Source organism: Jaculus jaculus, chromosome 10, assembly GCF_020740685.1.
Source record: "Jaculus jaculus isolate mJacJac1 chromosome 10, mJacJac1.mat.Y.cur, whole genome shotgun sequence".
Taxonomy (NCBI): Eukaryota; Metazoa; Chordata; class Mammalia; order Rodentia; family Dipodidae; genus Jaculus; species Jaculus jaculus.
This window is the reverse complement of record NC_059111.1, coordinates 13,866,753-14,009,904: the sequence shown is the minus strand read 5'-3', so window position 1 is coordinate 14,009,904 and position 143,152 is coordinate 13,866,753. Positions and strand designations below refer to the sequence as shown.

The following is a 143,152-nucleotide window of genomic DNA, read 5'->3' as shown; positions in this document are numbered from 1 at the left end:
TGACATGGTCCTGCTTAGACTGATCTTGGGAGCCCAGGACGCCTTGTGAAGGCCTTCCCCCGGGCAAGGTGGCACATGCCTTTAATCCCAGCATTCAAGAGGCAGAGGTAAGAAGGATCACCATGACTTCGAGGCCACCCTGAGACTACAGAGTGAATTCTAGGTCAGCCTGGCTAGAGCAAGACCCTATCTCAAAAAAAAAAAATAAGCAGAAAAATAAAAAAAGAAGGAAAGTAAAGTCCTCAGGGCATTTGTCCCAGCCTAAACTAATTCTTTAAACTTCTGTCTACGCTTAAAACAAAAAAATCTTTTCTCACTGAAAAATGCAGCTAGAGCTGGAAGCCTCCTCCCTGTTGACTAGCTATCATGGTGCTGGAAAGAACTTTGCAGCCTGCTGGGTGAGAAAAGTCATCAACAAACAGATTTTTTTAAATGTTTATTTATTAGAGAGAGAGACAGAGAGAATGGGTACACCGGGGGGGGGGGGGGCTCTTGCCATTGCAAACAAACTCCAGATGGATATGCCACCATATGCATCTGGTTTATGTGGACACTGGGAAATCAAACCTAGGTCCTTAGGCTTCACAGGCAAGCACCTTAACCGCTAAGCCATCCCTCCAGCCCAACAAAGTTTTAGCCAGCGGTGGACCCTGCAATCTTCACGACTGCCCAGCCAGGCCAACTGAGCCAACTGGTGCAATGGTGGCGTGTCTGTTATGGGTAACTGCTTTCTGATTGGATTTGAGGCCAGTTCCAAGAGAGGGAATTCATACCTGGTACTAAAAACCTAATTAAAAGCCTAGGGCTGAGAAAGTCATAAGCCCTGGGGGGGAACTACTACTGTTATTTGGCTAAGTGGAGATATTAGGTCCATCAAGCTGCCTTCTGAATACTCCTGTTTATGCCTATATATGTGTGTATCTGTATATACATAAATGCTACTCTCACTTTTGGTTAGAGAAGCTTCTCTCTTCAGATAGTAGTCCCTGAGGAAACTCAAGACTCATCAAAGGGCTGGAGAGACGGCTTAGCGGTTAAGGCGCTTGCCTGTAAAGCCTAAGGACTCCTGTTCAAATCTCCAGGTCCTATGTAAGCCAAACACACAGTGACACACATGCACAATGTCACACATCACACAAGGGGACGCACACATCTGGAGCACGTTTGCAGCAGCTGAAGGCCTTGGTGGGCCCATTCTTTCTGCCTCTCTCTCTCAAATAAATAATAAAAAATTGTTTTGTTTTGTTTTTTAATTTCATCAAAGTGCCGAAAAGAAGTGGCAATGGGGCATTCAGCACTGAGTGAGACAAGTCTATCACACCCTCCAAGGCTCAGGCACCACTGTAGAAAAATGGCAGAAAGAATGTAAGAGCCTCAGGAAGGGGAAGAAAGCTTACAAGACTATCTTCTAGACACAAAGTGGCCTTGGTATTCATGCTAACTACACAAGACCTGCATAACAGGAGGGAAAAAATGATGGCATCAAAGCAGAAGAGAGACTACTTGGAAAGAAAAGGGGTTCAGTGGGGGGTTAGAGCAGGGGAAGATGGGAGGATGTGGGAGAGGATTGTGATTATGGAATATTGTCTATAGGTATGCAGCTTGTTGATAAAAAGTTTTAAGCTGGATGTGGTGGTCCTTAATCCCAGCACTCTGGAGGCAGAGGTAGGATCACTGTGTTTTGAGGTCACTCTGAGACTGCATAGTGAACTCCAGGTCAGCCTGAGCTAGAGTGAGACCTTACCTGAAAAACAAAAATCAAAACAAACAAACAAAAAAGGCCAGTCTGTTGGCTTGCCTCAAAAAACAAACAAACAAACAAATACGTCTTTTTTTTCAAGGTAGGGTCTCACTCTAGATCAGGCTGACCTGGAATTCATTATGTAATCTCAGAGTGGCCTCAGACTTGTGGTGATCCAACTACATCTGCCTCCAGAGTGCTGGGTGTGTGCCAGAATTGGTGTGCCTGGTTTGCAGCCACTGAAATTGAAGTCCAGACATGTGCACCCCCTTGTGTGCATTTTTAGCATGTGTCACTGTACGTCTTGCCGACGTGGGACCTGGAGAATCAAACATAAGTACTTAAGCTTTGCAGGCAAGTGCTTTAACCACTAAGCCATCTCTCCAGCCCTTTTTTTTTTTTTTTGAGAAAAAGAATATTTTAAAAAGTTTGTCTTTTTAAAAATATATATTTATTTGAGAGAAGAGAGAGGCACACATGTTCTCTCTCATATGTGGATCCTAGCTACAGAAGATGGTGTTTCAAGCAAATGGGCCTAGAAAACAAGCAGGGGTTGCTATCCTAATATCGGACAAGGTAGACTTTAGTCCAACGTTAGTCAAGAAAGGTAAGGAAGGTCACTTTATATTGATTAAGGGCACACTCCAACAGGAGGACATTACAATCCTGAGAGAAGAGAGAGGCAGATGAGATACAGATAGAAAGAGAGAATGGGCACGCCAGGGCCTCTAGCCACTACAAAAGAACTCAAATGCATGCGCCCCCTTGTGTATCTGGTTTACGTGGGTACTGGGGAATCAAACATGGGTCCTTAGGCTTCTCAGGCAAGCATCTTAACTGCTAAGCCATCACTCTAGCATTTATTTATTTATTTGTTTAGTTAGTTATTAGACAGACAACAGCTCATATTCTTTATACTCCTGGAAAAAAGAAATAGAAAGAAGATGTGAGGACATAGAAATGAACAGGATCGGGCATTGCCCCGGATCCAGACAAGAAGGAAAATATCTAAACCGGCTGGTGACGACTCAGGCACCCTTGAGTCAGGGGCTGGCAGGGTTTCCGCCGTGACAGAATTAGCAAGGAGCGGGACCAGAACATCTTACTCCCGAGTGACACGTGGAGAGGTTTGCAGTTGCATCTTCTGCCAACAGGAATTTGGTTTTCAGCTGCAAGGAACGAGATCCTCTAAAAGGTTCCTGGCTTAGCAAGTGCCCGATGGCGGATCTTGTGCAGCAGCGGGGAGGAGGGGGATTTGAGGAGGACCAGGCATCCAAGGTGGGCTCATCCAGCAGCCTGACCTGCTTGTGTTTGGCCATTCACAGAGCACTGGACTGTCCTTAGACTTGTCCTTGGGACTGCCTTGGCTGTGACATCACATGCAGATCCCACAACAGCATCTTCTGTTCCATGGGTCCCTCTCCCTCCCTCTCTTGCCATCCAGGGACTCTTTCTAGACTAGTCTCAATTTCCTTCCACTTCTAACCTGCCAGGAGAGTAACACAAGCCTATGCCTCCCCTGGTCTCTGGCTGAGAGGAATGACTCATGATGATTGGCTGGTCTGGCCAGCGCCTTCCTTTCTGGAGGGCCAGCATGCTGGGACAGAACACCTGACCAGAAGTAGCTTGGGATGGGAGGGGAGGATCTGTTTCAGGCTTACAGTTTTTATTATTTGAGAGAGAAAGAGAGAATGGGCGCACAAGGGCCTCCAGCCACTGCAAAGAGGCATGTGCCACTTTGGGCATCTGGCTTATGAGGGTCCTGGGGAACCAAACTGGGTCCTTGGGCTTTGCAGGCAAGTGTGAGAGAGAGGAGAAGAGAGGAGAGGAGAGGAGTTGGCAGGAACACCTCTGAAAGGCATTTTAACAACTGCTACCCAAGGCCAGGCGTGGTGGTCCATACTTTTAATCCCAGCACTCAGGAGGCACAGATAGGAGAATCACTGAGTTTGAGGTCACCCTGAGACTACATAGGGAATTCCAGGATAGCCTGGGCTAGAGCAAGACCCTACTTCTAGAAAAATAAAATAAAACAAGGGCTGGAGAGATGGCTTAGCATTTAAGCACTTGCCTGTGAAGCCTAAGGACCCCGGTTCAAAGCTCGATTCCCCAGGACCCACATTAGGTAGATGCACAAGGGGGCACACACGTCTGGAGTTCATTTGCAATGGATGAAAGCCCTGGCTCATTCATTCTCTCTCTCTCTTTCTCTCTGCCTCTTTCTCTGTCTGTCACTCTCAAATAAGTAAGAATAAACAAAAAAAAAAGAAAAAAATAAAAGAGATGGGCATGGTGGTGCACGCCTTTAATCCCAGCACTCGGGAGGCAGAGGTAGGAGGATTGCCATGAGTTCAAGGCCACCCTGAGACTCCATAGTGAATTCCAGGTCAGCCTGGGCTAGAGTGAGACCCTACCTCAAGAAACCAAACAAGAAAGAAAGAAAGAAAGAAAATGCTACCCAGGGAAAGGTCAGCCAGCCCCACAAACTAGCAGGGTCAGACCATGTCTAAGCCAGGTCTAGTATCTCCATCACTTCTGATTTCCCAGAATTGTGAGTAGCACTTATGTCACCTGTAGAGTATGGGAAAGCGCACAGGGCTGACCTGGCAAGGTTGACCCAGGACTGAGTTCAGGCACGTAAAACTGGCAGCTAGCTGGGCATGGTGATGTACCCAGCACTCAGGAGGCAGAGGTGGGAGGATTGCCGTGAGTTCAAGGCTACCCTGAGACTACATAGTGAATTCCAGGTCAGCCTGGGCTAGAGTGAGACCCTACCTCAACTCCCCCCCCCCAAAAAAAATAAAACTGTGGGCTGGAAAGATGGCTAAGTGGTTAATTGCTTGCCTGTGAAGTCTAAGGACCCCGGTTTGAGGCTCAATTCCCTAGGAGCCACGTTATCCAGATGCACAAGGGGGTGCATGCATCTGCAGTTCATTTGCAGTGGCTAGAGGCGCTGGTGCGCCCATTCTCTCTCCCTCTGTATCTGCCTCTTTCTCTCTGTCTGTCGCTCTCAACTAAATTTTAAAATTTCTAAAAAATGAAAAATAAATAAATAAATAAAACTAAAACTGGCAGCTGAGTGCCTGGTACATATACACATGCCTTAAAACAACCCATCTTAGAATCCCTAATCAGAGGGTGTGGGTCTAAAGTTGATTGACATATCACTAAATGCAGTGGAACTCAAATGTTTTTGTCATCACACTTGGTAGGGCTTGTTAAAACACAGATTGGCTGGGCGTGGTGGCGCATGCTTTTCATCCCAGCACTCAGGATGCAGAGTAGCAGGATCACAATGAGTTCGAGGCCAGCCTGAGACTACCTAGTGAATTCCAAGTCAGCCTAGGCTAGAGCAAGATTCTACCTCAAAAAAAAGTTGGGGTGGGGGGAAGACTGGGGAGAAGGCTCAGCAGTTTAGATGCCTGCCTGAAAAGCCTAAGGACTCAGGCTTGATTCCCCATGCCCATGTAAAGCACAGAGTGGCCCATGTATCTGGAGGCCCTAACACCTATATTCATTCATTTCTCTCTCTCTCTCCCTCCTTGAAAATAAATAAACTAAAAATTTACTTTAAAAAAATATATATATTTGGTTTTTTTTTTTTTTTTTTTTTTTTGAGGTAGGGTCTCACGCTAGCCCAGGCTGACCTGGAATTCACTATGTAGTCTCAGGGTGGCCTCAAACTGATGGCGATCCTCCTACCTCTGCCTCCTGAGTGCTGGGATTAAAGGCATGCGCCATGTCCAGCTAAAATATTATTTATTTATTTATTTATTTTTTTATTTATTTATTTGAGAGAGAGGAAGAGGCAGAGAGAAAAAGAGAATGGGCACACAAAGGCTTCCAGCCACTGCAAACAAACTCCAGACACATGCGCCTCCTTGTGTGTCTGGCTTACATGGGTCCTGGAGAATCAAACCAGTGTCCTTAGGCTTCACAGGCAAATGCCTTAACCACTAAGCCACTTCCCCAGCCCCAAAAATTTACTTTAAAAGCACACACACAGACACACACAAAAATCACAGATTGGGCTGGAGAGATGGCCTAGTGGTTAAGCGCTTGCCTGTGAAGCCTAAGGACCCAGATTCAAGGCCCGATTCCCCAGGACCCACGTTAGCCAGATGCACAAGGGGGCGCATGTGTCTGGAGTTCGTTTGCAGTGGCTGGAGGCCCTGGCGCGCCCATTCTCTCTCTCTTTCTCTGCCTCTTTCTCTCCCTGTGTGTCACTCTCAAATAAATAAAAATGAACAAAAAATTTTTTGAAAAATCACAGATTGTGTGGCTCCACTCTGGGGTCCCCCACTTAGATAATTGCTCTATCACTGAGCTGTATACCCACAGCCCACAGCTTTGCACTGTAGGTCCTGAGAGACCGTGGGAGAATCTGCACTTCTGGTTCCTTCTCAGAAGCTATGGATGTTTGCCGGCTCAGAGACCAACTTAGAGAACCTCTGATCTCGGGGCAATTGCTGCGCCCCCCCCCCCCCACAATCCCCATGAGAAGCCCAAAGGCTTAGAGCTGACATTGCAGGCCATGTCACACCAGGACTCAGAAGCCATACCAGCAGCCAGGGCTCCAAGGACACAGGAAGGGGCTTATCCTAGGCCCCCGGCCCCCGTGCGGGCCTCTCCTGCAGGCCTCCTGCCTGGCCCTGTGCCCTGGTCCTCGGGAAGGCCCCTCCGCCCAGCTTTGTTTGCATTCCTGGGGCCTGCGTCACCCCGGACGGCAGGCGTGTCTTTGCGGGCTAGCCTGGCGCAGCCTTAGTGGCTGGCTTGTAATCCAGGCCTCCCTGGCCAGACCGAGGTGGCCACGAGAGGACTCACGAAGCAGGCCGGTGACTCATGCTTCCTCCCAGATTCCGGGAAATGCCTTCCCACTGCCACCGCTGCTTTCTTCTTGTTTAATGAGAAATTCCCTGCAGACTTCCATGGCAACCTCAGGGTGGGGGAGGGACGGGCAGAAGGTGGGGGCAGTCAAATCCATTCCCTGGAGGGACCCCGAGGATTCCTATTACTCACAGGCACACACACGTGCGTGCATACACACACACACACATATACCCACACATTCTCGCACTCTTGTCAGCCCTAGCCTGATCCCCCAAACCCACCACCATAGAGCTTTGGACCATGAGGGCCAGTGCCAGAAATGCTTGCTTTTATTAAAAAGGAATGGCCTCACAAAGACACGACTGTAGGAAAGGTTGTAATTTGCCCAAATAAAACTTAATTTGATCCATGAAATAGCTGTGGTTTATTGTGTAATAGATGAGCTATGCATTTCAATTCAATGGGAGCCAATATAATAGGGGGCCAGCAGGGACCTCCAGGGGTCCACCTCTTCTCTCTCACACACAGTAGGGCCACACCATTCTTCTTAATGGCAAAACCCTATACCAAGATGGAATGGAGAAAGTCTGGCCCAAGATCTCTGGCCTGGACCACAGTGGCTTGTGGGATAAACAGTCCAGGGACAGCAAGCAAGAGTGGTTTAAAGGGAAAGAGAGACAGAGAGCAATGAAAACCACCCTTTTCTCAAAGCCAGGCTGGGGTGCGTGTCTGAGGAGGGGACCGAGGGGGTTGACTCATCTTCCTGTCTGCTGCTGGACTGGGAGGGCCTTTTTCCAGAGGCTGTGAGAGAAAGAAGGCTGGTTCTGTCCCCCAACATGCTGAGGGATCCCTCTGAGCACTCTGAGACAGTCACTAGGGTAGTGGGAAGGGGTCAGTGGCCCTGTCCCCTTTTCCAGTGGTGTTCACACAGTGAATGTACTATGGGGGAGGCCAGGGCTAAGAGCTGGGGATGGTCCACGCCAGCACCTCCAGTCCTCTTCTAGCCTGGCTATCTAGATTAAGCACCCCCAAGTCGTTAAGGCCACTCTACATGATCAGACAGCCAGGGAGCAGCTCCGCTGGGTGTCACTCCAAAAATTCTTACTCCATGTTGCTTAGGGGGCAGGGGAGGGTAAGAAGCTGCCAGAGCATGTTTACATATGACATACCCGTTCCCCTCAGAGTAGATTGATCGACACATGCCAAAGAGGAAGGGGCGCATGTCATGTACAGTTTTCACTGAGTCCTCATGACGGGGCTAGAAAGATGGCTCCGTGATTATAGGCACTTGCTTGAATCTCCATGACAACCTATGTGGTAGGTGTCACAGTTACCTTCGCATGGCTGGTACAAAAACACCCCACCAAAAGCAGCTTGTGGGAAGAAAGGGTTTGTTTTGCAGACTGGAGGGGAAGCTTCATGATGGCAGGGAAAATAATGCCATGAGCAGAGGGTGGACATCACCTCCTGGCCAACATCAGGTGGACAACAGCATCAGGAGAGTGTGCCAAACACTGGCAAGGGGAAGCTGGCTATAACATCTGTAAGCTTGCCCCTAACAATACATCACCTCCTCTAGCAGGCTCCAATTCCCAAATTGCCATCAGATGGGGACCAAGCATTCAAGACACATGAGTAGTTTATGGGGAACACCTAATTCAAATCACTACATTTCACCCCTAGCTCCCCAAAACTCATGACGTAAAATGCAATGCATTCAATCCAACTTTCAAAATCCTCATCGTCTTTTCAATTTCAGTACTATTCAAGCATCCCCATAGTTTAAGGTATCTTAACTGACCTGTAAAACCAAAATAATAATAATAATAATAATAATAATAATAATAATAACAATGATAATAATAATAATGGCACAGGCCAGGTGTGGTGGCGCACGCCTTTAATACCAGCACTCGGGAAATAGAGGTAGAAGGATTGCCATGAGTTCAAGGCCACCCTGAGACTACATAGTTAATTCCAGGTAAGCCTGAGCCAGAGTGAGACCCTACCTTGAAATAAAAAAATAAAAGAAATAAAAAAATAAAATAATGGCACAGAATAAACATTTACTCTGTAAAAGATGGCCTTGGGCACAACAAAGAATGATTGAACCAATACAAGCCCTAAAAAAAAGCAGGGAAAATAATCAAGTTCCATAGTTCCAAATCTAACATCCAGCAAAGTTCTTTCTCACCCTCTCAAGCCAAACCTCACAGTCCATAGTTCTTACTGCATTCAGGTCTTTTCAACTCTAACCAGAATCGTCCATGAAACTCTCCCTTCAACACTGCAAGGCATCTCTTACACCAAAATTTCAAATCTTCCCACACTCCTCCTGCCAGTCAGTTCCAAAAATCCAAAAGCCACAGTCAGGTTCCTAACAACAAGGTCCCCACTTTACCGGTACCAATTTTCTGTTGTCATTACCTTCTTGTTGCTGGTAGAAAGCACCCAACTAAAGGCTGCTTGTGGGAGGAAGGAGCTTATTTTCGTTTGCAGACTTGAGAGAAGTTCCACGATGGCAGGGGAAAGGGTGGCATGAGCAGAGGGTGGACTTCCCCTTCTAGCCAACCTCCAGACACTTGTACCACCTTTTGCATCTGGCTTTACATGAGTACTGGGGAGTCAAACCTGGATCCTTTCGTTTTGCAGGCAAGCACCTTAACCGCTGAACAATTTCTCCAGCCCAACTCATGTGTTTTGAATATTTGATGGCAGTATGGGAGGTGGAGCCTTGCTGGAGGTGGTGTGCCGTTAAGGGCAGGCTTCAGGGTGTTACAGCCAGCCCCCCTTACCAGAGCTCAGCTCACTCTCTTGCAGCTGTGGTTCACCTGCTATGGCAGAGGTGATGTCCGGCCTCTGCTCATGCCGTCTTTTCCAGGCTATCATGAAGCTTCCCTGAAAGACTGTAAGCCAAAATAAACCCTTTCCTCCCAAGAGCTGCTTTTGGTTGGGCGTTTTGTGCCACATTGAGAAGGCAACTATGAGACCAGTTATCTAGATGGTTATTTGTCTTACTTCCTTGGGTCTCAGTTTCACTTCTATAAAATGGATATAATATTACAGGGATGGTGGAGCAATTAAATGAAGTAATAGATGGCACATAACAAGTGCTCTGTAAATATATTACTATTTCATTACTTTTATTATTGCTCTCTGTTGCAGCTAGTTTCAAGTTTCTGGCACAAAACAACCAGACCAAGAGCAGCTTGTGGGAGGAAAGGGTTTTATTTTGGTTTATAGACTCAAGTGGAAGCTCCATGATGGCAATGGGAAATGACAGCATGAGCAGAGGGTGGACGTCATCAGGTGGACAACAGCTGCAGAAGAGGGTGCCAAGCACTGGCAAGGGGGAAGCTGGCTATAACACCCATAGGCCCACCCCCAACAATACACTGCCTCCAAGAGGCTCTGGTTCTCAAATTGCCACAAGCTGGGGACCAGGCATTCAGAACACATGAGTGTATGTGGGACACCTGAATCAAACCACCACCGTCTCCTTCTAAGCTGCTTTCTGTAGCCCACCATCCGGTTTTCTTAACCAATATACCCAATGTAAGACCTTCCCAGTGCACTTGCTTGTGCTGTCCCTGCCCCTGGCCTTCTTAAACCAAATATGCACCGGGTACTCTGCTCCGAGACTCAGTGGACCCTCTGGACGCCTGCCTCCCAAGCAAATCACACATGGATCTGATGACCAAAAGGATGGACAGAGTTACCCAGGAAGAATTTTCAGGACATGATCTTCTCTTCAGCAATTCCAAGGAAATGCCAAGCCCATGCCAGTCTCGCTGCTGGGCAGAGAAGGGCAGATCTAGGGTGCCTGGGGAAATAGAGCCTCATTTGACAGGATGGGTTTGTGGTAGTTTGAATGTATGGCCCCATAGATTCAGGGTTTTATTATTATTATTATTATTATTATTATTAAAATTGAGTTTTCAGGGGCTGGAGAGATGGCTTAACCATTAAAGCGCTTGCCTGCAAAGTCAAAGGACACAGGTTTGATTCTCTAGTACCCATGTAAAGCCAGGTGCACAAGGTGGCACAAAAAGTGTCTTGAGTCGTTTTCAGAGACTGGAAGCCCTGGCATGCCTATTCTCTCCCTCTATCTCCCTGTCTCTCTCTCTCTCACACAAATAGATAAGTATTTTTTAAAAAATTGAGGGCTGGAGAGACGGCTTAGAAGTTAAGGCGCTTTCCTGTGAAGCCTAAGGACTCAGGTTCAATTCTCCAGATCCCGTGTAAGCCAGCCAAACAAGGTGGCACATGCGTCTGGAGTTCGTTTGCAGTGGCTAGAGGCCCTGGCGGGCTCATCCTCTCTCCCTCTCTCTGCCTCTAATAAATAAATAAATAATTAAAATTAATAAATAAAAAATTTCAAATCGAGTTTGCAGCTTCAGCACTGCTGGAGTCAGGTCCACACTGCTGGCAGAACACGATCAACCAGGAGTAGCTTGTGGGCAAAAAAGGTTTAGTTTGGCTTACTGAGCAACATCTGACGGACAACAGCAACAGGAGAGCGTGCCACACACTGGCAAGAGGAAGCTGGTTATAACACCCGCAAGCCTGCCCCCAGCAGTACACCGCCTCCAGGAGGTGTTAATTCCCAAATTGCCATCAGCTGGGGACCTAGCATTCAGCGCGTCTAATCTTATGGGAGACGCCTGAATCAAGCCACCACAAGCCCTCAGCAGGCAGACATCTGCTACAAGGGGGTGCATCACTGAGGCCGACCCAAACTCCAGCAAGGTGTACGGAAAGCGGGGTGACATCAGTGGTGGTGGTGTTTGGCTTGCTGCAGCTTCTCTCTCTGCTTGGATCTATGGAAGCAAACAGCTTCTTCCAGCATTGATGAAACGTCCCCTAGATCTGTGAGTTTGAAATGAATCCCTTCCTCCCATAAACTGTGTTTGGTCGGATGTTCAGGCCAGCAACGTGGAGCTGACTGAGACGGGAGTCTTCCAGGGACAGCCTCCGAGAAGCTTCCCCTGAAAGCCAAAGGAGACGTGTGATGTGTCCCATCACCTTGCAAGGACCATGGGGCTCCCCTCTTCTTCCTCTGTTGTCCCATCAGATGCACTCAGTGCCCCCTGGGCCTCAGGGTAGACAGGAAATAACACCCTGGCCTGGGCATCTGAGGCCCCAACACACAGACCTAGAAGGACTTTTGAGTCACCTGAGATCACAATCGTGTGTGTGTGTTCACGTGTGAGTTCATGGTCATATGTGGGCACATTCATGTGTAAGCATGATAATGTGTGTGCATGCTCACGGGCAAGGGCTCATGTGCATGCATTCGTGTGTGTGTGTGTGTGTGTGTGTGTGTGTGTGTGTGTGTGTGTGTTTCCCCATTCTGCTGTGTTATACTGATTTCCCTGCATCTCGGGACCTTGCAAGAGGCTACACAGAACAAGTGGGTAAGGAGCGATTCTTTTTTATCCTTTTCCTTTCTTTTCTTCACCTTTTTGTTGTTGTTGTTGTTTTGTTTTTCCAGGTAGGGTCTCACTCTAGCTCAGGCTGACCTGGAGTTCACTACAAAGTCTCAGTGTGGCCTTGAACTGACGGTGATCCTCCTACCTCTGCCTCCCGAGTGCCGGGATTATAGACGTGCACCACCATGCCTGACCTATTCATCTTTTTTTATAATAGAAATAAAAAAAATATGAGCCGGGCATGGTGGTGCATGCCTTTAATCCCAGCACTCAGCAGGCAGAGGTAGGAGGATCATGGTGAGTTCAAGGCCACCCTGAGATTACATAGTGAGTTCCAGGTCAGCTTGGGCTAGAATAAGGCCCTACCTTTAATATATATCCTTGAATATATATATATGGATGGGACTGGAGAGATGGCTTAGAGGTTAAGCGATTGGCTGTGAAGACTAAGGACCCCGGTTCGAGGCTCAATTCCCCAGGACCCACGTTAGCCAGATGCACAAGGGGGCGCATGCATCTGGAGTTCGCTTGCAGTGGCTGTGGGACCTGGCATACCAATTCTCTCTCTCTCTATCTGCTTCTTTCTCTCTCTGTCTGTTGCTCTCAAATAAAAATAAACAAAAAAGATGGATATTTTGTAAAAAAGATTCTCAGAAGCAGAATAGCTAGAAGAAAAGACATAAACTTATCTTTTCTGTGTGTTTTTTAAATGTACATTGTGCGTGGTATGGTGTGGGCATATGTGTGGTGTGTGCACATGTGTGTAGATGTGTGTGCCCTGTGCACATAGACGTAGAAGCCACAGAGGGCCTTGGCATCCTCCTGCCTTTTTTTCTTTTCTTTTTAACTTTTTTGTTTATTTTTATTTATTTATTTGAGAGTAATAGAGAGAGAGAGAGAATGGGCGCACCAGGGCCTCCAGCCGCTGCAAACAAACTCCAGACGTGTGCGCCCCCAGCCCCTGTTTTCTTTCTTTCTTTCTTTCCTTCCTTCCTTCCTTCCTTCTTTCTTTCTTTCTTCCTTTCTTTCTTTGTTTTTTGAGGAAGGGTCTCGCTCTATCCCAGGCTGACCTGGAATTCACTATGTAATATCAGGGTGGCCTCCAACTTACATCAGTCCTTCTGCCTCTGTGTCCCAAGTACTGGGATTCAAGGCGTGCGCCCCCATGCTTGGCCTTGGTTTCTTTTTTTTAATTCATATATTTTTATTTATTTATTTTTATTTATTTGAGATAGACAGGGAGAAAGAGGCAGATATATATAGAGAGAGAATGAATGTGCATTTCAGGGCTTCCAGCCACTGCAAATGAACTCCAGATGCGTGCAACCCCTTGTGCATCTGGCTAATGTGGATCTGGGGAATTGAGCCTCGAACCCGGATCCTTAGGCTTCACAGGCAAGCACTTAACCGCTAAGCCATCTCTCCAGCCCTTGGTTTCTTTTTGATTTGCAAGTGCTCTTTACATATTTGTTTTTATTTTATTTTATTCTACTTATGGTGTGTTCCGATGTACAGAAGTTTCTAATTTTAAGCAAGCAAATTTATACACCTTTCACCATATAATTTCTTTCATCACGGCTTTGTTTGGAGAGATTCTTCCCATCCAGAGAGCAAAAATCATGAACATTTTGTGCAAGTTCATTGTTTTCACATTTCACAGTCTCCTCCATCTGGGACGTATTCCATTCCATAGCGTGAGGTGAAGATGGAGATATTCTCCCGCCCCCTAGCTAGCTCCTGGGTTTCCCCGGCTCCACTGATGAAGGAAACTTTCTTCCCAGGCATCTCTGTGAAGCCCCAGGCACAGTGCCATCTCCATATGAAAACACCAGCAATGCCCTTCATCTAGAATTACAGCATGTGCCGGGAACCTGGGCACCAAGTGGGGACACAGAACGCGACACTGCCCTTACCCTCCTTCAAGCAGCTTCAGGGCTTGGAAGAAAGTAGGCAAGAAACAGATTATCAAGCCACAAGGTGTCTTTGAACAAGCCGGGCGTGGTGGAGCACACCTTTAATCCCAGGAGGATTGCCATGAGTTCGAGGCCACCAGGACTACATAGTTCAGGTCAGCCTGGGCTAGAGCTGGACCCTACCTTGAAAGACCAACAACAACAAAAAAGGTTTGAACAAATGTGGGTGGGTGCACTTAGGGGACTGACTCAGTAGACAGGGCTTATCTGAATCAATACGGGGGGAATTTTAGGTCATGGGTCCAGGAGGCAAGAACAGGGGAACAGGAATACTGAGATGCCAACATATGGAGAGAAACACATTTAACTCAAGGTGACCAACAAGGCTGGGGGAGGAGGAGGCAATTTTCATTCTGTGTCATTCTGTCCATGTGTGTGTATCCTTGTACATACATGAACTATTCATAATGATTGTGGCTTTGTTGAGTTTATTGTATTTATTATTGGAAAGTGTATTAGTCCAGGTTGTCTAGAGGAACAGAACCTGTAGAATGAATTGTATTAACAGGGAATTTAGTGGATTAGCTTACGACAGTCCAACACTAGCCGTTTGTAGGTCTGAGACTCAAGGAACCCGGTAGCTGCTCAGTCCATGAGGCTGGATGCCTCAGGGGTCCCGATCCGGCACTGAAGGCCTGGAGGCTTCCTGGAGAGATGCTGCTCTGCGGTCCACGCTGGTCCTCGGTCCACACTGGAAAGCAGCAAGCCGGGAGCAGCCAGAGGGAGGAGGGGCTACCTTCCTTCCCAGAGCTTCCTTAGATAAAGCCTCCCCACCAAAGGGGCCACCCACTCTGGAGGAAGGTTTCACCCTGGGAGAAGGATTCCTCCTTTAGTTAATCTTCCCTGGAAGCAGCCTCAGAGACCCACTTATGGGCAATGTCTGTGGATTCCTAAACAGATCAAATTGACACAAAACTTCACCATCACAGAAAGAGAAAGTATGGGGTGCATCAGAGCCTCCTGCCACTGCAACTGAACTCCAGACACATGTGCCACCTCTTGCATCTGGCTTCATGTAGGTACTGGGGAATCAAACCCAGGTCAGCAGGCTTTGAAAGCAAGTGCCATTAACCACTGAGCCATCTCTCCAGCCCTTATTCATTTTTTTAAATAAAAAAAAAATATATATATATATATATTATTTGAGAGCCAGGCATGGTGGTGCATGCCTTTAATCCCAGCACTCTGGAGACAGAGGTAGGAGGATCACCAGGACTTCAAGCCCACCCTGAGACTACATAGTGAATTCCAGGTCAGCCTGGACTACAGTGAGACCCTACCTTGAAAAGCCTATATATATACATTATTATATATGCATATATATACATTATTATGTATGTGTATATATACATATGTGTGTGTGTGTGTGTATAATTTGCAAGCAGAGAGAGAGAGGAGGAGGAGAGAACTCCAGATGCATGTGCCACTTGGTGCATCTGGCTATACATGGGTATTAGAGATTTGAACCTGGGCCATCAGGCTGTGCAAGCATCTTTAACCACTGAGCCGTCTCTCTAGCCCCTTATTCATTCATTTTTGACACAGGGTCTCATATATCCCAGGGTGGTATCAAACTCAGCTATGTAGCTAAGGATGACTGAAACTTCTGATCCTCCTTTCTCTACCTCCCTGCTGCTGGGATCATAGGCAGGCATCACCACACCTGGTTTAGGAGGCACAAGGGATCAAACCCAGGGCTTCGTGGGTGCTGGACAAGCACTCAGTCAACAGAGTTATATCTTCAACCCAAGGATTGTGATTTTTTTTTTTTTTTTAAGTAACAGAAATGGAGCTTGCCAATTAAGCAGTGGAGCGAGTGGAGGACATTCCAGGACAAGAGGACAACATAAACAGAGGTTTGGAGTCACAAGGCAGCCAGGCCTATGCAGGCATTGCTGGTTCAGCCCTAGGGAGGGGAGGGGCCGTGGATTATGAGGCCAGGGGAAGGAACTGGGCACTGTAAAGAGTCTCCTGTGCCCATGAAGAGCTGGGGCTTGCTGGGCTGCCAGCAGGTAGCTTTGCCCACAGGGAAGGTGTGGGTCAGGCCATGCTTAGGAATACCCCACTGGCTGCATCATGTAAGTGGCTGTTGGGTAGGTGGAGGGATCCACAGGGGCAGAGATGGTGATGTTACAGAAAGATCACAATGTACCCACAGCTGTGGAAGCCCCAGAGGCCCTGCTTAGGAAGGAGTGAACCCCTAGGCCTCTGGTCTTCAGTCATTTTGGCCTCACACCTATGAAGGAAGATTCTGGGTGCCCTCTGCCCAGGCCCCAGACTTAGTGTGCTTGGCTTCTTTGGAGACAAGAGCCAATAGTATATATATGTAACATGGGATGGAAGTGGAGAAATGGCTTAGCAGTGAAGGCACTTGCCTACAAAGCCAAGGGACCTAGGTTTGACTCCCCAGGACCACATAAGCCACATGCACAAAGTGGTGCATGCATCTGGAATTCCTTTGAAGTGGATGTAGGCCCCATTCTCTCTCTCTCTTTTTCTCTTCCCTCTCTCTCTCAAATAAATAAATTAATTAAATAAAACCTCCAAAACACAAATCTTTTTTGAATATTTTATTTTTTATTTATTTGACAGAGGAAGAGGGAGAGAGAGAGAGAAAGAGGCAAAGACAGAGAGGGAGAGAATGGGCGCACCAGGGCCTCCAGCCATTGCAAACGAACTGCAGACACATGCGCCCCCTTGTGGATATGGCTAACATGGGTCCTGGAGAATGGAACCTGGGTCCTTTGGCTTTGCAGGCAAACACCTTGACCACTAAGCCATCCCTAATCTTAAAAAAAAAATACTAATCAACAGGACAGATAGAAAGAACATATGTTGTAAAGGAGATTTATTAGGTTGGCTGGTAGGATACAGACAAGGCAATCCAACAAGGGCTGTCTGCAGGCTGTTTAACCATTGTCCAGATTTGCATCGAGGACCGCAATGTTATGGGTGGAATTCACTGATCAGATTGGAGCAGCAACACCTGGATCTCAACGCGATTCTTACCAGTAGCTACCAGTTGGAGGGTCAAAAGTTCAAAGGGGCTGAAGGGATGTCCCAACAGTAAAGGTATTTGCCTGCAAAGCCTAACAATCTGGGTTGGATTCCCCAGGACCCATGTAAAGCCAGATGCACCAAATAGCACATGCATCTGGATTCATTTGCAGTGACTGGAGGCCCTGGCTCACCCATTCTCTCTTTCTGCCTCTCTTATCTCTGTCTCTCTCGACTTGCAAATAAATAAGTAATATATATTTTTTTCTTTTCTTTTTATTGGGGGAGCGGGGGGTTTCAAGTTAGGGTTTCACTCTAGCCTAGGCTGACCTGGAATTTACTATGTAGTCTCAGGGTGACCTCAAACTCACAGTGATCCTCCTACCTCTGCCTCATGAGTGCTGGGATTAAAGGCGTGTGCCTCCATGCCCAGCTAAAATACATATATATTTAAAGATTAAGGTGATCAATCTATTGCCACAAGAAGCCAGGGGCCAGGCTTCCTGTGAAACATCCTGGCTTTCAGCAGGAGTCATAGCTCTGGCACCCAGTGGTAGAAGTGTACTTGATACGGAACCACGTGGCTGTGGGCATTGCTGTTCTTGTTGGGTATCAGGTTCTGACAGCAGTGGGGGTAGATAGGCTGGTCAGGAGGTCCTGTCACAGAACAGATTCTTACTACAAGCCTCTACGAAAGTGTCTCCGTCAGTCTGTTTCCACAGCGTGTGGCCCTCAGAAGCGTTCTTCAATCTGCCAGTCTGTAGTTTTCTAAGTGGTTCATCAAACAACCAGATCGTTGCCTATCCCCGAGGTCAGTAAAACTATTACATGTCTCAGGCTGGAGAGATGGCTCAGTGGTTAAGGCACTTGTCTGCAAAGCCTAACGACTCAGATTCGATTCCCCAGGACCCATGTAAGCCACATGCACAAGGTTGCACATGCATCTGGAGTTCGTTCGCAGTGGCTAGAGGCCCTGGTGTGCCCATTCTCTCTTCTCAAAAATAAATAAATGAGGGCTGGAGAGATAGCTTAGCGGTTAAGGCATTTGCCTGCAAAGCCAAAGGACCCAGGTTCCATTCCTCAAGACCTGCATAAGCCAGATGCACAAGGTGATGCATACATCTGGCGTTCATTTGCAGCAACTGAAGGCCCTGGTGCACCCATTCTCCCTCCCTCCCTCTCTCTCTCTCTCTCTCAAATAAATATAATAAATTAATAAATAGATAAATAAATTAATTTATAAAAAGAGCATGTTGGATAGGGCTGGGAAAACAGTATTGAGCCCTGGTTTTTGGCCAGTGGCCATGACCACTTCTGCAGAGCTGAGCTTGAGGCTGATGACCACAGTGGCCCTGTGGTTTAGGGTATCCGTAAACCGGTCAAGGAAGTTAGGGGAATCTCTATGAATCAAGGTCCCTATGAAGCCAATGGCTGGGAGAAAATCTTCCTCAAAGGGATAGGGAGCTGAGAAGCTGCTGGGCCCAGTGCCAGCTGCACCTTGGGACATTCTATTTTCACTGGGTAGGTCAAATTTGTTGGGTAATTCTCTCCTACTTGTCACTGAATCTGAGTGGATTTACCCCAGGAAGAAACATCAAGTCCAGTAAGACCCGATAACAAGCTTTCGAAAGATGTGTGTATGGAGCTTAATTTTGATCATCAGTTTGATTGAATGAAGAAACCCTTAGAGGGGCTGAAGAGATTGCTCCGTGGTTAAGGGGCTTGCCTGCAATGCCTAAAGACCCGGGTCCGATTCCCCAGAACCCATTTAAAGCCAGATGCACAGTCTCTCTCTCTCCCTCCCTCCCCCTTTCTCTCATAAATAAATAAAATAAGAAAAAAATTGAAAGGGGGTTGGAGAAATGGCTTAGGGGTTAAGACATTTGCGTGCAAAGTCAAAGGATCCCAGTTCAACTCCCAAGGACCCACGAATGCCAGATGCACAAGGGGGCGCATGCATCTGGAGTTCATTTGCAGTGGCAGGAGGCCCTGGGGCACCCACTCTCCCTCTCTCTCTCTGCCTCTTTCTCTCTCTCAAATAAATAAATTAAATATATGTATTTTAAAAAATGTTAAGGAAAAAAACAAGCACCTAGAGGGACTGGGAAGATTATTCACCAGTTAAAGGCACTGGTTTGCAAAGCCTGCTGGCCTGGGTTCCATTCCCCAATATCCACATAAAGCCAGACCCACAAAGTGGCATATGTATCTCTTTCTCTATCCCCTCTCTGTGTCTCAAATAAATAAATGAAAAACAAAAAAGAAAACGGGGCGGGAGTGATAACTCAGCAGTTAAAGGCACTTGCCTGCAAAGCCTGATGGCCTGCCTTCCATTCCCTAATACCCATGTAAAGCCAGATGCACAAAGTGTTGCATGATTCTGGATTGTATTTTTTTAAAAAGGTGGGAGCTGAAGAGATGGCTTAGCAGTTAAATGCTTGCCTATGAAGCCTAAGGACCCTGGTTTGAAATTCAGTTCCACAGGATCCACGTTAGCCAGATGCACAAGGGGGTGCACGCGTCTGGAGTTTGTTTGCCGTGGCTGGAGGTCCTGGTGTGCCCAGTCTCTCTGTCTGCCTTTCTCTTTCTGTCACTCTCAAGTAAATAAATAAATAAATAAAAATCAACAACAACAACAACAACAACATGACCAGAGGCTTATCTTCTAGGTGATTCTAGATCCTGTCAAGTTGACAATATTAACCATAAATCCATTTGGGGGTGGGGGGCTGGAGAGATGGCTCAGTGGTTAAGGTGCTGGCCTATGAAGCCTAAGGACCCAGGTTCATTTCCCTAGGACTCACGTAAGCCAGATACACAAGGTGGCGCATGTGTCTGGAGTTTGTTTGCAGTGGATGGAGGCCCTGCTGTGCCCATTCTCTGTCTCTTGTCCCCATCTCTCTCTCTGCTTACAAATAACTAAACAAAATAAAATTTTAGCAAAAAAAAATCCATTTAGTGGATTCCAAATGTGATGGGAGCATTGGGAGGTGGAGGATATTTTTTCAGGGCTGGGGCTTGGAGGAAGTAGGTCACTGGGGACACATCCTTGGGGATATATCTGTTCCTGGCTCCTTCTTCCATCCCCTTCCGTCTGGTTCCCAGCTGCCAGGAGGCAATCAGCTCTGCTCGGTCTGCCTTCCCATCATGATGTTTTACCTTGCACCAGGTCTAAACAAACGCAATCAGCTCATCCTGGGAACTATGACCCAAACAAGTCCTTCTTCCTCTCAAATGGCTTCTGTCAGGTATTTGGCATGGCAATGAAAAACAAACATACACGGGGAGGGGACAAGTCTAAAAACCCAAAGGGGTACCCTGTGAGAAGGCTGCCTCTTTGTGTCAGAGGCTTCAAGGAGCAGGATCATCCTCCATTTGTAACCTTTTTTTAGGGGACGAGGATGGGGATGTAATCTAATCTAGGGACACACACACACACACACACACACACACACACACATACTAAGCAAGAACACCACCACTGAGTTACATGCCCAGCCACCTGAAGCTCTTGGAGCTTATGGTGGTTTGAATGTAAAATGTCTCCCGATGCTAGGTGCCTTTAATCCCAGCACTCAGGAGGCTAAGGTAGGAGAATCACTGTGAATTTGAGACCAGCCTGGACCTACAGAGTTCCAGGTCAGCCTGGGCTACAGTGAGACCCCGTCTCAATAAAGAAAGAAAGAGCCGGGAGTGGTGGCGCACGCCTTTAATCCCAGCACTCGGGAGGCAGAGGTAGGAGGATCGCCATGAGTTCAAGGCCACCCTGAGACTACATAGTGAATTCCAGGTCAGCCTGAGCTAGAGTGAGACCCTACCTTGAAAAAAAAAAAAAAAAAAAAAAAGGAAAAAAAGAAAGAAAGAAAGACACCCCCCCCACAGACTCATGTGTTTGAATACTTTTTTTTTTTTAATTTTTCTGGTTTTTCAAGGTAGGGTCTCACTCTAGCCCAAACTGACCCAGAATTCACTACGTAGTCTCAGGCTGGCCTCCCACTCATAGTGATCCTCCTTCCTCGGTTTCCCCAGTGCTGAGATTGAGCGTGTGCACCACCACACACTGCATAGAGACAGAGAGAATGAGCATGGCAGGGCCTCTAGCTGCTGCAAACAAACTCCAGATACATGTGCCCCTCTGTGCCCCTGGCTTTCTGTGGGTACTGAGGAACTGAACTCCGGTCCTTAGGCTTCGCAGGTAAGTGTCCTTACTGCTGAGCCACCTCTCCAGCCTCATACTTGGTGACACTGTCCTGGAAGGTTGTGGGATCTTTAAAAGGGGGAGCTTTGCTGGTGTCACTGACAGTGGGCCTCGATCCTGGCCGTATGCCTGGATGGGGCCAAGCGGTCCCAAGGGTCTGACCTCAGACGTCCTGAAGCTGAAGGAAAGAGAGGCCAGGAAGCCACCATGGTAGACCCAGTACCACCCAGCTTTCTGGGACCTGCTGTGGGGTTTTCTTTTATTATTATGTTTTTTCTCAATTTATATAAATGTATATATTTTATATAGGTTGTAGTCTTGAATACCTTTGCCCACCCCACAACCTGTCTCCATTTCCATTGCCCTCCTCAGTAGGGTCCTTGGTGTTCACTGTGGGGTAATTAGGGCATCTGCAAGTCTCGAAGTGGGAGGGAGGGCTGTGCCTTAGGATATTTCTACCCACCCCGTGGCTCTTACAATAGTCCCTGAGCCATGGTGGGAGTGTTAGCAGTTTGTTTTAGTGCTGAGTTCTCTGTAGACTCTCTGTTTCTGTTGTGATGTGTTTCAGTTCTTCACTGTGTTTGTTGCTATTTCCCTGGGGGCGGTTGTCAGGCTAGCACTGGGAGCAGTACTCATCAGTTTTCTCTGCAGATTCTTCTAGACCCCAGTGAATGTGGTAGAGGTGGCACATCTTGTGGGGGACAGTAGGCTGTCTTTTCTTGTCAAATCGATGGATGGATCTCCCCAGTATTCTATGCCATCTGCAAAATAAAGCAGATCCTCCAACCAAGGGTGAAAACCTGCAGTGAGTTTTTTGTTCGATTTTGTTTTGTTTTTTGATGTAAAGTCTTGCTGTAGCCCAGGCTGACCTGGAATTCACTATGTAGGCTCAGGGTGGCCTTGAACTCATAGCAATCCTCCTACCTCTGCCTCCCTAGTGCTGGGATTAAAGGCGTGCACCACCACGCCTGGCTTCTGTGGGTTTTACCATTTGTTGCCATTGTATTTTGGACAGCACAAAACAGTGGATCCTTCTAGTCAAAACAGTTGTCATTGCAGCCAGGAATGGCTAACCTCCTTGCTCCCCCCCACACACACCCCTTAGAAGAAAGAAGGGGTGAGGGGCTGGTGTTAAAGGGTCTGCTTCCAATATACATCAAATGCTGCTCAATTTAGACAACTTAAGAACAAGGCCGAAGCTGAATGGCCTATTTTAGAAGCTTTTTTTTTCCTCTCTTCTCTACATAAATTCATGCACAAATGTGTTTCTCTTAAAATGTTAACGAACGTGCATCTTGGGGCTGTCCAAAAGTACATGGTGTGTTGTGTATATGTTCTAGACATTCCGAGAGCTGCATTTTGTTTGTTGCTTGAGAATGAGAAATAGAAAGCGAAACCATTAAAAGTAAACATTTACAGCAAATTTGCTGGCTTAAACAGAAATAATAACAAATCCCCAACAATAAACAATACATTTAAAAAAATAGAACTCAACAAGTACTAAATGTCACTCACTAAGACTAGGCCCTGTTCCAACTGCTTCATAACTACCCACTCATAGACCTGGGGAGGTGGCTCAGTGGTTAAAGACACTTGCTTGCAAAGCCTGCCAGCCTACTGTTTGATTCCTCATGTCAAGCCAGATGCATGAAGTGGTGCATGTATCTGGAGTTCACTTGCAGTGGCAGAAAGCCATGGCACACCCATTGGTGCTCTGTCTCTCTCTATCTCTCTCCATAAGTAAATTAAAAAATTGGGGGGAGGGACTGGAGAGATGGCTTAGCAGTTAAGCCCTTGCCTGTGAAGCCTAAGGACTCTGGTTCGAGACTCGATTCCCCAGGACCCACGTTAGCCAGATGCACAAGGGGATGCATACGTCTGGAGTTCGTTTGCAGTGGCTGGAGACTCTGCTGCGCCCATTCTCTCTATCTGCCTTTCTCTCTCTGTCTGTCGCTCTCAAATAAATAAATAAAAATAAGCAAAAAATATTTGTAAATTCCGGGTATGGTGGTGTGAGCCTATAATCCCAGCACTGGGAAGGTAGAGATACGGTATCCCTTAAGCAAGTTAGCTATTTAGGCTACTCAAATCAATGAGCCACAGAGCAATGAGACCTTGTCTCAAAAACTAAGGGGCATTGGTGGAACACTCCTTTAATCCCTGTACTTGGGAGGCCGAAGTAGGAGGATCGCCAGGAGTTCGAGGTTACCCTGAGACTACATAGTGAATTCCAGGTCAGCCTGTGTTAGAGTGAGACCCTACCTTGAAAAATAAAACAAAGAAAGAAAAAAGAAGGTGGGGAACAATTGAGGAAGGCATCTGACATTAACCTCTGGCTTCCACATACATGTGTCCAGGTACTCACACGTGTGCCTGCAAACATACAAACATACACACTTGCACACCACACACATACACATACCAAAACTGTATCCGTTCACGTAGTTGAATCTTCCCAACCATTGTATGAACGAGGCTAGTTACTCCTCTGGCGTGCTCAGCAGCAGTGGAAAGTCAAGTTCAGAGGCGCTGTCACCAGCAGAGGGGTATAGGTAGAAACAGCAGCTGTGGGACTGAAGAGATAACAGGTGAGAATTTTTCCTCTGATGCGTCTTAGCTGTGACTTTGACCAATAGCGTTCGGTGAGATGATGAAAGTGGCGGCGCATGCCTTTAATCCCAGTACTCAGGAGGCTGAGGCAGGAGGATCGCTGTGAGTTTGAGGCCAGCCTGGGACTACAGAGTGAGTTCCAAGTCAAGTCAGGGCTAGAGTGAGACCCTACCTTAAAACAAAACAAACAAACCAAAAAAAAAAAAAAAAAACCCACATAAAATATTTAGAAGAAGAAAGTGACTAGTGGCTAGTAATCCCCTCAGTGTTAAATATTACTAAATGAGTCAAAATTTCTAACAATTATTCCACCTTCTCCCAGCAGGCAGGAAAGTCCATTCTACCTGAGCCTATTGGGATGCAAGACTTTTGGATAAGAGGAAGGATGCTTTTTTGTATGTGTGGTGTGATGTGTGTGCACACGTGTGTGAGTACATGTGGGGCCCAAGGTCAATGTTGCGTGTCTCCCTCAGTCACAATCTCGCCCCACCTTACTTTTTTTTTTAAAGTATACTTTTGTCAGGATGGAGGGATGGCTTAGCGGTTCAGGCATTTGCCTGCAAAGCCAATGGATCCAGGTTCGATTCCCCAGGACCCATGTTAGCCGGATGCACAAGGGGGCACATGCATCTGGAGTTCATCTGCAAGTGGCTGGAGGCCCTGGTGTGCCCATTCTCTCTCTCTCTCTCTCTCTCTCTGCCTCTTTCTCTGTCACTCTTAAATAAATAAAAATAATAAAACAAAAATAGTTAATAAATAAATAAAGGCATGCGCCACCATGCCCAGCCTTCATTCTTGATTACACAGTGAATTCAAAGGCAGCTTGGAATACATGACATTCTGTCTCAAAAAAGCAAGACAGTCAGCAAATACCAGAAAACAGCAAGTGTCAGAGAAGACTGGAATGCTCCCACAAGGCAAGGGAATGTGAGATGGCATGGCCACTGTGGAATACTGTGTGATTCCCCAGATAATTAAACATAGAATTGTCACCTAGCCCAGGAATTCTATTCCTACTTAAAGAAATGGAAGTGGGGGGCTGGAGAGATGGCTTAGCGGTTAAGCGCTTGCCTGTGAAGCCTAAGGACCCCGGTTCGAGGCTCGGTTCCTCAGGTCCCACGTTAGCCAGATGCACAAGGGGGCGCACGCGTCTGGAGTTCATTTACAGAGGCTGGAAGCCCTGGCACGCCCGTTCTCTCTCTCTCTTCCTCTATCTGTCTTTCTCTCTGTGTCTGTCGCTCTCAAATAAATACATAAATAAATAAATTTTAAAAAAAAGAGAAAATGGAAGTGGGGACTCAAACAGGTGTGTCTGTCCACCTGTGACCATGGCAGTTTGGTTCACGGTAGTCAACGATGGAAGTAACTCCTGTCCACTGCCAGATGACAGGTAAGCCAAAGATAGCCTTTATGAATAGAGGAATATTATTCAGCTTTTAAAAGGAATGAAGTGGGGCCGGAGAGACGGCTCAGCAGTTAAGGCACTTGTCTGCAAAGCCTAATGACCCCGGTTCGATTCCCCAGTACTCATGTAAAGCCAGATGCACAAAGTGGCACATGCATCTGGAGTTTGTTTGCAGTCGTTGAAGGTCCTGGTGTACTGATTCTCCCTTCTCACTTCTCTCCCTCTGTTCGCAAATAAATTTTTTAAAAAAGGAAGGAAGTGGCTAGAGATGTAGTTCAGTTGGTAGAGTACTTGCTTAGCATGCATGAGGCTCTGGGTTCAATTCCCAGGGCCATACAAAGCAAGCGTGGCGACATATGCTTGTAATTCCAGCACTTCTGTGTCCCGACCTAAGTCATCCAATGGACCTTCTGTCCCCTGGGAAATTCTGAGAGGGTACAACGCTGCAGCTCCTGTACCTGGTGTGGGAGGGGAAGTGTTTTTAGGGGGGAGGTCTGTAGAAGACACCAGGTGGGGGTTGCCATGGAGACACAAGATCTTAATAAACACATCCCTCTGAAGCGCTGCAGGGTGCTTTTGAGTTTACAGAACACGTGCACTCCCATTCCCTCGTGACTATACGCATCCTCTGTACCCAGCCCTGGGACTATGGGGACAAGTGGGGTTGTGGGTGGTCAGAGTATGGGTGGAGAGGAGAGGGCCTGGGCAGGAAGCAGCTGGTGGAGGAGGAGTTTGAGGTGCTAGAGTCGAGGGTGGTGGCGGCGTCAGGTTCCTTCGGGGCTGTACTCGCCACTGTAAGAGGCTGTTCTCTACCCTGAAGGGCGGGGGGGGGGGGGGGGCGGGCAGCCCTGCACTGTGCAGGAGCTTGGCCACGTGTGGATAGGGTCCTCCTCAGTCCGGATGGACTCCGGCTTGGGGGTAGGGGCGTAACAAAGGGGGATGGGCGCCTCTGACTAGGGACCTCACAGGGGCACATCACTTTTACTCCCTAGCTCGCACAGGCCAGGTGACTACACAGAGCACCCAGCAAGTTACAGGACCTAGCTCATTTTTAGGTCTTTACATTTGCTGGGTGCCAAAAACCAAAGTTCAGGCTGCCAGACGGGTGTGGTGGCGCACGCCTTTAATCCTAGCGTTTGAGAGGCAGAGGTAGGAGGACCCCCATGAGTTTGAGGTCAGTTTGAGACTACAGAGTTCCAGGTCAGCCTGGGCTAGAGTGACACCCTACCTCCAAAAAAAAAAAAAAAAAAAAAAAAAAGTTTAGGCCAGCCAGGCATGGCGCATGCCTTTAATCCCAGCACTTGGGAGGCAGAGATAGGAGGATCGCATTGAGGACAGCCTGAGATGAGACTACATAGTGAATTCCAAGTCAGCATGAGATACAGTGAGACCCTAATTAAAAAAAAAAACAAACAAACGTTAGGCTGGCTTTCAGATATCTGAATAATACTGTTGAACCCTCACTGCATGCCAGCTGAGTGCCCACCTGCATGAGTGCACGTCACCCTCCTCACCCTGGTTAATAATCTTACCGTAAGTAACCCAGTTCACAGGCAACCACGACAGGAGATGTGACGTCACCTGCCCGAGGTTACTCAATGTCCAGGATGCTTGTCTTCCCCAGAGTCGGCTTCTCTTGCTCCTAGTTTGAGGATCTGCCTCCAGCCTCACAGATACACCCGAAGACACAGGCAGGGAGGAGCTAGAGATGGAAGTAGGGTGCTGAAAGGAGAAAGGGCACCCGGAAGGGCTATCCTGCAAAAACCTAGCCAGGTGCGGGGATCCTCCTGGGACACAGCACGCTTGAGCTTGGGTTGGGGACCAGTTAAACCACCTCCCAGTGCCAGCAGAGATCAGGTGCCCAGCCTTCTCTCCAGGGACCTGGGTCACTAAATCCTATGGTCTGGCAAGCGTGGTGGGGCACACCTTTAATCCCAGTCCTCGGGAGGAAGAGGAAGGAGGATCACTGTGCATTCAAGGCCACCCTGAGACTACATAGTGAATTCCAGGTCAGCCTGGGCGAGAATGAGACCCTACCTCAAAAAATAAAAAAAATAAATAAAAATAAAAATGAAAATAAAGCAAAAGTCAAAATAAATAAAATAATCAATTAAATAAATTATGTAGTCTGGATCAACCCAGAACTCAATGGTTTGATTCTGGGGCTGGGTAGGCAGCGCAATCTAAGCCAATTCCAGGGATCCAAGTGGAAACTGGAGGCTAGAGTCGAATTCTCAGATCCACCCCCACCCCCCACAGGAAGAAAGGCGCTGACAGGGCCACCCCGTGACACTCAGGGCCACTTAGCCTCAGGGCAGGGTAGGTAGGCCTGAGCTTCACTTTCTTCATCCCCAGGATGGGGGCAACACTTACCTTGCCTCTTGGGCCCCAGGAATGGATAACTATAACTGACCACCACATCCATTTTCAGGCATGTGGGGTGACCAAGAGAGTCTTCTAAGAGCCCAGCTCTAAACTTCCCGCAGCCTGACTCATGTTCTGGTCCCTAGCAATGCCTTTTAAGAAAAGTCCAGTTTTGATCACCTCAGTGGTCCATTTGGAACCCAACCCACTTTCCCAGTATTAGCTCCAGGCCCTTCGTCTTGGCGGCAGGGGTCCCTCCACAGGCCGGCTGTGTTACTTGCTAGGTACTGACTAGCCCCTTCTCCCCATATGCACCTGCCTCGGAGGCAGAGACAACTCTACTACCTGACGGCTGAGGATGTCACTCTGTAGACGGCAGAGTGGCGACGTGCATGGGGCAGCCTTTCAGTTTTCAGGCCTCTAGCCTCTGAAAACCCCTCTTTCTGGCCATCCCCAAACCCTCAGCTCCAGTGTCCGCTGCCATCTCGTCATCTGTCTCACAAAGCCCAGGGCTCAGGCCCTGAAGCCTCTTCAGGAGAGTGCCTGATTTCTCCTATTCATTCCCACAGAACTGGCTCCTCATCTTGTGACTGGGTACTTGCTCCCTGTGCCCTGTGACTGCCCGAGGGCACTCCTCACCCTGACTCGGGCTGCAGGAACACACAAGGGAGACCATCTTTGTTGACATTTTCCATACAGAGCCTTAGTGAGGAGGACCCCGTTGTGACCAGCTGTGATGAACCCAGACACCAGTGTGCCTTCGTATGAGCACCAAATTACCAGAGGCGAGGGACAGCCCAGGGGCAAATGAGACTGGGAAACAAAAGTTAAATGGTGTGCTCCAGGAAGGACATGGCGACCACGATTTCTGTCTCCTACCACTAGTATCCTCTTGGAGCTTCCTTGCCTCGGGAGGGGGAGGATGCGTGTGAACAAAATGTGCAGAGAAAAATGAATAGCCGTCATGGAAGATAGCAGCTTCCGCCTTGCTCAGCTCTCTGGACCACTTGCCCTGAGGAAGCCTTGTCATGACAGGCCAAGGGGAGAGTCCCAATGGAGAGGAGCCAGCCACCAGCCAAGTGAGTAGAACACCTCACCCAACCCAGTCAGACTGCGATGGCCACACACTGGATGCCAGCTTGCAACCCCCCGCCTCACCTGAACAGACCCTGAGTCAGCACCGCCCCCATTCCTGATCCATAGTCATGGTGGCAGGTGAGAAACGTGCGTGGTTTTCAGCTGCTACAGTGGGAATAAATAATCAAGCGGCAGCGGATGGAGAGATCGCCTAGTGGTTAAAAGTGCTTGCCTGCAAAGCCGAAGGACCCAGGTTCGATTCCCCAGGATCCACGTGAGCCAGACGCAGAAGTTGGCGTATGAATCTGGAGTTCGTCTACAGTGACTGGAGGCCCAGGGGTGCCTATTCTCTCTATCTGCCTCTCTTTCTCTCAAAATAAGTAAATAAATGAATTCCATCAAATGAATACTTTAAAAAATTCACGTGGAAAAAGATGACACACTGGATTTCTCAGCGCTCTTCATGTTAATGTAAATCTCCAAGAGATGGCATATGATAGAAAGCTCATCTTACTCAGCTAACGAGGGCTTCCTTCCTTTTTTTCTTTTTTTTTTTTTTAGGTAGGGTCTCAGTCTAGCTCAGGCTGACCTGCAATTTATTATGTAGTCTCAGGGTGGCCTCGAACTCACAGCGATCCTCCTACCTCTGCCTCCCGAGTGCTGGGATTAAAGGCGTGCGCCACCACGCCCGGCTCGAAGCCTTCCTTTTTGTAAGAAAATTCACCACAAAACTACGATGTAACGTAAGGTGTCTCTGGTCCTCCAGAGAGAAGTCCCACGTGTCCGTTGGTGTCACGTGCTGGCCATTCGTCCTTCCAGAACTTCAATGCGCCCCGTTTATAAAGCAGAAACACACCCCCTGCCTTTCCACACGTGACCAGCAGCAGCTCTGCACAGGAACACGCTGAGCTTGCTGGCCGTGGTGGGACGGGATGTGTAGCCCCATCTAGGTTCTGAAAAGGACCTCTGCACTCTGGGACTCAAAGCTGCTGTACAAAGTGGAGAGAAATAGTATCTTCTTGCTTGTGGATAGTTCTGAGACGGCAGGCATGGACCTGAGCCTCTCCCATCAGACTGGGAATCCCTCTAGGCCAGGGCTGAGGGGGGGGGGGTTCTCTCCCATCACATAGGGCGAGCTTGCCCACACCTACTGTCTTTCCCGGCTCAGTTTCTAGCCAGTGGACACATACCAGACACGGGCAGTACGGAACAAACCCTTCTCTGGTTCTTAGGTGTAAATGTAGCCTTTCTCTCTTTACAGTTTATTTCGTCTACTCCAAATCCAATAAATAAGAAAGCCAAATTCCTGATGGGTCTGAAGCCCTGAATGTCCCTCTTTGTAAAAAGAAGACATTTAAAAAAAAATTTTTTTTTAAAAAAGCTATAATGCAAATACTTTATTATTGAGTGACTGGTTGGTATTAGCTTTTTGTTTGGGCATTAATATTTCAAAAACCATACACCAAACCCAGGCTTTTCCACCTAGCTCGCTGTATCATTTTCTTTAAAAAAAAAAAAAAAAATGGAGGAAGGAGGAAAAGAAAGAAAATATATCTGTATTGAAAGAATTATAAGCCAAAGTGCGTCTTTCTTGTTTTGTCCATATACACACATTGCACCATACATAAATAATTACATTGTAAAAATGACTCCATAATTACAAGTATAATATATATTTCCATATAATATATAAAACTTTATATTAAATCTAGGTAGATGATATTTGGGGGCGGAGGGAGGGGGAGGGTTTGTCCGTGGTGGGTGGGTGTGTGTGTGTGTGTGAGAGAGGGGGATGGAGGAGGGGAGGAGAGGTGGCATCTCTGGGCGCTGACCCCTTGGGAGGAGGAGGGACCGCTGCAAACCAGACCCGGTAGCCACCGCTATCTGTGGTTGTTGAGGAGGATCTCCAGCCAGCAGGGACAGGAGGTGATGAACTGCCGGGAGTAGCAGGGTCCCCAGCCCTTGGCGAAGCTGATGCGGACGCTGTGCGGGTCGTAGGGGCCGTGGGCGGCGTCGGCGTGCTGCAGCAGCGCGGCGCGCTCGAAGTCGAACACCTTGATGGAGTAGCCCGGGGGCACCTTGCGCACGACCAGGGCGCGGCCGCCGCCGCCGCCGCCGCCGGGCGCGTCCAGCGTCGGGGAGTTGACGAAGATGGGGTGCTCGCCGCGGTTGTAGGCCCACACGCCGTCGGGCTCCTTGCTGAGCACGATGCCGAAGCCGATCTTGCTGCGCGTGCGGCGCACCGACTCGCTGCGCTGCTCCAGGTTGAGCTGGCCCAGGCAGAAGCCGCTGCCCTGAGGTAGGTCGTAGAAGATGCTGACCGCCTGCTCGTACACCGCGTAGAGGCGGCCCACTCGGGTCCGGTGCTCCCAGTACGCCACGCTGCACCAGTGGCTCGGCTTGGTGGCATCTGGAGACATGCTGGCATCTGCGGGGCAAGCGCACGGACATTGGGGAGGGTTACTGAGGGGGGTGTGCTGGCGGGGTTGGCAGGCTGGATGATGGGTTTTCCCATTGCCAACCCGGGTGTGAACGCCCCACTGGGCGCCAGGTCAGCAAGAAATTTAGCACACAGTGGGGATTCTCTCTCTCTCTCTTATCCCCTGCCCATGCAAAAGTGGTAAACGTGAGCCCGGCACAGTGGCGCATGCCTTTAAGTCCCAACGCTTGGGAGGCAGAGGTAGGTGGATCACCAAGGCCACCCTGAGAGTACACAGTGAGTTCCACGTCAGCCTGGACTACAGTGAGACCCTACCTTGAAAAGCCAAAAAAGAAAGGAAAGAAAGAAGGAAGGAAGGAAGGAAGGAAGGAAGGAAGGAAGGAAGGAAGGAAGGAAGGAAGGAAGGAAGGAAGGAAGGAGGGAAGGAAGGAAAGAAAAATCTGGTAAACCTACACTGTGCACATTTGGGCACCTATGTGTGCTACGGCAGACATGAAGCACACCCAGCTCCCACACACAACACCAGCAATCACACCCAAGCAACACCCACAACCTTCCAGGCATGGGGTGTCACAGTTCTTTGCCCACAGGACCTTGTCTGTGAGTCGTGTCCCCCCGCCATAGCTTGCCCAAGGTTCATAGCACCACCTGTAAGACCTGGCAAGGATGCTGTGAGGATCTTTTAGTCCAAGCCACTACCCAAACAGAGCCCTCTATAGAGCCAGCCCCTGGAGGGGCTCTCCACGCACAGGAAGGGTCGGTGAGGCTGGGATAGCATGCTGCGGTGGTCCTGTGATAAATAAAACTGCCTGGCTGGGCAGTGGCTCCAATGGCACTCAGGGTATGCAGGAGGCGGAGGCACGGGGGCAGCTTGAGCCCACAAGTTTGGGCAAGCCCTCACCTATGGAGCCACACCCCAGCCGCAGGCCACGCTAGAGGGCGCTCTCGTCCTCCAGGCAGAGTGTAGTGCTGGCTCCGCCTTTAAATCCCAGGCCAGGTCTTCTCCTACCTAAACCTGTTTCCTTGTGGATAATGGAGCCTGCTGGGAGGGTGAGTCCTGCTGTCCCCCTTCATGGATAAGGCTCCAAGGGCCACCCAGACAATAAAGCAGCCTTGGACCCAGGGTCATAGAACTTTGAAAATAGATACGTCAGCCAGGTGTTCAAAGCTACCCCGAGACTACATAGGCATAGTGAATTCCAGGTCAGCCTGGGCTAGAGCGAGACCCTACCTCAAAAAAAAAAAAAAAAAAAAAAAAACAGGCCGGTCATGGTGCACGCCTTTAATCCCAGCACTTTAGAGGCAGAGGTAGGAGGATCGCGTGCAAGGGCACCCTGAGACTAGAAAGAGAAGCTACCTTGGTGGGGGTGGGGGAGGCGGAACACCAACAACAACAAAAAAAATCATTTGACTTGCCACTCAAACCCAGGTGAGACAGACTTACTACTCTGGTCCCCTCAGCTCCCTTCAATGGTGCCAGGCCACGCTCTCCTCACCTCACATCTGCCTCAGCTATCTGGATGGGCAGGCTGGAGAAGCCCTCTCTGACCTTCCTTCTGGGTGCTGTGAAGGGCAGGCCCCTCCCTTGACCTGGGCAGGTGTCAGCTAGCCTGGACAGGTGACTCTGGGGTTAGCCTACATTCCCCATCTAGGAAGGGGTGGGTCTCCATTCTCTCTGCCCCAAGGTTATGGCTATCCCTAGGGTGCTGGAAACAATGTAAAAGGGAGGGAAGAAAGAAAATATAACCCAAGTGTCCAAGTGTCCCTCCCGCAGCCAGCCTGTGCTCCGTCCAGGTGGCTTGATGGGCTCAGGCCTCAGGGTAGATAACAAGGACAGAATCACCCACTCTCTGCCACAGGGATCCCCCAGAGTTCCCCAACATCATTTCATCTTGTGGGTCCTGATACTTTGGGCTTCCTAGATGCAAGCTAGTCAAAAACAAATAAACAAACAAACAAACAAAAAACCAACAAAGAAACCCCTCTATTCTTAAGCTATACCCCTAGTCCAAGAAAACCCACTTTAAAACAGGTCCGTTAGTGATAACATAGGGTTATCTATGATTTTGGCCTATGGGGACTTCTTTTCTAACATTTCATTTCTTTCACCAGGAACCAAGGAAAACATAAGTCTACAGGCGGGCCTACGGGATGAATGCAGCCCAGTGACCTTGAGCCTGGAAGATGATGTCCTGTGGGGCACACAGTGACTTGCCTGAAGAGCGGCAGAGAGCATCAGAGCTAGGGCCAGAACGTGAGCGCCCAGAATTCTTGTCTACGAAAGTCAAAAGCTTTCAGAGAGAGGCAGGCCGACACTGACCAGCTGTACAACCTCGGGCAAACTACTGAACCCAGCCTCAGTCTCCCTCTTTCTAAAATGAACCAACTCGTTGTTGAGGGTCTTACTCGTTGGAGCCCCCCCGCTGTGGGCTTTCTAGAAACTCTGGCTCCCGGCCTGATGGAACCTCACAGGCGAGCGAGCCCTCAAACAGCCAAGGCTGCCGCCATGGGAGGGGTTCAGGGGCACCCGGGATGGCAGAAGCTGGCAACCACGTGAAGGCCGAGATTTCAAGAAGGAGTGCCCGCCGCAGACTGATACCAGGAGGCTGGTACCCCGGAGCCCATGTCGGTAGGCGCACCTCCCCACTCCACCCACCAGGGATAGCCTCTCGTGCAAAGGTCCTTTTCACTTGGGGGTTCCGAAGCTGTGGTCCTACCAGCCTGAATGGAGAACCAGCTCTTTAATTGCAAATAAATACCAGGGAGTCAGACGGGCAGAGAGCAACATCAAAGATGACCGAGCCCTGACCGAAACTCAGGCTCACCGCCCCCCCCCCCCTTCTCTCAGAGCCTGGCCTAGTTCCCAGCCAGACTGTGCGTATTCCCGCTGGGAGGGGCGGGTGGGGAGGAGTCCTGCCTCCTGGCCTGGATCCAGCAGGTCACCTTCCTTCTCTACCCAGTCTTCCTATCCGCAAGGAGGATGAGACACTAAGGTTTGGTTCTAAATTTCTTCTCTTAAAAAAAAAAAAAAGATTTTATTTATTTATTTATTAGGGAGGGAGAATGGGTACAAGAGGCAGAGAGGGAGGGAGGGAGGGAGGGAGGGAGGGAGGGAGGGAGGGAGGGAGGGAGGGAGGGAGGGAGGGAGGGGAGAATGTGTGTGCCAGGCCTCCAGCCACTGCAAGTGAACTCCAGATGCATGCGCCTCCTCATGCACCTAGCTTACGTGGGTAGTGGGGAATCAAACCCGGGTCCTTAGGCTTCTCAGGCAAGCGCCCTAACCACGAAGCCATCTCTCCAGCCCTGGCTCTAAATTTCTGTGGCGAAGTGGGTGTTCTCAGCAGCCCTAGTCACTGGCTTACCTGGAAACCTGCTCGTGTGTCTGTCCTTAAGCAGGAGGATGGATAAACAGCTGTCGCCTGGGGGCCCTGCTCAGCAGTGGAAGGAATCAACTCCCCAAAGATGCCACAGTGTGGGTGGCCCTCCGGGGTACCTGCTCAGCGGCAGAAGCCATGAACAGGAGGTCTGCTGGTGGCTTTTAGAGAGAGGAAACTCTTGGGTAGGCAAAGTAGTGTACAAAAAGCGCACCAGGCCTGGAGAGATGGCTTAGCGGTTAAGCGCTTGCCCATGAAGCCTGTGGACCCCGGTTCAAGGCTCGGTTCCCCAGGTCCCACGTTAGCCAGATGCACAAGGGGGCGCACGCGTCTGGAGTTTGTTTGCAGTGGCTGGAAGCCCTGGTGTGCCCATTCTCTCTCTCTCTCCCTCTATCTGTCTTTCTCCCTATGTCTGTCGCTCTCAAATAAATAAAAAATTACAATAAATAAATAAAATTTTAAAAAGCGCACCAAAGCCGGGCGTGGTGGCGCACGCCTTTAATCCCAGCACTCGGGAGGCAGAGGTAGGAGGATTGCTGAGAGTTCGAGGCCACCCTGAGACTACATTAGTGAATCCCAGGTCAGCCTGAGCTGGAGTGAGGCCTTACCTCGAAAAATCAAAAAAAAAAGCACACCAGCAGCTGAGCGTGGCGCGCGCCTTTAATCCCAGCACTTGGGAAGGGAGGTGCAGGTAGGGAGAGGATCACTGAGACCACAGAGTGAGTTCTAGGTCAGCCTGGGATAGAGAGAGTGAGACCCTACCTGGGGAAAAAAAAAAAAAAATATATATATATATATATATATACACACACACACACACACACACACACACACACATACATACGTATATCAATTTCTTTAAGAAGAGGGAATCAGAACAAACCGTAAGCATCATTGGAGAGTGGGGTGAGTGAGAAAGGGGCTAAGAGAACTTTCCAGAGACGATGTTATCTCGGTGAGAACAATGAGCACTCAGGTACAGTCACACTCAGAATCATGACCCTATTTGGCTGTGCATTTTATTGTAAATATGTAGGATACCTTTAAAATACTTTTTTTTTAAGTGGACTTGTGCTGTGTGCCACCTTCCAGTGTGTTTTACAGTATCCTGGGCGGGGGGGGGGGGGGGGGGAATGGTTCCAGGTGGCCCAGGGGATGGATGGGCTTCGGTTGCCTCCCCAGAACTGCCCACATTCCTGCCAGCAGAGGGTAGTGGCAGCCTGCACAGGACAGGAGGCAGCAAGAAAGTTCCTCTCCCTGCACACAGCATGCCTTCCTCTGCCCAGCCAGGACCAGGACGGAGGAGAGCCCAGTGTATCACTTTGTCTGGGGTGGAGGGGGTGCCGAGTTTTGAGGGGGGGGGAGCCAGCTGGAGTTTGGAGGAGGCGGGGAGGGCTGAAATCCCAAGAAATGCCTTGGGCTTCTTTTGAATCAGCACTTTTCTGTCAAAACAAAGGGCAGAGAGAAGCAGTCCGTGAGTCCCTCCTCACCCCCACCCCCACCCCAGGGCCCTGCTAAAGCCTGAGCACACTGCGGCTTGTTTTCCTGCCCTCCCCTGGCTGGCCATCCCACAAAAGACCCAGGAACACGCCCTGTTCTGGTTAGAGCGAGCGTCCCCCCCCACACACACAGGGGGCCGGGGCCCCCAGGCACTCACAGCCTCCAAGCCCTGGCTAGGGTGGCCCCTTGCCCAACACGCTCCCAGTCTTAGGGGCTTAACACCTATCTGGGCCACAGCCTCCTCCTCGCCTCCTGGGGCTGGACGAACAGACCCCACTCGGTACCCCAGACAAGAGGCACTAGGTCTGGCCCCCAGAGAAAACTAGAGAGAGAGAGAGAGAGAGAGAGAGAGGCTCTCAGACAAACCTGACAGGTGAAGCAACTTACTTGGGGTCACACCCAGCACGGTGGCAGGCAATGGAGCGAGAGGACTCTTAGGGTTTTGCACTGACCCCTTTTCTTGGGGGGCCTCCCTCTCTCATGGAAAACTCCTTTCTTCTGTCACATGCCATGCCTGTGGCTTCAAGTTCCTGTCATCCAACCAGCAGCTTTTCATCTGTGGCTCCCAAGGCCTGGGAGCAATTATGTGGCCCTGCATCTGGTTAACCTAACACCCCTTTTAGAGCCTTGTTTGCCCATTAGATAAGTAGTTTTGGTTATCAAACTGGGGGGGGGTGGCGGGGTGGAGGGGGAGAAAGGAGTTTCCATTTAATTCTTTCTCCTCTGTCGCTTAAAGCTGCTGTACAAATGGCTTCGGGGTTTTGCAGTCCAGCCAGGCTCGCTTGGCTTGCAGGGGAGGGGGGGCCCCTGTCTTTCCCCCTCTTGGCCGTAGTAATAAAGCAGGAAAGGAATGCACGCAGGACCATGCTAATGGTCAGCAGCTTAGAGCGAGCCGAGCCTCTGCTGAACGTGGTCCAGCAGTCGGCCGGCTGACAGGAGTTCCCTCCTCCAACCCCCCCCACCTCCCCAGCCCCCCACCTCCCCAGCCCCCCCACCTCCCCAGCCCCCCACCGCAGCTCCAGCACCTCTGGCTCCTAAAGGAAGCCCAGCTTCCAAGAGGAAGTTCCTAATCGGTCATTACATCACGGGCGGTCTGGCCACCGTGGCTGCCTGCCCACCCAAAGCCAACCTGGAGTTGGAGGTGGGGTTGGGGGGGGGTCCTTTGGCTGCTGAGGACTGAGTGCCGGCGACACCCTCCCCCTCCCCGGAGAGCCGATGGGGTGATGGGTGCTGGAGACAATTGGGTGTCTAGTGCGTGGGGCTAGATGATAAGCTACTTACACCAACCCAGCTCAGCCACTCTCCAGCACAAGCAACTGTCTGGGCAGGAATGAAGAAGGTATTCTAACCTAAAGAGACACTTGTGCCCCTCCCTTAGCCTATCAGACTACTGGAAAAAAAAATAATAATAATAATGGTCCCCAAGGAATTGGAATTTCCCCAGGAATTTGTGCTGGGGGAAGGAAAAGGCTGAAGCCTGGTGCCAGGCCGAGGAGAAGCTTGTCTCCAGCAAAGAGATTTCCCACAGTGCTGACAAGTTGTCAGAACATCTTGCAGGGGACAAGGATGATGGCTGGGACCCCACCTTGACCGAGGCTGCTCAGTTACACAGAACTTTTTTAATAAAAATTTAACTAATTTATTTACTTGAGAGAGAGAACGGGCACACCAGGGCCTTCAGCCACTGTAAACAAACTCCAGATGCATGTGCCACCTTGTGCATCTGGCTTATGTGGGTTCTGGGGAATCGCACTGGGGCCCTTTGGCTTTGCAGGCAAACTCCTTAACCACTAAGCATCTCTCCAGCCCAGAATTCTTCTATATTTTAAAATATTTTATTTTCTATTTATTTATTACAGTCAGAGGGAGAGAGTGAGTGAGAATGGGCACGCCAGGGCCTCTAGCCACTGCAAACAAACTCCAGGCGCATGTGCCACTATGTGCATCTGGCTTTACATGGGACCTGGAGAATCAAACCTGGGTCCTTAGGCTTCATAGGCATGTGCCTTCAACCGCTAAGCCATCTTTCCAGCCTCTTAATTTCTATTTACAACTAAACCTTGGGTTGCAGAGCGATGCCTCAGTGGTTAAAGGTGCTTTGCTTGCAAAAGCCTGATGGCCCAGGTTTCACTCCCTAGTAACCATGTAAAACCAGATGTGCAAAGTGACACATGTATGTGGACTTCGTTTGCAATGGCAAGAGGCCTTGACCTTGGCAAACCCGTTCTCTCTTGGCTGGCAAATAAATTTAAAAATAAATAAAACTAGAGCAGGCAGGAGCGATGGCTCTTGCCTGCAAAGCCTAACGCCCTGGGTTTGATTCCCCGATATGCACCTAAAGCCAGATATACAAAGTGGCACATGCATCTGGAGTTCATTTACAGAGGTTGGAGGCTCTGGTGTGCCCATTCTCTGTTTGCTTTCAACTAAATAAAAATATTTAAAGACATTAATTAAGTTGAACCTTGTTTCAGAACCCCAAAGACAGACTTGGGGGTCACGGGAGCCCTTTCATTTGTACCCCTCCCCAGCATGCCACATTGAAGGACTCTCCTCTCTCTTACTTTTCATTCTGACTTGTCTCTTTTCTCGGCCTATTGAGGATGGGTGGTTAGGTTGTTAGGGGCTCCCAGGGTCCAGGCTTGTACCCGAAATACCATAATATCTTGGGCAAGCAACTACATCCCCCTGATTCCTAAACTGTGAGATGGGGTGCAATCGGTAGTTACCTCCTGGGGCACCAGAATCAAGTTCAGTTGCAACAAACGGAGCTTAGCTGGAAATGAGCAGCCTGCGGGTTAGCAGCTAGGATGATTCATGAGTGCTGCCATGTGGCCTTATCTATACAGATTATTTGTGCCAATCACGTAACAAATTGGCTCAGCCTGTAGAGTTGGCAAGGGGGTTGGCACAAGGACATCACAGTGGCAAAGACACGCTGTGTCACCCATACACTTTAGAGAATCAAGGAGAGGAAAGGACGACACATCGTTCACCATTTCAGAAAACCTGTATCATTTGTTCATCCACAACCTAGGGCCACTTCTGCAACTCAGTAAACATATATACTTTTGCTTTCTCCCTCCCAGTCAAACGCCCCACCCCTCCAGACCTCAGCAAGGGGCATTTTCTAGATGGAACCCAGCAGGGAGTACTGGCGGTGGGGAAGGACTGCCAGCTGGGCTGGTGTCCTGGAAGGCAAGGGGACAGACATGCTCTAAGTTCGCGGTTTACTATCTTTGCTGAAGTCACAAGTGTCCCTTCTCAGGGCAGACACCTTTGCGCCCCCCCGCCCGTGCTTCTCAGTCAGAGGCCGCTCAGCAGTCCAGGATGGACATCCCGGCCCTGGCCAGCCCCTGAGCTAGCCTCTGTTCCGGCCTCTGGTTTGCCCTCAGTGGCACCACCCAGGAGGGTAGAGGAGCCAAAGGAGACGTGAGACAGGCTCTGCAGAAAGAACCTTTCTTTCAGCCTTGGTGCCCCGACCCTGGCTTGCTCTCGCCCTCGAGCCTCTGGAGGAACAAAGCGGTGGCCTGGGCTGTGCTAGGTAAGGTTTCTGGTCTTTTGTCTTGCGCAAGATTCAAACAAATCCTGAAAAGATGAACTCATCCCACGGCCTTGACCCAGAACACGCTTCATCCAAACCCTCACACACACAGGCCTGGCTCTGGGTCTGCTTCCTGCCTCGGGGCAGCCTGCACCCCCAGGAGCCGTCGGGACCCTCTTCTGTCACCTTCCTCTACACAGGCTCCCCTGTAGTAAGCACTACCCTGTCTTGCTCTGACAGAAATGGTCTCCCACCTAGCAAGACGGTCCTTAGGAAGGGACAACGGGGCTTTCTCTCCAGGTTCTAGTGTTCTAAGCACAAGACGACAGACGGCACATTGAGGGCCACTGAAGCTCAAAAAGCCACATGAGGGCTGGAGAGATGGCTTAGTGGTTAAGCGCTTGCCTGTGAAGCCTAAGGACCCCGGTTCGAGGCTCGGTTCCCCAGGTCCCACGTTAGCCAGATGCACAAGGGGGCGCATGCGTCTGGAATTTGTCTGCAGTGGCTGGAGACCCTGGCGCACCCATTCTCTCTCTCTCTCTGCCTCTTTCTCTGTCTGTCGCTCTCAAATAAATAAATAAAAATAGACCAAAAAAAGCCACATGGGGGCTGAAGAGTTGGCTTAGCAGTTAAGGCACTTATTTGCCTGCACAGCCAAAGGACCCAGGTTCGATTCCCCAAGACCCACATATGCCAGATGCACAAGGTGGTACATGCATATATATATATAATGTTTTTTTTTTGCAGTGGCTAAAGGCTCTGACACACCCAATCTCTCTAGTAAATAAATAAAAATTAAAAAAAAAATTTTAAAGCTACATAGGGCTGGAGAGATGGCTCTGTAGTTAAAGGTACTTGCCTTGTAAAGTCTGACCGCTCAGGTCCAGTTCCCTGGTACTCATGTAGAGCCAAATACACCAAGTGGTGCATGCATCTAGAGATCTTTGCAGTGGCAACAGGCCCTGGCACACGCATATTCATTCTCTCTCCCCTTGCAAATAAATAATACACTAAATATATTTTAATTTTTATTTACTCATTTGAGAGGCAGAGAGAAAGAGTGAATGAGAGAGAGAATGGGCGCACCAGGGCCTTTACCCACCACACACGAACACTAGATGCATGCACCACCTTGTGCAGCTGGCTTATGCAGGTCCTGGAGAATTGAACCTGGGACCTATGGCTTTGCAGGCAAGCACCTTAACAGCTAAGCCATCTTCTTAGCCCCATAAAATATATATGTTTTTAAAAGAGCCACGAGAATGAAGACAGGGGTCAGAGCCATCTCTTGCACGGAAGCAAATGCAGATAGACCCGATTCCACCAGAAACAATGGAAGGGACCCCAAACACTTCCACCTAATAGGAAAGCACCCTCAAACCCCTAGAGCAGGGAGAACCCTTCACCCCATGAGCAGAGAAATACCCAGGTGGAGTAGGCAGGGAAGGAAGGACAGAAAAGGTAGGAAGTAGTCGGGCGTGGTCATACATGCCTTCAATCCCAGCACTCGGGAGGCAGAGGTAGAAGAATCTCCACGAGTTCGAGGCCACCCTGAGACTACATAGTGAATTCCAGGTCAGCCTGGGGCTAGGGTGAGACCTTACCTTGAAAAACCAAACAGAAAAGAAGAAGTGGGAAGCGTCTGCTTGAGGGAGAGACAGAATAGATAAGCTAATGGAATCAGACCCTGTTTATAAAGGAACCAGGATCTGCCACAAGAGACTCTCAACTTTGCTCCCATTCCAAGGTGTGTGTATGTGTGTGTGTGTGCCTGTCTGTTTGTCTCTCTCCCTCCCCCCCCCTCAATTTTCCCTTCTTTTCCAAGGTCTCTTGTCTTAGTACACAGTTTGATGCTCAGAATGTTTGTGGTCTTACTTTCAAAGACCACCTGTGGTGGAAAAGCCTGGCTTTTCTGACTTTTCTAACTACCACTGGGAGGACAAATATCACGAATATGCAAGAATATGAAGCTAAACGCGGGGCCCCTGAAAGAGGCAGCAGATTTAAGAAGGGAAGGGCTGGAGAGATGGCTTAGTGGTTAAGGCACTTGCCTGCTAAACCCGAGGACCTAGATTCTCTTCCCCAGAGCCAATGTTAGCCAGATGTCCATGGTGGTGCACATGTCTGGAGTTCATTTGCAGTGGCTAGAGGCCCAGGTGTGCCCATTCTCTCTCTCTCTCTCTCATAAATAAAAATAAAATAAAGGAAGGGAAGACGCTCTCCATCTCCTCCTGGCGGCCTATAGTGGAACTGCTGGATCCTCACATAAACCAGCTTGCTGGTCAGGAAGGGTGAGTGAGCCTGGGTTTTCATTTCAGACATTTCCTTCTCCCTCTCTCCCTCTCTCTCTGGGTTCGTGGAGCATGTGTCTGGAGTTCGTTTGCAATGGCTAGAGACCCTATGAAGCCTAAGAACTCATGTTCGAATCTCCAGGTCCCACGTAAGCCAAACGCACAGTGACGCAAGCATACAATGTTGTACCTGTGCACCAAGGGGCACACGCACCTGTAGTTCATTCACAGCGGCTGGCGGCCCTGGCATGCCCAGTCTCTCTCTCTTTGCCTCTCTCTCCCCCTCTCAAAATAAAAGAAAGAAAGGGGGATAGGGTATAGAAACTGTACAAAGAGCTCAATAACGGGGTTTCCCTCCCCTTCCCCCCAGCATGTTAGAATCCTGCTTAACCCTGAACGCCAACGCCCTTTGGAAAGCCTTCCACAGCCACTAGGTAGGAAGCACATCTCCTCTGTCGTAGGGTGTGTGTACCTGCAGCCTCGCCTATGAGCAGACTGCTGGGCAGACACATTAGATGGATTTTACATTCGTGGGCTACAAGAACTCCTGGGAGATCATTGGTCAACCCACACATACACGTAGTAGCAAATAGCACAGAGGTGAAATGGTGTCTGTTTAACATAAATGTTGCTCAGGGGGCCCCCACATTAAGGTGGGAAGAGGGGTACCGTCCCTACTTGCTAGTGCTCATGATAAGACCTGCCAGTGGAATACAACATGAACTCCTATGTAAGGCTCATTTCAGTAACAAATAGCAACAAAAACAAGCTAACAGTCATCCGGTCCAGCAATGGGGGTGGCTTTCATTTCCCTGGCTTGCTTGGAGGGAACCAGAGACATGGTGCAGGACGGATGAGCCAAAGAATGGCTGGTGGAGCTGGTTTTCTTATTTGCAAAGCTCTGTAACAACCTACCCACGAGACCTTACGTGTGATTTTGCAAGTCAAATGGATCTGCTTTGATTTATATGAAAGATGAAGTCTGGGGCTGGGGAGACAGCTTAGTGGTTAAGGCGCTTGCCTGCAAAGCCAAAGGACTCAGGTTTGATCCCCCAGGACCCATGTAAGCCAGATACACAAGGGGGCCCACACATCTGGAGTTTGTTTGCAGTGGCTGGAGGCCCTGACGTGCCCATTCTCTCTCTCTCACTTTATATATATATATATATATATGCATGTATTTAAAAGAACCTTCCACTCCTAAACTGATTTTTTTCCCCCCAAGGCAGGGTCTCACTCTAGCCCAGGCTGACCTGGAATTCACTATGTAGTCTCAGGGTGGCCTCGAACTCTCGGCGATCCTCCTACCTCTGCCTCCCGAGTGCTGGGATCAAAGGCGTGCGCCACCACTGGCTTTTGTCTGTTCTGGCAAGGGGTGGACTAATACTGCCACAGTCCCGCTGGCCTTTCTGCTCAGCCTTCCATTCCCAAGGCGGATGTTTCCGCAGTGACAGACCTGCCTTGCTTTCTAAGACCCTGCTTATAAAGTGGAAAAGACTATAGAGAGGCCGGGGGTGCATAACAGAGACTCTGCCTTCGATTGGTGGCAACATCCAAGTGCCTTCTGGAGATGGCACCCCTCTGCGGGGCCATCCGCAGCCACAGGGTCCCAAGGGCCAGGCGGGAGACGCTAACCCTAGCGAGCAGCGGTCACCCGCCGTACACTAACCCAGCAAACCCCGGCAGATTTGAGTGTGGGCTTTTTCGTTCCCAGGACCTCGTCTGTAGTCACTCTCCAGAATCCTGTCCCTAAGCACGCACAGTCCACACCACCCATCTACTCTGACGCCCAGGAAGCTATGCACTTTACCAAAGACAAAGGCTCAAGGACGCTGAGACCCCTGCCCAAAGTCATACACCCAAGATTCCAACAGGTGGCCAGCAGTCCCCATCCTGAGGTCTCCCATGGGTGTGGCTCGCACCTCCTCCAGGCAGCTGGTGCCTGCCAAGCGGCCCTTCCCCCTCCTTTTCACCTGGGTACCAGTGGCCTACAGCCATTCAGCGCCTGCATTCCTAGAGCACAGGCCCCCAGTCAGCCCACTGTGGAGGATCCTAAGTAATTCTGCCCATAAATCAAGGCCATTGCGAATTTCCCTCTTAGCCACAGGCAAAGTCAACCGTCTCCTTTCCCTCCTCTGCAGTTAACCACCGCCACTGGGTTCACTGTACCGCTAGGGCTCTGTCTGGCCTGGGGCCAGCTCTCAATTATTAATTAATCTGGGAGGCGCAGGTTGCATTCCTGGCCACCTAACCACTTCCTCCTCAGTGGGGAACTCAAAGGCCAGGCCCTCCCGGTTACAACAAGCTTCTCCCAACACTCCAGCCTTGTCTTGTAGAAAGGACAGTTAAAATACAAAGCTTGAAAAAAAAAAAAAAAAAGTAGACAGGCTGAAGAGATGGCTCAGCAGTTTAGGCACTTGCTGGCAAAGTCTACAGGCCCGGGGTTGGGTTTCCCAGTACCCACGTAAAGCCAGATGTGCAGAGTGGTGCATGCATCTGGAGTTTGTTTGCAGGGGCTGAAGTTTCTGAAGCACTCCTTCTCTCTCTTTCTCTTTCTTCTCATATATAAACATATTCCTTATATATAAACATATTTTAGGGTTGGAGAGATGGCTTAGTGGTTAAGGTACTTGCCTGCAAAGTCAAAGGACCAGGGTTCAATTCCCCAAGGCCCATGGAAAGGAAGCCAGATGCTCGAGGGGGCACATGCATCTGGAGTTTGTTTGCAATGGCTGGAGGCCCCGGGGTGCCCATTCTCTATCTGCCTGTTTCTCTCTCTCTCTCTCTCTCAAATAAAATAAATAAATGAAAATTTAAAAAGTTTTTTTTTGTTGTTGTTTTTTAAGAGTCTCACTCTGGCCCAGGCTGACCTGGAATTCACTATGTAGTCTCAGGGTGGCCTCGAACTCACGGAGATCCTCCTACCAATGCCTCCCGAGTGCTGGGATTGAAGGCGTGTACCACCACGCCCGGCTTCTTAAAAAGTATTTTTAAAAAGAACCACAGAACACCCATATGCCCTGGCATCTCCTTGCCCCACTCAACCCATCTGGGTGCCACGGCCATTGTGAAACTACAGTGTGCCCCCTCCCTAGAAGGCTGCTGCCTGTGCCTGTGTGGAGGAGGGAAGGAGAAGCCTCCCATTTGCTCATTCTCATTGGCTAGAAGGGGCTATCATGACTGAAAACCAGGACGGGGGTTAGGGTGGCTCAGTGGGTAGAGTGCTTGCCTAGAATGCACAAAGGCCTCGGTTTGATTCCCAGCACTGTATAAACCAGATGTGGTGGTGCACAGGTACAATTCCAGCACTCAGGAAGCAGAGGCAAGAGGATCAAAAGTTTAAGGTCATTTCCAGCTACATGGCAAGTTCAAAGCCTAGCTGAACTATATAGACCCCCTGTTAAAAAAAAAAAATCTGCTGGGCGTGGTGGTGCACACCTTTAATCCCAGCACTGGGGAGGCAGAGGTAAGAGGATCCCACGTTAGCCTGATGCACAAGGGGGCGCACGCGTCTGGAGTTCGTTTGCAGTGGCTGAAGGTCCTGGCTCACCCATTCTTTCTATCTCTCTTCTCTCTCTGCTTACAAATCTATATTCATTTTATAAATATATATAAATATCAATATCAATATAAATATATATATACATACATAGTTTTGTTTTTTTGAGATAGGGTCTCACTCTAGTTCAGACAGACTTGAAATTCACTATGTAGTCTCAGGGTGGCCTTGAACTCTCAGCAAACCTCCTACCTCTGCCTTCCAAGTACTGGGACTACACCCGGTTCCAAACCTTCTTTTGACTATTTGTTTTTAATATATTTTTCTTCATTTTTTATTTATTTACTTGAGAGCGACAGACACACAGAGAAAGACAGATAGAGGGAGAGAGAGAGAATGGGCGCGCCAGGGCTTCCAGCCACTGCAAACGAACTCCAGACGTGTGCGCCCCTTGTGCATCTGGCTAACATGGGACCTGGGGAACCGAGCCTTGAACCAGGGTCCTTAGGCTTCACAGGCAAGCGCTTAACTGCTAAGCCATCTCTCCAGCCCTTGGCTATTTTTTTTTGTTTATTTTTATTTATTTGAGAGCGATAGACAGAGAGACAGAATGGGCATGCCAGGGCCTCCAACCCCTGCAAACAAACTCCAGATGTATGTGCCACATTGTGCATCTGGCTAACATGGGTTCTGGAGAATCGAGCCTCGAACAAGGATCCTTAGGCTTCACAGCCAAGCACTTAAACCACTAAACCATCTTTCCAGCCCCTTGACTACTTATTTTGAGATAGGTTCTCACTAAGTTGCTCAGGCTGGCCTTGAATACCTTATGTAGTCAGGTAAGTTGTGAACCTGTGGTCTTGCTTAGTTTCTGCTAAGTAGCTGGGATTACAGGTACACACCCCAATGTTCAACTCATGCCTGCTTTAACTGCACCTTAAACCGCTAAGCCATCTCTCCAGCCACGGATCTGGTAAGACAAATGATTTGACGCCAGATCTTTCTAGAACACCGGTGCTGTGAAGAAGAAGGGACACTTTTGCCTTTTGTCTTCCCTTTCCCTTCAGCACCAGGGGCTTCTGCATAAAGCACACATCTTGCCAAGATAAATGATTGTCCATATACAATAAAATCCGATTAATTAGGCCTTATAAATCCAGACTTTGTAATAATTCCAAAAGCAGCTGGGTTGAAGTTTAAAGTTTTCATAAACAAATGCAAAAATAAATAAGGTTCAGGACAACTGTTTATCCTCATAGCAGTGTATAAACAACGGCATACCAATTACACACAGTGCTTATCTGTTAGCTAATGCAGATCACCAGGGACCCTCCCAGGAAATGTTACCAGCCAGCAGCAGACTGGGGCATTTGAGGAAATAAGAAAACAAAACAAAACAAAAAACCCACAAAACCTGGATTCTTAGTGTCCTTTTTATTCTTTTTTTCCCCCGAGGCAGGTTCTCACTCTAGCCCAGGCTGACCTAGAACTCACTCTATAGCCCTAGGCTGGCCTGGAATTCACAGTTATCTTCCTTTCTCATCAATGATCAACCCATTAGCTTGAGATGGTAAGGAGTCCCCAAGTGGCCAGTATTCTGTGTGTTTGGAAAAGAAGCCACTGAAGGGGAGTGGAGAGGGGCTGGAGAGATGGCTTAGCAGTTAAGGTGTTTGCCTGCAAAGCCAAAGGATCTCTGTTCGATTCCCCAGGATCCATGCATCTGGAGTTCATTTGCAGTGGCTAGAGGCCCTGGAATGCCCATTCTCTCTTTCTCACTCTGCCTCTTTCCCTCTCTCAAATATATATATATGAAGCCAATGGAATGACCAAGCCTCCTCTGGTAGCCACTGGCCACCCAGGAAGGAGCAGACACCTTGGCTCTGCTTGTCACCAGCTCTCTGTGCCGGGCTTCAAGAAGCGGCACTTCCTAGAGTCTCTGGCCAGGGGACCCTGCCAGCTCTGGCATTCCCCACTGAGAGTGGGCAGGGAAACCCCCTCGGGCGTCGGCTGCAGCTGGGAACCAAGGTCTCCTGGTGATGGCTTCACTCCTGGGGCATCATTATGTGGACTAGGCGGTCAGTAATAAATACAGGGGACCCAAGGGGGACCACAGGGGCTTGGGGTGACAGGAAAAAAAAAAAGAGTCCTGTGAGTTTGTGAAGCCATCAGGTTGACAGGGTGCCTCAGGCTTGGCTCAAGAGGGACAGACTGCAAGGCCCCAGAGAGGCAGGCAGGAGGCCAAACTGGAAATACCGAAGGCTGCTCGGGCTGGGGAGACAGCCCTGCCAAGTCGGGGAGGCGGTGCTGGGGGGGGGGGAGGGGGGGGACGGGCGACTAGCAGGTTCCGGCCAGGCGGGTCCCTAAGGGCATGGAGTCAGGCCCAACTGCCTATGTCTCAGGGCACGTGGGGGCTGGAGGCCAGCCAGGGAGACCCGGAGCCGCCAGTCTCCCCAGGGTGCCCCTGTCCCGGCGCTACCCTCCAGCCCTCGGGTCTAAGGATCCTGAGGAAGCGCAGCCTCCTCCAAGTGGCAAGCCGACCTTGGCAGGGAGTCTGGTCAGCCACTCTCCGCTTTCTGGATTCTGGTTACAGAGATGCTCAGCACAGGCCATGGAAACTGCTGCGGGCTCTATGGCTAGCTCCCTTACGAAGAACATGCTGGAATCTAGAGTTCATCACAACCCTGACTCTGCTGGGTGAATGAACCCCTCAGACACAATCCCAAGGGGGGGGGTCAGAGCCTCTCTGTGTCCCCTGGGAAAGGCTCACCCTTTGGAGTGGGAAGCCTGGTGTGACGTTAATATTGATTGTCAGCATGTCAGAATCTTGAATCACCTAGGAGACAAACCTCTGGGTATGTCTCTGAGGGAGTTTCTAGATTGGTTTAAATGAGGTGGGAAGATCCACCCTAAATGTGGGTTTTCACCACCCCATGGGCTGAGATGTTGGACTGAATAAAGAGGACAAAGTAGAAAGAAAAAGAAAAAGAAAAGAAAAAAAAAAAACAACAACCCAGGCGTGGTGGCACACGCCTTTAATCCCAGCACTCTGGAGGCAGAGCTAGGAGGAGGATCACTGTGATTTGAAGACCAGCATCAGCATCACTTGACCCGGATTCAATCCCCCAGTACTCACATAAAGCCAGATGCACAAAGTGGTGCATGCATGTGGAGTTCATTTGCAGTGGCTGGAGGCTCTGGCAAGTCCATGCTCTATCTGGTTACCCCCCCCCCCACCCGCTTGCAAATAAATAAATTTTTTAAAAAATTAAAGAGAAGGAGAAAACGAGCTGTGCACCAGCAATGGACTGTCTGTCTCAGGACTGAGGATACGATGTGACCAGCCGTCATACTGCAGTCGCTATGCCCTCCCCATCACGACGGACTATAACCTCAAACAGAGTCAAAACAAACCCTCTCTTGCTTTTATCAGGTACTGACTTTGTCACAGCAATGAGAAAAGTAATTAGGACTAGAGAGATGGCCCAGTGGTTAAGGCACTTGCCCGCAAAACCTAACCACCTGGGCTTGATTCCCCGTCCCCACGTAAGCCAGAGGCACAAAGTGGCATATGCATCTCTAGGTTGCCGTGGCTACAGGCCCTGGTGCACCCACCTCCCCTCACCCCATCAACATGCCAAAAGATAAAACATTTTTTTCAAAAAAGAAAAAAGGGGGGGCTGGAGAGATGGCTTAGCATTTAAGGTGCTTGCCTACAAAGCCAAAGGACCTTGGTTTGATTCCCCAGTACCCATGTAAGCCAGATACAAAAGGTGGCGTATGCGTATGGAGTTTGTTTGCAGTGGCTGGAAGCCCTGGTGCTCCCATTCTCTCTCTCTCTCTCTCTCACTCTGCCTTTCTCTCTCTCAAATAAATAAAAATAAAATAAAGTATTTTATTTAAAAAAAAAAAGAAAAAACAACATGGGCTGGGGAAATGGTTTAGTGGTTAAGGCCCTTGCCTGTGAAGCCCAAGGACCCAGGTTCAATTCCCCAGGACCCACCTAAGCCAGATGCACAAGGTAGCGCATGCATCTGGAGTTCCTTTGCAGTGGCTAAGGACCCCGGCACACCCATTCTCCCTCTCTCTTCCTCTCTCTCTCTCTCAAAAAAATAAATAATTTTTTTTAAGAGGGAAAAGTAATTAATACATGTCCTCCCCCCTCTTTACCATCTCTTCTGTCCCTTCCCTGAGAACTTCATGGGCCCTACCAATAGGGCTGGGGAAGAGCGTTTGCCCAGCAAGCACAGGCCCTGGGTTCTATCTCCAGCACCAAAGGGGAAAATGCCAGATGTAAGGCCAACAAAAGCAAGCCTGCCACCTGCAGGTGTCCTGCCACAGACAGGCGTTGTCACGGGCACACACAGGGACTGTGCTTGGCCCCCATCAACCACGCAGTCTATAGGTTTCTTCTTCCGCACATTTGGGATGGAGTCCTCGCTTGATTCAACCCTCTCCCTCCCTTTTATCATTTACCCCAACGCAGACAAACCAACTCACTTTATCTACAGGGACCCACCTAGCAGATGATTCTCGCTGGGGTCTAGCCACCCCTCTCTCTGCCTTGGAAAGGACTCCTCTTTCTGGGTCCTGCACAGGCCTCGAACCTGTGGCGCTCGACTCGGAAAACCCCAGAAGCAGCACATTCCCCGAAGGGAGAGAATGAGCGGGTAGGATGTTTTTAAGAACCACTCGCGGCGGGTTTGGGATCCAGCCAGCAGAAGTGCCGACGAGAGTGTTTGCTTAGGAGGCTGGGCAGATGCCTACTGCATGTAGGGCACGGCAATGCGGGCTCACTGCGGGAGTGAATGGTTCGGTGGCACTGAAGATGGAGGGAATAAGGACATCAAAGGAAACGGGAGATTCTTGTGTCTTTTTTTTTTGCAAGCATCATCCCTTCTGGACAGTTCTAAGTTATTTAGAAGGCTACATATGCATGATTGGTCCCCTCAAACCAAAGCAGCCCTCCCTGAACAACACAAACACTCCTGGTAGGGACCGGAGAGATGGCTCAGCAGTTAAAGGTGCTTGTTTGCAAAGCCTGATGGCCCAGGTTTGATTCCCCAGTTGCCCATGTAAAGCCAAACATGCAAAGTGGCACATCCATCCAGAGTTCTCTCTCAACAGCGGCAAGAGGCCCTGGCACATTCATGCTCTCCCTCCCTCTCTCTTCCTCTCTCTCTCTCTCTCTCTCTCTCTCTCTCTCTCTCTCATAGAAAAAGCAACATGTCTTTAAAAATACTCCTGGCTTCTGGCTGGCCCCATACGCAGACAAACACTAGCCAGGCCCGAGCTACCTGCAAGGCCCATAGACAGCCCAGCTCTCCCAGGCATTCTGAAAGTCACTGGTCCACTTCCGCCCGCCTCAACGCGTCTCGGGAAGGTCTGGGGTAAGGGGCCTTGCATCTCTAGGGTGCTTACCACATGCTGTCAAAAGGCAACACTACGTTCATTTCAAAGACGAAGCTAGAGGGATCTCAAGTACCCATGGGGCAGTGCTAAGTGTTAGGGCTAAGTTATTCAGCCCAAAGGAAACTGAGGCTCTGAGAGCAGAAATCCCTTGCCCAAGATCGCTGCGGGGCAGAGAGGGGGAGATGGCGGCAAGGTGGAAGCCTCGCAGTTGGCTGCCTTTGAGGAAGGGGGACCCTATCTTGGGTACTGCCAGGCCCCAGGAAATGACACAAATACTCCTGAAGAGTCCAGCCAACATGGATTACTATTATTATTATTATTATTATTATTTTTGCAAAAATGGTCTGTTTATTTGTTCTTGTGGGTAGCGGGCAGCGAGGCTTTCCTCCTGGCCTGGGCCTGAGAAGTGACCCGCCCCGGCTGGCCGGCACCGCCACCAACTCTCAGGCAAAGGATGTGCGTTGCAAAAATGGGGCAAAGTTTCCTACTCTGAAGATAACATTGTAAGACACAGGAAGTCTGCGAAAAGGGCCTGTGTTTCCAGAAGGCTCCTCTGCACACCCGTTCCCAGCCACTTCCACTGTGCGGGGTTCGGGGGGGGGGGGGGACGGGACATGGGGTAGGACGAGGACAGTGCCTGGAACGGGTGACAGCACTGAGGCCCAGGTAAGAGGCTGGAGGGTGACTCTCTAGCCCGCAGGCTCACGTATCCTCCCCAAGGGCAAAACCCGGGACACTCCCCTCCCAAGCTGCGGCTTCCTCAGCCACATGGAAGAGGCTTAAAACAGAGCCTGCGTTTCTCCTCTTTTGCACCCCCACGTGCAGGTTCCCAGGCCCCACCCCCGGAGACTCTGATTCATGGGTCCTAGGTGGGGCCTGCGAATCTATATTTTGCACAAGACTATGAAGGAGGCCCCTTTGCCGGCCCTGATGGGTCACGATTAGACCAGCAGAGCAGGGTTTAACAGCCTGGCACGGTGGCGGGAGAGCTGGCTTCCTCGACAGAGGATGGCAGGGCGCAGGGAGGAGACCAAACCCAATGGACTTCTGAGCACAGGGTTGTCCCAGCGCCAGGTCTGGGGGACCGGCTGGGTAGCAGGCGACACTCTGGAGCCACTGTGGATGGCCCTGACACTCTCAGTAGGTCTGGGTATGTTTGAGGACAGTCCCTTGGGACAGCACGTAATGCTCTGTGGGAGGAGGGATGAAGGACTTTTGTTCAAATCCCAGCTCGGCCACTGACGGGCTCAATGTCCTGGAATGAACAGCCTTAGGTTTTCTGGGCCTCAGGCTTCCCACCTGTGAAATGGGTCAAAAGCACCAGCAATAGTAAATGCTAGAAGGAGATAAAGTCCTTAAAGGTCTCCATGTGCCAGGCATACCTAGTTCTCACAACAAACCCAAGAGGTACATGTTATTAACTGTCCCATTTAAAAGAAATAAATTCCAGGTCAGCCTGGGCTGGAGTGAGACCCTACCTCAAAACAACAACAATGTGAGTGTGTGTGGTAGGGTAGATAGGGCTGGATAAATAGCTTAGTGGTTAAAACACTTGCCTGAGAAACTTAAGGACCTAGGTTCGATTCCCCAGGACCCACGTAACTCAGATGCACAAGGTGGCACATGCTTCTGAAGTTCATTTGCAGTGGCAGGAGGCCCTGGTGTACCCATTCTCTCTCTCTCCCCCTAACAAATTTTTTAAAGTTAAAAAAAAAAATGGGCTTGCGAGATGGCTTAGCAGTTAAGACACTTGCCTGTGAAGCTAAAGGACCTCAGTTTGGTTCCCCAGGACCCACATAATCCAGATGCACAAGGTGGAGCATGCATCTGGAGTTTGTTTGCAGTGGCTAGAAGCTCTGGCATGCCCATTCTCTCTCTCTCTCTTTCAAATAAATAAATAAAAATAACATATTTTAAGTTAAAATATTATTTATAAGAGAGAGAATAAAAATAAAATATTTTTAAGTTAAAATATTATTTATTTATGAGAGAGAGAGGAGAGAGAGAATAGGCGCCCAGGGCCTCTAGCCACTGCAAACAAACTCCAGACGCATATACCACCTTGAGCATCTGGCTTTACATAGGTACTGGGGCATGGAACCTGGGTCCTTAGGCTTTGCAGGCAAGTGCCTTAACCACTGAGCCATCTCTCCAGCCCTCTCTATCCCATTTTATTGATGAGGGTAATTTAGAGGCAGACGCTAAGGCCTCCTAACCCAGCCAAGGTCAAGACCAGGAGGTGGTGCCAGGAGACTCCCATCCAATCTCGTAGCCATGCCCATGGCAGAACAATAAACCGTGCCCAGCCTTCTCCTTGCCCCTCATGGGCCCTGCCTGGCACCCATGACGTGCATAGGCACCATAAAACCAACACACACCTCTGCCAGCAAGGACATAACAAGAGAGCATTATAAATGAGACATTGAGGCAAGGGACAGGAGGACATCAAATCCAGCCAGGGGATGAGGATGGGCTGAAGACTCACAGGGAGTGTTGTGAGGTAGGAGGAGGGACAAGCACAGTCCAGGTGTGGGGGAAGCTGCGAAGCAAAACAAAGCACACAGGGAAGGGAGGACAAGCCCCTAAACAATCTCCTTAGGTCCGATTCACAGAACCGCCAAAGGGCTAATGAGGATGGCTAGGAGCAGAACATTTAAGACTTGGAATGAAGCCAGGCGTAGTGGCGCATGCCTTTAATCCCAGCACTCGGGAGGCAGAGTTAGGAAGATCGCCGTGAGTTCAAGGCCACCCTGAGACTACATAATGAATTCCAGGTCAGCCTGGGCTTGAGCGAGACCCTACGTCAAAAAATAAAAATTTAAAAAGGGCTGGAGAGATGGCTTAGTGGTTAAGCGCTTACCTGTGAAGCCTAAGGACCCTGGTTCGAGGCTCCATTCCCCAGGACCCACGTTAGCCAGATGCACAAGGGGACGCACACGTCTGGAGTTCGTTTGCAGTGGCTGGAGGCCCTGGTGCGCCCATTCTCTCTCTCTCTACCTGCCTCTTTCTCTGTCACTCTCAGCTAAATGAGTAAAATAAATAAATAAAAATTTAAAAAAGACTCAGAATGATAGCACTAGGGTCACAGCAAGCTATGGCAAGGACAAGGTTAGAAGTAAGGAGGGCCAAGACCCAGCAGGGTCCTCACTGTCCCGTGAGTGCATATCTAGCAACCATTAGGGACAAGGAGCTACGGCAGTCCCATGGCCTCTATCCCTCCCACTCCTTCCCTCTCTCCTGTCCAGTTTTTCGAGGTAGGGTTTCACTCCAGTCCAGGCTGACCTGGAAATCACTATGTAGTCTTAGGGTGGCCTCGAACTCATGGCAACCCCTCCTACCTCTGCCTCCCGAGTGCTGGGATTAAAGGTGTGCGCCACCACGCCCAGCTCTCTATCCCTCTTTGATTTAGGTATTTCAGAGTTATGTTGTCAGCATGCAAAGATTTTTTTTTTTTTTTTTTTTTTTGGAGACAGGATCTTAATGTAGCCAAGGATGACCTGGAATTTCTGATCCCCCAACCTCTGCCTCCCAAGTGCTGGGATTATAAACAAAGTTTCTCCCCCCTCCCAGGTAGGGTCTCACTCTAGCCCAGGCTGACCCAGAATTCACTTTGTATTCTCAGGGTGGCCTCGAACTCATGATGATCCCCCTACCTCTGCCTCCCGAGTGCTGGGATTAAAGGCGTGCACCACCACACCCAGCCTTAAGACTCTTGATTATTATATTTTACTCATTGCTTAGCTTTGATCTGTGCTTAGAATTTGCAAAAGCCAAATTTGGCCGACCTGCCACTTGTTTTTTTTATAAACAAAAGTCTTAGGACAACACTGCTGTGGTCATTCTTCAGCATCCTATTGACTGTGGATGGTAAATGGCAGAGTTAATATCTGGCTTATGTGGGTACTAGGGAAATCGAACCTGGGTCCTTGGGCTTTGCAGGCAAGCGCCTTAACCGCTAGGCCATCCCTCTAGCCCAGGTGCCCCACTTTTGCATCCAGCTTTGTGTAGGTGCTAGGGATCCAAACTCTAGTCAGCAGACTTGTAGAGCAAGTGCCTTTAACCACAAGCCACCTTCCCAGCCCCTGAGATTGTTTTATTTCATGTTCATATTGCTACCTTTGGCCAGGCACGTCTTTGCATCCCAAGCACTTGGGAGGACGGTTGCTGTGAGTTTGAGGCCAGCCTGGGTTAGAACGAGACCCTACCTCAGGGCAGGGAGAAAAACTGCTGCATGTATTTGTCGTTGTTTAGCACGGGCAATGCAGGTGGATGAGCCCTTACCCACAATGCTTCGGATCAGAAGTGTTTAGGGTTTGGGGTATTTGCATAGACATCCTGAGATATCTTAGGGATGGAAATCAAGCCCAAATAAAACCTGGTGTCCACTTGTGCTTGCCATCTTGCCTTAATCACATAACCTAAAGGTATTTCCCACAATGTTCAATATGCCTGCATTCTGATTGTGACCTGGCAGCTTCTCACTGCTCAAAAAGCTTCCGACTTGAGGGGATTTGGGGTTTTGCTATTTGGGATGCCTTTTCTCTGCTCCCTTTAGTTTCAGCCCTCCTCATCCATCATTTGGTTGAGCCGTGATGCTTCTAAATTAGCATGCAGCTGGGTTTTTCTGGAGGCAGGGTCTCATTATGTAGTCTACGCAGCCCAGGCTGGCCTTGAACTCCTGACCCTCCAGCCTCAGCTGAGAGAACAGGGAGTACACTTCCTAAGCACTGCTCCAAGCCTCTGGGCTAGCCGAGGTGGTTTCCAGTTCTGGAGAAACAGGAAGTGAGAAAGAAGGTACGCTTCTCTATGTTTTAAACTTTTTACAAAGAGAACAAAGCTATGTGTGTGGAACCAGGGTATTATTTCAGATCTAATAAAGGTCTAAAACAGTCATCGTATGCAGGGAGTCCAGTGAGAAATTCTGTAGGGCCATGAGCGGTGGTGCATGCCGAGAATCCCAGCACCTGGGAGGCAGAGGTAGGAGGTCTGAGCCCTTGTCTCAAAAGAGAGAGAGAGAGAGGAAGGAAGGAGGAAGGAAAGAAGGGAGGAAGGAAGGGAGGGAGGGAGAGAGAGAGAGAGAGAGAGAGAGAAAAGGGAGGGAGGGAGGGGAAAAAAAGCAAGCTAGGCATGGTGGCTCACGCAACTGGGGAGTCTGAGGCTGGAGGATTACAGTGAATTCAAGGCCAGCCTGTGCTACCATGAGACCCTGTCTCAAAAGAACAAAAAAAAAAACAAATTCTTTGGTCAACAAAGTTGCTGTCACATCTTCCTAACCCAGCACCTGGTCACATCCGGCAATCTACTCCAACACAGCAAATTACTATAAAGGGAGCGAGTGTGGAGTTCGCTTGCAGCAGGGTCCCTGCCCCTATCAATCGCTCTGGTGAGAAGCCAGGGCGGCCCATATGTCACCCCCACATTCGCAGAAAGAAGCCCATGCCCAACGTCCAGGCCCTGGGCTAGGCCGGGTCCCAGGCCCTGCTGTTCTGCAGCATTTCCTCAGTTTCGGGGCACCTGGGAGAATGGGGGACGTGCGCTTCGAGGCAGGCTGTAACCCTCTTGGCCTTGAGCTACCACACCATGCCTCCTTTCCGGCTGGCCCACCTGCCAGGCGGGCAGGATCTCTAAAGCCTAAGGAACAATGCCCAGGGAGACAGAATCCAGGCAAAGCAGGTGACACCCAACTCAGGGAACCAGAGAGACCCAGCATGGGGTGGAGAAGTCCAGATAGGCACCCCCAAAAGCAATAGGAGGGACGCAGTGGCCAGGGCCAGGTCCACACCATCTCTGATCTCTGCCTGTTCCCCTAGCTACACAGTCTGTTCATTCCTCCTAAGGGAACACAGCAGAACCCCTGCCGATCTGGAAACTCACATTTAAAGCAAGGGTCAGGGCTAGGGAGGTGGCTTAGTGGTTGGGGCGCTTGCCTGTGAAGCCTAAGGGCCCAGATTCAATTCCTCAGTACTCATGTAAGCCAGATGCACAACATGGTGCATGCATCTGAAGTTGGTTTGCAGTGGCTAGAGACCCTGGAGTGCCCATTCTCTCTCTCTGTCATATACAAATAAAAAAAATTAATATTCTTTTTTTTTATTTATTTGACAGAGAGAAAGAGGGGGAGAAAGAAAGAGAATGGGTACAACAGGGGCTCCAGCCACTGTAAACAAACTCCAGCTACATGCGCCCCCTTGTGCATCTGGCTAATGTGAGTCCTGAGGAATCGAACCTGGTCCTTTGGCTTTGCAGGCAAACGCCATAACTGCTAAGCCATCCCTCTAGCCCAAATAAATAAAAAAAAATTGTAAATCAAGAGTGGCTGAGGGAGTCCCCAGGCCAATGGGAAGCAGCAGTTTCTGCTGTGTGACACAGATCCCATGCACCTCCAGGCCCTAGATTCACCCCTGAGGCAGATCCCTGGCCCCAACCTAGATGTCAGGACTAGAGGTTCCTGAGTCTACAAAACACATTCCCTTCCTGTGGGGCTGTGGGTGTAGCTCAGTCAGTAAAGTGCTTGCCTTGTGTGGTGGTCTGATTCAGGTGTCCCCCATAAACTTAGGTGTTCTGAATGCTAGATCCCCAGTTGATGGAGATTTGGGAATTAACACCTCCTGGAGGCAGTGTATTGTTGGGGGTGGGCCTATGGGTGTTATAGCCATAACATATAGCCAGTTTCCCCTTGCCAGTGTTGGGCACACTCTCCTATTGCTATGGTCCACTTTATGTTGGCCAGGGGGTGATGTCCACCCTCTGCTCATGTCGTTTTCCCCTGCCATCGTGGAGCTTCCCCCTGGAGCCTGTAAGCCAAAATAAACCCCTTATTTTCCCCACAAGCTGCTCTTGGTTGGGTGATTTCTACCAGCAATGTGAACCTGACTGTGACACCTTACAAGCATGAAGACCCAAGTTCTGATCAGTTCACGGTGCCACAAGTTTATAATCCCATTACTGGAAAGGCAGACAGGCAAGGTCTCTGGAGCTTGCTGACCAGCCCATCTAGCTGAGCTCCAGGACAGTAAGAGGCCCCGTCCCCAAAAGAGGAAAACGATGTTCCTGACGATAATCCTTAAAGGTTGTCCTCTGGCCCCCATACCGCACACATATGAATATGCTTACACATGTATTTACACACTACACATACACACACACACACAAAGCATTCTCTGGCCACCTGCTGGGGCCTCAGCAGTTCCTCCATTAGTTTCTTACGGCATCGTCAAGAGACTGGGCTATCATCTACACTGTACAGATGGGAAAACTGAGGCCAGGCAGCAGCAAAAGCTCCCCAGGCTTCACGCAAGGCTTAGGACTCCCAGTGGGGGTTTTTCTGTAATAACTGCTCCTGACAGACATGTGGCTGAACTTTCTGTTCCCAATGCATGAGGGGCAAGCAAAGCTCCTAGCAGGCCAGGAGGAGGGGTCCTGGGGAGGAGGGAGGAGAAACGCCCCCCCCAACCCCGCCGAGGACCAAAGGCAGCCTCACCCCTACCTGCTGCCTTGTCAAATCCCTTTGCCCCTAATCCACTGTGCAACTTCAAGCCAACTACTTGCCCACTCTTGGCCTTAATTCCCTCAAACCACAGAGACTGAGCTACGAATACCCCTTTCAGCCCCACGGGCCAGGCGGCCTCTGGGTGGAAGGTTCTGCCCGGTGGAAGGGACCCTCCCCCTTGTGGATTACGTGGGAGGGAAAAGGGAGGGCAGACCAGCTATGGAAAACAAGCATTTCGGGGACAAGTAAACAGCCCTGTTGGCATGGTAGAGCCAGGCAGAGTTGCTGAACTAGAGTCCTGAAACCCTTAAAAATAGGAAAAGAAACAGTACAGTTCACATATTTTGCAAAGCTAAGTTAAACCAACATCTGCAAAAAATATCCCCGTTAAACGGAATCGCAGGATTTCATTAAGTAAATTGCAAGTTGGCAAAAATTCTGAAAGAAAGGGGAAAAGCCACGGGCTGGCCTGTAATTTAAACCGTATTTTAACTGTCACAGTATGACTGCAAAGGGCTCCTTTTCCAAACGAAAGGAAAAATAAAATAAAATAAAACCTTAAAAAAATATGACTTCTTCCCCCCCCACCCCCAAAAAAAAGTCCTCCTGCCCCACGGCCCGCCCCTCCCCCAGCTTCCACGCACCCGCAGTGTTTTCAGTAATTGTCGTGTTACCCGGCTTTCCCACGCACACAACACATGAAGGACAGGGAGGGGGAGTGTGGAGAAGAGGGAGGAAAAACTGAACACACAGAGTCACCACTGTCACCTCTAATTAGGGTGTTTCTTTTTTTCCTTTTTTTTTCCCCCTTGCCGAAATGGCTAGAAGCACAGATCCCTGGGATTGCTGTCCTTCCTCCAGAGGCCTCGCCGTTCGGCCCGCTGCTGTGGCTTCCCGTGGCTCGATGCCCCGTGCGCGGAGGTGGAGGCCGAGCCCAGTGGCCCGGAAGGTTGGGGGCGGGGGACGACCCTGTTGCTTGAATGACCCTGCTGTCCCCTTGTCCCACAGGCTCCCCGTTCCCAAGCCTCAGCTGCTCATGTCTATAGTGGGGTGCAAATGACAACTGTTGCCCACATCCTGGGGTGCTGTCAGGGAAGTAGGAGTTGAGGGACGATGGGGTGCCCACAAAACCCAGGGGCAGCCTAGGCAGGGCCATCTCCTTGGGAAACAGGTGACATACCACACTGGGACTGGTCTATAGGCATCTGAGGACAAACCCTGCCCTGAGTCCTTCACCCAGCACCCCTCCTCTCCACTGGGATCCCAAACCCAGAAGCAGAGTGACTGGCATGTCCTGATCGGAACAGCTACGTGGGTAGAAGGAGTTAGTGTCTAGGGTCTATTTGGCACGCAGTTTCCCCAACCCTCTTGGTCCCTGTCATCTCTGCCTTCCTATTTTACAGTGGCACACAGGCCCCCCTCCCCCACCATCCACTCATGAAGAACCTTCTGGTAACCCCAGCTTCTAAGGCAGACATAAGGACAGCTAGTGCAGCCCTCGTGATCCAGAATGCTTACGTCCACACGGTCTCATCGCCTCTCCCTGGACACCAGGGGAAACTGAGGCCTAGTAATGTGTGATGAGTTGGTCCTTGCCCGGTATGGGGAGCACAGCCCTGTTTCCACACTGAGTGCAGGAAGGCTTGCCCAAGAGCAAACAGAATTCCTGCTGGAGCCGGGCGTGGTGGCGCACACCTTTAATCCCAGCACTCGGGAGGCAGAGGTAGGAGGATCGCCATGAGTTCAAGTCCACCCTGAGACTACAGAGAGAATTCCAGGTCAGCCTGGACCAGAGTGAGACCCTACCTCGAGAAACCAAACAAAAAAAAAAGAATTCCTGCTGGTCCCCCAGCCGTGTTTCGCCTCAGCACTAACTCTTCTGTGCTGGGCCGTGACCCACTCTCAACACCCTTGTGACAGCTTTGAACGGTACAGACAGTCCAGGAGCTCCTTTCTTGCACACAACTGGTTCACTGCTACAGTTTCAAAGTACATCCAAAGATGAGTCCAACTTACAGGGCCAGAGAGAGAGGGAAAGGCACTTATTTGCTCAAAGTCACACATCAGAAGAGATAATGCAAATAAAACATCCTCTTGCCAGACATGGTGGCGCACACCTTTAATCCCAGCACTCGGGAGGCAGAGGTAGAAGGATCACCGTGAGTTCAAGGCCACCCTGAGACTCCGTAGTGAATTCCAGGTCAGCCTGAGCTAGAGTGAAACCCTACTTCGATAAACAAACAAATAAAATCCTCTCTTCACTTCAGCCCCCCTTGCTGCTTTTTTTTTTTTCCTTCAAGGTAGGACTTTTTTTGTTTGTTTGTTTGTTTGTTTTTGGCAACAGACAGAGAGAGAGAGAGAGAATGGGCGTGCCAGGGCCTCTAGCCACTGCAAACGAATGCCCCCTTGTGTATTTGGCTAACGTGGGTCCTGAGGGATCAAGCTTCAAACTGGGGTCCTTAGGCTTCGCAGGCAAGCGCTTAACCACTAAGCCATCTCTCCAGCCCCTAGGACTTCTTTTTTAAAACAATTATTTTATTTATTTGAGGGAGAAAGAGACAAATGGAGAGAGAATGGGCACGCCAGGGCCTCCAGCCACTGCAAACAAACTCCAGATGCACGCATCTGGCTCATGTGGGCACTGGGGAATCGAACCTGGGTCCTCAGTCTTTGTAGACTGAGCACCTTAACTGCTTAGCCATCGCTCCAGCTCTCAAGAGAGCACTTCTAAGGAGGGTGAGTGAGCTATGGCCACCCACCATGACACGTGAACCCAGAACGTGAGCCCCCAAGCACGCTACTTCTTGGGGCCTGCGTTGACTAGGGCAAAGACAAGGAGCGTGCGGGGCCAGCTACGGCATTCCTGAGCAGCCCCAGAGGCAGACATCCCCACAAGGAGCTCTTGCCTGCAGCAATACCATGGCCTGTGCCCCTCAAACTACAAACAGCAAAGAAGTCCTGCAGGAAGTGGGGAGAGACGCTGTGAATTTTCTTTTTCAAGCTCAATGAGAACCTATAGAGTTGGGAGATCTGAGCCAAACAAGTTAGGAGACAAAGTTCTAGAGTCCGTCAACCATCTTACTACAGCAAAGGAGGCCGGGCGTGGTGGCGCACGCCTTTAATCCCAGCGCTGGGGAGGCAGAGGTAGGAGGATCGCCATGAGTTCAAGACCACCCTGAGACTACATAGTGAATTCCAGGTCAGCCTAGGCTAGAGTGAGACACTAACTGGAAGAACCTCCCCGCTCCCATACACACACACAAAATTACTATAGCGAAGGACTAGAGAAGCCCCTGATCACCTCAAGCCAGGCTCACAGGGAATTCTGAGAGTATATGACCCTGAGCAAGTTTTTCCCCTCTCAAGAGCCTCAGTTTCCCTATCTGCAGAGTGGACTCTTAGGATGAATGACCTCTGACACCCCAAACCCATAACTCAGGACCCTTACAAAGAGCCGCTGAGGGATTCAGGACAGGAGCAGGCAGACCAACACCAACACAGCCCTCCTGCTCCCCACCGCCCCCCCCCGTACATACGTCCAAGGTCACCCACAAAAGCTGGGCAGTGCTAAGGGCTGGGAGAAGACACGGAGGCCAGAGCAGCAGTGCTGAAAGCTATGGGGACAGGGAGGAGTCACCGGGGCTCCCCGGAGATGGCCTGACTCACACAAGGCCCACAGAAGCTGCCCACTACTGGGGTGACACCAGGACAGGCTGGGGACGATTCCCACCCTTTCCTGGGCACACCCCCAGTCTCATCAATCTCCTTTCCCGCATCCCAGAGATCTTAGAAGCTCCAGAAAGTCTCAGAGGGGCTCGGGGCTTGTGTGGGAGAAGTAAGAGGGGACCCGTGTCTGGGCTCCCTGGCACGCTGTCAGTAACAGCTGTCACTCAGGAGAATACTAATGACCACACACACTTTGCAAATAAATGCTAAGTAGCCTCCCTTGCTCTGATCCTTTAGACCCTCCCTTGATGACTCCTAGACCCTCCCTCAGTGTCCCCTGCCAGGACTAATGTCCCTTCCAACAGTGAAGCTTCCCACATCTACCTGGGCCAATCAGCCCCTCAGATCTTGGGGCTCTATCTGTGTGGACCTTCTTTTTTTTTTTTTTTTGCAAGGAGAGAAAGAGAAAGAGAGATAAAATGGGCACACCAGAACCTCTTGGTACTGTGCCTCTGGCTTTATATAGGTACTGGGGAATCAAACCCGGGTCATTAGGTTTTGTAGACAAGCGCCTCCACAGCTGAGCCATCTCTCCAGTACCCTTGTAGACTTTCAGTCAAGTGTCTGCTGCACTTGACTTACTCATCTGCAGGAGAGAGCCAGGGCGCGTGACTGGGCAGGGGCCATCTATCCCAGGGGAAGAACTCAAAGCCGTCGTCATGTCACACACTGAACCGGGAGCAATCCTGGTGTGCCGGGCACCAGCCGGGGGCTCTTTCCCCAAAGTGCCGCCCACGACCAGGTGTGTGGGCTCCCACGAGGCAGGGAGAGTTCGTCAGGCCGCAGCATCTTGCACCAACCTGGCTCTCCTGATACATAAGTCCCGGGGACGGGCGTCCTGGGAGTCTAGACTTCAGTGCAGAAATGGTCAATACCAAGCTGGAGAGATGTCTTAGCGGTTAAGACCCTTGCCTGTGAAGCCTAAGGAGGTGCATGCATCTGAAGTTTGTTTGCAGTGGTTGGAGGCCCTGGTGCACCCATTCTCATTCTGTCTCTCTTCTCTCTCTCTGCTCGTAAATAAATAAATAAATAAATAAATAATTTTCTTTTTGAAAGGCCAAAACAAAGCAAGGAAGATAGTTGCTAAGTGTTTATCTTGAGGATCTGAGTTTGATTCCCAGAGCTAGTAACCCCAGCAGTGGGGAAGTGCAGACCAGCGAGCGTATCTGTAGGGCTCACTGGCCAGCCAGTCTAGCCTAACTGGTGAGCTCCAAGCAAAGACAGACCCTGTCTCCGAAAACAAAGATGAACAGTGCCTGAGGAATGACGCCCAAGGTTGTCCTCGGACCCGCGCGCACGCACGCACAGCTCATATCTACTTAGCCTTCCTCGGCTCAGTGGTTTCCAGAACCACAGAGGAAAGCTGGGTTTCCAGTGTTTAAAAGGAAGCGCCCATTACCAGGAGGGGCGTTTAGTATTCTTTCAAACCCTATTTACCAGCTTCCTTCAAAAGGAGCAGAGAGAAGACAGGCTGTTCATGTAAAGCCCTTCTGGGTATCACAAAGTCATTCTGTGACCTGGGAAGTCACTAATGTGTCTTTTCCCCTCCTCAACAAAACATAGGTCTAGTCTGCATTGGCTGATTGCCAGAGCTCGCCCCCACCCCAAGTTCTGCCACCCATGCCACCCCCGGCGCCACTCCGCCTCGCCCTAGCATCTCCCAGGTACTGAGGATGCACGGGTGACGGGAGCGGCCCACGGCCACAGAGGGTCCCCTCCCAGACAACAGACGACAACGGCCTCTGACCTTGGCACGGGCCCGCCACGTCGGGAAAGCAGTGTGACACGCAAGCCCAGAAGGCCTCCGGACCTTCGTTTCCTGCTGGAGAAGAGACATCACCATGCGGCCTGCTCCGAGGGCCCATTTCACCACCTCTTGGGGTGCTGGGAGCCAGAGGCTGCCACTTAGGCCCCAAGCGAACAGCTTTGCAAGCGGTTGGACTGGGACTCGGCCCGCTTTCTAATTCTGCGGCAGAAACGGGAAAGCCTGCAGGTCTGAGCGACCCCCGGCATCCTTCCTGGGCTTCCCACCAAACAGAACGAGCCAGGGACAGTTTGTGGGGTACTTTCCCCAGAACCCCCCCCACAACACACAGACACCAAAAAACACGGACCTGTCACCATTCCTGGTCTCTACTGGCCCAGCCAGGCTGCCCTCCACTCTCAGCAAACTGCCGCCCCAGGGGGGGACAGCAACAGGCCTGGCACACTTGAATAAGTCAAGCAACACGGCTATTGGTGCCCTGCTCTTACACACTCAATTCTTGCCAACTCGGAGCAGACGCCCATGTCCTAGCCACCGGGGGCTCACTCAAGTGCCAGCAAGACGTGCCCAGGAGCGGGCACGTACTCCAGCTCCGTCTCCCGTCCCCCGCCCAGGGAAGGCAGAGGGGTCCATTCTGAACTGCTCCCCAGAGCCTCTGCAGGATTTACGGAGGCAAGTGGCTTCGTGATGCCCCACAACTCCTCCTCCTCCTCCTGTCTCAGGCTGTGCTCTTGGAAACACCCAAATGAAGAAAACCTCCCCTTGGCACCGAACGCAGCACGTCTTAGCCAAGTCCCTGGTTCCTCGAGAGAGGGGAAGGGCCGCGGGAGCGAGGACCGGCACTTATCTGCTCCGTGCCCGGCCACCGGACACAGCCCGGCTCACGGGAGGTGCCCATAAATGGAGCCAATCAAGCCGGGTGAGTCACTCTGGGAGCATTCCCTGGCCACACGGAATGTCCCACTCTTCTGCGCGTACAGAAGAGCGACTGTCCTTGTCCTCAGGGCACCCTCAGTCTAGCTGGGAGACTGAAAACTCAGGAAGGCTCCCGCACAGGAAGGGGAGCTGCTACCCTCCACTGTGCCTAGACATCTAGGGCTGACCTCTGACTCCCTGACAGGTGCCCGAGCCAAGGTCACGGCTTGGCTGTCTGTCAGTGCAAACAAAGTTCAAGGGTCAATTGTAAGGAAACCCCCCTCTCCCCGCCCCAACCCTGGCAGCTCACAGGAGAACCTGGACACCACAGGTGATTAACAAAGGCCATGGTGGGGCTGGAGACATGGGTTAGTCAGTGAGGCCTTTGCCTTGGGAGCACGAGGACCTGGTGGCTCATGACCATAATCCCCAAACTAGGAAGGGACGTGAGTCCCTGGGGCTCGCTGGCCAGCCAGGACTGCCTAGTTGGCAAGCTTCAGGCCAGTGAGAAGCCGTGGCCCAAAAAAACAAAACAACAAAAAAAAACCCAGGTAGCCAATGCCCAAGAGGAATGACACCCAAGCCTCTCCTCTAGCTTCCGTGTATTTGGCACCCATGCACGTGTACATACACCCCCCCCACACACACACACTCGTATGACCAGAAGGGAGTTACTGGTTAAACTTTGAGGAGAAAATTCACACACACAGCTGTGTGTGCTATTGGCTATATACCTCGAAAGACAAAACCTGGCCCAAGACTGGACACCAGGCTGCACAGAAAGGCTTTCCCTGACTGTCAGCAGGTCCTGGCCAGCTCCACAGGTCATCAGCCTGGGCCAAGTGTCCACGGAGACCCAACTAAGTTTCAACTTGGTGACGGGAGGTCATGTAGCCGCCCTCCTCAGGCACTCCCAAGGTTTCTAGAGCCGTCAGACCAAGCAGGGATTCTTGTGTCCCTGTCCCCCCTTTCGCTAGGCCTGCGAAGGCACCAAGTAGTCTACAAATCATTTAAAAAATAAACTGAGGGCTGGAGAGATGGCTTAGCAGTTAAGGCGCTTGCCTGCGAAACCTAAGAACTCATGTTCAAATCTCCAGGTCCCCTGTAAGCCAGACGCACAAGGGGGCGCACACATCTGGAGTTCATGTGCAGCAGCTGAAGGCCCTGGCGTGTCCATTTTCTCCCCACCTCAAAATAAAAAATTAAAAAATTTTTTGCCAAGTTTTTTTTTAGTAGAAGTTTATTTTTTTATTGACAACTTCCATAATTGTGGACAATATCCTATGGTAATTCCCCCCACTTTTCCCTTCGAAACTTCATTCTCTATCATATCCCCTTCCCCTCTCAATCAGTCTCTCTTTTATTGTAATGTCATGAACTTTTAAAAATTTTTTTAAATTATTTATTTATAAGGAGAGAGAGAAAAAGAATGGATTCACCAGGGCCCCCAGCCACTACAAACTTCAGATGCATGTGCCACTTTGTGCATCTGGCTTTACATGGGTACTGGGGAACTGAACCCATGTTGTTAAGCTTTATAGGCCAGTGCCTTAACCGCTGAGCCATCTCTCCAGGCCCTCTACTTACTAGTTTTTTTTTTAATATTTATTTGGGCTGGAAGGATGGCTCAGCGGTTAAGGCGTTTGCCTGCAAAGCCAAAGGACCTAGGTTTGATTCCCCAGGATCTTTGTTAGCCAGATGCACAAGGGGGCGCAAGCATCTGGAGTTCGTTTGCAGTGGTTGGAAACCTGGCGCACCCATTCTCTCCCCACCTTTCTCTGTCAAATAAATAAGTAAAAAAAGAATATTTTTTAAAGTTATTTATTTATTGAGAGAGAGAGAGAGGTAGAGGCAGATAGAGAGAAAGAGAGAATGGGCACGACAGGGCTCCTCGCCACTGCAAACAAGCTCCAGGTGCATGTGCCACCTTGTGCATCTGGTTTACGTGGGTCCTGGGGAATCTAACCGGGGTCCTTAGGCTTCACAGACAAATGCCTCAACTGCTAAGCCATTTCTGCAGCCCACTAGGTCACGTTTAACCAAGAAGGCACAATAGAACCAGAGCCACTGGATCAGCCTGGGTGCCAGGCATGTGGACTGTGACAAAGTTAGATGCTGAGTCTCAGGATGGGGATGTAGCGTACTTGGCACAGGGCTTGCCTAGAATGTGTGAGGCCCTGAGTTCAATCCTTAACACTGTATAAACCAGATATGGTGGTACATTCCAGAGAACTCAGAAGGTAAGAGGCAGGAAGATAAGGAATCCAAGGTTACTGATAGCTACGCATAGTGAGTTTGAGGCCAACCTAAGATACAAGAGACCCCGTCTCAACAGACAGAGACACATGGGCTGAAGAGAAGGCTCCATGGTTAAGGCACTTGCCTGCAAAGCCTAACAAACCCAGGTTCAATTACCTAGTACCAACGTAAAGCTGAATGCACAAACAAAGTGACACACGCATCTGGAGTTCATTTGCAGTGGCTAGAGGCACTGGCACACCCATTTTCTCTCTCTTCCAAATAAATAAATAATTTTTTAAAAAGAGAGACAGGGGCTGGAGAGATGGCTTAGCAGTTAAGCGCTTGCCTGTGAAGCCTAAGGACCCCAGTTCGAGGCTCCGTTCCCCAGGTCCCATGTTAGCCAGATGCACAAGGGGGCACACGCGTCTGGAGTTCGTTTGCAGAGGCTGGAAGCCCTGGCGCGCCCATTCTCTCTCTCTCTCTCTCCCTCTATCTGCCTTTCTTTCTGTGTCTGTCGCTCTCAAATTAAAAAAAATTAAAAAAAAAAAAAAGAGAGAGAGAGACAGTGCGGGGGGGGCGGGGAGGAAATGGTTCAATGGGTAGGAACACTTGCCACGCACAAAAGCTTGAGAGCCCAAGAGGGCCTGAGAGCATCTCGGAGTTGGATCCCCAACAACCACATAAAAGCTGGTCATGGTCATACATGCCTGTGACCCCATCCCTATGGGGGAACTGCTGGGGTTCACTGGTCAGCCAGCCTGCGGGGTGAGGCGTGGGGAAGCAGCTCCAGGTTCAATGAGAGACTGGCTCAAAGAAAGAAAAAGACAGAACAGTGACAGAGGATGACACCAGACGCCTTCTGGTCTTTGCATACATGTGCATGAAGTACAAGCACTTGAACACATGTGTGTGCATGTGCTATTCATGCACACCACATACACGTGTGTGCATGCCAAAAAAAAAAAAGAAATATTACTTTTAAAAGACAGAAAGGGCCGGGTGTGGTGGCACACACCTTCAATCCCAGAACTCAGGAGGCCGAGGTAGGAGGATTGCCATGAGTTCAAGGCCACCCTGAGCCTACACCGTGAATTCCAGGTCAGCCTGGGCTAAAGTGAGACCCTACCTTGGGGTGGGGGGGCTGGAGATATGGCTTAGTGGTTAAAGCATTTGCCTGCAAAGCCAAAGGATGCAGGTTTGATTGCCCAGGACCCATGTAAGCCAGAAACACAGGGGGCACACACATTTGGAGTTTGTTTGCAGTGGCTGGAGGCCCTGGCATGCCCCTTATCTCTCTCTCATATAAATAAATATTAAATTTTTTAAAATAAAAAAGACAGAAAGAAACAGAGTTCAGAGGGAGGCTACTACTGACCCAAGACTGCACCCCTCACTCCAATTCCCAGCAAAGAAAGCATTTGGAAAAAAACATTTCTCCCAAGCCCCTCCCTGTGGCTTTACAAGGAAACTCCCATGGAGTCTCCTTTTCCTGATAATCCCTGGCGAAAGCAAGTTGAGTTGCTGAGCAGGAGGGAGCGGGGGAGGGGGGGGGCGGGGGGCGGGGGGGAGGCAGCAAAGCTGCCCCTACCCCCACCCCCAAAAGGACCCTGTGCGCAAGGTAATGCAGAGACTGTGGGGGGGGCGGTGAGAGTGAGTCAGGTGGCCTTCTCCACGCTAACCTTGGAAAGATGAAAGTATGCAAAATTCAATTAAATGTTGAAATAGTGTTTTCTCATACTAAATCACTCAAACATTTGTGCATTCCTTGAATTTCTCAGGGCACTGTTCATTTTTATTTATTGTTGTAACCCAATGCCCTTAGCAGCGTGAATGGTGCTATTTGAAGGAAACTTGTTTTGCAAAGGGGAGAGCTGTCCCAGGTCTCTTAAAAGGTTCATTATGTGCATGGTAACTCAGCTCTCTTAATAATCCCGGGCTATATAGGCAGGGCTTACTTTCCAGTTAGCATTATAGCTTCCACCATTTCTGTAAACAGCTTCCCCACACAAACGCTTTTGATATTCAACTCCTCTCTGGGTTCTTTTTTTTCCCCCCCCTAACGACTCTTCTCTCTGAGCCTATGCTATGTCTTACTTAGAAAGGGGGAGGGGGCTGGGAGGCGGAAAGGAAGAAATCACCAAGCTCACATATTTTTTCAATTAAGCCATGCTTGGTGCCAAAATATATGGATCCCACTAATAGCCATAAGTAATCTTAAGGTCTTTTCCCCAAATATTTTGATTATTTTACAAATCCCCCAAGGAATGTCCTCTTAGGGTGATTTATGAAGCCCAGGGAGGCTCCTGATTAGGGGGAGGGGGAGGGCTGCAATGAGGCCAGTTGAGATGGAGAAGGCGATGAGCACCCCCCAACTACTGCTCAGGCCCACAGAGGTGGGGAAGAGTCCCGAGAGTTCTCAGGTAAGATGGCAGGCCACCTCTTCAGGGGTGACCAGGGCAAGGACTGTTGGGTTTGAACTGGACAGGTGGCTGCAATCAGCTGCTCAGGAAATGGTGACCAAACCAGAAGTGACCCAACATGGAGAGCCCCCGAGGTCCAATAATCCAAGTCCTTTGCACGTGTGTACTTATTTTACACGCGTGTGTGCGTATGTGCATGCACACGCGTGTACATGTGGATGCCAAAGGTTGAGACTTCCCCAGCCACTCTTGCACCTTGAGACAGGGCCTCTTGTTGAACCTACAGCTCACTACCTTGTCCAGTCTAGCTAGCCAACAGGAGTCGGGGAGCCCCGACTCTGCCCAGAAGACGATGGGCACAGGCCACCTCACTTGCAAGGGCACTGGGGGTTCAGATTAAGTTCCTCACCTCACACTTGTGCGGCAAGCACGTTAGCCACATCCTCAGCACTCCCTCTGAATTAAAAAAAAAATTTAAATTAACTTATCTGATAGAGAGAAAGAGGCAGTGAGAGAAAGAGAGAGAGAGAGAATGGGCACACCAGGGCTCCAGCCACTGCAAATAAACGCCAGACACATGCACGCCCTTGTAAATCTGGCTAACGTGGGTCCTGGAGAATCAAACCGGGATCCTTTGGTTTTGCAGGCAAGCACCTTAACCACTAAGCCATCTCTCCAGCACTCCCTCTCTGCTTTAAGACAGAGTCTTACAAGGTGGGGCAAGCTACAGTGAAGCCTGGGATCCTCTTGCCTCTGTCTCCTGAGCACTGGAGGATAAGCATGCACCGCTGTGCCCAGCTTGTACTGTTGCATTCTAACTGGGATAACCTGAGGAACCTTTGACCAAACTTATACATCTCCATTTCCAACTTTTAAAATTTTTATTTATTCTTGGGCGTGGTGGTGCACACCTTTAGTCCCAGCACTCAGGAGGCAGAGGTAGGAGGATCGCCACAAGTTTGAGGCCCTCCTGAGACTACATAGTGAATTCCAGGTCAGCCTGAGCTAGAGTGAGACCCTACCTTGCAAAACCGAAAAAAAAAAAAATAAACATGTACATATATATGTATATATAATGAGGGAGAGGGAAAGAATGAGGGAATCAAAATTTCTAGCCACTGCAAATGAAGTCCAAATGCATGCGCCACCACATGCATCTGGCTTACATAGGAAATGGGGAGTTGAACCTGGGTCCTTAGGCTTTACAGGCAAGTGCCTTAACTGCTGAGCCATCTCTCTACCCAGGGACTTTTTTTGTTTGTTTTTCAAGTAGGTACCCACTTTATAGCCCAGGCTGACCTGGAATTCACTGTGTAGTCTCAGGCTGGCCTCAAACTCACAGGGCTCCTCCTACGTCTGTCTCCTGCGTGCCGAGGTTAACGCCGTGTACCACCGTGCCCAGATCAAGGGGAACAAGGAGCATCAGGAAAACTGACCTGGTCTCAAAACTCCCCGTGAATGACCTTTGGGGGAGCAGCAGCAAGGCTTACACACAGAAGGGGGAGTGCCCATGCCAGCAGCTGTGCCAATAGCACTTTCAGGGTCCAGGGCTTGAAGCCTCCTCAAGGCCCAGGTAGTTCCCACCGTGAAGGGCAGGTGTCTCAGCAGCCAGAGGCACACAGCCACTCACCCCTTAGTGGTCTGACCACGTGACCCCACATACTAGGCAACCTCTGTCCAGGGGGCACCCTCTCCCCACCTACCAGGGGAACCCCTGCCCTGTCCTCCTGGCTGGGTCCTCTCAGCAGAGACCAATGAGCTCAATTAGATTAACTGGATTGTTCTTGGTAAAATGACAACGGACCAGAAGGAATTTTGCTTATGAGTGCCGTTAGCCCAGGAATCGACGCGCTAACATCTCCCAGAAGGTGGCTTAAACGTGCTCTTCTCTGACTCAGACTTCAAAATGACATTAACCCTTGGGAGCTCACATCTTGGCAGCTCCAGGTCATACCTCACCCTGGAGAATTCAATTCCTTTCTTTCTTTCTTTCTTTCTTTCTTTCTTTCTTTCTTTCTTTCTTTCTTTCTTTTGTTGTTGTTGTTATTATTATTATTGTTCAAGGTGGAGTTTCGCTCCAGCCCAGGCTTACCTGGAAATTCACTATGGAATCTCACAGTGGTCCCGGACTCATGGTGATCCTCCTACCTCAGTGCTGGGATTAAAGGTGTGTGCCACCATACCCGGCACCAAATCTTTTTTCTTTCCTTCTTTTTTCTTTCTCCTCTTTTTTTGAGGTTAGGGTCTCATTTTAACAATCCTCCTATTTCTGCCTGGGGTTAAAGGCATGGGCCACCACAATTGGCTGTACTCAGATTTATTTTTTTTAATTTTTATTTATTTATTTGCAAAGAGAGAGCAAGAAAGAAAGTACAGGCATGCCAGGGCCTCCTGCCCCTGCAAACGAACTCCAAACACATGCACCACTTTGTGCATCTGGCTTTATGTGGTATTGGGGACCGTCAGGCTTTGCAAGCAAGTATTTTAGCCACTGCGCTCTCTCTCAAGTCTGAGAATTCTTTTTTTCCCTAATATTTTTATTTATTTATTTGAGAGTGAATAATAGGGAGAGAGAGAGAGAAAGAGTGAAAATGGGCGCACCAGGGCCTCCAGCCACTACAAACGAACTCCAGACGTATATGCACCACCTTGTGCATCTGGCTTACGTGGGTCCTGGGGAATCGAACTGTGGTCCTTTGGCTTTGCAGGCAAATGCCTCAACCACAAAGTCATCTCTCTAGCCCATTTCTTTTTGTTGTTGTTGTTTGTTTTTCAAGGCAGATTCTCACTCTAGCCTAGGTTGACCTGGAATTCTTCTTATTTATTTTTTAAAAAAACTTTTAATTTTTATTTTTTTGGTTTTTCAAGATAGGGTCTCACTCTAGCCCAGGCTGACCTGGAATTCACTATGGAGTCTCAGGGTAGCCTCGAACTCACAGCAATCCTCCTACCTCTGCCTCCCGAGTGCTGGGATTAAAGGCATGCGCCACCACGCCCGGCGAAGAACACTTTTTAGTGACAGCTAAGGATTTAATTCTTGATGACCAGCTGACGGGAAAGTTCAGGGACTCCACACAGGGACGACTAGCTACATTCACTCGGGAGGGGGAGGCGGGGTTCTTGCCCTTCAGACCCACAAGTGAGCCCCCCTGGGGAACCTCTGTCAACTACCTTCCAATTGAGTCTTGCCCTCAGCTGGCCCCTGGGTCTGAAACCAGCCATAGTCCAAAGTGGCCAAGCTTCAGTGTGACAAAACCTAAGATGTAAAAACCCAGGTTGGCGGGGGGGGGGGGGGGGGGGCTCCGCTGGGGAGGTAGCTCAGTGGGTAAAGCGCTGGCTATGTTAGTATGAGGACCTGAGTTTGGATCCCCAGCGCCCATGCATATGCCAGATGGGTGTGACGAGCCGCCTGCAAGCCTGGTGCTTGGGAGGCAGAGACAGAGGAGCCCTGGGCTGGCTAGGTAGACCAGCCAGGTCATCAAGTTCTGGGTCTCAATAAGTCAGGTGGAAAAAGACTTGAGGAGCCCTGACTTCAACCCTCTCCTCCATATGTCCGCACACACGTGAACACCCACCACACATGTGAACACCAACAGCAACCAAAAAAAAAAAAAAAAAAGCCTAGGCGGGGCTGGAGAGATGGCTTAGCGGTTAAGCACTTGCCTGTGAAGCCTAAGGACCCCGGTTCGAGGCTCGGTTCCCCAGGACCCATGTTAGCCAGATGCACAAGGGGGCGCACGCCCATTCTCTCCTTCTCCTTCTCTCTCAGCCACTCTCAAATAAATAAATAAAAAGAAAAAATATTAAAAAAAAAAAAAAAACCCTAGGCAGTCAGTGGCACAGCCTCCCACACAGAAGGGGTGTCCTGAAAAGGCATCCCTTCTAGAACAAGTGGTTTTGTTTGGTCGTTTGTTTTTTCGAGGTAGGGTCTCACACTAGCCCAGGCTGACCTGGATTTCACCGTGTAGTCTCAAGTTGGCCTTGAACTCACAGCGGATCCTCCCGATCCTCCCTCGAGTGATCTTTGAATAAGCAAGTGTGCACACTGCCCTGCGGGCCAGCCCAGGTCACACACCAGGAACCCCCCTCCCTGAGCCAAGCCAGAGGAAAACGGGAGTCTTGGTGTGAGCAGGAACAATAGGACACGGGCAGGGGCCTAGAGGATGTGGGACAAAGAGCCGGCTCTCCAGGGGAAGGAGACCTTTAGCTTCCAGAAACCACTCACGTCTCATCCCACACGTAGCCCCACGTGCCTCTGGAAGGCCCCAGGTTTGCTGGGGCCAGAAAATCCCCAGCCTTGCAAACACACATTAAGTCGGGAGTCGCACACTCTGGAGGCTGTGTCCCCTCTTTTCTTGGCAAATCTAGCATTGGTCGGGAATGTCCTTCCACCTTCACAGACGGCTGCAGGAGGCCCCAGAAGGGGCAGGCAGAGGCTGGCAAGACAAGCGCCAGCCTGCTCCACCGTCCCTGCCCTGGGACTCTGCAGCAGAGTCTCATCTCTCATCAGGGCCCGCCAGCCAGGCACGCAGGCACAGCCTGAGGCAGGGAGCAGGCCTTTCTCTATGGCTCCAAACTGGCTACAGGAAATGGAATGCAATGGGGAGGCAGGGCGCCCCAAGGCTGCAGAGGGACTTAGGGGACCTTCCTCCCCGATGCCAGCAGATATGCTCACTAGAAATAGAGAGGCAGACATGGGGAGAATGCAGAGTACTCCAAACCCCACTGCCTGTGAGTGAGCAAGCAGCGTCCACAGAAAGAACAGGACGGAGCCAAGGTCACACAGCAAACCTTATCTTTCCTAGCTCGGACACTCTGGTCCTACACCAGGAGGGGCTGCGTCACTGCGACCCTCAGCAGGTTGTGTGGTTCCTTTGAGCTAGTGGCTCTTATGGATGAAATGGATTCCATGCTCAGACGCTTTTATTATTGTATGTGCATGGGGTGGGGGTGGAGGTTGTGAGCGTGTGTGTGCAAGCCAGACGCCAACTTCAGGACTCTTCCTTAATCACTCTTCACCTTAGTTTTGATACAGGGTCTCCCAACGAATCTAGAGCTCACGTCTTTAGCCAAACGAGCTGGCCAGTGAGCCCCAAGGTTGCTGTCTCCACCTACCCAGCTATGGGATGACAGCAGTCATCACAAGCGGCATTTTATGTCAGGGCTGAGAATTCAAACTCAGGTTCTAAAGTTTAAGCTCTTAACCTATTAAGCCATCTTCCTAGGCTCCCACACTCAAGATCTTTATATGTGTGTATGTATATATATATACACATACAACCATAATATTATTTATTTATTTATTTGAGAGCGACAGACACAGAGAGAAAGACAGATAGAGGAAGAGAGAGAGAATGGGCGCGCCAGGGCTTCCAGCCTCTGCAAACGAACTCCAGACGCGTGCGCCCCCTTGTGCATCTGGCTAACGTGGGACCTGGGGAACCGAGCCTCGAACCGGGGTCCTTAGGCATCACAGGCAAGCGCTTAACCGCTATGCCATCTCTCCAGCCCAACCATAATCTTTTATTTCTATTTGAGAGACAGAAAGAAAATGAGCAGGGGCGCACAACAGGGCCTCCTGCCACCGCAAACAAACTCCAGGTACGTATGCCACTTTGTGCGTCCGGCTTTATGTGGTTACTGGGGAATCAAACCGAGTCTGTAAGGAAACAAGCACCTTTAACCACGGGGCCATCTCCCCAGCCTCCACTCTGATCTTGAAGATACACACAGAGCCTAAGGTGTAAGTGTGTTGTTGTTATTATCATCATCATTGGTATGGGCACCTACCCATGCCATGGCACACATGTAGCAGTCAGGGGACAACTTCGGGTGCCAGTTCTCTCCTTCCTTCCTTCCACCGTGTTTGATTGAGACAGAGTCTCTCTTGTTGCTGTTTTGCCGCTGGAAAGGCCAGACCAGCTGGCCCCTCTAGCTTTAGGATTCTCCTGACCCCGTGTCCCATTGAGATGACACACACATGCACACTGGTCCCATTTTACATGAACATTGGGGATTTGAACTCTGACCAGCAGGCTTGTTGAGCAAGTACTATCTCCCAGCCTAGACAGAAACGGTTGTTGAGAACGTGGCCTCCTAAAACAGGCTCTGTTCCTGGCGTGAGAGGTGGGAATCAGGGGGAGGGGGAGCAGGGCAAGGTAGGGGAACCCCTAAGAGATGCTTACTGGGAGCCAGGCCAGTACATGTATTTTCTATATATTTGAGGGAGGGAAAGAATGGGTGGACCAGGGCCTCTAGCCACTGCAAACAAACTTCAGACAACTGTGCCACCATGTGCATCTGACTTTACGTGGGTCCTGGGGAATTGAACCAGGTTCTTAGGCTTCGCAGGCAAGTGCCTTAACTGCTAAGCCCTCTCTCCATCCCTGGAGGTCCAGACTTTAAAAGAAGGCTGTTTGGCCCGGAGTGGTGGCGCATGCCTTTAAACCCAGCACTGGGGAGGCAGAGGTAGGAGGATTGCTGTGAGCTCAAGGCCACCCTGGGACTACATAGTGAATTAGTGAATTCCAGGTCAGCCTTGACTAGAGTGAGACCCTACCTCGGGGGGGGGGGGGGAGGAAGCAGAGGGGGAGAAAAAGCAGGCTGTTTGGCATACAGGTCCACCTGTAAGCCCAGGGAGGCAGACAGGAGATCCTGAGAGCCAGCTGGCTGACTGGACTGGCTGAATCAGCGCGCTCTGGCTCAAGTGAAGGACCCTATCTCAGGAAATAAGGTAGAGTGATTAAGGAAGACACCTGATGTCAACCTCCTCCACATGCCCCCATAAATGTGTGCCCACATGTATCGTATGACCACATACACACACACAAGCAGGATGTTTGGCCAAAGGCTCTCTTCTCTCAAATAAACAATGTACAACCTTATTCAAAACAGAGGGGCACAGGACCGAAGTCGGATCCCTTGAATGTCATACGTCCTGGAGAGGGGGAAATGAGGTAGCAAGGTTCAGGGCAGGACAGCAGTGACCCACTGGAGGAACTAGATGGAGGTCAAATCATTCTGTCCCCACTACCCACATCATGATCATAGGCACTCAGCATTCTTTTTTCTTTCTTTTTCCTTCCTTTTTTTTTTTTTTTGTCAAAGCAGAGTTTTACTCCAGCTCAGGCTGGAAATTCACTATGTAGTCTCAGGATGGCCTTAAACTCACAGCAATCCACCTACCTCTGCCCCAAGTGCTGGGACTTAAGACATGTGTCACCACGCCCGGCAACACTCAGATTCTTAGCTTAAAGACCAAAAGGGAGCCTGTAAGAGACAAGTCCAGCACCCCCCCCCCCCACACACACACACGCCTTTAAAAACCCAAGGCAGGGCTGTAGAGATGACTCAGCCACTTTGAGGAGTTTGCCTGCAAAGTTTAATGACCTAGGTTAGATTCCTCAGTACCCACATAAAGCCAGATGCACAAAGTGGCGCATGCGTCCAGAGTTCCTTTGCAGCGGCTGGGTGTCTCTGAGCATCTACAAGACGGGTTGTGGGGGGGAGGCACCGTGCGTGAAAAATGAGGCACGTTTGCTTACAATGCACACTCTTCCACACACAAAATGACCCAGGTATCCATGACCTCGCAGTGCCTGATACTACGTGCACAAGACCAGTATAACAGTGTAAAAGATGATGACATCAAAACGAAAGACTCATAGAAAGAGGAGGGATATGATGGAGAGCGGAGTTGTGAAGGGAAAAGTTGGGGGGGATTATCATGTTTTATTGTCTATCATTATGGACATACAATAATCAAACAAGACACACTGGCTCGTCCAATTTTCTTTACCACTTTCTTGGAGCCTTTGCCAGTTAACTGTGGGCAGTGACTCTGCTCCAGGCTTGTGAGGCCACAAAACAAGACTCAGACTCTATTTCCCAGAGGTCACCAATAGCTTCCGGTGGTTCCACAAGTGCTCTCCACAAGTAGGTCCATGTGACAGATGCCAGGGACAGAACATCTGCTGATGTGACATTTGCTGCTGTCCGACTGTCACCTCTGCCCCCACCAACCCCCGCAGATGGAAGCCCCCTGAGGACACCGTTCCCGGTGTGGACCCAGGCGGTGCAGCCGAGCGGGGCTGGGCAGTCCTCAGAGCCCTCTCTCAAACACTGGGAGTGGAATATTTACCCAGTGCCTCCCTTCCTCGGGCAGGAAGTTGCTCCCAGAGCAGTGGTTTTTATTATTTCATTTCATTTTATTTTTTCAACTCTTTCTGGGCTTCTAGCTTGGAAATAGGAAAGGGCTGCAAGTTCCAGGACCCGGGCCTTCTCTTACATCACTGCCGGCAGAGAGGAAAAAAGAAAAGGAGAGAAAACGGATGCAGCCTTTCTGAAGGGTACCCTGTCCTTAAACGTGCATGGCCTTTGACCTAGCGATCCCATTTCTAGGAATTTATCCTAAGGAAATAACCAGGGATGCATGCAGATGAATGCACAAGCACGCCCGCCAAGCTGTTTATGATCCGGTCAATAAAAGTCACTGCAACGCCATAAAGGCCCAGTGCGGAGGACTTGGTTAAGTAAACACGCGGCACACAGGAGATGAACATTAAACAGCCGGAGTCACGTGGGATTTTGTCGACTTAAGGAAATGAAAGGTCCTCACTAGGGCTGTGAGAAAAGAAATGGGTCTTAAGAGGGCTTTTACTTATTTATTTATTTATTTTGAGGTAGGGTCTCGCTCTAGCCCAGGCTGACCTAGAATCCACTATGTGTAGTCTCTGGGTGGCCTTGAACTCACAGCGCTCCTCCTACCTCTGCCTCCCAACTGCTGGGATTAAAGGCGTGCGTCACCACGCCCGGCTTCAAAGCTTTTTATAGCTCTGTTCTTTTCAAGCATATAAACATACATATGAAAAATAATACCTCTTCTCTATTTCCCATTCTAACTGTACTGTACTTCCCTTTTTTTTTTTTTTTTTTTTTTTTTTTTGCTAAGAAACAGAAGGACAAGAAAAATAATATTCCAGGCGATCAAAGGAGTAACAGCAGGATGGCTTTCGGAGGGAGTGTGAAGGGGAACTTCTTCCTCTGGCTTTTATTGCTTTCTAAATGTTCGGCATTAATTGTGTACCGCATGTTTTAAAAATATAAAGAAAGACCGGGGGTGGTGGTGTACGCCTTTAATCCCAGCACTCAGGAGGCAGACGGAGGAGGATCATGGTGAGTTCAAGGCCACCCTGAGACTACATAGTGAATTCCAAGTCAGCCTGGGCTAGAGTGAGACCCTGCCTCGAAAAACAAAAAACAAACAAATAATACATATATATAAAGAGGGGGCTGGAGAGATGGCTTAGCAGTTAAGACACTTGCCTACAAAGCCAAAGAACCGAGGTTCAATTCTCCAGGACCCATGTAAGCCAGATGCACAAGGTGATACATGTGTCTAGAGTTCCTTTGCAGCAGCTGAAGGCCCTGGTACGCTCGCGTTCTCTCTCTCTCTCTCTCTCTCTCTCTCTTTCTCATAAATTAAAAAGAAAAAAGAACTCCATGTCTAGCTCTAAGATAACAAAGAGTTTCTTTAAAAAAAAAAAATTGTTGGGCTGGAGAGATGGGTTAGCACTTAAGTGCTTGCCTGGGAAGCCTAAGGACCCCAGTTGGAGGCTCGATTCCCCAGGACCCACGTTAGCCAGATGCACAAGGGGGCGCACGCGTCTGGAGTTCATTTGCAGAGGCTGGAAGCCCTGGCGCGCCCATTCTCTCTCTCTCTTGCGGTCTCTCTCTCTCTATCTCTGTCTCTTTCTCTCTCTGTCTGTCGCTCTTAAATAAATGAATAAACAAAATTTGTTGGGCTGGACAGATGGCTTATCAGTTAAGGCATTTGCCTACAAAGCCAAAAGACCTTGGTTTGATTCCCCAGAACCCATGCAAGCCGGAGGCACGTGCATCTGGGGTTCATTTGCAGGGCTGGAGGCCCTGATGCACCCATTCTCTCTCTCTCTCTACCTATTCTGCATCTATCTCTCTCTCTCAAATAGATAATAAAATATTTTTTAAATGTCCACATACATGGATACATACATAGACACACACACATACATGAGCTGAAAAGAGCTCAGTAGCTAACAGTGCTTATCCCACAAGCAGAAGGGTCTAAGAGGGCCTGTTTCACCCTTCATTCCCCAGCCCCCACGTAAACAGCTGGACGTGGTCACACCCACCTGTATCCCCAATCCTGAGGAAACAGGAGAATCACTGAGACTCCCAAAACATGGCAGTTCGGAGGTCGGGGGGGGGGGGCTGGAAGGATGGGTCAGTTGTTAAGGCGCTTCCCTGCAAAGCCTAATGACCTGGGTTCAATTCCCCAGTATCCACAGAAAGCCAGATGCACAAAGTGGTACATGCATCTAATGTTCATTTACAGGTGCCGGAGGCCCTGGCGCACCCATCCTCTCTCTTTCTTTATCTGTGTCCCTCTGCTTGCAAATAAGTCAATAAAGCATTAAAAAAAAAAAAAATGGCCGCTCCAGGTTGAGGGAGGAAGTTCATCTTAAAGAAATAAGCAGATGAGCAAGAGAAAGACATGTGTGTGTCCTGCACACATGCGCGCACATACACACGCACAAGATCAACTGGTAGATTGTTTGCCTAGCACATACAAAGTCCTGGGTCCAATCCCAACATTCAGGAGGCAGAGATAAGCAGGGGGACCACTGTGACTTCAAGGCCAGCCTGCAACTACAGAGTGAGTTCCAGGTCGGCCTGGGCTTCAGTGAAACGCTACCTCAAAACAAACCAACCACCCCTCAAAAAAAAAAAAAAAAAAAAAGGCAGGCATAGGGGCTGGGGAAAAGGCTTAGTAGTTAAGGCATTTGCCTACGAAGCCTAAGGACCCTGGTTCAGTTCCCCAGGACCCGTGTAAGCCAGATGCACAAAGGGGTGCATGTGTCTGGAGTTCGTTTGCAGTGGCTGGAGGCCCTGGCGCTCCCATTCTGCCTTTCTCTCTCCTTCTTCCTCTCTCTCTCTCAAATAAAATATTTTTTAAAAAGGGCTGGAGAGATGGCTTAGCGGTTAAGTGCTTGCCTGTGAAGCCTAAGGACCCCGGCTCGAGGCTCGGTTCCCCAGGTCCCATGTTAGCCAGATGCACAAGGGGGCGCACGCATCTGGAGTTCGTTTGCAGAGGCTGGAAGCCCTGGCGCGCCCATTCTCTCTCTCTCCCTCTATCTGTCTTTCTCTCTGTATCTGTCGCTCTCAAATAAATAAATAAAAATTAAAAAAAAAAAAAAAAACAGGCTTAGCAGTGACACCTGTAATCCCAGCACTTGGGAGGTCAGGAGTCCATGGTCATCCTCAGCTACATATCAAAGTCAAAGCCTACATTATATGAAACTCTGACTTAAAACAAACAAGCCGGGTATGGTGGCACGCTCCTTTAAACCCAGCACTCAGGAGGCACAGGTAGGAGAATCACCATGAGTTCAAGGCCACGTTGAGACTACTGAGTGCCAGCCTAGGCTAGAGGGAGACCCTACAGTTTAAAAAAAAAAAAAGGAAAATTCACTGGGATGGGCCTTGGGTCTGGCTCCTTTGCTGACTATTTATGCACAGAGCTTGTTGGGTGTCATTGCACTTGAACCTCACAAAAGCCCTTACAGATGTGTGCCCATTTCTTGGATGCAGACACTGACTCCAGAGGCTACCTACTCACCACCCAGGTCCCACCAACTGTCGCCCTCTCACCCTCCACCCGAGGGGCGGCGGTGACTCACAGAAGACAAGGGCACACAGCCAGCTGGGTGGGCTACCACCATGAGCGGACCCTGGAAAGGCATGGAGTCTGGAATGTCGGACTATACAGATCTGGGACCATGAAGAAAACCCATCAGGGGGCTGGAGAGTTGGCTCAGCAGTTAAGGCTCTTGCCTGCAGAGCCTAAGAACACGAGTTTGATTCCTCCAGTTAACCACGTGAAGCCAGATGCACAAAGTGGCACACATGCGTCTGGAGGTAGTTTGCAATAAGTAGAGAGACTCTGGCACTCCCGCTCTCTCTCTGTCTGCCTCTTTCGCTCTTTCTCTCTCTCAAATAAATAAGTAAAATACCCCCTGCACTGGAGATACGGAAGACACTGTGTGCCCAAAGAAAAGGGGACAAAGCCCACTCACTATGCCACATACAGGAAACTGAAGGCACCTGGGGGAAAGACCTTGTCCGTTTCAGAGTCCCCCATCATATCATGGGACCCCCCACCTTGTCCCTCTCTCTTCGACAAAAAGCAGGAACTAAAGGAAACTGTCCTCCATGCCACGAGTCCTCGATCTCCAGAGGCCTGTGTCAAGTGACCAGGCATCCCGTGACGCTCCAAAGGGCACCTCCAGAGGGTGTGAGAGCGGCAAGGGGACCCTGACATCACGGGGGGGGGGTGCTGAGAGAGGGGAGAGGGGCACCCTGAGAGCCATCACTGTATCTCTTCCAGATGGATGCTGGTCTCACCCACTCACAGAGCCTGGGGCCTTTGGGGGTGGGGACCTCTGCTCTCCTAGGACATGGCAGAAGGTAGCAACTGCTCCCCCAGTTTGGCTCCTCCTCTCAGACAGAAGTCATCCTAACACAGGAAGTCCATGAAAAACCACACGTTCCTTTTGTCTTGTTTTGTTTTGTTTTCCAGGTAGGGTTTCGCTCTAACTCAGGCTGACCTGGGACTCACTCTGTAGTCCCAGGCTGGCCTCCAACTCAGAAAGGTCCTCCTACCTGGGCCCCGCAAGTGCTGGGATGAAAGGCGTGCGCCACCATGCGCGGCCAGCTAACCAGATGTTCTCAAAGCGGGAGACTCCAACAGGGTAGGGCACTCTGAAGAGACAGGCACTTACAGAGGTCCCCAGAACGTCACAGAAATCCCCAGAGGGGCAGGAGTCCTTGTTCAGAGGACATCCCATCTGGGATCAGTAATGTAACGGCTACACATGAGGAACATACTAAAACAACCCCATGGTGAGGGTCATGTCATTTTAGGGGGTGGGGCGAAGCAGGCCCCTCACTGCACACGCGTGGAGGTCAGAGGACAGTCTCCAGTGGGAAACAAGTCGCCCCACCCTGACCAAGACAGAGTCTCTCTTGTAAACACTAAGTGGCCTCCGGTCTTCGGCGTTCTCCTGACTCCACCTCCCATAGCTATAGGCGCAGGACTTGCCCCTCATGTGGGTTCTGGGGGGTTGAACTCTTAGAGGTCAGGCTTACAAAGCAAGAACTTTTTAACCAATAAGCATCTCTCCTGACCCTACGTTTTAAAATTTTAACTATTTTTAATTTTTATTTTATTTATTTGAGAGTGACAGGGAGAGAAGGAGAGGGAGAGAAAGAATGGGTGCACCAGGGCCTCCAGCCACTGCAAATGAATTCCAGACGCATGCGCTACCTTGTGCATCTGGCTTACGTAGGTGAATTGTGCCTCGAACCAGGGTCCTTAGGCTTCACAGGCAAGCGCTTAACCACTAAGCCATCTCTCCAACCCCTAAATTTTAATTTTTTAACTGTCTTTTTTTATTAACAACTTACATGATTAAAAACAATATCCCATGGTAATGCCTTTCTTCCCCCCCCATTTTCCCCTTTGAAACTCCATTCTCCATCATATCACCTCCTCCTCTCAATTAGTCTCTTTTATTTTGATGTCATGATCTTTTCCTCCTCTTATGATGTTGTGGAGGTAGTGTCAGGAACTGTGAGGTCATGGATATCCGGGCCATTTTGTGTCTGGAGGAGCACGTTGTAAGGAGTCCTACCCTTCCTCTGGCTCCTACATTCTTTCTGCCACTAAGTTTTAATTTTTATTTAGAGAATGAGTATGGGTACACCAGGGCCTCTCTCCAGCCACTGCAAACTCCAGACATGCGTGCCACCTTGTGTAGCTGGCTTACATGGGTCCCGGGGAATCGAACCTGGGTTCTTTGGCTTGGCAAGCACCTTAACTGCTAAGCCATCTCTCTAGCCCTCCTTTTAAAAAAAAAAAAAAAAAAAAAAAAAAAAACAGCCAGGCATGGTGGCGCACGCCTTTAATCTCAGCACTCAAGAAGCAGAGGTAGGAGGATTGCTGTGAGTTCGAGGCCACCCTGAGACTCCATAGTGAATTCCAGGTCAGCCTGGGCTACAGAGAGACCCTACCTCGAAAAATCAAACAAACAACAACAAAATACTACTCTACCAAAAAAGCTGAGTTTGCAGGCCCCAGAAATGATGGTTCCCAGCCAGGGTAGGAAACCCCAGCACCCTGGTTTCCTTAGAATGTTTTTTTTTGTTTGTTTGTTTTCCATGGTAGAGGGGTGGTCTCTCTCTAGCCCCAGCTGACCTGGAATTCACTATGTAGTCTCAGGCTGGCCTCAAACTCACAGTGATCCTCCTACCTCAGCCTCCTGACCGAGTGCTGGGAGTAAAGGCGTGCACCACACCTCACTCGGCCCTTATAATGTTGAGTCTGAATGTGACAGCCTCCGTCCTCACTTGATACAGGGGGAAACTGAGGCCTGGAGCATTAAAGGGGTCCCAAATGAGATACAAAACACCTTTCCCTAAGCAAAGCAGGGCTGCTGCGGGCCCAAACCAAAGCCCTGGGCAATGGAACCAAATAATTCAGGGCCTAAGCTGCCACCTTCCCCCACCCCACCAGGTTGGCAGAGTTGATGGGTAAGGCGGGCTAGGGGCCTTTTCTCACCCACCTGCTCCCAGGGTCAGTGGAGAACAAGAGTATCCATCTCCCCACCTAGGTTCAAAGGGACCAGAAAGCTTAAGGGAGATGGCGGCTTTTAAAAAAAATTATTATTATTATTTTTCAAATACGAATTATTTCCAGCCGGAAGGCAGAGAGGGATGAAGGGCACTGGAGGCCTCCGGCCACCAGCACCCGGCCAGCCTGTAAATGTCTGGCAGCTGCAGGGAGATGCAGCTCATTGCTATCGAAACAAGCTCATTATTGCTAACTTCCCTGGCGCACCAACCGATGCGTCCCATGTGTCCCGCCTCTCCAGGGGTCTGGGAGAGTCATAGGGTGTAGGCGGAATTTCACAGTGGCCTCAGTTTCCCTCATCCAAGTGTGGGCAGAAGGAAAGGGAGCAAAGATGGTTCATTCAAAGGTGAGTCAGCTGTACCTCGGGCTCAACCCTGATTCACGGAGCAGCTCTTCCTGTGGGTGAGAGGGAAGGTCTCACCATGGCTTGCCAAGCACCCACGATTCCCTAGCACAAGCAGGCAGATGAGCCATTTCTTTCTTTCTTTCTTTTTTTATTTTTTGCGGGGAGGGGATTTCAACGTAGGGTCTCAGTCTATCCCAGACTGACCTGGAATTCTCTATGTAGTTTCAGTCTGGCCTCAAACTCAGAAAAGTGTTCCTTCCTGGGAGTGACCAGAGACAGTATCCGAGTGCACAATCCACGCTGGGAGTTGTGGAAGCTCAAAGAAAGGCAGAGATAATGCCGGCCAAGCTGGATGAACACCTCAGGGTGGGGTGGGGGGGCAAGCCAGGGAAGGACAGGGCACAGCTGAGCTGCCAGGACAGCACCGTGGAACGAGAGAGCTTCGGCACACGTGGTGAGCGGGTCCCACCCCAGCCAGGGCTCGGCCACCTCCACCCACCAGGGACCAGGTGCAGCTCTGGGGCTAAGAAGGCCAGCAGCCCTGGCGAAATCCACAGGACGGAAGAGAACAAAGCCATCAAAGGTAATGTTTATGAAGAGTGTGCTGACAGGAAAATGTTTATGCAGTGCTAAGGAGAAAGGCAGGGAACAAAACTATACATGTATGCATGTGTACATGTTTTGGTGGGGTGTCTGGGCTTGTTTATTTGGTTATGTGTTTGTGTGTTTGCTGGGGGGGGGTGTCAAACCAAGGGTCTCATGCATGACAGGCATCTGCGCTACACCCCCAGCAACAAAGCTGAATTTTATAACAGAAGAAGAAAGCAAACAAACAAACAAACAAAACTAAAACACAAGAAGCCAAAATATAGTACAAACCTTTGCCAAGTCTGAGTCTGGGCATACCCTGGCCTCATCTGCACACTTCTCTAAGCTTCCTAATTTTCCATAATGAAACCACATACTTCTTTGGAAAACAGCAGCAGCAGGTAAATGTGCCCAAAGCAAGCCCAAATGATGCCACCTCCCACCAGCTCCCCCCCACCAGGGTCTCTGGCTCTGCACCCCCGGGGACCCTGAGCAGAGCCTGTCTGCATGGCACTTTCTACCCTGCAGGCAGAAGGCCTGGGCAGAGAGCCGGGGAGACGGCCTCAAGTTTGTGTTCCCAGAACCCATGCAAAGCTGGACCCAGTAGGGAGCATCTGAAACCCCATGGGGCAGTGACGAGACGGTCCCTGGAAGCTCATGGGTCAGTGAGGCCGGCATCGGCAGAGGTGAACAAGAGACTCGGCCTCTGACAAGTGGTAGGTGAGGACCAGCGTGTGAGGTTGTTCTGACCAAATGAGCACGTATGATCACACACACACACACACACACACACACACACACACACACACACACAGCGGCCTAGGTGACGTTCTCCCTCTATAGATGACCTCCAGGAACATGGCAAGACATTCACAGCTACCAAAGGCTGCAGGGTAGCACACTCCACATCTAGGTTCCATGTGCAGCCAGGTGAGGGCCTCAGCTGCCCAGAGGTGACACGGATCTGCAGGGGGATGACTGAGGACATGCTGCAGGGACTCCAAGACGCCTCAGGGATCACCTTGGCTTCCTCCGTGTGTAACCCTGCTCCGAAAGGGCGATGCCTCCCGAGCTGCCAAGCTCCCCGCCTCATGGCCCAGCAGGGCACCAGCTCTCTGTCCCGGCCCCCCTTTGTAACCACTTTAGCCCTCGCACACCTCTGGGGTTCAGACCTCAGTATAGAATAAACCAGGTGTGACGGTGCGTGCCCGTGACTTTAGCACTTGGGAGGTGGAGGCAGGAGGAACAGGCTATCCTAAGCTACGTGTAAGTTAGAGGCCAATCACATGGTACCCTGCCTCAAAAAAGAAACAAAAGATCAAGAACAGAAAGTTTTATCACAGCTGTTTTCTGTTTTTCAGTGTTTTTGTTTGATTGCTTAAGGCAGGGTCTCACTCTAACCCAGGCTGACCTGGAATTCACTATGTTGTCTCAGGGTGGCCTCCGGCGATCCTCCTACCTCTGCCTCCCAAGTGCACTGGGTTTATCACCATTTTTTAAATATTTGTTTATTTATTTGAGAGAGAGCGAGTGTGTGTGTGTGTGTGTGTGTGTGCAGCAGAGCCTCTAGCCACTGCAAACGAACGCCAGACACATGTGCTACCTTGTGCATCTGGATTTACATGTGTACTGGGGAATTGAACCTGGGTCCTTAAGACTTCGCAGGAAAGTGCCGTAACCCACTAAGCCATCTCTCCAGCCCTTAATGCAGTTTTTGAAAAAGCCTTACTGCTGGTTGAACACAGTAATCCCAGGGCACCAGCAGAGATATGGGAGGCAGGGACAGAATGCTTTGAAAGTTCATGGACCAGCTAACCTGGCAATCCCAAAAGTGAACAAGGAGAGATCCTGCTTCAAAACTAGGTGGGGGGCTGGAGAGATGGCTTCATGGTTAAAGCACCTGCTGGCGAAGCCAAAGCACCCAGGTTCGATTCCCCAGGACCCACGTAAGCCAGATGTACAAGGTGGTACACGCATCTGGAGTTCATTTGCAGAGGCTGGAGGCCCTGGCACACCCTTTCTCTCTCACTCTCTCTCCCTCTTTCAAACAAATAAATAAAAATAAAAACCTAGGTGGAAGGCAAGGGCCAACAACATCCAAAGTTGTCCTCTGACCTCCAAATGTGTGCTGTGACACACAGATGCCCACACTCAAACACATCAACACACGCACTTTTTTTTTACTTGTTAAGCTTTTCTGCTAGTATCCAAAGAGCAAGCACCCCAGGCTTCCGCTTCTAAGGCGGGGGTGCGGGGAACAGGATCCTTGCAGCTCCACTTCAAAGGGGAGGGGCTGCATGTCCACTCCCCCATTCTTCTGGAAAGGCATTCTGGGAAGCGAGGGCTCCGGCAGGCCTGGCTGAGTCCTGCCTGCGAGGCTTCGGTTGCCATCAGGGCCTTTTTCCACCTACCCAGGCCCAGAGCTGGCACTATAAGATTTCCTGGCTCACTTGCTTCCTCGTCCTTCTTTCTCTTCTTTTCTCTCTCATCCTTTTCCCTCCCTTTTTATAAACCTGTTACCTTTGGGCTACAGAAAGCCTAGGTTCCAGGCAAGCAGAACTTAAGGGCTAGGCAGGAAGGAAAGCGGTAGGAAAAGGGAATGGAGCCTCCTGAGGGGGGTGGCGAGGGTAAGGAGAATGGGAACCTCACTCCCTTAGTAAAAAAATCCATCCTTCTTCATCAGGTGTGGTGGCGCAAGCCTTTAATCCCAGCACTGGGGAGGCAGAGGTAGGAGAATTGGTGTGAGTTCGAGGCCAACCTGAGACTGCATAGTGAATTCCAGGTCAGCCTGAGCTAGATTGAGACCCTACCTCAAAAAACAAAACAAAAACAACAACAACAAAAAAACTACCTTCCTTCTCCTTCCAATTCCATACCCATCTGTCGAATGACTGTATCAAGCTAGGCTTTGCTGTTGCAAGGAGCTGGTGGCAACAAGGACAAAGGAACCCCTCACTCCTTCCCACTCGAGAGGTCCATGCCAAGGGGGAGTGAGGACGGGTACCCAGCTCTGCTAAGGGACGCAGGCAGGCTCCAAAGAGGAGGTGCTACGTGTGCTGGCCCTTCAAAGACACAGGAAGAGCTGCTGGCCAGGGGATTAAAAAACACAACAGCGTGCCAGGGCACTCCAAGCAGTGGGGATCGTGAAAAGACCTTGGCATGCTGGCGGTTTGGGGCAAGGCCTGTGTGCCAGGCTAAATTTCTACCTCCTGGTCTCATGAAATGCTGGCGGCAGGCGGCAGGCAGGGTGGAGGGGGGAGATGCTGAATGGGAAAGAGTGGTGTGAGCCCCTAAGGGGCGGAGTTCTAGCCTTTCCCTAGCATCTTCCTATGCCCAAGCCAGGGTAAGGGGTTTGCCCAAGGCTCCCTCCCTCTTTCTCTCTGTTGTTGCTGTTTTGTTTTGTTTTGTTTTTTTTCTCGCATTCACACACCACCAAGCTGAACCCAGCTCCTTGGCCAGGATAACCATTAGCTTCATCTGCAGAACTTACTGTCTGCAGCAGAGGCTCTGGCTCCATAGGTCTGGGGCAGGGCCACCAGGCGACTATCAGGGACTGTGTGGCAAGGCAGCGCAGTGTCCTTGTGAGGCCCTGGCCAGAGAATGCCACCGCCACCCCCCATCCACCCCTGCCCCACCCGGTGTCCAAGTCACCTGCAGGTGTCACACCCATCAGAGCTGAACCTCAGCTCCACGGCGCATGCATAAGTCAGATTACCCAGAGGGAGTCGTCAAGTGAACTACACAGGATACCCTGGTAAAATGTGAGTGTCCATACACAGTAAAGAACATTCAAGAATGAAAATGAGCTGGGCGTGGTGGTTCCCGCCTTAATCCCAGCACTCGGGAGGCAGAGGTAGGAGGATCGCTGTGAGTTCGAGGCCACCCAGAGACTACATAGTGAATTCCAGGTCAGCCTGAGCTAGAATGAGACCCTACCTCAAAAACAACAACAACAACAAAAAAAGACTCTGAACCAATACTGTTTGGGACATACTTATACAATTTTTTTTTTTTTTTTTTTTTTTGGTTTTTCGAGGTAGGGTCTCACTCTAGCCCAGGCTGACCTGGAATTCACTATGGAGTCTCAGGGTGGCCTCGAACTTATGGCAATCCTCCTACCTCTGCCTCCCGAGTGCTGGCATTAAAGGCGTGCGCCACCGCACCCGGCTACAAATTATTTTTTGTTGATCATCTCAAACTCATATGCATGTGGGCATCCTATGTTTATTTGCTAAATCGGGGCTAATTATTTCACTTCTGATGTCAATATCCCTTTGGTATCCATGACCTATCCCAGGAGGGAGAAGGTGGCAAGAAGCTTGACACGAAGCCAGCATTCCCTGGGAGCTTCCTTCCCACGCCCTCCTCTTAGAATTCTGTGACAGCCACAATTTAGTTGCTGCTTTTTTAAAAAAAAATATTATTTATTTATTTATTTATTTGAGAGAGAGAATGGGCGCTCCAGGGCCTCCAGCCACTGCAAATGAATTCCAGACACATGCGCCACCTTGTGCATCTGGCTAACGTGGGTCCTGGGGAATCGAACCTGGGTTCTTTGGCTTTGCAGGTAAACGCCTTAACTGCTGACCCATCCCTCCAGCCCCCCCACCCCTTTTTGAGACAGGATCTCACGTAGTCTAGGCTGGCCTTGAACTCAGGACCCTCCTGCCCCAGGTGTCCCAAGAGATGAGATTTAAAAAACAGCCCACTGTCCCTGGACAGGAAGTAGTTCTGTATTCCAGACTTTGCTCCTGGGGAAAAAAAAAAAAAAAAAGGTCCATGGCTGGGGATTAAGACCTAACTCCCAGAGGTGCCAAGGGGCAGAGAGTAGGGGGTCAATGGACAGGCACCAAGCCATCTATTCTGGTGCCAGGCCAGCCCTGGACAGAGGTGTGGCTTTGCTGCCCAGAAGGTCATGTTCACCTCAGGACCCACGTCTCTTGTATGAATCGAGAGTGTCCTGGTGCAGCCGGGCCCAAATCTCTCCATCCCCAGGGGCCACGCCAGCCACGCTATACTGCCTACCAAAGCCCCGGCTGCCTCCTGCACCCTGAGCGGGAAGACCCACCCTCTCCCATGCTGTGAGCCTGTGACTGCTGCAGGAAGTAGTGTGGGTGGTCCAGGCTGCCCAGCCACACTCTAGACGATGACAAAACACACCACAGAGCTGCTGCTTGACAGTTTTAGTTCTGAGCAGTTAAGTACCATCACAATACTGTACAACCATCACACCCCCGTCTAGTTCCAGAACGTTGAAAATGCCACTCAATAAGCAGTCAGGGCCTGTCACACCAGCCCTGGAATTCCGATAAAAATTGGGATTGAGGGCTGGAGAGATGGCTTAGCAGTTCAGGTGCTTTGCCTGCAAAGCCAAAGGACCCAGGTTCGATTCCCCAGGACCCATGTAAGCCAGCTGCACGAGGTGGTGCATGAGTCTGGAGCTCATTTGCAGGAGTTGAAGGCTCTAGCACACCCATTCTGTCTCATTGTCTCTCTTTTTCTCAGGAACACCATCATTTTTTTTTTTTTGAAACAAGCTCTCTCATTGGCTTGGAGCTTGACAATTAGACTAGACTGATTGGCCAGCACACCCTGTCCCCGCCTCCCCAGCACTGGAAGTACAAGTGTACACTACCATATCCAGCACGTGTCTGTGGGTTCCGAGAGTCAAACTCCAGACTTACACTTGCAAGGCAAGCACTCTGATGACGGAGCTCTCTCCCTGGCCCCTCTGAGTCTCAGTTTCTCCACATTTAAATGGGATGGGAACTCAGAGAGGTGGCATGAAAGTTGAGGCCAAAGGGCAACATTTAAGCACTTAAGAGCTGCTCATGGTTCTATTAGCTAAAAGCCAGGCTGGGTTCTCTCTGCACCCCACCTGCCAGGTTCCAGGGATGTCTATGGTGACCAAAGAAGAGAGGCAGAGCGACTGAACAGAGCCTGAACAGGCTCCCGTGTTTTCCCCTGCATTCCCAGAGCCCTGATCCAAAGCAAAGAGTTACAAAGGCCTTCAAACTCCACACTCAGTCCAAGCCCACGTTTCCAAAGAGGCCAAATATAACACTGGCCGCTTCGGAGGGTCGAGCTTCCAGAAGGGCCTCAGGCCTCTGGGTTGCCGGAAGGGATGGCCTCCCTCATAGCCTCTCTTCTTCTGGCTGTGGGCACTACTGAGCTGCCTCTCTGAGTCCAATCGGGGAGTGAAGGAAGGACCTGGGGGTTTGCCTCTCTCACCAGCTGCTGTGGGGTGTTGGGGAGTGGGGGAAGACTCGGTCCCCTGTAATGAGGTCTCAGCCACCGCCTCCCCCCTCCAAACTTCCCATTTGTTATGTGACCATCAGGCCCCCGGTGGGATGAGACTTTGCCAGGTCATTGAGTCCATCTGTCCCCACGGCCTGCCGCTTTACCACCAGGAAAATGACACCTAGTAGCTGAGGCCAATGCCCAGTAAGTCACATCTGTCACAGTCGGAAACACTGACAGTCTCAGGGAATGTTACGGGACACGGAACCGTGTTCTTGGGAACCCCAGAGAAATCCATCCACTCTCTACCTCTCTCTCTGAAATGACGCACCCAGCACCAGCACCTAAGCCATGAACATACCACACGGCAGGGGAGCATGGCACACCCTGTAATCCCACCACTCAAAGGCTGAGGCAGGTGGACTGAGGGTTTGCAGGCAGCCTGGGCTACTGAGACAGTGTCACAAAAATAAATAAATAAAAAGTGGGGCTGGAGAGATGGCTTAGCGGTTAAGCGCTTACCTGTGAAGCCTAAGGACTCCGGTTCGAGGCTCAATTCCCCAGGACCCACGTTAGCCAGATGCAGAAGGGGGCATCTAGAGTTCATTTACAGTGGCTGTAGGCACTGGCGCGCCCATATTCTTTCTCTCTTTCTGCCTCTTTCTCTGTCACTCTCAAATAAATAAATAAATAAATAAAATGAACAAAAAAGTGTCAGGTGTGGTGGTAAACGCCCAGGCCAAGGAAGGAAAACTGCTGTGAGTTCAAGGCCAGCATAAGGACAGCCTGGGCTAGTGCAAAACCCTACCTCAGGGGGGGGAAAAAAAGTTTGGGGCTGGAGGGATGGCTTAGCAGTTAAGGCACTTGTCTGCAGAGCCTGCAGAGCCTGCAGACCCAGGTCCCACAGAAGCCAGGTGCACAAGGTGGCGCATGCATCTGGAGTTTGTCTGCAGTGGCTGGAGGCCCTGGCGTGCCCATTCTCCCACACACTCTCTCTTTGTCCCTCTCTCTGTCTCTGATATTTTTTTTTTTAATCAGAAAAAAGTATTTAAAAAAAAGACTTAACAAAAGTTTGGGACTGTGACTCAGTGGTAGAATACCTACCTGCTCAACATGTTCAAGGTCCTGGGTTCAATCCCTAGGATTTAAATCTTAAATCCTATATAAGTAAGGCCAGCATACAAAAGTTAACTGTATTGCTACTATTAGCAGCAAATCGCCAGAAAACGTGAGATTTGGTGCAAGGTACAAACTTAAACATAATGTATAAGACTGAAAACACTGATGAAAGAAGTTAAGAGACCCAAATATGTGGAGAGAGACGTCACAGTCAGTGGCTGAAAAACTCAATATTGTTGAAACACAGTCGTTCTATATCAATCTGAAGGTTCCCTGCAACTGCAACCAGAATCCTCATAGAGCTTTCTGTGGAAGTCAACAGGCTGATTCTAATAACGATAGGGAAAAGGAAATACCTGGCAGAGCCAAAACGGCTTTGAGAGAGAACAAGGTGGCATGAGTCACACCTGCTTCTAAAACTGACCCTAAGAAACCACAGTAATCAAGACTGTCTGTCTGGTACCGGAACAAAGAAAGACACACACCAAAGACAGAACACGTCAGGCATCTAGGAGAACTGCACACCTATCTTGAATTAACTTTTGGCAAAGGGACCCATACAATTCCAAAGAAAACATACTTCCAACATACATAAACATGCATACATACATAAGACATGGGAGGGGAGCTGGAGAGATGGCTTAGTGGTTAAGCGCTTGCCTGTGAAGCCTAAGGACCCCGGTTCGAGCCTCCATTTCCTAGGACCCACATTAGCCAGATGCCTAAGGGGGCACACGCATCTGGAGTTCGTTTGCAGTGGCTGGAGGTCCTGGCACACCCATTCTCTCTCTCTTTCCCTCTTTATCTCTCTGTTAGTCTCAAATAAATAAATATAAATTAAAAAATATTTTTTTAAAAAAATTAAAAAGACATGGAAGGGAAAGAGGAAAGGTGTTTTTAAAAATTCTTTTTATTTATTTGCAAATGGGGAGGGGTAGTGGGAACGAGCACGCCGGGGCCTCTTGCTACCACAAACAAATTCCAAATGCATCCACCACGTTGCGCAGCTCACTTTCAGTGGGTACCGGGGAATCAAACCTGGGCTGGCAGGCTGTGCAACAAGAGCCTTTAACTGTTGGGCCATCTCTCCAACCCCAGATATTTTTATTGACTGGAGACAGGACAGAGGGAATGAGCATACCAGGGACTCTTGTCACTGCAAACAAACCCCAACACACGTACTCCTATGTGCATCTGACTTTATGTGTGTACTGGGGAATTGAATCCAGGCCAACAGGCTTTACAAGCAAGTGCCTTTCACAGCTGAGCCATTCAATGCAGAGGAGATGTTTTTGAATCAATGGTACTACAACTAGATGTAGATTAAAAAAAAAAAAAAACACCTAGCCCATAATCATACCTTATGTAAGAATTAGTTGATTAATGATTATAAGACTAAACATAAAACCTAAGGCTAGGGCTGGGGGAGATGGCTCGGTGGATAAGAACACGTGTCACTTCAGCATGAAGGGCTCCTGCGTCAGGGACTGCCAAGTTTGATTCTCCCAGAACCCATGTAATAAGCCAAGTCTGGCCACGCACATGCGCAACTCGTCCACAGGCGGTTAGGACCAGAGAATGGCTGGTGCTTACCTCTGCACAGACGCTCCAGGCTAAGGGAGAAACCCAGTCTCAAGGAAAGACACAGGTGCGCAATAAGAAAAGAACGCCCAGCATTTTCCTCTGGCCTCTGTACACATGTGCAAGGGATATACACACACATCTGTGCACACTTACAACACATACACCACACATCATATATACCATAGTACACACATACGCCACACACACACACACACACACACACACACACACACACACGCACAAATTATTTTTTTCTAGAAAATCGGGTGACCTTGGGTTTGGACATGCTCATCAGATGGTAGGAAAGCATGGAATGGAACAACTGATAAACTGAATTTTAGCAAAATTAAAACCTTCTGTTCTTCAAAGGGCTCCATGGAGAAAATGAAAAGACACGCTATGGGGCTGGGAGAAAACATTTGCAAAACACATATCTCTTGCATGACTGATAACCAGAATATATAAAGAACACAAAAAATTCAATAAGCAAACAACCTAATATTAAAAAAAAACAACTCTCACTTTAGGTTCGAGAGCTTTTCTTTTTTTAAAGATTTTATTTATTTATTTATTTATTTATTTATTTATTTATTTATTTATTTATTTGAGACAGAGAGAAAGGGAGAAAGGGAGAGTGGGCACACCAGGGCCTCTAGCCACTACAAACGAATTCCAGACACATGCACCACCATGTGGCATCTGGCTTAGATGGGAACTGGAGAATCAAACCGGGGTTTAGGTTTTGCAAGCAGGCATGCACCTTAACCACTAAGCCATCTCTCCAGCCCAAAACTTCTCTTTTCAGATGGCAGTGACCTTGGGATGACTCAGAAGGCACCATGGTGCTAAGAAGTGACAGAGGAGTGCTCAGCACTGAAATATCTCTATCACACCTCAGGGTCCACTGCAGAAGAGGTGGTGGAAAGAATGTAAGAGCCAAAGGAGGGGTAGGACTCCTTACAACGTGCTCCTCCAGACACAAAATGGCCGGGGTAGCCATGACCTCACAGTGCCTGACACTACCTACACAAGACCATCATAATAGGAGGAAAAGATCATGGTATCAAAATGAAAGAAAGACTGAGAGGGGGAGGGGATATGATGGAGAGTGGAGTTTCAAAGGGGCAAGTGGGGGAAGAGAGGGAATTACCATGGAATATTATATACAATTATGGAAGTTGTCAATAAAAAAAATTGAAAATATAGACAAGGGGCTGAAGATATGGTTCAGTGGTTAAGGCGCTTGCCTGCAAAGCCTAATAACCCTGGTTAAATGCAAAGCAAGTTGCACAAAGTGGCACATGCCTCTGGAGTTCATTTGAACAGCTAGGCCCTGGTGTACCCATTCTCTCTTTTTCTCTCTCCTTGCAAATAAATAAATAAAGACTTTTTTTTTTAAATACACAAGGATTGAGCCGGGTGTGGTGGCACACATCTTCAATCCCAGTACTCGGGAGGCAGAGGTAGGAGGATCACTGTGAGTTCGAGGCCAGCCTGAGACTACATAGTGAATTCCAGGCCAGCCTGAGCTAGAGTGAGACCCTACCTCGAAAACAACAACAACAACAACAACAAAAAGACACAAGGATTTGCACAGACATTTCACTGAAGACATGGACAACAAATAAATTATTCAAAGAGACACTCATTTCTTAGCCACTAGGGAAATAAAAAGTAAAGCCAGTGGGTTAGGGCTGGGGGGCTGGCAAGCTCTAACTGCTGTGAACATGCCTAGTAAGGCTGGACTCGGATTTGCCCCCAAACACACCTTTGAGCTGGACTCCAGTGTCCGTCACCAGTGACACACCCCCTGTAGCAGGGATTTGCCTGCCGAGGACTTAAGTAGGAAGCTGAATCACAAATGGCTGAGAGACGTTTTAGCAGTCAAGGTGCTTGCCAGCAAAGCCAAAGGACCCAGGTTTGATTCCCTAGTACCCATGTGCAGCCAGAGGCACAAGATGGTGCATGCATCTAGAGTTCTTTTGCAGTGCCTAGAGGCCCTGGCATGCCATTCGTATTCTCTCCCCCCCCCCCTTCTTTCTCCTTCTCTCTTAAATAAATATTTTTTTTAAAACAAAAAATGGCACTGGGCATGGTGTTGCATGCCTTTCATCCCAATACTCGGGAAGCAGAGATTGGAGGTCGTCATGAGTTTGAGGCCATCTTGAGACTAGATAGTGAATTCCAGGTCAGCCTAAGCTAGTGAGACCCTACCCTGAAAAAGGGGGGGAAATGGCAGCAGTGGGCTGGAGGGATGGCTTAGCAGTAAAGGTACTTGCCTGCAAAGCCTAAGGACCCATGTTTGACTCTCCAGGTCCCATGTAAGCCAGAGGCACAGAGGCGAGGCAAGCGCAAGGTCGCACATGCCCACTAGGTGGCAGAAGCGCCTGTAGTTCGACTGCTGTGGCTGAGGCCCTAGCGTGCCAATTCTCTCCCTCTCTCTCTAACAAAAATAATAAATAAATAAATAAATAAATAAGTAAGTAAGTAAGTAAGTAAGTAAGTAAGTAAGGCAGCAGTCTTACTAGGCACTTACATATGTGACTTGAATACTAGGTTCACACAAAAATCCAAACTTTTGGGCTGGAGAGATGGCTTAGTGGTTAAGGTGTTTGCCTACAAAGCCAAAGGATCCCAGTTTGATTCTCCAGGACCCACGTAAGCCAGATGCACAAGGGGACTCATGCATCTGGAGTTCATTTGCATTAGTTGGAGGCCCTGGCATGCCTGTTCTCTCTCTCTCTCTCTCTCTCTCTCTCTCTCTCTCACACACACACACACACACACACACACACACACACACACTCTCAGTCTCTACCTCTTTCTCTCTCAAATAAATAAAATATATTTTTAAAAAATAATTTTAAAAATCCAAACTTTTTTTTTTTGAGTAATCTCAGTGCTGGGATTACAGATATAATCCACGTTGGTTACATGCCCAGTTTTAGGCAGTGCTAGAGATGGAACCTGGGTTTTTGTGCGTGCCAGGCAAACATCCTGCCAACGAAGCTATAGCCACAGCCTGGACACAGGGTTTAACACACACACAGGCTGTATATCCATACCCATCCACAAAACAACTTGGGTAAGTCTCAGAGGAGCGTACCAAGTTAAATAAGAATGGGCATGAACAATGTTGGGGGTCACACCTATAATCCCAGGCAGGAGAACCTCCCTGAGTTCAAGGCCCTCCTGGGCTACAGAGTTCCAGGTTAGACCAGTCTAGAATGAGAAGCTGCCTCAAAAGAGAGAGAAGACAAGCATTATCTAACGTGTGATTAAATTTGTAGAACAGTCTAGAAAATGACCCTACAGACACAAATCAGACCAGCAAGCAACCAGAGGTTGGGGTTTTGTTGTTGTTGTTGTTTGTTTTGAGGTTCTAGAGATCAAACCCACCAGTGAGTCATGTATGCTAGGCAAACACTGCACCTCTGAGAGGCATTCCATAGCCCTGTTCTCCATTTTAATCGTATGACAATAGGCCTGTCAATCTTCATCCAACAGTATTACTTTCAAAAAAGTTTCCAGCCAGGTGTGGTGGTGCATGCCTTGAATCCTTGCACTTGGAAGGCCAAAGAAGGATTGCTGCAAGTTCAAGGCCAGCTTGAGACTACATAGTAAATCCCAGGTTAGCCTGGGCAAGAGGTGAGACCCTACCTCAAGAGGAGAAAAAAACAAGCAAACAAACAAACAAAAACACAACTACTTCCTGAGCACATACTATATCTCACTAAGCCTAAACAACAACAAAACCAATACTGACTGGCTCAAGAGGGCCTTTCTGGTGTTTCTAGTGACACTGTGAACTCACTGCTACAGTTCAGGGGGCCAGGTCAGCCTAGGAAGTTACACTAACTTTCCCGGAACACGGCTACGGAGTCGGGCCAACCTAGGTTCAAATCCCAGCTCCGCCACTTACTAACTTGTCACATTTGGATGCTTTACTTCTCTCCTTTGAGGCTTACGTTTCTGTGGAGGGAAGACAAGTGACCCCAGAACTTGACCTTCCTGAGACTTAACAAGCTTAAGAAATGAGAAACATAATTCAACATCTTCCCCTCACTCTGTCCTTGACCCTTCGCCACTATTACCCGCCCCCTGGTAACTGTTGTCATTACTAGGAAGGGGGCAAGGTGAAGGACTAACAATGTCTGTGAACAGCTATGTCCCCCGCACAAGGAAGTCTCAACAGGTTGTTGTCCTGGTTACAAACCCAAGAAGCAGGAGCCCCAGTTCCTACCCAAAAATCATTCATATCTGGCAAGGAAAAGGCACAGACACAAAGTAGAGACAGCCCCCTCACAGCAGCGTTAGGGTGATAAAAGCCACTAAAGTTCACTAAGAAGCCGGGCATGGTGGCACACACCTTTAATCCCAGCACTCAGGAGGCAGAGGTGGGAAGATCACCATGAGTTTGAAGCCACCTTGAGACTACATAAGGAATTCCAGGTCAGCCTGTGCTAGAGTGAGACCCTACTTGGGGGGGGGGGGAATGGCTTGGTGATTAAGGTGCTTGCCTGCAAAGCCTAATGACCCAGATTTGATTTTCCAGTGTCCATATAAAGATAGCTGCAGTAAGTAGTCCGTGCATCTGGAGTTTGTTTGCAGTAGCTGGAGGCCCTGGAACACCCATTTTCTCCCCCCTCCCTCCTTCCCTCCCCTCTATCGGCTTGCAAATAACTAAAAATAACCACCACTCAAAAGAAAAGAGGGGGCTGGAGAGATGGCATAGCGGTTAAGCGCTTGCCTGTGAAGCCTAAGGACCTCCGTTCGAGGCTCCATTCTCCAGGACCCACGTTAGCTAAATGCACAAGGGGGCGCAGGCGTCTGGAGTTCGTTTGCAGTGGCTGGAAGCCCTGGTGCGCCCATTCTCTCACTCACTCTCTATCTGCCTCTTTCTCTCTGTGTCACTCTCAAATAAATAAATAAATCTAAAAAAAAAAAAAAAAAGAACAGTTGGAAAGGGGAAGAGGGGGAAGGAAAGGGAAAGGGAAAGGGAAAGGGAAAGGGAAAGGGAAAGGGAAAGGGAAAGGGAAAGGGAAAGGGAAAGGGAAAGGGAAAGGGAAGGGAAAGGAAAGGAAAGGAAAGGAAAGGAAAGGAAAGGAAAGGAAAGGAAAGGAAAAGTTCAGTGGCAGAGAGGCCACCATGGGCAGCTGCTCAGTCCCCAAGGGCTCCCTGTAAAAGGAAGGCTTTATAGTGAGCCTCAAATCCAGATGAGGAACTGGAGAGATGGCTTAGCAGTTAAAGTGCTTGCCTACGAAACCTAAGGACCCAGGTTTGATTCCCCAGGACCCATGCAATACAAGGTGGTACATCCTGCTGGCGTTCATTTGCAGTGGCTGGAAGACCTGTGTACCCATTCCCTCCCTCCTCCTCTCTTTGCCTTGCTCTATCTCCCTCAAATTAAAAAAAAAAAAAAAAATGAGAATGGAATGAAATCAAAGGACAGGAGTGCCCAGGAAGCAAGTAACTGGAATATGCGTCTCCCCCACAGCCCAGACCATCCTCCCCTCCCAGCCTGGCACCCATCAGTCCACATCCTTAGCATTTCCTTTCAAGAAGAGCCTGGTGCCAAGGGGCACTGCATGTGTCCCCATTCCTGGTGGGTGGGGCTGGTACAGGATTGGTCTGGGATGTTGGACCTTACTCCCCCCATCCCCCAAGGGCTGAATTTCGGTTTGTCTGGAGTATTTTCTTAAGTCCAAGTGTTTTCATTGCAGCCCTACTGGCCCCTGCCCATCCCTCGGGGGCTGGCCCTCATCCCCAGCCCTGGGCCCCACGAAGTGCTGACTGCCGGCCACCGCGCCTCCTTTGATGCACACCACCGCCCTCCGGGCTTCTGCGTCGCTGTGTGCACGGCCCCTTTAATAAGTTATTTCCGTGGAAAACCTTGGTAACTGGGTCAAGAATCGAGCCTATAAACACCTTTAGCCCATCAAAGCACCCAAGAAAGGGAGGGGCGGGCAGGCGGGAGAGCCCTTGGGGGGCCCCACAAGGGAGCCCACTGGCACCTGGGCCACGGCCAGCCCACCGACAAGGTGACGAGATTCCCCCTTTGAAGCCCAGGCGTCCAGCAGCAGAAGGACACACTGCCTGTGTGTGCGCCTCGCCTCGGGGACAATCCAAACCCAGCTTCCAGCAAGATTTACAGCCCGGAGAGAACGCGGCCGCAGCTTCCAGCGTCCAGGAATACGGGCGCTCTGGCTACCGGTGAAAGGCGGGGTTTATTAGAAACACACTTCTTTTGCAATGTTTAGTTTCCTTTTGCTCTTTTCTCCTCTTTGATTTTCCCAGAGGGCCCTGCCCAAAGCCTTAGAGGAGGATCTGTAATGTGGGGTGGCGGGTTGGGGGGGGTCCAGGATGCACTTCCAACCGAGTGCCAGGCTGGGCATTGCCTCCATGTAGGAAGGGCTCCTGGACAGAGAAGAGAGAGCTCAAGGTCCAGCTCTGCCATCTGAAGCTAGGACCAAGGACATGAGATGTTCTTCTCAAAGTAAAATGATTAAAATATATATATATAGCTCCTAGAGGGGCTGAAGAGATGGATTAATGGTTAAGGTGCATGCCTGTGACTCCTAAGGACCCAGGTATGATTCCCTAGCACCCACAGAAGCCAGATGCGCATGGTGGCACATGCATCTGGAGTCTGTTTGCAATGCATGGATGCCCTGGCACACCCATTTTCTCTCTTATCTGCCTCCCTCCCTCCCTCCTTCTCTCTCTCTCTCTCTCTCACACACACACACATACACACATTCTCTCTCAAAAGCAATAAAAATATGTATTTTAAAAAATAGGTACCTCGTGGGGTACCTCTGATTAGCACCTGTGGCTCTGACAGAAGGATGGCCCCAAGTTTGAAGTTAGCCTAGGCTACATAGTGAGTTCTAAGCTAGCCTGGGCTACAGTGTGAGGCTGACTCAAAAGAAAAAAGCAAAACAAAATTGTTATAGGCTTAGAAACAGTACAGCAAAGCATTTAATAAAGGTGACATACAGGAATGGAGAGATAGTTTAGCAGTTAAGGCACTTGCCTGCAAAGCCTAAGGACTCAGGTTGGATTGCTCAGTACCCATGTAAAGCCAGATGCACATGGTTACTGGCACATGGTTACTGGCACATGGCTAGAGGCCCTGGCACACCTATTCTCTCTCTCTCTCTCTCTCTCTCAAATAAATAAACGAAATACTTCGAAGAAAAGGTAGCCAGGCATGGGGGCGCACGCCTTTAATCCCAGCACTTGAGAGGCAGGAGTAAGAGGATCACCACGAGTTCAAAGCCACCCTGAGACTACACAGTGAATTCCAGGTCTGCCTGGGCTACAGTGAGACCCTACCTCGAAGAAACAAAAAAATAAAATCAAATAAAGAAAAGGTGACATACATATAGCGTCAATTCCACTCCCAGGTATGTGCCTAAGACAAAGTATGTCCTTGTATTCATCAAAAGACTAGCACGTAGCCGGGCGTGGCGGCGCACACCTTTAATCCCAGCACTGGGGAGGCAGAGGTAGGAGGATCGCCGTGAGTTCGAGGCCACCTGAGACTACATAGTGAATTCCAGGTCAGCCTGAGCCAGAGTGAGACTCTACCTCAGAAAACAAAACAAACAAACAACAACAACAACAAAAAAGACTAGCACACAAACATTTCTTGTGACGTCGTCGGTGCAAGCCCCAGACGAGGAACCATCAGTTCCCAGAACTACTGGTAACAAACAGCTGGCATGGGACTGGCAGCCTGGGCACGCATCCCCACTGACCTTCCTTCACCCAGCAGCAAAGATGAGCAGTCCACTATGCCCAGTGGCAGGTGGCCAGTTGCAAATACTCTTGAGGGGAAAACACTGCACTTCACCTAGCATGATGGCTCAGGCGTTTTCAGTTCTAGCACCTAGCACCTAGCGGGGCTGAGGTAGGGGGATCCTTGTGAGTCCAAAGCCAGAGTGAGTCCCAGGTCAGCCTGGGCTAGAGGAAGACCCTGTCTCAAAATGAAGGAGGAGAATGGGCTGGGAGATTGGCTCAGCGGTTAAAGGTGCTTGCATGCAAAGCCTGCCAGCCTGGGGCTCAATTCCCCAGTGTGCATGCAAAGCCAGATGCACAGGTGGTGCATTTGCAGCAGCAGGAGGCCTTAGCATACCCATTCTCAATAAATAAATAAGGCGGCTAAAGATCAGAAGCAGCAGCAGCTAGATTTCAACAAACCCACGGCAGGTGCCTGTCTTGCACGACGTTCAAAAGCTAGGAAAAGTCACCTGATATGAGAAGTCAAGACAGGGCCTAGTCACCCAGGAGGGAGTACAAGGGGACATGCAGACATGGGCTCTTAGAGTCACGTTGCTTCTCTATCTGGGCTACAGTGAAACAAGAATGCTCACTTTCTGCCAGGCATAATCTCAGCACTCGGGGGCTGAGGCAAGAGGATCATGAGCGCCAGGCCATCCTGAAGAGACACAGCAAGAAACCCTGTCTCAACAAAAAACGAAAACAAAGCCAGGCGTGGTGGTGCACGCCTTTAATCCCAGCACTCAGGAGGCACAGGAAGGTGGATCGCTGTGAGTTCAAGATCATCCTGAGACTACATAGTGAATTCCAGGTCAGCCTGAACTAGATGGAGACCCTACCTCAAAATAAGGAAAAAAAAAAAAAAAAAAGATGAAAAAAAGCCAGGCATAGTGGCGCACACCTTTAATCCCAGCACTCAGGAGGCAGAGGTAGGAGTATAGCCATGAATTCAAAGCCACCCTGAAACTACAGAGAGAATTCCAAAGTCAGCCTGGTCTAGAGCAAGACCCTCAAAAAGTATTAAAACATTACAGCCAGGCGTGGTGGTGCACGCCTTTCATCCCAGCACTCAGGAGGCAGAGGCAGGAGGATCGCCATGAGTTCGAGGCCACCCTGAGACTATGTAGTTAATTCCACGTCAGCCTGGGCCAGAGTGAGACCCTACCTCAAAAAAAAAAAAAACAAAAAATAAAAATTAAAAAAAAAGCAAAACCAAAAGAATGGTCTCTTAATGAAAACCACACACTTGTTGACATACATTAATACAAAGCTTATGAGTTTTGTCATCGTTTGAGACAAGAGCTCCCGTAGCCCAAGCTGGCCTTGGACTCATTGCGTAGGCCAGGATTTTGATCCTTCTGGCCAGTTGCTGGGATTATAGGTGGGTACTGCCATGCTCTTTAAACTGCGGTGCTGGGGATCGAACCCAGGGCTTCCTGCATGCTAGGCAAGCACTCTACTAGCTGAGCTACCCCCAGTTTATGTGAAGCCAGCAAGACTGCTGAATTCTTGGGACAAAGCCACCCCCCCACACACACCCCTGCTGTCTAAGGCCACATCTATCAATCAATCGTATTTTTGCCATGTATGTCCCCAGCCTACCAAAGAGAGGGGTCCCGGCTTCCCCACACCAGCGGTCACGGGTAACCTCAATGGCCTCATGTCCTGCTACGCCACCAGGACCTCTCCACATGCCCACCGGCCCGGCTCTGCTCCCTGCTCCCCTTTAGCCGGCCTGGGTGGCAGCTTTTGAAAACCTCTGGGGAAGCGAGTTTTCTCATCGGGTCCTAAGTTTCCAGAGAACACCCCCACGCCCCCTGGACTCCCGCACCACCCAGCCCCAGGTCTGCAAATACCCACCATGCCAACTCGCTCAGTCACCCCTCGCTGGAACTCGGTGCTGTCCACTGTCCACACGGGCTTGCCGTGACAGCCTGGCCCCGAAGCCAAGGCCTCTTTGAACTCTTGCCTCCTCAGGTCCCTGAGCACCCTCTGCTCTCATTGCAGTCCACTTTAAGGTCTAGAAGCCCACTTTGGCAGAGCTGTGAGGCTCTTTGTAATGTTTAGTACAGCTGGCTAGTCCCCAGGGCGACGGCAGGGCCCAGGCAGGCTGCCCTGGCCTTCCTGAACTAGCCCAGCAAGCCCATCTTGCCACAGCCTACGACAAGCTCCCCATCTTGTCCAGACAGGGTGGACAGATGTTCACCTCAAGTAAGGTCTTAGAGCAGCTGTCCAGAAGCACCCCAGCTGCCACGTTCCCGTATGAAGACTGACAGGGTCACCCCCCCGCACCTCTCTATGCGCATGCTGACGTCCAGAGACACAGCCAGCTACACTCTCCTTGGTGCTCTGGCCCAGCTCAGCCCCTGGACACAGATAACTGCTGAGGAGACCTCAGCCAGTATGGCTCCCGTATGAGGTGGCTACTTTAAGATGCCATGGATGCCCATGCCCAGAAAGCCACCAAGAATAGCTTGGAGTCGGGGGGTGGGTCTCTGGGAAGGGAGGAGGTTGCCTGGTGCCTTGAGTGTATCCAGACCCATCCAGATCTGGGTTCGTAGCCCACACTGCATATCCAAATCACTGTGTGACGTCTACCACGGAGCTCTTTCAAAAGAGCGTTGCGACTAAGGAGTCCCGACTACTGAACCCATTTTACAGATGGAGACGGGGCAGCACTTTGAAATGACCAAAAGACACAGGAACTGGGCTTCCCGGCCTGTGGGTGGGAGGGTGGGTTTTTTGTTTTTTGTTTTTTGTTTTTTAAATACTTGGGAAGCCCTGGAGGCTCTCTCTGGCCTCTGCTCTGTGACAGAGGTGACAACTAAGATTCAGATGGGCAGAATGTGGGGACTGTCCCCCACAATGCCAGGGTCCTCTCTACCACCCCCGGTTGCTCAGAAACGGTGTGGCCCAGTTCCAGGCAAGAGCAGGCGGGTGGGTATGGACGCGGCGCGGCCCTGGTGAGAGCGGTTCTGTTTGAAACCCGCGAAAGGCGACGAACAATGGACCCTAAGGTAGACTGCCACAGCTCGATGTGGTGCCCCTGCCTGAGGCCACGGTACTCAGGGGGCTCGGCCAAGAAGGTCTCTGTGAGTTGGAGGCCAGCCTGGGCTACGTTAAGTGAGACCTTATCTCCAAAATCAGAAAGACAAATGGCAACCACAAGGCCAACGATCACAATCACAATGCCAACATCGGCCCACCAAGCCCTGAGCTGAGCACCGAGTAAAAAAGACCCAAGCGTGCCCCAAAGCCAAACCCCACAGGCCCCCTCACCCCTCTGTCTCCTCCACCAACCTGGGGTTACGCCTGGAGCTGTTCTGGTCACACTGCGGCCCAGCAGCCTCCTCAGTTCTCAAGGTCAAGCCTGGAATGGACCCTGGGCCTTGCAGAAGATCACAGCTGCCACAGGGCAGAACCAGACCCTGATCCCTTGACTAGGGACAGTTCCCTAAACTTAGTGTCACATGGAAGGCAGTATGCAGGGGGGCTGAGGAAAGTGAGGGGAAAGAGGTGGAGGGTGGGAAAAACCCAGTCCCAGGACACTTCAGCCCCTGCCCCGGCCATGACAAGCTGACAACAAGAGGCCAGATCAGCGGTACCCACCGGGGCCTGGTCCTCACAGCCCGCATAACACATCTGCCTAGCAAAGCCAAGAACCCTCTCCTGGGGCAGTCGCAGGGTCCCCGGACCAGCCAGCTCTATCTCGTCTCAGGCTATGTGAGGAGGACTCACCTCCCCGCCTCCTCCTCAACTTGGCACTGCCAGCTGGCTTCTCCCAACTCAGTCCAAGAGGTGTGACCTGGGCCATACTCCAAGAATAAAATCTCAGGGCTGGGGGAGATGGCTCAGTGGACCAAGTTCTTGCCGTGCCAGCGTGAGGACCCAAGTTCAGATCCACGGAACCCCCACATAAAAATGATCACAGTAGGGGGGCTGGAGGGATGGCTTAGCGGTTAAGGCGTTTGCCTGCAAAGCCAAAGGACCCAGGTTCAATTCCCCAGGACCCATGTTAGCCAGATGCACGCGTCTGGAGTTTGTTTGCAGTGGCTGGAAGCCCTGGCACGCCCATTCTCCCCCCCCCCCCCCACCCTCTCTCCCTCTTTCTCTGTCAAATAAATAAATAATTTTTAAAAAAAACAACCACAGGAGGGCTGGAGAGATAGCTTAGCAGCTAAGCGCTTGCCTATGAAGACTAAGGACCCCAGTTCGAGGCTCGATTCCCCAGGACCCACGTAAGCCAGATGCACAAGGTGACGCACGAATCTGGAGTCCGTTTGCAATGGCTGGAGGCCCTGGCGTGCCCATTCTCTCTATCTGCCTCTTTCTCTGTCTGTCACTCTCAAATTTAAAAAAAAAAAAAAAAAAAAAAAAAAGATCCCAGTAGCTGAATCAAGACTCCTTGAAAGGTCACGGGCCCCCTAGCCTGAGGTATGCGGCAGTGAACCAGAGACCCTGCATCAAACAAGGCAGAAGATGAGGATGGACATCCAGGGTTGTCCTTTGACCTCCATGTGCACGTTGTGGCACAAGCTCCCACAAAGACTTTTTTTTTTTAAGTAAAACCTTTTCCAGGCCCTAACTGCGCTCCCACCTCCCCTTTTTAAAGGTCACTAAACGTCTCAGCAATGATTCAACCTTGCAGTCTGGCCGGTGGCTTTGATGTCCACTCCAGACATAAGACTTCTATTTTTCTGAACCCAGAAACTTTTACCTCAAGGTGCGGGTGGGGACTCCACAGCAAAGCTCCAGAGCAAAGGCAGAGTGGGGGGGGGTAGGGGGGCTGTTTTCCAGGGGGCCAGCCCCCTGGCTCTGCCCTGGCTGGGGGACACAGGGCCGGGCTCAGGAATATCAGGCGTTCTTTCCACAAAGGGTAATTGGCAAGGCGATATGTCTCGGCTTCCCTTGGCAGCCATGGGCCGCTGGAGGAAAATGTTTAATATAAAAGCACTGACAAAGTACCTTCAGGAGATCTTTCCTGTGTGCGTCAAAGTAGCTCTTGGCAACAGCCATTGGACCCTGACAAGTAAACTTTCAAGTGCGGCCCCCAATTGCTGTGGACACCCAGGGAGACCGTGCACGGGGGACGGCGGCAGGAGAGCGGGCTGCAGGGCCCGGCTGGTCGTGATTAGATCTGAGAAAGCTAAGGGCACCTTCGGAAAGTTCTGGTGCTCCTGGCGTTGTAGTCCTGTTGGACTCAGGTTCGCCTTGCTGGCAGAAATCACCTGACCAAGAGCAGCTTTTTTTTTTGGGGGGGGGGGCTTACAGACTCAAAGGGAAGCTCCGTGATGGCAGGGAAAACGATAGCATGAGCAGAGGGTGGACATCAGCCCCTGGCCAACACATAAGGTGGACCATAGCAACAGGAGAGTGTGCCAAACACTGGCATGGGGAAACTGGCTATAACACCCATAAGCCCGCCACCAACAATACACCACTTCCAGGAGGCTTCCATTTCCAATTGCCATCATCTAGCATTCAGAATACCTAAATTTATGGGGGACACCTGAATCAAACCTCCACAACCACAACCCCCCATAGAATGACTCGAAGATGTCCTGAGGGCCAGCCTATCAACTCCAGCTCTGAGGGACCTTGAAAAGGCACTGGCACCCCTGAGCCAGGCAGTTCTGTCACCCACCATCTCCCTGACCTTCACCCAGGGCCATCCTGAGTCGCACTGAGTCATGGCCCCCCGGGGTCCCCAGAAGCCCATGCTGTTTCCAGGCGGGCAGAGCATCTCACTGGACGCTGAGGAACCCCAGTGGGGCCAGACTGCCTGGCCTCCAATCCCAGGTCGACTGCTTTCTAGCTGGGTGGCCTCTGAAAAGTCACTTGAGCCTCTTCCTTTAACTCTGCTCATGAAGTGGCTATCTCCTGGAGGTGTCAGAAGATGCTATGAACTCCATGTATGATACTTGGGAACACCAGTGACAGAAAGCTCTGGGCCAGTTCCTATTACTAAATATGATGTATGGTGATCTTTCAACCTGGAGCTCCATGTGCTCTCTGAATTTCTGCCACAGGTGCCTCAAAATCCATTCATTCAGGGGCTGGAGAGATGGCTCAGCGGTTAGGGGACTTGTCTACAAAGCCTAAGGACGCAGGTTCAATTCCCCACAAGGTGGCTTATGGGTTTGGAGATCATTTGCAGTGGCCAGAGGCCGTGGCACACCCATTCTCTCTCTATATATATATCTGCCTCTTTCTCTCTCTGTCAAATAAAATAAAATAAAATAAAATAAATAAAGCCGGGTGTGGTGGTACTCGGGAGGCAGAGGTAGGAGGATCACCTCGAGTTTGAGGCTATCCTGATAATACAGAGTGAATTCCATGTCAGCCTGGGCTAGAGTGAGACCCTACCTTGAAAAACCAAAAGACACAAATAAATGAAATAAAATAAATAATCATTCATTTCATACACAGCAACCCTCTGCTGTGGTCTAGGCGGAAGCTAAACAAGGCCCTTCCAGACAAAGGATGGCCCAGGTTTCCCTAAACCAGTGGCCATAATCCCTCTGGTCTAGCCATTTCTCCAACATTCAGGACAATGGTTCAAGATTCAACTTCCCAAATCCTCCCATTTCTCACACATTTACCTTCAGCTGTTTTTGCACAAACTGCTCCTCCTACCTGAGAGGCTTTTTACAGTCTTAGTGAGTTCTTAGTCATCCTACAAAACCCAACTTAGGGGCTGGAGAGATGGCTCAGCGGTTAAGGTGCCTTCCTAGTAAGCCTAACGTCCAGGGTTCAATTCCCCAGTGCTCATGTAAAGCCAGATGCATAAAGTGGTGCATACATCTGGAAATCATTTGCAATGGCTAGCAGTCCTAACATGCCTGTTCTCTGCATGTCTTTCTTCTATCCCCCTCTGCTTGCAAATAAAGAAACAAAACAGACAAGCCAGGTGTGGTGGCACACACCTTTAATCCTGGGAGGCAGAGGTAGAAGAATTTCCATGAGTTTGAGGCTACCCTGCAACTACATGGTGAATTCCAGGTCAGCCTGAGGTAGAGTGAAACCCTACCTCAAAAAACAAACAAACAAAAAAGACAAGAGTGAGTTCCAGGTCACCCTGGACTGGAGTAAGACCCTACCTTGAATAAAATAAAAATAAAAATAAATATTAAAAAACCAAAAACCTGAACTAGAGAGATGACTCAGAGGTCAAGGCGTTTTCTTGCAAAGCCTAACGACTGGGGTCCAATTCCCCAATACCCACATAAAGCCAGATGCCCAAAATGGTGCATGCACCTGGAATTTATCTGCAGTGGCTAGACGCCCTGGCGCACCCATTCTCTCTCTCTGCTTGCAAATTAATAAATTAATAATTAGTTTTTGTTTGTTTGTTTGTTTTTACAGACCCAACTTCGAATCACTTTCTCGCTGAAGCTTTTCCTAAACACCCACATTCCCATCCCAACAGAACCCGGGCATCCAGGCATCCAGGGCACCAGTCCCCCTGCCTCTGCATGGCTCTGTCCCATGCCACTGTTGTGCTTTGAGGCAGTAAGAAGAAGAGGGGCTAAGATACTGCAATTACAGAGGCCAGCTTTGTACTATGTCCTAAAGCTGGTACCTACCTACAGCCAGGGACACGGTGGCACCCAGAGGCGCAGAGGTCGCTGACCCAGCAGCCCTCACGCAGCTGAGCAAACAGACCTAGCCTGGGGTCACCAGGCAGGCGAGGGCAAAGCTAAGCTCAGAACCCACTCTGGCACACCGCATAAGCCTGCTCCATGGTACAGCCCCATGGGCGGGGCCTGTGGCTCTCACCTCTGCCCATCTGTGCTCCAAGTCACAACCCCCACGAGCCAGCCTGGGGCAGCAGCCCTGTGAGGTACCAGGAGGTTGAAGGAAAGAACCAATTTATTAAAAAAAAAAAAAAAAAAAAAAGAACACAGGGCTGGAGGTCCTGGAGCACCCATTCTCTCTCTATCTGCCTTTCTCTCTCAAATAAATAAGTACAACTCAATAAAAATATTTAAAACCAAAAAAATATATATATATAGCGCCCACCGAAGGGGCACCTTGAGGGGCCACTCAGAAGGAAAGGCAACATGGCAGGCACTGTTTGAACCAGGTATCAAGTGGGCAAGCAACCCGACTCCAACGACTTAATGCTCGCTGCGTGGCCCTCAGCGGGTCTCTTCACCTCTCCAAACTATTCACCCATAGAATATAAGAATGGGGGCGGACAATGGGTGCAACAGCGGCACGTCTGTCACGGTTTTTTTGTTTGTTTGTTTGTTTTTACAGACCCAACTTAGAATCACTTTTTCGCTGAAGCTTTTCCTAAACACCCACATTCATTCCTATCCCAACAGAATCCGGGCATCCAGGCATCCACCAGTCCAGTCCCCCTGCCTCTGCAAAACAAAAACTGCCCTCTAATTGGACTGGAGGCCCGCTCCGTGGGAGGGAACACATCCCTGATACTGAAAACTTCAAACAGGGGTAGTCGTGAGCCCTAGGGGTGTAACGTCTGCTGTTGTCTGGGTAAATGTATATACTATGCTCATCAAACTGCCCAGTAAGTACTTCTCTTAATATTTAAACCCTTATATTAATGCTACTCTCACTTTTGGTAGAGAACCTTCTCTTTTCAGAGGGCAGTGACCTTGGGATGACTCAGAAGGCATCCTGGTGCTGGAAAGAAGTGACAGGAGTGCTCAGCACTGTAATATCTCTATCACACCTTCCAAGGCTCAGGGTCCATTGAGGAAGAGGTGGCAGAAAGAATGTAAGAGCCAAAGGAAGGGTAGGACTCCTTACAATGTGTTCCTCCAGACACAAAATGGCCTGGATATCCATGACCTCACAGTGCCTGACACTACCTACACAAGCCCATCATAAGAGGAGGAAAAGATCAAGACATCAAAATAAAAGAGACTGATTGAGATGGGGAGGGCATATGCTGGAGAGTGGAGTATCAAAGGGGAAAGTGGGGGGAGGGAGGATATTACCATGGGATATTTTTTATAATAATGGAAATTGTTAATAAAAAAAAAATTTTTTTAAAGAATGGGGGCTGGAGAGATGGCATAGCAGTTAAGCACTTGCCTGTGAAGCCTAAGGACCCCAGTTCGAGGCTCAACTTCCCAGGACCCATGTAAGCCAGATGCACAAGGGGGTACATGCATCTGAAATTCGTTTGCAGTGGCTGGAGGCCCTGGTGTGTCCATTCTTTCTCTCTCTCTCTCTCTGTTGCTCTTAAATAAATAATCAAACAAACAAAAAAGAATGGACAGAATGAGTCCTCAGGATCCTCCTGTCTGGGGGCTGGAGAGAGACCCCAAATCTAGCTCAGTCCAGACCCTTGTGGCAGTCCTAAGGTAGGGCACGCCCTCACTGACGCAGGTGTGAGGAAAGCAACTTGCTGAAGCCCCAAGGCCAGCGCACAGACTGCCCAGGCCACCAGTAGGGAGAGCCCGGTTCCCATGACATGTGGCTCATGGCATATAGCCGGTGCTGGACAAGGTAGGTACACGGTCAATTATCCAACAGGCTCTAGATTAAGATACCAGCAGGTTGTCATGGGGCATAAAGGAATTGGCCGGGTGCTGCTGGCATGGCATCAGGCCAGGTCACGCCCAGGTGCTCAGGTACCGCACAGAGCCCCTGTTTCAAGCTCACTCTCTCCTCCTAGCAGAGGAGATCCTGCGGGAATTTTCCTTTTCCCACCAGCCTGACTCACTACCGCCATTCCCCAGTGGCTTCTCACAGCGATCCATCCTCCTGCCTCTGCCTCTGCTGGGATTAAAGTTGTACCCCACCACACTCAGCTACTATGAATTTTTTTAAGTGTTTATTTACTTATTTTTTTTTAATTTGAAAGAGACAGAGAGAATAGGCATGCCAGGGCAGCCAGCTGCTACAAAACAAACCCAGATGTGTGTGCCCCTTTGTGCATCTGGCTTGCATGGGTCCTGGGGAATCAAACCCGGGTCCTTTGGCTTTGCAGGCAAGCGCCTTATTGGCTAAGCCATCTCTCCAGCCCCTAGTATGAAATTTTTAACTAGCTCATCATGCGTAATTCCCAGACTAAACTAACTGGAGGAAATGGGAATGCGAATGTTGCAGAGAAGACAGCCTGAGGGGACTTTAGAAAGCCAGGGGACACCATCCTATACCTGAGGGAAGTTAAGAGGCCAGATCCACGGTGCCAAAATTCCGAGAATACCCCAAAAGACCTCAAAGCTTTCATCTTTATCCACTGAAGATCCCAGGTACAAGAGTCTTCAGATCTAGCTCCACAGTCCACTCAGGTATCCTTGGCGGGGTCACCTGTCCCCCATGAGCCTCAGCCGACTATGGGGATCACACAGTCAGACTGATGCTGTCATCAAACCACAGGCAACACTAGTGTCCCTTTTCCTGCTATTCCCCCACGTGTCCTCTCCTTCCTGGGCCTTTGCGCCCCAACCAAATCCCCACTATCCCCCCCCCCTACACACACACCCCACTTGGCTCCAGCAGTAGAACAGGGAAGTGGAACAGAGACCTCGGGGCTGGAGGAAAATGAAAATACTTCAGCCTGGCTGGGCCTGTGACTGTCACTGTGCAAAGGAAACAAGGGCCATCTCTGTCCTGGTGCTGTGGCCAACCCTGCTTGAGCCACAGGCTGGTGGCCCTCAGGGACATCAGGGCCTCAGGGCACAGGGGGGACAAGAGATCCTAAAGATACCTGGTGGGGGCTGGAGAGACGACTCAGTAGTTAAGGTGCTTGTCTGTGAAGCCTAAGAACTCTCCAGGACCCATGCAAACCAGATGCACAAGGTGGCACATGCATCTGGAGTTTGTTTGCAATTGTTAGAGGCCCTGGCATGCCCATTCCCTCTATCTGTCCTCCCTTAAATAAATAAATAAAAGTTAAAAGCCGGGTGTGGTGGCGCACGCCTTTAATCCCAGCACTGGGGAGGCAGAGGTAGGAGGACTGCTGTGAGTTCAAGGCCACCCTGAGACTGCATAGTGAATTCCAGGCTCTCCATTCTCTCGCTCTCTCCCCATCCCCCTCACAAATAAAATAGCATTAAAAAGAGAGAGAGAACAGGGGCTGGAGAGAAGGATCCGTGGTTAAGGCGCCTTCCTGTAAAGCCCAACAGCCCAGGTTCGATTCCCCAGTACCCATGTAAAGCCAGATGCATAGAGCGGCGCATGCATCCGGAGTTCATTTGCAATGAGTGGCTGGAGGGCCTGGTGCCCATTCTGTCTGTCTCCCTTCTCTCTACTACTTCTCTCTGCTTGCAAATAAATAAATAAAAATATATTTAAAAAAGAACAGCAATAGCCTTCTCAGTGCTCTGCACCAAAGACTGTTTGAAGTCATCGGATAGAATTCCCAAACAGAGGCCCCACAGCCCCCAACACACCCAAGCCTAAAGGCTCCATGCTGTACGGAGAGGTGCCTCTGAACCCCCAGAGGGAGCACTCAGGAGAACCAGGTTGATGGCAGGGTCTTGTGCAGGTGCTCTGGGGTCCATGGCCCACTCTAGGATCAAAGGAGACCACACTGAACCACACACACACACACACACACACACACACACACACACACACACAGCAGTTTCCACCATCAGCAACAGCCGGAAAAGGATGTCAAAGTCCCCGCCCATCCCAACAACCAATGCCAATGCAATCCACCTAATATAAAAGGCTGGGAGGGTTGGTGGGGCCAGAGTAACAAACCCAGAAACAACCAAAGGCCCCTGCCTTAAAATCATGAATGGCTTCAACCTGTACAGGTACAGAGAAGAAAGAATGCCTGTTGTGTTCACTCACGTGTGTTCACCTGGGCAGGTAAGGTCAAAAGGCAGGGCAAAGAAGTAGCCTGATTAAAGGACCCAGCAGAGGCCAGACTGAAGGTGGTTTGAACCCCTATAACAGCTGAGCCGCGAACCCACCATGTGATGCCCCTTCCTGCCTCGGCGTCATCTCTAGATCAGCCATGTGCCTGTGGGGTTGTGGGGAAAACAGGGAATTCTTGGGGAAACGGCCAAGCAGCTGGGAGCAGGCAGTACCACGTCACCTCTGAGCCACAGAGAGACAGAGTGAAAAAGAGAACTCCATGGAAATACATCTGTCAAAGGTATGCAGGACGGTTAAGGAAACTGGAAACACAGCGGTGGTCCTGGGACACACAGAGCCACTGTTCTGCTGGGTTGGACTAGCCTTGTCTATTCTGAGACCAGGTGAGGAAAGGGGATGGGGCAGGGCCTGGCCCACATCAGCCACTCTGGGCCCGATGAGTGGCTGTCACAGCCTAGGTACGGGGTCAGGGAACAATGCCTCAGGTACGAGCCCAGCTGTCAAATAACATACCCCTACTGCCATACTCCCAAACAGCCACCACCTGAGTCTCCGCGGCCCTCCTACCTCAGGTTCCCAACACTCTTTCAAGTCTTAAGGAACCCTAGAGTCGGGCATGCCTCCAAATGTGAGGGGTCCTTAGGTAGAGACTTCAGACAGCCAGGAGAAGACACCAAAGCCAGGGTCTCCTGCTTCCTGTCTTGGCATCTATTGCCCGGGAAGGGCCACCCTCTGCTCATCCTTCACATAGGTCCTCCCCCAAAGCCAGCCAGGAGAAAGACAAAAATATATGCCCCATCCACCTGCAGCCGGGAGGAACGCCCTTCACTACAGTGAGAGAGGATCCTTGCTGGGCCACTCTCATTTCTTTGAGAGACAAAGTTAAAACCTGCGTGGACAGACCCTTTAAAAGTTACCATCTAAGCCGGGCATGGTGGCACACACCTTTAATCCCAACACTCAGAGGCAGGAGGATTGCCATGAGTTCAAGACCACCCTGAAACTACACAGTGAATTCCAGGTTAGCCTGGGCTAAAGTGAGACCCTACCTTGAAAAATCAGGGGGGAAAACGTTACCATCTAGTTAGGCACGGTGGCACATGCCTTCAATTCCAGCACTCGTTAGGCAGAGGTAGGAGGATCATCATGAGTTCAAGGCCAGCTTGAGACTTCATAATGAATTTCAGATTAGCCTAGGCTAATGTGAGACCCTACCTTGAAAAAAAAATAAGGGGGGGGTGCTGGAGGGATGGCTTAGCAGTTAAGACATTTGCCTGCAAAGCCAAAGGACCCTGGTTCGATTCCCCAGAACCCATGTAAGCCATATGCACAAGGTGACGCATGCATCTGGAATTCGTTTGTAGTGGCTGGAGGCCCTGGTGCACCCACTGTCTCTCTCTCTCTCTCTCTCTCTCTCAAATAAATTAATTAATTTAAAAAAATTTTTTTTGAGATAGGGTCTTGCTATGTAGGCCCAAGCTAACCTCAAACTCCTGATCCTCCTGTCTCAGCCTCCTGAGTGCTGATGTTACAACACCCACAACAGACTGTCCTTAACTCCAAGAAGAACCAGTAGTCCCCAAATGGCCTACCACAGGGTAGGAGGACAAGAAAGGCAAAAATAGGTATGAAGTCAAGAGACGTCCATCCAAACCAGTACAGCCGAGCCCACAGCCACGTGTGAGGAAAAGGAAGACCCACCTGAGAACTCGCCCGGAGCCGTGATGAGGGAGTTGGTGGCCTCGGTTTCAGTGTAAGACAATGTGGAATCAGACAGATCTGTGGAGGGAGAGAAAGAGAAAGCTTTCGTGAGCTGAGGTGCAGCAGCATTCTTGTTTTCTTTTCTCAGACATCTCTGTAGGTATTTTTGTGTGCATGCAAAGGGTACATGTCCCTCGCCACCATTCATTCCTTCACTGAGATAGGGTCTCACATAGCCCAAGCTGGTCCGTCTCCTCCCTATGTAGCCAAGGATGACCTTGAATTTCTTATCCTCCTGTCTCTGCCTCCAGAGTGCTAGGATTGTAGGCATGTGCCACCACGTCTGGTCAATCCCAGGGCTGGAGCAATGGCTTAGAGGTTAAGGCATTTACCTGCAAAGCCAAAGGACCCAGGTTCAATTCCCCAGAACCCACGTTAGCCAGATGCACAAGGGGGCGCATGTGTCTAGAGTTCATTTGCAGTGGCTGGAAGCCCTGGCACGCCTGTTCTCTCTCTCTCTCCCTCTTTCTCTGTCAAATAAGTAAATAAATAAAATATATTTTTAAAAAAAGATCAATCCTAGTGTATAGGCTAGCACTCTACCTTCTGAGCCATCTCTCCTGCCCTCCCTTGCAATTTTTTAAAAAATATTTTACTTATTTGCAAACAGAGAGAGAGGAGGGAAGGAGAGCAGAAGGGAGGGAGGGGAGGAGGGAGAGAATGGGTGCGCTAGGGTCTCTAGCCACTGCAAACAAACTCCAGATACATGTGCCACTTTGTGCTTCTGGCTTTATGTGGGTACTAGGGACTCAAACCTGAGTCTTTAAGCTTTGTAGGCAAATGCCTTAGACACTGTGCCATCTCTCCAGCCCTCCCTCACGATCTTCTGACCCAGTCCCAAGATCACCCTAGACCAAGGCCAGCCAGCCAGCCAGCCCCAGAACTCTCCTGGAAAATGCTGGCTGCCGTGACCCTGACGCCTGAAAAACTTTCAGTGGCTCTGACCACAGAAATAAGCCAAGTGCAGGGGACTGAGCAAGCCCCAACTTGAAGCTTCTTTGGGTAAGGTTAAATTAAGCCCCCGAACAATTCAACTGCTGAACTTAATTACAACCATTAAAATTCTTGAAGCTGTTCCTTTTTGCTTCCTTCCTCCCTTCCTTCCTTCCTCCCACTGGAGCTGAGGAAACTGTTTGAACAAGTCACCAGCCATCTTTGCTCTGTCCCACTTACACCCCTCTAATTAAGGGCTCAAGTATTTGCCCCCAGATTAACTGCTTTTTTTCCCTCTCTCTCCTCCCTCCCCCTCCCCCAACATCTAAGCCCACCCCCTGCAGCTCGAGCTGCTGTGTTCTTTTAATTTTTTATTTAACTTTATTATCTGAGAGAGGCAGAGAGAGATTTAGAAAAGAGAATGGGCATGCCGGGGCCAGCCGCAGCTGCAAACCAACTCCAGAAGCATACGCATCCTTGCGCATCTGGCTTATATGGGTCCTGGGGAAATCGAAACTAGGTCCTTCGGCTTTGCAGACAAGCACCTTAATCACTAAACCATCTCTGCAGCCCTCGAGCTGTTGATTTTATTTTTATGTTTTAAAATGCATTCTTCCCCCGCCCTCCCCGCCCGTCCACCCAAGATAGGGTCTCACTCTAGTCCAAGCAGACCTGAAAGTCACTCTGTAGTCTCAGGGTGGCCTCAAACTCACGGCCATCCTCCTACCTCTGCCTCCCAAGTGCTGGGATTAAAGGCGTGCGCCACCATGCCCGGCTTAACATTCATGTTTCTTAAGCAAGCTTAAGGGCTCCATATGGCATGCACTACTGACCCTCCATGCGTGGGCACTGAGATGGGGAGGGAAAGTCTGCCCAGTTGTTTTAGAACACTGACTGACCTGCAAAGCTGATGATACCTTTGGGGACAGTCACCAGCGACTGGGGTGTCGTTCCCCACTGAGGGACAGACCTGTCAAAGGAGCTGGTAGGCTCTGGCTCAGCTGGATAGAGCTGGCCCCGCAGAGCCACTCAGGGCCTGGGGATTTGTTAGCTTAGGCTCCAGCTACATAGAATTCCATTCGATCTTGCCCAGAATTTTTTTTTCCCCTTTAACCACATGGCTTGAGGAGCAGGAAGATGAAACGTGAACCAATTCCCCCCCCCTTTTTTTTTTCTTTTGTTTCCTACTTGCAAGATGCTGACTGGGGATTCTGGGTTTTATTTTGTTTGTATTTATTTATTTATTTTGGTCTCATGTGATCAGAGATGCTTAGGAGTGAACTGACTTTTTGTTTATGAAAAAGTAACAATGCAAGGAAAAGAAAAATAAGGCAAAAAGGGCTGGAGAGACGGTTCAGCAGTTAAAGGCGCTTGCTTGCAAAGCCTGGGAGCCTCGGTTCAATTTCTCAATACCCACATAAAGCTAAATGCACAAAGTGGTGCATGCATCTGGAGTTTGTTTGCAGTGCCAAGAGACCCAAGAAAACATTATACTATTTTTCAGGGCACAAAAGACATTATCTGCTGGCAACAGTATTAGGATGAATACAAAGAAAATACATGAAAAATCTTGTTTTAAAATACAACCACATGCCAGGAGTGGTGGCGCAAGCCTTTAATCTCAGCACTCAGGAGGCAGAGTTATATGAACAGCTGTGAGTTTGAGGCTAGCCTGGAAACCTGAGTTCCAGGTCAGCCTGGGTTAGAATGAGCCCCTACCTCGAAAAAAAAAAAACAAAAATAAATAAATAAACAACAGAAGCTGGAGAGGTGGCTAAGTGGTTAATGGTGCTTACTTGCAAAGCCTGATATCAGCCCAGGTTCAATTCCCCAGGACCCACACAAAGCCAGATGCACAAAGTGGCATAGGCATCTAGAATTTGCTTGCAGTGGCAGGAGGTTCTGGTGCACCCATTCTCTCTATCTCTCCAATAGATAGATAGATGACTGATTGATTGATTGATAGGAAGGACAGAAAGAAGGAAGGGAGGGAGGGACAAACAAACAGGACTGGGGAGTTAGCTCAACTGATAAAGTGCTTCCTTCACAAGCATGAGGATCTGAGTTTGATGCCCAGGCCCCACATAAAAATGCCAGCATGGTGGTGCCCACCACCTATAATTCTAGATCCCCGGGGACTTCCTAGCTAGCCGTCCAACCTAGCCTAAGTGGTGAGCTCCAGTCCAATCGGAGTAGTCCAATCAGAGACCTTGTTTCAAAAAGAGGTGGATAGGGCTAGAGAGATGGCTTAGAGGTTAAGGCATTTGCCTGTGAAGCCTAAGGACCCAGGTTCAATTCCCCAGGACCCATGTAAGCACAAGGGGGTGCATGCATCTGGAGTTTACTTACAATGGCTGGAGGCCGTGGTGTGCCCATTCTCTGTCTCTCCCTCTCTGTCTCTTCTTCTCTCTCTCTCTGTCGCTCTCCTTCCCTCTCTTCTCAAATAAATAAATATTTGTTTAAAAAAGAAGGGATGGGGGCTGGAAAACTAGCTTAGCAGTTGAGATGCTTGCCTACAAAGCCAAAGGACCCAGGTTTGATTCTCAAGGTCTGGTGTAAGCCAGATGCATGAAGTGGCACATGTGTCTGTAGTTTGTCTGCAGTGGCTAGAGGACACTGGCATGCCCATTTTCTCTCTGTGTGTGTGTCTCAAATACAAAAGTAAATAATAAATAAAAGTTTAAAAAAGGGGGAACAGAAGTTTGTCCTCTGCCCTCCACATGTACACACGTGCATGAGCACCCCCCCCACACACACACACACACACGTACCCACACATATACAAACACATGCATGCACACAAAAGCAAGCTCTCGATGCTAACATGGGGACTTCGGAGGGCTCTGCCTAATGCTGCGTCCCTTGCTGCCACTTCTCCTCTGAAGTAACAGCATTAGGTCACAGACCGAGTCCTATTTCCTAATAAACCGTGGTGGCGCCAAGGAAGACAGCACCAGGAGGTTTCCAGAAGGAGTGGGAAGGGCGGGTGGTTTCCACCTTTCACAGCTAGCCGAGTCCCTGGCACACCCTTGCCAAGCCCTCACATCTAGAGTTTCCAGTGAGGCCCACGGAGGAGGCCGGGCTGCGGCTGGCTGCTTCAGAGGTGACTCCCAGCCCCAGCCGTCAGAGGGACGCCGGGGGTGGGAGCGCTCAAGACACACACCCCCCCCCCCACAAATGACCAGCAATTACCAGGGGTCACCACCATGTTCTAGAAGAGGTCAGAGAGGAAGTATTCTCAAGTTTATGAACCTGATCCACCTGATCAACTCTGCAGAGCGGCATGGAGGCGCTGTGGGCAGGGTGGAGGGCGATGAACCTGACTGTGCGCCCTGCGACTTTCCCTCCCACTGCGACACCTGCACTTCATATGCTTTTCACCTACTGGGAAGTAGTCTTCCTTTTTGACTTTTTTTTTTTAACCATCTAAAAGAATAAAAACAGGGCTGGAGAGATGGCTTAGCAGTTAAGGCACTTGCCTGCGAAGCCTAAGGACCCAGGCTCAATTCCCCAGTATCCATGTAAGCCAGATGGCACAAGGTGGCGCACGCATCTGGAATTCAATTGCAGGCTAGAGGCCCTGGTGTGCCCATCTCTCTCTCTCTCTACCTCTTTCTAATAAATAAAAAGAAACACTATTTTAAAATATTGAAAAGAATAAAACAGTTGGGCATGGTGTAGCATGCCATTAGTCCCAGAAATTGTGAAGCAGGTAGGAATATTGCTATGAGTTTGAGGCTAGCCTGGGACTATAGTGTGAGTTCCAGGTCAACCTGGGCTAGAATAAGACCCTAACCTTGATTTCTCAGGACCCATGTAAGCCATATGCACATGGTGGTACATGCATCTGGAGTCATCTGCAGTGGCTGGAGGCCCCAGTGCGCAAATTCATATTCTCTCTCTCTGTGTGTCTCTCATACAAATAAATAAATAAAATATATATTAAAGTGTTTGGGACTGGAGAGATGGCTTAGCAGTTAAGCGCTTGCCTGTGAAGCCTAAAAACCCCAGTTCGAGGCTCGATTCCCCAGGACCCACGTTAGCCAGATGCACAAGGGGGCGCACGTGTCTGGAGTTCATTTGCAGTGGCTGGAGGCCCTGGTGTGCCCATTCTCTCTCTCTCTCTCTGTGTCACTCTCATATAAATAAAAATAAATAAAAACATTTTTTTTTAAAGTGTTTGGACTGTATAGGGGAGACCGTATATAACTGAATGAATGATAAAGAGATAAAGCCATTCTTAGCGCACAACTCTTGTAAAAACAGGCGTGAGGTGGGACTCCGCAGCCACTAGCCAGGGTCACCTCTTCTTTCCGAGTCTCAGTTGTTCCTCCTACGAAACAATGGTGACACTAGTTGTTTGCCAAACGGTCACTCTACAGGGCTGAGCGGGGTCCTGGCTCTTCTGCCTCAGTCTGACTGACAGCCTCTTGGGCAAGGAGCTGGCCAGTGACCACGGACTCTTGAATTTCTCTTTTTCTTCATCTAACGAAACAAAGGGTTTTCTATACGGCAGGCGTCAGTGTGCTGAGTGAGGAAATGCCAAGACCAACCGGCTCGAAGCAGAAGGATGGGAACTGCAGCCCCAAGTGGGCGCTGCCCTGGGCTGGTGCCTCAGCCTGCCAACCCTCAGCTGGGCATCTCCCGCCCCCTCATTCAACCGTGTCTCTCCTCATCTACTGCTCCAGACCCCAAAGAACTACAGAGAGGTTCCTGTCTAGAGAGTGGACAGTTTGTTAAATAATGGAGAAGGTGTCACCATTAAGACACCGACTCCCAACACCCTTAAGGGCAGGCCTCTACTCTCCCAGCCAGGCTGGGGGTCCAACTCCTGAGGGGACCTAAGGGAGCATCTTTTTCCTGATTTGTATGTATACGTATGTGTGTGTGTGCGTGCACGTGCATGCACATGTGTGTGTGAGCATGTGTGTAGCATGTGGTGTGTGGGTTCTGGGGAACTGAACCTGGATCCTTAGGCTTCACAGGCAAGTGCCTTAACCGCTAAGCCACCTCTTCAGCTCTGTATATAGTTTTAAAAGAAAGATGTCTGGGCTGGAGGGATGACTTAGCAGTTAAGGCGTTTGCCTGCAAATCCAAAGGACCCAGGTACGATTCCCTAGGACCCATGTTAGCCAGTTGCACAAGGGGACACACACGTCTGGAGTTCATTTGCAGTGACTGGAGGCCCTGGCGCGCCCATTAAAGAAAAAAAAGAAAGAAGTCCTGGTCCCCTGGGCCCTCTCTAGGACACTCAGAGCAACAATGGAACCTATAGAATCCTAGAAGCTGCTGAGGTGGCCTTAACTGTCCCAGCAGAGGGACTTTATGACTGGCTAAGCAAAATCAGATGGCATGACATAGATGCTAGAACATTCCTGAGTGACCACAGAGAGCAGGCTGTCTCTGTCTGTGGTAAAGGTGTCCTTCCATGAATGAGTGAGCACTTTCTGAGGTCATTTCCCAGGGTCATGAACTCACAGGAACCCCTACTTTCCAGGAGCTGAGGAGCTGGCTCGGCAGGTAGGAGCGTTTGCCATGAAAGCATGAGGAACTGAATCTGGTCCCCAGAACCCAGGTAAAAAGCTAAGCACGGCGGGGCATGGTGGCACACGCCTTTAGTCCTAGCACTCAGGAGGCAGAGGTAGGTGAATCGCCGTGAGTTCGGGGCTACCCTGAAACTACATAGTGAATTCCAGGTCAGCCTGGGCTAGAGCGAGACCCTACCTCAAAAAAAAAAAAAAAAAAAAAAAAAGCTGAACATGGCTGCACATTCCTGGACTTTCAGAGCTGAAGGAGCAGGATGGTGGAGACAGGGATCTTTTGGATTTCCTGGTTAGCCAGTATAACCAAAAAAAAAAAAAAAAAAAAAAAAAGGTGAGCTCCAGGTTCAATGAGAGACTGCCTCAGGGAAATAAGGCAGAAGAGCAATAGAAGAGAACACCTATGGCTGGAGAGATGGCTTAGCGGTTAAGGCGCTTGCCTGCGAAGCCAAAGACCCTGGTTCCATTCCCAGGACCCACGTTAGCCAGATGCAGAAGGTGGTGCATGTGTCTGGAGTTCATTTGCAACAGCTAGAGGCCCTAATTTGCCCATTCACCCTCTCTATCTACCTCTCTCTTTCTCACTCTCTCTATCTTTCTCAAACAAATAACTAAAAAAAAAAATTTTTTTAACTGTATGCATTCAGCCAGGTATGGTAACACACACCTTTACTCCTAACACATGGGAGGCAGAGGTAGAAGGACTACTGTAAGTTTGAGATCAGCCTGGGACTACAGAGTGAATTCCAGGTCAGCCAGGCCTAGAGTGAGATACTACCTCAAAAAAAAAAAAAAAAAAAATTAAAAACAGTAAAACTATATACATTTACCTCATAACACAAGCTGATAGAGGCAAAGTCTCACAGAAAACATGCCTTGTCTCTGAATGTGACCTAAGACAATATTATACTCTCCACTGGCCTCCATCAGGGACAGCCTGAACCTCAGCCTTCAAGAACCCACACTTGGGTGGGAGAGATGGCTTAGCAGTTAAGGCACTGGCCTTTGGAGCCTAAGGACCCAGGTTCGATTCCCCAGAACCCACATAAGCAAGATGCACAAGGTGGCGCATGCATCTGGAATTTGTTTGCAGAGGCTAGACACCCTGGTTTGCCCTCGTCCAATCTCTCTCTCTAATAAATAAATAAAACATTGGCTTTAAAAAAAAAAAAAAAGATCCCACAGCTCTCTACCTGTTCCCATCATTTCGGCGCAGGTTTGGCTTCAAGTAGAGAAAGCCACACAGCTCTTCTCCACGCAGACTCCCAGCCCCAGGAGCTGTCACCCTCCTAATGAGCACACACTGAAGGAGAGCAGCCCCAAGGTGGAAGGGGGGGGAGAGAGGGGGGGAACCCAGAAATTCCAACCCACCTCCAAAGAGCTGCTGAAGTCAGAACCCATCATCTCCCACAGGCCCATGTTTAAAGGTCGCTGCGAGGTTAACGATGAGCCTGGAATCTGGAGATGTAAATAGCCGGGCTGTACAAGCGGTTCGGACCCGTGGGAGTGTTTGTAAAACTTTACCCCGTTGCAAAGCGCCCGCCCTCCGCCCTCCCCTCCGGCCCCGGAGAGGGCATTCTTGAGGGCACTTACCCAGTGGCTTGTACTCGTCAGGAGGAGACAGCCGAGAGTAAGGAGGTGGCGGTGATTCTGGAAGACAGGACACACGGCACGTCATACGACAGAGTCCTATATACTTTGTTGTTGTTGTTGTTTGTTTTGTTTTTCGAGGTAGGGTCTCGCTCTAGCCCAGGCTGACTTGGAATTCACTACGTTGTCTCAGGCTGGCCTCGAACTCACGACGATCCTCCCACCTCTGCCTCTCAAGCGCCGGGATTAAAGGCGTGCGCCACCACACAGGGCTTCTATGTACTTTTAACGATTGCATTTTTCTCAAATAATAACTAAGGCCTCGGGATGTCCTCGGTGCCTCCCATCACCTCTGCTGAGGCCTTGGGGGCGGGGAGAGGAGGGCCCCACACTTCTGCAATACACATAGGCCCGTGCGGGCTCAGGCAAGTTACCTCCCTGAGTCTGTTTCCTTCAGCTAGAAAATGGGGACAGTAATGACAGACCTCTCGGTTTTGCCAGGAGGGGAAAAGATAATATACACAAAATGCTTAGCACAGCTTTTAGCAGCATGGAAAAACACCTCCATAAACAGAACCTTTACTATTATTATAACAAGAGCAGCGGCGGGGGCGGGGAAGTCAGAGCTCAGGCCACCAGGTAACATACAAGAAGCTCAGTTCAGTTTGATCTTGGGGTAAACGCGACATGGTTTCTTCATATAAACAGACCCCTTGCAATGCTTAGGATACACTTATACTAAAATATTATGCTTCTTGTATGAAATTAAAGTCGGAGGCTGAAGAGATGGCTTAGTAATTGAGATGCTTGCCTGCAAAGCCAAGGGACCCAGGTTCGATTCCCCAGGACCCATGTAAGCCAGATAGATGCAAAAGGTGTCACATGGGTCTGGAGTTCATCTGCAGTAGTTGGAGGCCCTGGTGTGTGCATCTGCTTCTCTCTCTCTCTCTCTCTCTCTCAAATAAATAAAAATTATATATATAAATTGGACTGGGTACATCCTGCATTTTATTTGCTAAATTTGGCAAAGGTGAGTGGGCTCAGACATGGAAACCTGTCTGCAAACAAGCACGGGGGATGACGAAAGGACTGGATGGGACCCTGGGAGGCAAGGCCACCTCAGGTACCTTACGAGGAAGACTTAAGCCAGTCACTTTCAACTCCTGGCCTCAGTTTCCCCCTTTGGAAAGAAAGGGCAGGGGTGAGACCCAGCTTTCCAACTCAGACCCTGTGATTCCCAATTGTCCACGCTGTTTTCCTCTAGGGTGCCTTTCATTTGCCTAAAATACTTCTTGTTAAAAACATATATTTAAAAAAAAAAAAAACATGTATTTTGCCTTCAGAGGAATTTCTTAGCCTCTTGCTTTATGGGAAGTAACAATTTGCTAAACTAAGTAACAATTTGCATGAATGAAAGGATCCTTCATTTTTTTGTAAATGAAACTGAGCACCATCAGATCTCGAGCTAAGGCAAACTCAGTGGTAATAAAGGGGTAATAACTATTATTAGGCGGGTATCAGGAATGACACGGAGGTAATGAGTGTTTTCACAATTATAATCGGACACAATTACTTGCAGGAGTGTTTGCTCTGCTCCATATACCCAAGGAGGCTGCACTTCTCCCCACCCCGGCCTCTGCAGCCAGAAGTGACTTCCTCAAAGTCCAACTCTCAAATCTAGAGCAAAGACTCCGTGAACAGGGGTCAGAAAGGAGAGGTCAAGGCCAGGCCTGGCGGCACACACCTTAAGTCGCAGCAGTCGGGAGGCAGAGGTAGGACGATCACTGTGAGTTGAAAGCCACCCTGAGACTACAAAGTGAATTCCAGGTTAGCCTTGGCTAGAGTGAGACCCTAACTCAAAAAGAAAAAAAAAAGAATGATCAAACATGGCGTAGCCACTGGAGAGACATGAACATTCATTCCATACCCAGCTGGGGACCCTCCATGCCAAGTTCTTTGAACTTTATGTAGTGTGTTGAATTCTTACAGACCTCAAGTAGTACATGCCCATCACACTCATCACATACCTATTTCTATTTAATCCTTTATTAAAAACAAACAAACAAACAAAAAAACGTGGTAGTGCACGCCTTTAATCCCAGCACTCAGGAGGCAGAGGTAGGAGGATCGCCATGAGTTCGAGGCCACCCTGAGACTAATCCAGGTCAGCCTGAGCTAGAGTGAGACCCTACCTCGAAAAACCAAAAAAAAAAAAAGAAACCTAGGTCTGGAGAGATGGATCAGTAATTAAGGTGCTTGCCTTCAGAACCTAAGGACTGGAGTTCAATTCCCCAGTACCCATGTAAAGCCAGATGCACAAAGTGGCGCATGCATCTGGAATCTATTGCAATGGCTGCAGGCCCTGGCAAGCCCATTCTCTATGTTTCTTTTCCCTCCCTCCCTCCCTCCCTCCCTCCCTCCCTCTCTCTCTCTCTCTTTCTGCTTGAAAATAAATAAATAAAAAGATATTTTAGGCTGGTCATGGTGGTGCACGCCTTTAATCCCAGCACTCAGAAGGCAGAAGTAGGATTGCTGTGCATTTGAGGCCAGCCTGAGACTACAAAGTGAATTCCAGGTCAGCCTGAGCTAGAGCAAGACCTTACCTTGAAAAACGAAAACATATATATATATATATATTTATTTATTTATTTTTGAGAGTGGGGAGGGTGGGAGAGAACTCCAGATGTATGTGACACTGTGCATCTGGCTTTATGTGGGTACTGGGGAATCAAACTTGGGCCATCAGGCTCTGCTAACAAGTGTCTTTAACCTCTAACCCATCTCCGTGGCCCGCCCTTAATTCTTTCCCAAAGACAAAAATGAATACATAGAACCAGGCGTGGTGGCACATGCCTTTCATCCCAGCACTCGGGTGGTCCACAGAGATAGGGATCACCGTGAGTTCGGGGCCAGCCTAAGACTACATAGAGGCTTCCAGGTCAGCCTGGGCTAGAGTGAGACCCTACCTCAGAAAACCATAAATAAATGAATAAACACATGATATACATAGGACAGCACCATCATTCCCATTTTACAGAACAGGAAAACTGGCGTCTGCTACCCACTCGATTACAGCGGGGCTGGAGTCTCTGTCGGGGCCCGACTGTTCAGTGAGGCAGGAAAGAGGCCCCGGGGCCCCAAGTCTTTCCCGTCTGCTTGCGGGCAAAGACGTGGTGAGGGGGAGGGTGATAAAGCTGGGCACATCTGTGGACAAAGGCATGGGAGAGAGGCTCTGAGAGTCAAAAGGGGACCCACCAGAGACCTCAAGTGAGACTCAAGGAGAGAGGCCATGTGTCTTCACCAGGAGCCGCCTGGGAGACCTGACCTGAGCGGGCACCAGCCTCCCAGGACAAGAGTCCTGCACGGGTGCCTGGGTAGGCCTGGAGCTCCCAGGGATGCCAATCAAGCCCGTGGTCCCACTGCCTAAGGCCATGGCAATCTGGAAAGTTAAGTGGCTCCCTCAGAACTACAGCCTGGCACCCAGCCTTTTCACTACCCCGGCAACACGGGACATGGCTGGACACTTGACTCCACCTATCTCCATTGGTGAAATTTGACAGAGGGGCAATAGAAGCAAAGCGGCTGTCACCAATCTAAGTGTGTGTGTGTGTGTGTGTGTGTGTGTGTGTGTGTGTGTGTGATTGTTTCCCTCTCTCTCTCTCTCTCTCTCGGTTTTTTGCTTCTCTCAGTTTTCTGACAGAAAGGACCTCCTGTATCTCAGGCTGGCCTTAGGCTCACTATGTTACCAAGAATGGCCTCGAATTCCTTCCTGATCCTCCTACCTCTATCTTCCAAGTGCTAAGATTCCAGGCATGCTCCCAGCCAGTCCCATAATCTCTTTACAAGGGACCTTATCTAAGAGTCAAAAATTGCCCTTATAGAAACCACCCAGGACCTTGAGTTATGACACCCACCACCCAAGGTCACACCCACCTGAATCAGGGGTCCCTAGGGCTGTCAGGGAGAAAGGAGAAAACCTATGAACTTGACTTGCAGACATGCCAGCCAGTCAGACAGCCAAACTGCAGGAGGGGACTTTACCTAATCACACAGTTCCATCTAGGCAAGTAAAAGGTTTACAGTCACCCCACCCCATAATCCAAGGATTTACCATGTCAAAGATGAAAGGGACCTGGAGTTCACCAAACTCAAGCCCTTTTTATACTTATATTTTGTTTGGTTGGTCGGTTTGAGACAAAGTCTCACTATTACAGCCCGTGTGACTTCAAGCTTATCCTCTTGCCTCTGCTCTGAAGTGCTAGGATTATAGGTGAGCATCAACAAGGGCCCTCGACTTCTCTCACTGTGTGTGTGTGTGTGTGTGTGTGTGTGTGTGTGTGTGTGTGCCCGTTCATGTTCATATGTGTGGAGGCCAGAAGTTGACACAGAACGTTTTTTCTCAGTCCCTCATCACCGTTTTTTTTTCTTTTTAGGAGACAAGATCTCATCCTGAACCACCAGCCCATCAGGAAGCTCCAGGGATTCTCCTGTCTGTGCGCCAGCCCAACTCTGGGATGCCACATCCTGCAATGTGGGTACTTGTGTGGCAAGCATTCACTCACTGAGCTCATCTTCCCGGTTCCTATCAACTCCTCCTTACAGCTGATGAGCGCTGGCACCCAGCCAGAGAAGGTCCTGCCCAAGGCCTCGTACCAGGGCAGCTAGCTACACAGGTACTCTGCTTTCACTAAACAAAGGGGAGGCCCAGTTGGAGACCAATACCAGGTAAGTCTTGTAAAAAAGAGAGGAAGGGAGGTGCAGAGATGGCTCAGTGGTTTAGGTGCTTGCCTGAGAAGCAGGGTTCAATTCCCCAGTACCCACATAAAGCTAGATGCACAAAGTGGTGCATGCACCTGGAGTTTGTTTACAATGGCTAGAGGTTCTGGAGTGCCCATTCTCTCTCTCTCTCTCTCTCTCTCTCTCTCTCTGTCTCTCTCTCTCTCTCTCACACACACACACACACATACAAATTAATAAGTATTTTAAAAGAAGAGATAACACACACACTGAAGATTCACCCTCTTAAAGTATGCGACGTAGTGGTTTGGGGCATATTCACAGATCTGTGCAACTATCACCACATGCTAATCATAAGACATTTTCATTACCACAAAGACACCCTGTCCCCACTGGCAGTCACTTCCTAGACTCACACCCCAGGCAACCACTGATCCACTTTTTGTCTCTACGGATTTGCCTATTCCAGAAGTTTTGTGTCAATGGAATCATGTAACATGTTTTTTTGTGTCTGTCTCTTTCACTTAGCCATAACTTTCCATAATGTTCCCAAGGTTCACCCAAGTTGTGGGTTTTTTACGGTTGAATGCTATTCCATTGTGTGGATATACCACCTTTTGTTTACTAGTTCGTCAGCTAATGGACATTTGGGCTGTTTCCACATTTTGCTGTTATGAATGACATGCTTTGAACAATACTGGGTAACTCCTAACTTGCATTTCCAAACGGCCAGGGCCTCTGGGATTTGGGAGATTGGGGGCCATAGGACATTTAACTCAGACAGGTTAAGTGGGTGCTCTTCGGGGCAGGACCAAGGATCAGCTGAGAAACTGAGGTGCTTCCCCCCCCCCCCGAAGTTTTCTTAGAAGAATGTCCTAATCCTGTAAGAAGATGTGTTGATTTTAAATTTCTTATTATACTTATTTGAGAGAGAGAAAGGGGAAGAGGGTGAGAGAGAGAGAGAGAATGGGCGCGCCAGGGCCTCCTGCCACTGCAAAGGAACTCCAGATGTCGCCCCCTTGTGCATCTGGCTTACGAGGGTCCCGGGGAAATCGAACCTGGGTCCTTTGGCTTTTGCAGGCAAGTGCCTTGGCCACTAAGCCATCTCTCCAGCCCAAGAGATGTGTTGATATTAAAATAAAATTTACATGCTGTAAGCTAATGCGACTCCCTTAACCCTAAAAGACTCTCTTGAAAGAACTGGACAAGGAGGAGAGGGGTAAAAAAAAATAAGAGAGATTAGAAACCTCCAAGCCCCTCAGACCTCCAGCCTGAGGCAGTAACTTCAGGAACCTCCTCCAACTTCCTTCAGAAGCAGAGCAAGTCAGCCAGGGGCTGAGAGCTCTGGGAGCCAGCCCAGCTCAGCCCAGCCCAGCCCACTCCAGTCCAGCCTAGCCCAGTCCAAAGCCCTCAGGTCAGCCCTCAGGGACCTAGACCTACATTCGAGAGTTCACAGCCTCTCTCTCTCTCCCTGGAACTGGCCGCATTTCTCTTTGGGACATTAACTTCCAGCCTCTCTCTGCAGGCCAGCATCTTGCTTAGAAAGGGATCTACACACCAGCTAGAGCCTCCAAGTTGTTTCCCTCCCCAAGGGGTGGCTGTGGGTGGGAAAGGGGCCTCCCGGATGCCATTCCCCTCCTCTTCCCACTGCCCCCCCCAGAACCAAAAAGCTCAACCCCAAGTAAGCCCCAGGTTCAGAGAACTGAAAAGGGGCTCCTGGCACTTTAAGGCCGGCTGAGCCTAACTGCCCAGATTCCCCCAGCAGCCAGATAAACAGCAGGGCCGGCTGGCGCCAGCGAGAAGCAAACAGCAAACTGCACTCTATCTATCACCCCTTCCTCACCTCCAGGAGGAGCAGGGAGCAGACAGGCAGGCCTAGGGGCCTCCCAGCCGGCAGGGTGGGGCCAGGGAAGTCCAACTTGAAATTGATCTCATTTCAAAGGGATAATGCTAGGCCAAATGAAAGGAAAACTTTCTAGGCCATTCTAATTTCTGGCCTGGGAACCCTGTGTTTTCCTTAGGCGGCCTCCTCCAGCCATTTAGAAGTTCGTTCTCTTTCTCTCTCTCCCTCTCTCTCTCTCTCTCTCTGTCTCCCCACCCCCCACCCCCCCCACCCCCGTCTCTGTCACACACCGTCTCTCTTTCCCGGGCACAATTTGGATAATAGTAATTTACTGGATATAATTACAGAAAAAAAAAGTGGGGAAGCAAAGACCGGGAGATTTATTCCAAAGTTAATGGATACTTGCAGGAGAGAGGCGCTCCATAAACACAGGTCAGAACTGTGATTAAAATATTTCTCCACATTTCCGTCCACACAGGCTCCATCCACCTCAGCGCTGTTCAGCCCTGAACTGAAGGCTCCCCAGGGGGAAGAGGTGGCTCCCAGGGGCATCCAAGCCAAGGGTGCCCAAGGTGTGTGGGGGGGGGGGGCTCGGCACAAGACCCCATTTTCTGAGACAAGGTCCCTGGAACCTCAAGTCTGCCTGTCACTTCAGAGATTCCATCCACCCCAAAACACAGCTGGGGAAAGAGGCCAGGGACCAAAGCCAGCTAGCTGATGGACAGAGCGGGAGGGGACAGAAAGGGATCACACTGCCCGGGAGGGGGCTCCTGACACTGGCTGGCTCCACGCAGGTGGGGGTGGATGAATAGAGATGGCTAGCGCTGAGCGTGCATGCGTGTGTGTGTGTGTGTGTGTGTGTGTGTGTGTGTGTGCCCAAGCCCTCTCCCCAGGAGCAGGAGAGCTGGAAGGAGCAGCCTTATCAGGACGCGCACGGCTGAGCCCCAGCTATGCGCCCGCCCAGCTTCAGGAGCCAGGCTGCCGGCCAGGCGCAGGGGTGGGGAGGGCAGCGCAGGGCTTCCCCAGTCCCTCGTAAAGATGAGAGGGGTCAGATGGGTATACTAGAAACTTCCCTCTTCCTAGACCCCACAGCCCCCACAAGCTGTCCCAATGCAGTTGATGGTGGGCCTTCTAAGTCTAGCAGCTTGCAGAGACAGGGGAATAGGCTCACGGGAGACACCCCATCCCAGTGCCTTCCTTCTGGGGGCGGGGGTGCAGGCGGGGAAGGGAACCCAGTCTCCATACTGAGTCCAGATGACACGCGGGGAGTGTTCTGGGGACCACCCCCCTCAACCTGCAAGTAGACTTCAAGAGGAGGTAGCTCATTTAAGGTCACCAGCTGACCAGCGCCTAAGGGCAAGGACCATTGCCGCTCGCTGGGGCTCCCTTAACCTCTCCTAGCCAAGTCCACTCAAATCAATACACAAGCTAACTCGGGCCAGCTTCCAACGCAAGCAGGAATCCTGGGTTCTGTGGCCTCCCAACTTTTGGCTCCTCCTCTTCCTGCCCACCCACGGCTGCAGGTCCTCTCCGGGTCTAACCCTCCTCCAGATCGGCTCCAGGTTAGAGGTGTGGCACTCCAGAGGTGATCCGGTTACAGGCACACCCAAAGCACTCCTGGTGGCTGGAGCCACTGACCTAGCCCTGCCCGCTTCCCTTCTCCCCACCTCTCCCCGCATCTCTCTCTCCCCAAGTTCTGAGTCTCTTTAGGGCACCTAACCCCACTCAAACTTGTTTCCTCCCTGTGCCCACAGGTAAGCGCTCAACAAACAATTGTTGGTACTAAGACTTGGTGACAGAGAAAAAAAAAAAAAATGCCTACCAGGGCCTTGTAGAAGAGGGAAGTGGACCCTAGCGTACATCTCCCAATTGAAAAGTAGAGGGAGCAAGTTAACCACAAATAGGACCCCCTTCCCTTCCCTAGGGACAGAGAAGAGACAGGTGTAGCAGAGGGAAGAGGATTTGCAGAAAGAGACATCAGGCACAAAAAGCTCAGTGTGGGCCAGAGACTGCCCCCAAAGTCTCTATGAACAGGACACACACATTTACACACACACACACACACCCCTCCATCAGTGGCCTGGATTCAGGAATGCCGCTGACACTCATCCCCCGACTCCCACCACCCCCATCCTCCCCACACACACAAACAAGACACCTAGGATGCATACAGGCTTCTTGGCAGGCCTGTTATTTCCACAGGGGAGATAGTAGACCTTAGAGCTGACCATCTGTGTGCCCCCAGCGCTCTCTCTAGGGAGGGCAAGCTGGGGGAACTTGGAGCCCTCTAGGAGCCAACAGCCTGGCAGTCTCGCCCGTGGAACCACCTCCCCAACCCTCATGCCAGCAGATGGATTCACACACACCTCTAGTCAGTTATCCACGCAGACAGAGAGAGAGAGAGAGAGAGAGAGAGAGAGAGAGAGAGAGAGAGAGAGTGTGTGTGTGTGTAGGTGGGTGTGTGTTGAACTCAGCCACTCCAATCTTGTCAGGGGGACCTCCACCTGTGCTCACCTTGGCTCCAGCACCAGGGCCTGCCTAGGTGAGAGAGAGGATCAGGTAGGGTGTGTGCAGGAAACGCCAGTGAACAAAGCGAAGGGCCAGTTCGCACCAGAAACAAAACAGCAGACCGCCTCAACGACTCTCCGAAGCCTGACTCAGGACCCTCCTTTTAACTCTCAAGGCAAGCTGGGCACGGGAATTGAGAAGGAGTAAGGGGGTGAGGGAGTGCCTGGCATTTGACACCCAAGGGAGGCCAGGAACGATAGGGGCTGCCCTGCGAAAGCTGCGCTCAAAGGACACAAAGGCACAAAGCGGTTCCTTTACACTCCAAGCAGTTTCACAACCGGAGTACGGAAAAGCCCACTGAGTCCAGGAATAGGCACGCAAACGCTAGAAGCCTGAAGCCTGGGTGCAGATTGGGGGGGGGGGGGGGACGGATCAGTTCAGAAACGGAAGATGACACCTATTTCTCTGGTCTCTCCCTAGCCTGCCCTCCCTTCTCCCGGCCTATGCTGAATTCTGCATTAAGCCCCCGAAGCAGAAGAAAATGCCGACGTGGACCCTCCTAAGTTCGCAGGAGCCTTAAATGAAGTTGCCATTTGGTGTGCGCGCTCACAACCACCACCATCCCCCCCAGGGTCCCTCCCCACCCTCAGCTCTCCATCGCAAGTGTGTTGAGGGGGGAGGGCGAGGCTCCCCCCCCCCCAGCTCCCACTCCCCACGGGCATACCAGGAGCGCCCTTGCCACCGACCGGAGAGGTGTCCCGGGAAGAGGGGAGGGGCGCGCTCACCTGGCCCGCAGAGCCGGCTGAAGTGGTAGGGGTTGCAGCACACGGTGGGACCGTCGGCGGCGGCGGCGAAGCTGTGGCAGCCGCACAGGGGCTTCAACTCCACGGCGTGCTGCAGGTCGGGCCAGCGGAAGAGGCGGCCGAGCAGCAGCTGCGGCGGGGCGGGCTGGCCGCCCAGGCAGAGGTCGGCGCGCGGCACCAGCACGCAGCCGCCCGGCACGCCGCCGCGGGACTCCACCGCCTCCAGCAGCGTGTCCAGCGAGCGCTCCTTGAGCCGCTTCAGCAGCGAGTACGTGACGGTCTTCAGCTCCTGCTCCAGCAGCAGCAGCCGCGAGCGGGCTTCGCGACTCCTCCCGCTGCCCTCCGGTTCCAGGGTGGCCCCGGTGAGGGTTTCATCGATGTCCCGGGGCGCACCGGCGGCGTCCCGCTCCGAAAAGAGACAGCAGGTCACCGTCTCGCAGTCACTCTCGGGCAGCCAACCGGGACTTCCAGGCTCCACTACGTCCAGCAAGGAACCCCCAGTGCCGGCCCCCGGCTCCGACATGGGCCTCGGGGGGACCCCTGCGCGCCGGCGCCTCCCCGCGCTCGGGGCGCCTCTCTGTCCCACCACCGCGTCCCGAGGCCGCCGCGGGGCTACCGATCGGACTTCGGAGCGACCGCAGCCTCCGCCCTCTCGTGCCCGCGAGGCAGGCTCAGCTCGGCTGCCCAAGCTCCCATCCTCGTCGCCGTCGTCGCCACCGCCACCACCGCCGCCGCCGCAGCCTCCTTCCTCCCGATCGGGGACCACACGACTTCGCCAAAGTCGCCGCACCAGCCCCGAGCGTTTAGACCTGAACATACGATATCCTTTGGCGCCGGGGGTCTGGGGTTGGGGGGGAGTGGGAGGGTGGGAGGGAGGGAGGGAGAGGCAGTCTCCGGTTACCAGGGGTCCGTTCCCTCAACGAGGCGCCGGCTGCACGGGCCGCAGCCCCACATGAAGCTCCGCCGCCGCCGTGCGCCGCGCACACCGCGCACCGCCGGTCGTCGATGGGGCGCCGCGGGGCTGCAACATGAGGGGAGCTCGCCGGGGCGGGACGGGACGGCCCGGATCGCGCGCGCGCTCAGCCGCCGAGTCCGCGTGGGGCCGGCGGCTACATGGACCGCGGAGGGAGGCCCCGGGGGCTGCTCAACTCCGGTCCCCCGCGCCTTAGCGGGGCTGCAGGAGGCGCGCGCTGGCAGAAAGACCCCGCATGGGCCGGCTAAGCCTTCAAAAGTTGCGCGGCTGTTCCATGAGCACAATGCGCCCGCGGCGAACCCCCAAAATGTGTCTATCTGGAAAGAGCCTTTGCCTTTTAAAAAAGCCCAGCGCTTAACTACATGGGCTTTTCCTGCAAGATCCGAAAGGCAGGCTGGTTGATACTCTCAATTCCTTGCAAAAAAAAAAAAAAAAAAGTTGGGGGGGGTAGGAAGAAACAAAAAAAATCCCAAACAAACCCCAAATCCCTGGATTTTGCATGCACGCAAAGCAACTCCGTCTCAGGTCCCGGGTGCTCCGGTGCACTTGGAGTGAGTCTCTCCTGAACGCGGGTGTCAACACATGAGTGGAAGCCGTGCAAAGGAAAAAAAAAGTCCCAAAGAGCTGCTGGGAATCCTTAATTTAAAATGCAATCCACCAAGGCAGAGGTCGCAGCCCGCCCCACGCTGCGCTCGGCCGCTTCGGGCGCCGCGGCTGCCCAGGTCGCCCCCCTCCCCCCCACCACCGAAGTGCCTCCCGGTGGCCCCGCGGTCCCAGAGAGGTTTGGTTAGGCAGCGCCCGGCGGCTCTTTCTCTCGGCTCGGCTCCCTCGCTCGCTCCCCGGCTCAGCGCTCTCTCTCCTCTCCCTCTCTCTCTCCTCTCTCTTTTTTGTTCTCCTCAAACGCACACTGAGGGCCCCCGGAGGAGCGCCGCGGAGTCATTGGCTGCCTCCCATCATATGCCAGTCTAGACACTTTGGCGGCTCCGCGGCGCTGATTGTTGCGCAAACAAGGTTTCAAGTTTCTTAACTCTTAAAGGAGAACACGTCCCATTGCAGGGCCTGAGGCTCGGAGGGGGCTGGTTCCCAGGCCGGGCCGAGCCCTAGGCCCCCGCCCCCCACGGCCGCCCCCCACCACCACCACCATCGCCCCCCAGCCCCAAGGCTGACAGCGCCCGCAACTGGCTCGCGTCGTGCCTCGGGCACGGATACGAGCGAGCGCGTGTGCGCGCGCGCGCGCACACACACACACACACACTCACACACACGGCGGCTTGCACTCACGAACTCACCGACACCCCGACTCCATCGCGGGGCGCTCGGCCTCTTCCCTGTCTTGTGCACAAACTTGCAAACGCACACTGCACTTTTAGAGTCGCTCCAAATACCCCCTTCCCGAGCCCTGCGCGAGCTAATAAAAATAGGTGTGCGTGTGCGCCTTCTTGCCCCGCGTCTCGGGGGAGACAGCTCCAGAGATTGGGGTGCCGAGAGCACCCCGGATCGTCCCATGATGGCTCCACGCCCCCCCCCCGACCCAGATTCCTAGTGACTATGCTTGGACCTGGGACGCTCCACAGCCTGGGGCCTCCAGGGTCTCCAGAGGTGGCAGGGGGTCGGGGCGGGGAGGGGGGATTTGGACTGGGTTGGGGTGGAGGTAGGAAATGTCTCCTGGATGGCTCCTCTAGGTCGCCCGGGCCCTCCCTCGGGGAGAGGCGGACAGCCTGCCATCCTGTTCCACCCCCACCCCGAGGCTGGAAGATTCTTTCTCTCCCATTCCAACCTTCGCCGATCTACTTTTTTGGGGGGGGGAGGGATGTGAGTCGAGGGGTCGTGCTTTCTGCAAGTCACCAAAATGGGAATCGGGTTTTAGGGAACGGGGATAGGGCGGAGGGGGGGGGGATGTCCGGCGCTGGAAGGGTTAAGGCCGCTCCTGCCCTGGAGCCGGCGCGGCGGGGTACCTCCTCGGGCGCGCTTGCTCGTCCGAGGGTGGCAAAAGTTCAAGCTTGTAAAGTCGGGATTGGTCCCGCGCGGAAGGGAAAAAGGCCTGCTCCCCCCTTCCCCCTCCCGGGCGTGGCGCCGATTGGCCGGGCCGCGAGGCCGGCACCGCCCTCCCCTGGTGCGCGGCGGCCCCACCCCCCGCGCGGCGCCACGCCCCTTTCCGGGCAGGGCTCCGGGCCCCGCGCTGAATGAAAGAAATTCCGCTACTCTCCTTGACCGGAGGGGGGGGTGCAGTCCGGGAGTGGCGGGGACGTCCATCCGTGCGCGATCTCCCTTCGGGGACCCTGGCTTGGGATGGGTGAGAACGGGGTGTGCAAGCCCCGGGGCCAGGTCTGTGTGTGCGCTGGGGGAAGGGCGGTTTTTACCGGAAGGATTCCGACTCCTTACCTGGACCAGGTACTGGCTGGCGGGTTGCTCTCCACAGTGAAGACCTGGACTGAGAAACGTCCCCTCCACCCATTCCTTGCTACTTTATCCAAAGAGAAAGATCTGATCTGGCTGCAGTTTCTATGAAGAGTCTAGAAAATCATGCCGGGTTAAGTGCAGAAATCCCAAATGGAAAGCCAGCACCCCAAAAATTTCTCTCTCTTTCTCCACAGACACACACACACACACACACACGTTCTTTCCCTCTGTCTCTCTCGAATTACTTTTAAAATACTGGGCTGACCCAAGCTTACAATCCTAGCATTTGGGAAGGTGGAGGCAGGAGGATCAGGGGGGTTCAATGCCACCCTCAGCTACATAGTGAGTTCAAGGCCAGATCCTGATTCCAAAATAAATACACAAATACAGATAAAAATTTTAAACTAATTACGTTTTCTTTTATGAAAGCATTTGGTGTCGTGGTTACTTTGGGGTCTTTACCATGGCAAGACTTAGTCAGCTGTCTCACAACCTAATAGGTTTTATTTTTCTCCTCGAACAGATGAAGAAATCGAGGCATTGGAACGTTCCCATTTAATTTCCCAGTGAGACACTGAGATCCGAGAGGCATGCAGCAGCTGGGTGGAAGAGGTGGGTTACCTAAGCACACCTTTTGAGCAGTGATTTCCAAAACGTGGACCAGGGCACTATATATGCTGGATGAGGAGTCTCTGATTTCCCATTACAACACTATGGGGGCGGGCATGGTTGGCACCACCATTTTATAGATAAGGGTACTGAGGCTAGGCAGGGTGGCACACACTTTTAATCCCAGCACTCTGGAGGCAAAGGTAGGAGGATCGCTGAGTTCGAGACTACATAGTGAGTTCCAGGTCAGCCTGGGCTAGAATGAGACCCTACTTCAAAAACTCCCCCCAAAATAAAATAAGGGTACCACGACACATGGCCTTGCACACACTAACTTGCAGGAGTTTGTCATCAGTGGCAGAAGTGAACTCAGCCAGTTTTGCTGGGGAAGGAAGGGTATTGTGTCCTGGGAAGTCAAGGGGCTGGGACTCTGGAAGGAGAGGGGCCTTGCCTGCAGGCCTCTATGAGGGGGTGGGGGAACCGTGGGTTCTTCCACAAAAGTCCCATCATGCATACCCTGGGGCAAGTACAAGAACCAGGGCTCTTCCCACATGTACCCAGGGGAGGCCAAAGGGAATCCTCCACAGAGCTGGTAATCGAAGTAAAACTTGGCCTTGGCTGTTGCCAAGCATGAGGAAGGATGTCCCTGAACGGCTTTGCAACTGGAATCTAGCAGGCCTGACTTCAGCACCGACTCTACGTACCCAGTTTCCAACTCTATGATGGGAAAAGGAATGAGATAGAAGGTGGCTGCCACAGCTGAAGGACAGGAGGCCTGAGAGCCGTCTCCGTGCTGCATCGCGTGGACATGGTGTCAGGAAGGGCAGGACAAGGACAGTCAGCCCCATCACCCTTGCTGCCCAGGGCCCCTCCAGCCCACTGGCCGGCATGCCTTGTGGCCACTAGAGGGTGTGCAGTGGGTAGCTGGTCAGGGCCACAGGATTTCCACCCTCCTAAACTACCACAGTGGAAAACAAGCTCTGGTTCCTGGCACCATAGGGAAAGGAGGAAGGAGGGGTCCCAGCTGCTCATCCTTAAAACCAGGAAGTCACCCTTTCCATCCTCCCCCTCATCACAGCACTCCACACTTCCTCTTTACAGTTCCCCCCTGTGGAATGTTCCCCACAAGGGCAGAGATGGGGAGCCTGTCAGGCCAGGACACCCACAGCAATGTGGACTCAGCATCCAGTCATCAGATGCCCTTGTGTGCCTCTGGGGAAGATAAAACATGCAAAACAGCCAGCATGGGCCCCATTTCTTCTTCCAGTCCTCAGCACACCTGCCACAGAGATTCTTGTTGTTGGGTGGTTGAGTTAAATCTCCCCGTCTTACTGCACTCCCCACTCTTCCTGTGCCAAGCTTGCTGGCTACGTGTGTTTTATTTTTCTTGGTTGGATCCTGTGAACTCACAGTGATCCTCCTACCTCTGCCTCCCAAGTGTTGGCATTAAAGGTGTGTGCCACCATGCCCCACTTGTTTTTTTTTTTTATGTTTTTGGTTTTTCTTTTATTTGGCGGGGGGTTATTTATTTACTTATTTGAGAGTGACAGACACAGAGAGAGATAGAATGGGCGCGCCAGGGCCTCCAGCCACTGCAAACGAACTCCAGATGCGTGTGCCCCCTTGCGCATCTAGCTAATGTGGGTCTTGGGGAATCGAGCCTCAAACCTGGGTCCTTAGGCTTTACAGGCAAGCGCTTAACTGCTAAGCCATCTCTCCAGCCCCCCTTTTTTTTGTTGTTTTTTTGGTTTTTCGAGGTAGGTTCTCACTCTAACCCAGGCTGACCTGGAATTCACTACATAGTCTCAGGCTGGCCTTGAACTCACAATGATCCTCCTACCTCTGCCTCCTGAGTGCTGGCATTAAAGGCGTGGCTCACATTTTATAGACCAATCGTAGGGCAAGTCTACTTAGCCAACATGATGTGACCCCACATGAAAGAGTTGATAAATGCCATGGATCATCCCTTGTACATCAAATACATGAATGGAGTTTTGTGATTACTCAGGCACAGGATCTGATTTCTGAGTTTGCTGTAGTTTTCTTTTTCCAGGCAATCCTGGGGAATGGAACTCCAGACCTTGCTCATGCAAGGCAAATGTTCTACCACTGAGCTGAGGTGAGTGGTCGCCCCCTAGCTGCAGGTGAGGAATAACCATCAGGGGCCCAAAAGCTGGAATCAGGAGGAGATCCTGCTGCATCTAGGAGAGGCAGTGGAAGCTTGGACCAGTGAGGAGCAGTGGGGAAAGGTGCAGACATATTATATATCTAGCCTCTACTGTCACATCTTTAAGTGCAAAGCATTTAATGTCCCACTCCATTGTCCATTTTTTCCATTATTTATTTGAGAGGAGGAGAGAGAGATAGAAAGGGGGGAAGAGAATGGGTGCACCCCAGCCTCTAGCCACTGCAAACGAATTCCAGATGCACTAGGTGGGTACTGGGGAATCGAACCTGGGTCCTAGGGCTTCGCAGGCAAGTGCCTTAACCGCTAAACCATCTCTCCAGCCCACACCTGCCCATTCTTATTTGAGCCTCAGTCTCTTGCTGATCCCAGAGCTTGCTTTGGGGACTCTCTAGACTCTGTTCCCCACAGGACCAGGGTTATAGACATACGTGGCCATGCCCAGCTGTTTATGTGGGTGCAGAGGTTGAACCCCAGCAGGTTCTCAGACCTCCTCAGGCTTGCACAGGAAGTGCTTTTGATCAATGGGTGATCTCTCCAGTCCTATTCACTGACTTCATGTATATATATATATATATATATACATATATATATATATATATATATAAAATTTAGCTACAAGGAGAGAGAATATGGGTGCACCAGGGCCTCTAAAACCCCTGCAAACATACTCCATAAGCATGTGTCACTTTGCACATCTGGCTTTGTGTGGATACTGGGGAACTGAACCTGGCTTGTTAGGCTTGGCAGACAAGTCCCTTGGTCACTGAGCCATCTCTGCAGCCTGTTCACTGACTTTTTTTTTAAAGCAATATTTTTTTTAATTTATTTATTTATTTATTTATTTGAGAGCGACAGACACAGAGAGAAAGACAGAGGGAGAGAGAGAGAATGGGCGCGCCAGAGCTTCCAGCCTCTGCAAACGAACTCCAGACACGTGCGCCCCCTTGTGCATCTGCCTAACGTGGGACCTGGGGAACCGAGCCTCGAACCAGGGTCCTTAGGCTTCACAGGCAAGCGCTTAACCGCTAAGCCATCTCTCCAGCCCTCACTGGCTTTTTATTACTGTTTCTCAGACAGCCTAATTTCTTCTGGCCGTGTCTCCCAATGAAGGGGCACATTCCCATAGCTCTTCTGAGTTGCTTGCTGTCATTCTGCCTAGATGTCACCCCAGGCAGCCTGTTCAGAAAACGGGGGCAGATAGGGCGGAGGAAGGGTTAAGGGCCTGGGCCTTCAGAGTCAGAGGATCTGGGCTGGGATCTAGTTTGATCACCTCTTAGCTGTGTGGCCTCGGGCGTCTTCATCTTCTACAACCAATCCCCAGGGTAGGGCAAAGCTGGGTTCAGTCTGCTTCCTTCCTTTCTTCTTTTAGTTTTCTTTCTTTCTGGGTTTTTCTTGTTGTTATTATTTTTGCTGCTGTTTTGACAGTACTTGGAGGTGGACCCCTGGCCTCATGGACGTAAGGCCAGTGCTCTACCACGGGGCTCCCTTCCCAGCATTTCTTCCATACTGCTCTTCTTTTTTTATTTGTTTGGTTTTGGTCTTGTCACTTTGTAGCCCAAGCTGTCCTTGAACTCATGGTGATCCTCCTACTTCAGCCTCCTGAGTACTGGGATTAAAGGCGTGCGCCACCACACCTGGCTTACGTTGCACATTTTAATTTTTTTTAAATTTTTATTTATTTATTTATTTGACAGAGAAAGAGGCAGAGAGAAGAGGGCATACCACGGCCTCCAGCCACTGCAAACGAACTCCAGACACGTGCACCCCCTTGTGCATCTGGCTAACGTGGGTCCTGGAGAATCGAACCTTGGTCCTTTGGCTTTGCAGGCAAGCGCCTTAACCACTAAGCCATCCCTCCAGCCCCCACATTGCACATTTTTACCTGTGCAGTCTTTTTTCTTTTTCTAATTTAAAAAAAATATGTTATTTACTTATTTGAGAGAGAATGAAAAAGAGAGGGAAAGAATGAGAATGAGCACACCAGGGCCTCCAGCTACTGCAAACAAACTAAACATGCACACATCACCTTGTGCATCTGACTTTATGTGGGCACTGGAGAATCGAACCTGGGTCCTTGGGCCTCATAGGCAATTGCCTCAACTGCTAAGCCATCTCTCCAGCCCTCTTTCCTTTCTTTCTTTTTTTAATTTCTCTCTCTCTTTTTTTTTTTTTTTTTTTGGTCTTCCGAGGTAGGGTCTCATTGTAGCCCAGGTTGACCTGGAATTCACTATGTAGTCTCAGGGTGGCCTCGAACTCTCAACGATCCTCCTGCCTCTGCCTCATGAGTGCTGGGATTAAAGGCATGCGCCACAACACCCAGCTCTTTCCTTTCTTTTTAAAAAATATTATTTATTTATTTATTTGCAAGGTGTGTACGTGAGTAACTTTCCCGCTTGCTGCGACAAAACGCCTGCAAAGAAGCAACTCCAGGGAGGAAGGGTTTGCTTCAGCTGACCGTGGGAGGTGACCTTCCATCGTGGCTGCAAGAGCACGGGGCAGCTGGTCACATTCAGTCCTCAGTCAGGAAGCAGAGTGAGATGAATGCCACTGTTCAGCTCCCGTTCTCCTTGTCATTGTTCATTCCAAGCCCCCAGCCCATGGGATGGTGCTATCCATGGTTAAAGTGGGTCTTCCCACCCCAGTAAGTCTAATCTACAGACTCCCTCACACACATGCCCAGAAGCTTATCTCCTACATAATTATAAATCAGATCAAGTTGGCAATTAAGATTAATGCTCACCATGTATATTTATAATATATTACTTGTTTTTCTGGTAGGGACTCACAGTGGCCCAGGCTGATCTGAAATTCACTCTGGAGCCCAAACTAGCTTTGAATTCACAGCAATCCTCCTACTTCTGCCTCCCAAGTGCTTGGATTAGAGTTATGTGTGCCAGCCAGGCTTGGTGGTACACACCTTTGATCCCAGCACGCGGGAAGCAGAGGTAGGAGGATCACTGTAAATTTGAGGCCAGTCTGAAACTAATTCCAGGTCAGCCTGGGCTGGAGGGAAACCCAAACTCAAAAAAAAAAAGAAAGAGGTAGGGTCCTCCTTTAGCCCAGACTGTCTTGGAATTCACTATGTACTCTTAAGAGTGGTCTTGAACTCATGGAGATCCTCCTACCTCTGCCTACCTACCAAGTTCTGGGATTTAAGGCATGTGCCACCACACTTGGCTATGACCTCAACAATTTCTGAGACTCCCCCCACCCCAGGGCCTTGTAAGCCAGGTGCACAAGGTGGCACATGTGTCTGAAGTTGTTTGCAGTGGCTTGAGGCCCTGGCATGCTCATTCTCTCTCCCTCAAATAAATAAATAAATATATAATTTTTTTTTTGTTTTTTTGAGGCAGGGTCTCACTCTAGCCCAAGTTGACCTGGAATTCCCTATGTAGTCTAAGGGTGGCCTCAAACTCACAATGATCCTCCTACCTCTGCCTCCCGAGTACTGGGATTAAAGGCATGTGCCACCACATCTCACTCTAGCCCAGGCAGACCTGGAATTCACTGTGTAATTTCAGGTGGCCTCAAACTCACAATGATCCTCCTACCTCCACCTCCCGAGTGCTGGGATTAAAGGTGTGCGCCCCCACTAAGACTACGTAGTGAATTCCAGGTCCGCCTGGGCTAGAGTGAGACAGTACCTCAAAAAAACAACAAAAAAGCCGGGCGTGGTGGCGCACGCCTTTAATCCCAGCACTCGGGAGGCAGAGGTAGGAGGATCACCGTGAGTTCAAGGCCACCCTGAGACTACATAGTGAATTCCAGGAAAGCCTGAGCTAGAGTGAAACCCTACCTCAAAAAACCAAAAAAAAAAAAACAA

At 50.4% G+C, this 143,152-nt stretch overlaps 1 protein-coding gene across 1 annotated transcript; it reads right to left on the bottom strand.

Moving 5' to 3' along the window:
• Window positions 1-30,182: 30,182 nt before the first annotated feature.
• On the bottom strand, window positions 30,183-134,008 carry Smad6 (SMAD family member 6). The gene is made up of 4 exons (XM_004662562.2): window positions 133,142-134,008; window positions 123,272-123,328; window positions 115,146-115,223; window positions 30,183-31,055 (listed from the first exon to the last, which is right to left on the bottom strand). Exons 1-4 carry the CDS (start codon window positions 133,974-133,976, stop codon window positions 30,508-30,510), a joined length of 1,518 nt encoding a protein of 505 aa, XP_004662619.2. The 5' UTR covers window positions 133,977-134,008; the 3' UTR covers window positions 30,183-30,507.
• Between the last annotated feature and the right edge of the window lie 9,144 nt (window positions 134,009-143,152).

Coding starts and splice junctions, on each gene's coding strand:
- Smad6 (XM_004662562.2), bottom strand. CDS start 133,976: ATGTTCAGGTCTAAACGCTCGGGGCTGGTGCGGCGACTTTGGCGAAGT. Junction 115,224..123,271: donor TGACGAGTACAAGCCACTGG/GTAAGTGCCCTC, acceptor CTCCCTCCACAG/ATCTGTCTGATTCCACATTG. Junction 31,056..115,145: donor GGCTCCGGGCGAGTTCTCAG/GTGGGTCTTCCT, acceptor CTTGCCCCGCAG/ATGCCAGCATGTCTCCAGAT.